The sequence below is a fragment of the Eucalyptus grandis genome, chromosome 5, assembly GCF_016545825.1.
Source record: "Eucalyptus grandis isolate ANBG69807.140 chromosome 5, ASM1654582v1, whole genome shotgun sequence".
In the NCBI taxonomy this organism is placed as follows: domain Eukaryota; kingdom Viridiplantae; phylum Streptophyta; class Magnoliopsida; order Myrtales; family Myrtaceae; genus Eucalyptus; species Eucalyptus grandis.
Window position 1 is genome coordinate 11,563,636 of NC_052616.1, and position 142,352 is coordinate 11,705,987.

At 39.5% G+C, this 142,352-nt stretch overlaps 11 protein-coding genes, 1 long non-coding RNA gene and 5 pseudogenes across 18 annotated transcripts in view; 9 read left to right on the forward strand and 8 right to left on the reverse strand.

Annotated features, from left to right (window-relative positions):
* Positions 1–2,900, reverse strand: part of LOC104444196 (pectin acetylesterase 8) — a 3,785-nt gene extending 885 nt beyond the window's left edge. The window contains exons 1-10 of one of the 2 annotated variants that reach the window (XM_039312713.1): positions 2,657–2,900; positions 1,899–2,061; positions 1,709–1,791; positions 1,304–1,433; positions 1,138–1,217; positions 945–1,031; positions 723–847; positions 555–615; positions 376–429; positions 208–285 (exon numbers count right to left, since the gene is read on the reverse strand). In XM_039312713.1, the coding sequence (XP_039168647.1) occupies positions 208–285; positions 376–429; positions 555–615; positions 723–847; positions 945–1,031; positions 1,138–1,217; positions 1,304–1,433; positions 1,709–1,791; positions 1,899–2,019 (819 nt within the window). In that variant the 5' untranslated portion in view covers positions 2,020–2,061; positions 2,657–2,900. The remainder of the gene's footprint in view (positions 1–207; positions 286–375; positions 430–554; positions 616–722; positions 848–944; positions 1,032–1,137; positions 1,218–1,303; positions 1,434–1,708; positions 1,792–1,898; positions 2,062–2,656) is intronic. The other variant, XM_010057834.3, reaches the window with a different exon arrangement.
* Positions 2,901–11,322: 8,422 nt separating this feature from the next.
* Positions 11,323–13,531, forward strand: LOC104444197 (coniferyl alcohol acyltransferase). The gene is made up of 2 exons (XM_010057836.3): positions 11,323–11,857; positions 12,433–13,531. The coding sequence occupies exons 1-2, from the start codon at positions 11,420–11,422 to the stop codon at positions 13,357–13,359; spliced, it is 1,365 nt and encodes a 454-aa protein (XP_010056138.2). The 5' UTR covers positions 11,323–11,419; the 3' UTR covers positions 13,360–13,531.
* Positions 13,532–13,597: 66 nt separating this feature from the next.
* LOC104444198 lies at positions 13,598–15,724 on the reverse strand. The gene is made up of 2 exons (XM_010057837.3): positions 14,807–15,724; positions 13,598–14,440 (listed from the first exon to the last, which is right to left on the reverse strand). The coding sequence occupies exons 1-2, from the start codon at positions 15,554–15,556 to the stop codon at positions 13,685–13,687; spliced, it is 1,506 nt and encodes a 501-aa protein (XP_010056139.3). The 5' UTR covers positions 15,557–15,724; the 3' UTR covers positions 13,598–13,684.
* A 2,130-nt stretch (positions 15,725–17,854) lies between these two features.
* LOC104444199 (probable serine/threonine-protein kinase PBL15) lies at positions 17,855–20,411 on the reverse strand. The gene is made up of 5 exons (XM_010057838.3): positions 19,785–20,411; positions 19,151–19,286; positions 18,865–19,001; positions 18,657–18,780; positions 17,855–18,550 (listed from the first exon to the last, which is right to left on the reverse strand). Exons 1-5 carry the CDS (start codon positions 20,208–20,210, stop codon positions 18,102–18,104), a joined length of 1,272 nt encoding a protein of 423 aa, XP_010056140.2. The 5' UTR covers positions 20,211–20,411; the 3' UTR covers positions 17,855–18,101.
* Positions 20,412–25,054: 4,643 nt separating this feature from the next.
* On the forward strand, positions 25,055–26,065 carry LOC104444200. Its single transcript, XM_010057839.3, has one exon. It carries the CDS (start codon positions 25,092–25,094, stop codon positions 25,854–25,856), a length of 765 nt encoding a protein of 254 aa, XP_010056141.2. The 5' UTR covers positions 25,055–25,091; the 3' UTR covers positions 25,857–26,065.
* Positions 26,066–26,397: 332 nt separating this feature from the next.
* Positions 26,398–27,746, reverse strand: LOC104444201. 4 transcript variants are annotated; one of them, XM_010057842.3, is made up of 3 exons: positions 27,572–27,746; positions 27,176–27,420; positions 26,398–26,518 (listed from the first exon to the last, which is right to left on the reverse strand). In XM_010057842.3, exons 1-3 carry the CDS (start codon positions 27,725–27,727, stop codon positions 26,449–26,451), a joined length of 471 nt encoding a protein of 156 aa, XP_010056144.2. In that variant the 5' UTR covers positions 27,728–27,746; the 3' UTR covers positions 26,398–26,448. The 4 variants fall into 4 exon arrangements, with proteins under 4 accessions (XP_010056144.2, XP_039168636.1, XP_039168637.1 ...); XM_039312702.1 differs by having other exon boundaries at positions 26,442–26,711; XM_039312703.1 differs by having other exon boundaries at positions 26,442–26,711; positions 27,516–27,700.
* A 5,313-nt stretch (positions 27,747–33,059) lies between these two features.
* Positions 33,060–36,632, forward strand: LOC108954036 (eukaryotic initiation factor 4A-3-like). Its single transcript, XM_039312701.1, has 8 exons — positions 33,060–33,377; positions 34,191–34,431; positions 34,535–34,615; positions 35,303–35,410; positions 35,502–35,621; positions 35,773–35,940; positions 36,133–36,219; positions 36,352–36,632. The coding sequence occupies exons 1-8, from the start codon at positions 33,076–33,078 to the stop codon at positions 36,463–36,465; spliced, it is 1,221 nt and encodes a 406-aa protein (XP_039168635.1). The 5' UTR covers positions 33,060–33,075; the 3' UTR covers positions 36,466–36,632.
* Positions 36,633–52,434: 15,802 nt separating this feature from the next.
* On the reverse strand, positions 52,435–52,838 carry LOC120293430 (actin-2-like). Its single transcript, XM_039312706.1, has 2 exons — positions 52,779–52,838; positions 52,435–52,701 (listed from the first exon to the last, which is right to left on the reverse strand). The coding sequence occupies exons 1-2, from the start codon at positions 52,836–52,838 to the stop codon at positions 52,435–52,437; spliced, it is 327 nt and encodes a 108-aa protein (XP_039168640.1).
* An 8,446-nt stretch (positions 52,839–61,284) lies between these two features.
* Positions 61,285–61,701, reverse strand: LOC104446202 (actin-2-like). The gene is made up of 2 exons (XM_039312705.1): positions 61,644–61,701; positions 61,285–61,553 (listed from the first exon to the last, which is right to left on the reverse strand). The coding sequence occupies exons 1-2, from the start codon at positions 61,699–61,701 to the stop codon at positions 61,285–61,287; spliced, it is 327 nt and encodes a 108-aa protein (XP_039168639.1).
* A 4,280-nt stretch (positions 61,702–65,981) lies between these two features.
* Positions 65,982–69,586, forward strand: LOC104444204 (annotated as a pseudogene).
* Positions 69,587–81,455: 11,869 nt separating this feature from the next.
* Positions 81,456–85,411, forward strand: LOC120293422 (eukaryotic initiation factor 4A-3-like). 2 transcript variants are annotated; one of them, XM_039312670.1, is made up of 8 exons: positions 81,456–81,839; positions 82,683–82,923; positions 83,027–83,107; positions 83,765–83,872; positions 83,964–84,083; positions 84,529–84,696; positions 84,889–84,975; positions 85,108–85,411. In XM_039312670.1, exons 1-8 carry the CDS (start codon positions 81,529–81,531, stop codon positions 85,219–85,221), a joined length of 1,230 nt encoding a protein of 409 aa, XP_039168604.1. In that variant the 5' UTR covers positions 81,456–81,528; the 3' UTR covers positions 85,222–85,411. The 2 variants fall into 2 exon arrangements, with proteins under 2 accessions (XP_039168604.1, XP_039168605.1); XM_039312671.1 differs by lacking the exon at positions 83,027–83,107.
* Positions 85,412–90,635: 5,224 nt separating this feature from the next.
* On the reverse strand, positions 90,636–91,148 carry LOC120293621 (annotated as a pseudogene).
* Positions 91,149–96,580: 5,432 nt separating this feature from the next.
* Positions 96,581–97,953, forward strand: LOC104446207. 2 transcript variants are annotated; one of them, XR_005551229.1, is made up of 3 exons: positions 96,581–96,975; positions 97,079–97,159; positions 97,791–97,953. It is a non-coding gene; the product is annotated as an uncharacterized LOC104446207 (long non-coding RNA). The 2 variants fall into 2 exon arrangements; XR_005551228.1 differs by having other exon boundaries at positions 97,834–97,953.
* A 106-nt stretch (positions 97,954–98,059) lies between these two features.
* On the forward strand, positions 98,060–99,213 carry LOC120286285 (annotated as a pseudogene).
* Positions 99,214–112,083: 12,870 nt separating this feature from the next.
* On the forward strand, positions 112,084–115,866 carry LOC120293423 (annotated as a pseudogene).
* Positions 115,867–135,001: 19,135 nt separating this feature from the next.
* LOC104446209 (actin-2-like) lies at positions 135,002–135,405 on the reverse strand. The gene is made up of 2 exons (XM_039312672.1): positions 135,346–135,405; positions 135,002–135,268 (listed from the first exon to the last, which is right to left on the reverse strand). The coding sequence occupies exons 1-2, from the start codon at positions 135,403–135,405 to the stop codon at positions 135,002–135,004; spliced, it is 327 nt and encodes a 108-aa protein (XP_039168606.1).
* A 2,920-nt stretch (positions 135,406–138,325) lies between these two features.
* Positions 138,326–142,023, forward strand: LOC104444205 (annotated as a pseudogene).
* Positions 142,024–142,352: the final 329 nt, after the last annotated feature.

Here is a 142,352-nt window from a genome sequence, read left to right on the forward strand (position 1 = left end):
AAGCCAAAACTGGAGAACAAAAATGGGGGCTCCAGTGGAAACAAAAAAAAACTAATTATCATCTTCTCTTCTGACTGATCTGAAGCTAAATTGCCCATCTTAAAAAAGTTTTAGGAACTATCTGGAAATTGCTTTGAAAGTGATGAACAACTCAAATTGTTTATCGGTGAGGCATTATTTTCAATCTTGAGTTTATCAAGTACTGACCTGCCACGAATCATAGGCGGCATTTATAATGAATAAAGGGGTCTGAATTTGTGGAACCACGTTTTGAGGGAAGAAGCACTGCAATAATGTTCAGCAATATCAGTTGTAATTAGGACACAATTATAAGCAAAAGATGCAGAAATTAACGACAGAATTACTGTCACCTACCAATCCTGGTTTCATTTTGGATGTGCAGGAAGTTGGTAAATTCTTGGCTGATCCCTGAACCATTCATTCGAGTTTTGAGTGCCAAAGATTAACAAAGACATGCATATTTCTGAGACTAACGTGTATACACATAAATATGTGGTGAGAGAGAGAGAGAGAGAGAGAGAGAGAGAGAGTACATGTGTTGCAACCACTTCACTGTAGAAATTTTCAATATGTGAAGCTCCAGAAACATCCTTCCTGAATTAGAACCAGAGAAGAGTGCAATGTCATCCAAAGTTCTGGTAATAATTGCAACCCACATTTTATCCGAGGCCTGAATCCAAAGGAGGAAATAACAAGCTTACGCATTGATAAAATAGCCAGCATCTGCAAGACATTTGACTTTGGTCCTTGCAGGCACGAGAGCTCGGAATCTATCACAATTCAGTATTGCAGTCAACCCACCAGCTGAGCATCCAGCAAGGATAGCCTACATGATTTTCAATTTGCTCCCGATTATTTAGGCAAAAAAGGAAAAAAAGGATAAAGATACGAAGGATTGGAGAGTTCATCAAGTCGGTTCATACATTTTGCGCGTTACTCATCCCTTTCGACATCAAGTCCTCAACAATTGCTACAAAAGCCCTCGCTCCTCTAAAGTGAAGGTTGGTGGCCTGATCCAAATATGAAATGATCAAGGAAAATAGCACAAAATGTCGCAGCAAATTCAGCTCTGCACATGAAATAAAAAACATAGGGTTCAAGGCTAAACAAACTTACGGGGTTTACTGCTTCCACGTCCCCAGTAAATGAAGCTCCATCACAATATCTGACCTTGATTTTGTTCCAGTTGTAGAAGTCTAAAACATCACAAGATAGAAGAAAGGAAGTTGAGATATGATATTCTCTAAGAAAAGACCAAATTTAAATAGCCATAGAGCCACACCTGGATTAAATTTTTGTTTATTGCTGAGTATACCGGAGAAAGAAAGTTCCTTGACCATCTGTTTCGATGAACCTAACCGTGTATCCCTTCGAGCAAGGCAAGTGGTGACGTTGTTGCACCATGCTCCTCCCTGAGAACACAAAATAGAGCTGTTCAATCCCCATGTTGGGCCAAATTATAACTCATGATGTTCTAGAGAATAAATCTGTGCTCACTGCACAAAATCAAATTAGATGGATAATATGAAAAGTTGCTAGTGTCTAAATTGTGAACATCAGAACACTTCTATTTACTCAGCAGAATTAGCTGACTGTAACTTATAACTACAGTTCCTTTCTTTAATATACAGATAATCAAATACAATCTTAAATTCCTCAATCTACGATAAACTACAGAAGTGCAAACCTCAAAGAGAATTAGCCAATTGTTAGCACCGGCGCCAACTCCCTTATCAAAGTGGTAAGCTGGAGGGCTACCATCCAAACAAACTGCAGGGCACAAAGAACTTCAACCAAATCAACACTGACAAAACTCGAATGAAAGGGGAAATTGCAGGACATTTTGCAGTAGGAAGTTAAATTCATCTTGGACTCACCAGCTCCTTTCGCAACAGCATTTTGGACATACGTAATCCCAACGTTGAAGGCTTCAGACTTGATCAAGATCTGTATGCTCAGTATGACACATAACCATGTCCTCAATCTTGCATCAGCCATTTTGCTGGCAATTGATAAATCGGTCGTATAATATTAGATTTGCTGGGAAAGCAATTTCAACCAAAATTGATGCAGGTAAGCAGAGCAACAAGGTAAGGGAAGAATCAGAATATAGAAATAGATGAGTGACACGTTAACGTTAATTAGCACCCTTTTAAAACAGAGAATAGAAAAAGCTTATAAACGAAGCAAACCCACTAGTAAAAAGTGAAAATAGCAGATGCTAAAGTGTGATAGGCTTGAAAAAGAGACTTCTTGCTAATCAAATAGAATAAGCGAGTCCATTCCACATCAGGATCGATACCTTTTCCCGTAGACAGCCTCAAACCTTTCTTACTCTACTGACTCTTAGTTGCTAAGGAAGTAAATAGTAATAGCTACAGATCAGAACCAAACGCATCTGAATCACAATAATTCCATCCTCATACAACATAAATAAAATCCAAGAACGAATATGAAAAGAAGAAGAAGAAAAAACGCAAGGAAGATCACTAAGGATTGAGCGAAAGAGATCCAAGTGAAGGAGACTCAAAACCGAACTTGCGCATTCATTTCAAGATTACATTCTAAGGATCGAATGATGGCCAGAAAAGCTAACATAGATCACCCAGAAAAGGAAAGAACATGATGGAAGTACCCGAGATGAGGAAGTTGCAGAATGTAGCTGACAACCAGATCCAGAAATGAGCTCAAGTCTTCCCACAACTTCTCTTCTCTTTCTCAAGAACCAAAGTGCCTTGTTTATCCTCGTACTGGGGCTTTACGCGTTGGCGAAACAGCTAAGGTCACTTTCCACTTCTCTCAAGTAGTAGTAGTACAGTGGGCAAAGCAAAGTCCGGACTTCAAAAACCGACACCTATTCACTTGCGAATATATTTTAAAAAGGGAAAAAAAAGAAGGAACTTTGATTCTTGAAAACTTTCCCTTTTTTCCACAACTTTTTGTGTACGGTGGCGCCATGCTGCGCAGGGTCTCGGGTAAGTATCCGACCCGAGACCCGAGACGGTAGCTGACAAGAGACAGCAGGCCGTGGATCACGTCGGTGGACGCGTTTCGACATCAATGCGTGTCTCAAAACAGTGATTGGGATGATGACTTTATTCCTTTCCTGACGACTATATATTATATGAATGGATTATTTAATTCCCCTCAAGCTAAAGTTCACAACCTGTGGATTTAAGGTCGATTGTTTTGACCCCCTTTTTTTGAAGTAGAGTAATTTTTTGTTTTTCTTTTCATGTCAAATAAGATAATTATTCTAATTTTTTAAAAATATACTTTGAGGGATGTAATATGATTTTCGATAAAATGAAATTATGCCCCCCTCCCGGCGACAAAGGCGGTGACCTAATAATTGGAGTGGACCATGTGATTGACAACGATCCACCAAGGACAGGCCCACATCAAGTGGTAGAAGGAGGACCTGTGATGATCACTTGCTGTGATTAGTCCTCATGAAATGGATTTTGAGTTCAAGTGTTTGCACAAATTTATCCTAAACTTTTTTTATAATTAGTGCATATCACAGCACTTTGTATAAGAGTTATCAGAAATGGTATGCGATTTGGATGGGGTATGATCGAAGGATCGCTGCACCGACGAGCCACAGAAGCTCCTCTTGCTTTCGAATGTATTTCATGAGTACCCCATGTTCGGTTGGTTGCCTAAATAGCGCTGCTACTCGCTTCGGTTCTGCGCTCAGGTCTTGAGTTCGAATACTCTGGCAAGCCTATTACAAGCTTACTTGAGGGTAGGGATTGGACCCTCACACATTGTCATGACGGGGCTATTACCTTGACACATCAATTTATTGTATTGTTTGCATAGATAAGAAAACGCTAATGCAAAAATCGCGTACTCCGGAGCATCACTTCAATTACTCCTGCGCCAACCCCTCTCCTTCAAGATCCTCGGCCATGAGCTCGACCAGATTTAGGACTTGACGGCTCAATTTGGGGCCTTATGTTTCCGATTAATACCCACGTCAGCGGCATGTGCCATGCATTTCGAGAGGAAAATGCTCTCGTCAATCGGGCAACCAGCGAAGGGCTGTGGTTTTGAGAGCTTATCCCTTTCTATCCTCTGGATAACTCAGTGGGTCACTGAGTCCAGCCCAAAGAAAGCGACACCTCCATGGATGGAACGAAGGTGCCAGCCCTAAAGTTCATGTCGGTATCAATCGATCAATTCAATCTTTGGATCGGCCCGGGAAATAATCAAAGTGGTAATGACGCATGGATCCAATGCATCGGGCGCTTACTCTTCTACGAGCGAGTAGGTGCGTTCTACTATCAATCATGATACTCTAGGCAAAAGGGCAATGTGATGTCAACATTAGAATCATTTCAGACACTTAATGACCAGAAAATTAGCGTCGTAGTGACCTTGTAGTCCACAAAAAATAACGACATTTAAGATCGAATTATTATTTTATGAAACCTCCTAGCAAATAATTTCTCATTACCCTAATGAAATAACGTGATCTATTATTACCGGGAGTTTACCTTTTTGTGATAACGTGAATCTGTTGATCCTTTTGCTTTATTTGGTCATCTCACATGGTTTCTTTGATCAAGTTTAGGTAAGTGGTGATGGGTACCCCAGTTCGAACCGACTAATTTCTTATGGCATTTGTTAATTTTAAGAAATTTTTATTTCTCATTAATATTCTAAAATTAGAGAAGTAGAAAATTTTTACTTCTTATTTGTGTTCTAAACCTATTTCTAAACTAAAAGTTTATTTTAGAGGTAAAAAATTGAAATTACATTACTAAACAAATTTCTATTTCAAACTGTTCTTAGGAATAGAAAAATAATTTTGGCCAAAAATAAAATAGTCAACATGCGCACCTTTAATGACCAAAAAAAATCAAAACATTGTAGTGACCCTTATAGTCCACAAAAATAACAACATATAAGGTCGAATTATTATTTCATGAAAGTTCTGGCAAATGGTCCCCATTTGCCTAATGAAATAATGTGATCTATTATTGCTGGGACTTCACCTTTTTGTCATTAACGTAAATCTGTCGATCCTTTTGTATTATTTGGTCGACTCACATAGTTTCTTTGATTGGGTTTGGGTATGTGGTGACGGATACCTTAGCTCGATTAGACTAATTTCTTGTGGCATCTATTAATTTCAAGAGAGTTTTTATTTCTCATTAATATTTTGAAAATAGAGAAGTGGAAATGTTTTTTCTCATTATTTTTCCAAATCTATTTCTTAACTAAAAATTTATTTCAGAAATAGAAAAATAAAATTATGTTATCCAAATTTGTTCCAGGAATAGAAAAATAATTTTGATAAGAAATCAAATGGTTATCATATGCACATTTAGTGAGCAGAAAATTAGAATGTCGTAGTGACCTTATAGTCCACAAAAATAACAACATATAAGGTCAAATTATTATTTCATGAAAGTCTAGCAAATGGTCCCCCACCTGCCTAACGAAATAACGTGATCTATTATTGCTTAGACTTTACCTTTTTGTCATCACGTGAATCTATTGACCCTTTCGCTTTATTTGGTCAATTCACACGGTTTCTTCAATTGGGTTTGGGTAAGTGTTGACGGATGCCTAAGTTCAAACCAACTCATTTTTGTGACATATGTTAATTTTAAGAGAGTTTTCATTTCTCATTAATATTTTAGAAATAGAGAAGTTAAAAATTTTTACTTCTTATTTATGTTCTAAACATATTTTTGAACTAAAAATTTGTTTCAAAAATAAGAAAATAAAATTACGTTATCAAATGAATTTATGTTCCAAACCTGTTTCTGGAAATAAAAAAAAAAGTTTTGGTTAGATATAGAATGATTATTATGCGCTCCTTTAATGACTAGAAAATCAAAATGTTGCAATGACCTTATAGTCCAAAAAAATAACAACATCTAAGGTGTCGAATTATTGTTTCATGAAAGTCCTGGCAAATGGTCTCCCATTTGCCTAATGAAATAATGTGATCTATTATCGTTGGGACTTTACCTTTTTGTTATCACATGATTCTGTCGACCCTTTCACTTTATTTGGTCAATCCACACAATTTCTTCAGTCGGGTTTGGGTAAGTAGCCACGGATACTGGAGCTCGAACCGACTGATTTCTAATGGTATTTGTTAATTAAAAGAGAGTTGTCTGGAAAAGTTGTTTGGGAAATTTTGGAAAACCGATAGATATAGGGCGCAATGATTGATGTCATATCGGGCAGGCTAGGTTGCCAAACTAGGGTCCTTCGTTCCTGCAACGTGACCACCTACAAGATAAACTCGGGTCATCAGCAATCCTTTAAATCTATCAAGTTATTCAAAGAAAAATAATTGCTCCTTCCTAATGGAACTTCTTTCTGGATTGACCAAAGGGGACCTTACATGGAAGTGTCATAGGCCAAAAGTTTCCTGTTTAGGCCAGTTCTCGTTTGATAGATTGTTCCTAAAATAAGTATAGTGAATCGCAATTCTCATGGTCGATTGTCCCACACTATCTAGCTTGATTGTCTAGTCTCTCGAGCAAGACATATGGTTCACTCCAAAAAAACAATTGGCTTTGACCCGACGTGATCCTTGACTATCATTAGGTTGAGTAGTCTCACTAGATATTATAAAAGTTTAAATTATTAGATAAAAACGCGGTTTAATATTTAATCACTCTAACATTCCCCCTTGCAGTGAGGCAAATAGGAACTTGAAAAAAATTTAAATTCGGGACCTCCTTCTCTGATACTACGTGGGATTTTGTAAGACTATTGTTAATTATTCTAAAAGTTTAAGTTATTAGATGAATGCGTGATTTAACATTTAATTATTCTAATTTTTAAGATAATAATCATCATATCTCTAGATTGCTAACATAAACACCTTGACACCACTCCCACAAATCAATTGTATCAATCCTTCTACATCTCTCATGCTTCACCCCGATGCTATAAAGCCTCACTTTTCAGCCCACATGGGTATGGGAGAGATCAGAACGTGACAAAAGTTTGATGCTCATCTTTAGACATGAATTTGATATATAAAGAATTTTCTATCAAGAACCTTAGATGGAGAATTATTCTGGCTCTGTCAATTGTTAACAATATATTTCTACAAATGCCATTGTTGCCGATTTTGCCAAAGGCGAAGATTCAAATTTAGGGGTTGAAAGACATTAGGTGGCGACCTTTATTAAGAGAATAAGGTCTTTTCTTCTATTTTTTTATAATCAAAGGTGTGTCTTTCAAGTGAATGGAATACCTTGCATGCTTCTTCAATAGATGAGTTGATCGAGTATTAATGCACATGATGGAGCTGCTTAAAATGGGGGTTCAACTGCTCTTTGTGGCACTGTTTTTCTTTTCAGTGAAGTGGATTTCATTGCTCATCATTAGTGGCAGATGCAAAAGTTTATTTACGCTGCTAAACTCATTCATTTTAATAACCCTTATAGCTTTCAGTTTTTCTATCAAACCATGTTTCACAGAGTTTGCTATTGGTCCTTGACTCACTTAAGCTCTCGAGCCCAATAGGTAAGTGGGTTTAGACAGATTCTTGGGCTCTCTCTCTCTTCCCACATAGCATTACCCAGAATTGTATATTGCTTTTTTTCCCAATTGGAGACTGTGGGCTACATCTGGTTTCATTATGTATATTGCCTTTTTTTCCCAATTGGAGGCTGTGGGCTACATCTGGTTTCATTATCATATAATGGATCGAATCCTGAAGTTAGAGCAAGAATATCATGATCTGTAGCATCAAGTAAATTCTCTATCTCCACACAGAGTCGCCCCTTATTCTAATATGAGCTGTGTATGAGCTTGAAGATATAACTTGATTCATTGAACCTGTCCATCGGAATAGGAGACCATGTCGAACGGGTGCGCATGATATATTCCTCGGATGAATACACTTGCTGAGATCATCTAGGGTTTCAACAATGACATTGAACAGTGACCAGGTTCCGTGATGTTACATACCATTGCAACTAGTAAACTGGACCTCCATGAGTATTGCGTACCTTCAATGTTTGGTTGGAAAGTAGAAAGACAAGAAGAAGAAAGGTGCTCGCTTTATTGTGGACCTCCATGAGTATTGCGTACCTTCAATGTTTGGTTGGAAAGTTGAAGACAAGAAGAAGAAAGGTGCTCACTTTATTGTGGACCTCCATAAAAATAACACCCTCAAAGGTTCTCGTCCGTGTGATCTTTCTTTAGATGGACCCAATGCCTCCAATTATCATCTATCAGTACTGCAGAAATTGTTGCAAGTCTATATCTTTTTAGGACAAAGAATCCGTTCTTTAGCCCAAAAAGACATATAACAAGGAAAAGAAGCTGTCCTGTGGGAACCAAAAACAAAGAAAGTAGCTATGGGTGTTGATCTAGGTTTTGTTCAAATTTAATTTGCTAGACCAAATCCAATACATAGGCCCAAGGAAAACAATCAAACTTAGCCATTGTTTTTAATTAATCTCCTTGGACCTATCAGTGATGATGGTGCTTATTAGGCCGGTGGAGTCCCAATCGAAAATCCTTAGTTCAAATTATAATGACAGTCAAACCAAATTTGATCATTCGTGCGCAGTGCGGCTCAATTTAATTTAACGGAAGCTTTCTTAAAGTACTAAAAGGAATTCGCAAATTAGAGAAATTGCGTTTCCTTCTACCTATCTAACTGCTCGAGAAATGATTCAATCTTTGCGTCATCCATATTAAAATCTTGTGTCTCTGTCATCCATCGTCGGGTTCCTGTCTCTAGTCTTTGCAGAAATCGAGATGGCTTTGGTCTTTCTTGCTTGCAAACCTAACCAAATATTCTTTTACAGTAACGCCCACCGGCATGAAGAGACAGCCAATGTGCAAACCAATGGTGCCTTCACACGGACTACCACTTTGTTTCTGACCGTCAATTCTTAGTGCGCTTTTGCAAAGGACCTTATCAAAAGGGTCATGATTATTGTCATAGAGAAGGCAGCCCAGACCTAAAGTTCAACATCCATCTTCATCATGCAATAATCACCTTTCTTACTTTTTCTTTGGAATATCTTTTTCTCAAAAAGTTTCCTCAACACATTCACCCCGGGGAGGGATGGGATCTTCACTAGGCAACGATCAATTCCTAGCGAGGCATGACATTGGATAGATAGGGAGCCAGTGTGTATTCATAGATGTAGGGAGATATGTTTGGAAAGTCAGAGCAAGGATCTAGAGTTAGCACCAATTAATAAGTTGGATGCATGAGAGTAAGATACTCCAAATTGGGAGGGAGGTCCAGGAAAAAATGAGCAAGAAACATTATCTTATCATCCATGGCAAAAAAAATCATTGACTTATCAAATTATCTATTAGACTAAGTATAAGATTTCGCCCTTGAAAATAGGATTTCCTCAAGGTCTTTGGCATCCCATCCAATCAAGAATTGGGGCTTTCATCAAAGTTTTGATTTTGATTTTGATTTTTTAAGAAAATAATTCTAATAATGTGTCAACAATGATCGTAGCATGGGCCGTATATTTTTATTTATGTTGACACGATAAAAGGAGCCCATCCTAAGTAAATAAAAATGTGGTACGATGTATGTCCTATTTCTCTTTAGGACTTATCCCGTGATCTGTGAAATGTAACATATCAAAGTAACATGTTATATGCAGATGCTGAGGCAACTCCTGACAAGCAAAAAGAAAAGAATGCCAGTTGCCCCTCCAGGGTTTCTTTATAGTCAAAAGTGGGGAAAAGAGATGGATCACTCAGCAGCCAAGATTCCCAAAAGTGCTTATTCCAATCAAGATTCCAAGATACCAGCACTTTTACCGCATGCCATCACCTTCAAACAAATGGCCCTCGCTTTCACTTCGCAATCATTATGCTTGCCAATCTTTGATTCTTGCGTGACTTCTAGAACGGTTGATCGAGTAATTAAGCATTAGACAAAAATGTAACATATTTCATTTGTTTAGAGTCCATATAGCGAAAATGTGACATTTTCTGAAAAAATATTTTTTAAAAAGTTATTTTCTGAAAAAATGATAGTACTTTTCGATATTTTAATGGAACTTGAAAATGAATTAAAAAATTTTTTTTGTCAATTGACATAGAAAATTCGATTTAATTTTCAAGAGGAAAATTACTAAAATATTTGAATATTTTTTTTTATTCTTCCTCAACTAGGTCTAGTAACCACCACAGATAAAGGACGAGCTCGCTCAAGGTTGGTGAGGCACGAGCTTCCTAGGAGAGCCGAGCTGAGCCAAGAAGAGTCGAGCCAAGCCAACTTCACGCGAGGCTCAACCTCGCCAGACCGGTGAGGTTGAGCTTGCCAAATTCCAATAGGCCGAGCCTTGCCAAATTCGACGAGCTTGAGCCTTGCCAAAGGTTGTCAAGGTCTTGGGCCTCGCTAATCTTGGGCGAGCTCGAGCCTTGCTAGCCTTGGGCGAGCTCACCCCTCGCTTATGGTGGGTCACTAGACAACCAACCAAAGAAGAAGGAAAAATAAATTGAAAGAAAAGAACATAAAAAAGAAAGATAATTAAAAAAATTGATTTAAAAAAGAAAAAGAAAATTATTAACAATAATGCAAGGAGAATATGCTTGGTCTAGGTGAAAGAAAGTTGAGGGAAAGTGATTTCCTCTTTTCAAAAAAGAAAATAATATTTCTCACTTTTGAATGCATATTTTAAAATAACTAAAACTGTTCTCTTTAACTAATTTATTTTTTGTGAATCAAATGCTGGAAATTTTGATTTTTTTTTTTTTTACCTGGAAGTTATATATATGATGGAGTCTTATACGATGTACATGGACCAACAGTTTAAGACACATATGTCCATGTAGATTAGTTAAGTGATATTCAAATGCCACATATCAATGTAAACACTAGCATTTAGTAGGTTTTACTATGTTTGACGAGGCTGTAAAGACGACGATTTTTGCTAAGTACTTAAGAATATTCGGAAGATCAAATTACAAGATTGAATCATACCAACTATATTTTTGGTAAGACCAAAACTTCGAAAGAAAGAATTTGTTCTCCCTAAACCAAAATCTAAAAGTCTCATATATATTTGTCGAATAGTAATACATGTACATAAAAGTTTCGAGTCTAATCTATATGTCTGAAATCAAACCGTCAGATCACTAGAATTACATCAAACATTTGATTTTATTATCAAATAAAAAGTTTCGAGTCTATTCTCCTTTAAGTATAAGATCATCAATCATTTGTAGATGAGTGTGATGTGGTTTAAGACTGTTCATGTAATGCTATCACGGAGGGTATTTTAAGTAAAAATGCAACTTTAGTACAAGTGAGGCCACATCAAATCAAATCAACGTCCGGCACTAAGCACATTTATGCACGTAAAAGAGAGAACCTCAATCTCTCTGATTCACCAAAATCTCTCAAACGAAGGGCTTGCCTCAATCCATGGACGTTGAAGCTTCAATCGAAGAAGGTTTCATGGTGAACGTATCCAAGAAAAGCATCGTGAAATCCATCACTCCATTAGAAGATCCTCCTCAAGTTCTCAGTCTCTCCAACCTCGACCTCCTCTCCGGGCGGTTTCCGGTGACCTACTTCTACTTTTACCGGAAACCGGCCAACGATGGCGGTAACTTCGCCTCCATCGTGGAAGCCCTCAAGAGCTCTTTAGCGGTTACTCTATCTTATTTCTACCCGTTCGCCGGTCGGATTCTCTCGAACCTGAGCACCGGCGAACCAGAAATCGTGTGCGATAATACGGGGGCATTGCTTCTCGAAGCTGATGCGATTAGTGACTTGAAGAAGTTGGATTTCCGCGATATCAACCAGTTCATGCAAGGAAAGCTCGTTCACATTCAACCCGACTTCCCGGTTCAAGTTCAGGTAGTTTCTTCGATGTGTTTAGAGCAGCCGTGGCTTTAACTTTCACTTCTCTGAAATACGAAATCTCGACTGTACTTCATAGCGGTAAATTAAGACTTCTAACGGTAAAAACAACTCTCTCTCTCTCGTGATCCATAAGTTAATTTTATGGACCACTTCTAATAATGCATCTGAATCATCGAATTTGATGAATTAAGGAATTCGACATATGTAATTAGGTGCAAACAACCACTTAGTGTCTTTCAAAATTGAGAAGGCACTAAACCAAAAGAAACACCTTAGTCATTATTAAACCTATGGAGTAAACCATGTAAGTGTCTTGTTAGAAAGTCAATTCTGCTTTTCTGATTGTCAACATTTAGCATTGAATGTCCATTGAATTTTGCTATACTATTCTATTCTAGCCTGAGTTTATAAAAATGATTATCTACATGAACCGATGCTCTATATTTTCCTCCATGCTTAATTGGAGGAAACTTTCTCCAATCGTGTCTTTGAGTTAAGAACATCATCCCCATCTACGCTCTTATTTCTTTCAATTCTTTGCGACTGATTCGGGCTTGGAAACGTGGCAGGTGACAAAGTACACTTGCGGAGGCATCTCGTTGACGTTCAGTTTCGACCACGCCCTTGGCGACGCGACCGCATTCCACAGATTCCTTCTCTCGTGGTCTGAAATTTCGAGGAACGTACCGATTTCATGTAGACCGGACCATAGTCGCAACCTTCGCGCGCGTATTCCTCCAACGTACCACCCTTCACTAGACCAAGCCTTTTTGAAGTGCACCATGGAGGACATACTAAACATTCCGACGCCCAAAACTTTGCTCAAGCGGCTCTATCACGTGGAGTATGAAAGCATTAATAAGTTGCAGAAGCTCGCTTCGTCGGACGGCCGGAGCCGGACAAAGATTGAGGCCTTCTCTGCTTATCTATGGAAGATGATGGTCCGTGCAATCGATGTCAAGTTTCATGCTACGTGTAAGATGGGATGGTTGGTCGATGGAAGGAGGAGGATGCGCAATGGAGAGTCCGACCCATCGCCGGATTACATAGGAAATGTGTTGTCTTTGGCTGTCGGAGAGGCGAGTATTGCAGAATTGAAAAACGGGACTATAGCAGACGTTTCAAGCAAGGTTCACGAGGCGATCTCTAAGGTCACAACTCGAAGTCATTTTCTGGATTTGATCGATTGGATCGAATGCCATAGGCCCGGGCTGATGCTAGCTAGGGTTGTGCTCGGTCAAGGAGGGCCGACGCTCGTGGTCTCTTCCGGCCGGCGATTCCCGGTAGCGGAATTGGATTTCGGGTTTGGGCGCCCGGTGCTGGGGACGGTTTGTTCCACCATAGAAAAGATCGGAGTCGGTTATGTGAATCAGAGGGCGAGCGCTAGAGGCGATGGCTCGTGGACCCTGTCAGCCATCCTGTGGCCGGAGCTGGCAGCGGCGTTCGACTCGGATCCCATTATTCAGCCCATGTCTACAAGATATCTTCAACTGTAGCGTTCGTATATATCATGATTTGCATTAGTTCGAGCTATTGTAACTATAATTGATTAGGAAGAGCCTCTCACGACGCAATGTATATAACTACTATCGAATCTATATTTAGATCGTATGTTGTGCCAAAGAGACATCGCATAATTGAATTGCTTGTTTTTTCTTTGTGCTAAAATGATATGAAATTGTGGAAGGATATGAAAAATGGAGAAAATTTTGAATTGTTCAAATAGTTGATCGCAATTTATTGTGTATGATCTCCCTACAGAAGGGAAAGAAATTCTGAAAATTCGAATTGGGCATTGTGTATGAAAACACGCCATGAAAGCTAAGGGTACTTACAAAACGTCTCGTTCTTTATACATAAAAACAGCCTCTCGTACGCCAAAGCCATCTTCCTCGCCGTGAACATTGAAGTCGCGTACTCTCTACAAGCCCTACCTCTCTCGGCCAACCTCTTCGGACCTTCCGCGATCGCCGTCTCCATCACCTCCACGAGCGACTCCACGTTGGGCGAGAACAAAAACCCTAACTCGTCGTCCACGACGATCGTCCCTTTGATGCTTGGAAACCTCGATGCCATCACCGGCTTCCCGCTCATCATCACCTCCATCAGCGTCAGGTCCAGCCCTTGCGGCCTTAGCGTCGGGTTCACGAACACATCGATCGAATTGTAGAAATGGCCTAATTGAGATGGGCTCATCGAGCCCAGGACCAAAACCCTAGGGCCCAATTCCTTGTAGCGGCCGGCCCATGGGCCGGAGCCCGCGATGACCAAGTACACGTTCGGGTGCTTTTCGGTGATCATGGAGAATGCTCGATGGAGGAGAGGGTGGCCTTTGTCCCTGACAAGCCTACCGGCGACGCCGAGCACGACGGTCGCGTTCTTGGGGATACCCATACGGGAGCGGAATTCACGGCCCGAGTCAAGATTCTGCTTGAAGTCGGCCTCGTCGACGCCGTTGAGGATGACATGGACTCTCTTGGTCGGGATTTGGTACACGTCGCGTAACATCTCGCCGCAGCTATCGCTGATCGCCACGTGATGGGCGTATTTGTGGAAGAACCTGATTTCATTGAGTACCTGATTGAAAAACACTTCTATGTAAGGATTACCTGCCCATGTTGAGAACAAGGATAACTTTTTCGCTAGGATATGGTTAATTAGTTAATTGATTAGTCAATTAGCAATTCCACCAGATGATCGATGGACCGTCTAAAGAAATCAGGCTTGTAATTCGGCATATCTAGCATTGGGTTTGACATTGCTGCTCTCACCATCAGAACTGATCGAATCATTCGATTGAACATTCTTTGGAAAAGAGAGAGTGAGTGAAGGGTATTGCTTAATCCAAAAGTTTTCGAATTAGATTGGATTCTTCTGGCAAATTACGGGTTCTAGATTAAAAAATGGAGAGAACAGAGAGACAAAACCACTTAAGTAACGTACCTTCGGTATCACGCCTTGCATGTTCTTGTTAACGTCCGGCGGGATGGGCTCGCCGTCCGTCCTCAGCGCCAGGTCCTGGTAAATGTCCGACTGCAGGCTCTCGAGCGCGATCCCGTGCCACGACACGGCGAGGTTTGGCACATCCCGGGCCAGCCAGTGAGGGAGCGCCACGCTCTCCGAGTGCACCACGTCGAATGCCTCCCGCCGGTTCTCCTCCACAAACATCTCCCACGCCTTGTTGTACCTCCACCTCCCCGGCTCGCCCTCGTGGAAATGCAACCGCGGCGGTGGAGTCGGCGACTCCCCCATGTTGTCCTTGACGGTGCCCTCGACGGGGGACGTGAACACATGGACTTGGTGGCCACGGGCCGCAAGGGCAGTGTGGAGGGTGTAGGCGTGCCGCTCCATACCTCCGGGGGTCGTGCCGACCGGCCACTTCCGGGAGAACACGGCGATGCGGAGCGGCGGGGGGCGGCTGGCATCCCTCGGGCCGTCGAAGGAGAGCTGGTTCCACGCGAAGCGGGCGTCCCGGAGATCGCCAGAGAAGGGCTTCGGGCCGTGGGCGGAGCTGGCAGCGGCGTTAGGGAAGAGGGCAGCACAGGCGGAGGAGGTGGTGGTGGTGCGGAGGAGGAAGAGGGCAGGGATGGTGAAGAGGACGATGAAGAAGAGGGTGGTGCATAGGCTGGATTGGGATGGGGTCACCATCTTCTTGGGCTTGCCGGTGGCGGCGGTGGCGGTGGCGAAGGGCATGTTGGGATGGATGCCAAATGACCAAAAGGAGGCGAAGGAAGAGGTGGGTGCTGTGGCTTTGGAGTGTGAATGGGAAGGATTGTCTTGGAGGGATTTGGAGGGGAGGTAGGCACGCACTTGAGCAAGCGTTCTTGGAGCAGTGCGTTTCTCACGCCTTTGGTTGAAAAAGAGGGAATGAGGAACCTTCATTTGGATGCTTGTGACTTTCCTTCATCTCTTTGAATCAAGCATCTTTTGAAAGCAAAACCGACGACTAAGACGAGCCTAATTGTACTTTGCTCCACATGAAGTTAGCTTGGGGATTAGTCTCATCTCACTCCCCGTTTCATATTAAACAGTATTTGTCATTGTCAAGTATCAAGAAATATTTCGAAAATCTTCCGCATATCCCTTTAATGTCGTTCCATATGGTAATATGATACGTGCTTTTCTCCCTTTGTTTTGTTTTGTTTTGTTTTGTTTTGTTTTGTTTTGTTTTTGTTTTTTGTTTTTTTTTTCCGGTTGGTTCCTGCTAATTACTTTAATGGTTGGTCTTCTAGCCTCGAATTTGGACTTAAAATACATAATCTTACAAACAAATGTGGAAGGTACCCATTGATTTTGAAATTTCAATAATGGGTAATATAATGAAATTGGGTGATATTTTTCAGACTCTTTGCTATTGGAAGCAATTGATTAAGGGTAGATTGATCCTAAATCTCGAACTTTAACTCCTAATCCTATGCCAGTTCCTCCTCCATGAGATCCAAGAAAGTTATGTCTTTGATTCCAATGGACCGTGACACGTCGATTCGGCCAAAGTTAGGCAAATCGAACATTGGATTTGAAACCAGACGGAGAAAAAAGTCAACGCCCGGTTGGGTGGTTTGCAGTGGAAGGCAGTTTGCACGTTAGGACTTGGCCAAATTCAAAGCCGCCTCAGCATCACGAGGCAGGTTTTCGGGTTATTTGCGATTGAAGAATTTGATTTTCATGTACAAGAACTTTGGTTGGACACCACCATAAAATCAAGGGAAAAATAAAGTCAACAAAATCGAGCTCGCCCATGCAATTTGGGAATTGGAAGGTGCACCGCTTTGCTTGTGGGGGAAGCACTTTTGCTCTCTGCTTTGATTGCTCTTGAGCATGTAAAATCCAGCTGCTAACGCTTGGTAGCTCACATGGAGGGAAGGCCTTCTTCACCAAGCAATGGAGGCTGTGAATTGACGTTGCTTTGCTTGGGTTACGATCCATCTCTTCAAAATCTCAAGCCTATAACGTGAAAAGAATTGGAATAGACTCAACTTCAGGGTGAGCTAGTTCTAGGAAAACCCTATAAATCGGTCACGAGGACAACTGAGAACTTGAGACGTGTTATGTTAGGTCCTAGATCTGAGAATTTTGAACTAGAAAACTAGGTGCCCGTGGAACTAACCTAAAACTAATCCAGTGGGTTTTCGGTTCCAGCATAAAAATATAATTATATTTTAGGATAATAAAGGCTATACATATGCCATATCTAAAATTTGAAATTCCAAAATTATTCTTCACCGGTCAGCCTACGCCTACTTTACATGCCCCTCTTAGTGGCAATTGCGCTCTTTGTGCACCAGAAATGTGCGATCTCGTTATTTGACTTATGCGCAAAAGTTTGAAAACGATGTGTGTAAATTGAGCGAGAGAAAAAGTCATCATTCTTATTATTTTTTTTTAATTTTTCTTTAGAAAACTAAAATTTAAAATTTAATTTTGGCCCTAGCTGGCTGTGCCCGTGCCCAGCACTGACCGATGGCCATTTCTATTGACGGGTTCCAATTCTATTGTTTGGAGCTCTCCATACTTGCTTTAAATATCGTATAAAACCAGTTGAACCTCAAGAATAGTTTCAAGGTCAAATCAATGGTTCATGCGTAAGAATTGGGAGCCGAATTGGCTTCCAATGTTCACAAGCTGGATTTCAAGTCAATTCCCGAGCTTTCTTATAATAGGTAAGCCTTCTGAGGTAATTAAACCCACATGGAAATTCCTTAATAATCTTAAATCACACAATGAACTAAAACCTAAGTAAATGTTTGAAATATGAGATTGTTTGCACTTGGTCATGAGAAATTGTTATCATGAATCAAGTAAAAATGAGTGAAAAGTGCACTTAGAATTGTGGGGATCAAACCGATATGGTGCACTACAAACCAATTATTTAACCATTAGGTCAAATTGATGGAACATGAAGGTTAGTCATCCACTAATCCATGCTAATTTGTCAACTTGAAATAAATGAACAAGAAATAGGGATAAACCAATAGTCGAATGTAAATGCTATATATGCCAATCATCATTCCCTAAATACACTCTTATTATTATATTATATCATATTATAATCACCATCACTAGTCATTTTTCCTCTTTTTTCCCCATAAATATTCCTTATGTATGCTACATACACATATATACACCGGCGGCTATATTTCCACACAACATTATAAGAGTTCCTTAAAGGAGAACCCTCCACACATTCTACTTTACACTTAGACAAAAGACACCTCCCTCCTTCTCATCTTCTCTTCCCTCAAGTTTTCCTATTAGGAGCTACTGGATGAGATTTCTTATGATTCCCATTTTTGGCTTCCACATTCCTTCCCCTGGCATGAACTCCATTTCTTGCATTGGCCTTGGGGGAAGGCCATTGCCCACAACTCACAGCCATGTCCGTAAAGTTCTGGAGGCCTTCAAGGGCCTCAATGATGGCAGGCATTCTGGGCCTGTCCTTGGGCTGCAAGCTGATGCATTGCAGTGCCAAGAGGGCCATCTCTTTGGCCCCTTTCACCGAGTACTGCCCCCCAAGCCTTGGGTCCATAATGCACCTCAGCTTCCTGCGGCTTGTCAAGTAGGGTTTGACCCAATCGACCAGGTTCTGCTCAGTCTTCGGCCGCAGCTTGTCGACGGCCCGCCTCCCCGTGAGCAGCTCCAGAAGGACCACTCCGAAGCTGTACACGTCGCTCTTTGTGGTCAAGTGCCCTGAAAGCAATCATTATAGTTGACAGGTTATATTTTTTGGGTCAATTATTACTCATTAGTAATTGATCAATCAAGATTATTTTCCAGTTCGAGCGTAAGGCATTACCGGTTGAGACGTACTCTGGTGCAGCGTAACCGTAAGTGCCCATCACTCGAGTCGTAACATGGGATTTCGATCCTTCCGGCCCCATTTTGGCGAGTCCGAAGTCAGATAATTTGGCCGTGAAATCCTGGAATTACTCAAAATGGAACTTAAGTTGTAATTTTCCATTAATGTTTGGTACTAAATATATTGTAGTGTCCAAGAAACTCACAGAGTCAAGCAAGATGTTGGAAGTTTTGAAGTCCCTGTAGATCACAGGCTTCTCAGCGCCATGCAAGAAGGCAAGGCCTTTGGCTGCTCCTATTGCAATTTTGAGCCTTGTGCCCCATGGCATTGATATTGATATCCCTGAAAATTGGCAAATTACTAGCAATTGATTTTTAAACATCAACGACAATTGTATTTATCAGACATCGATGGGAAATTTATCCATTTCTTAGTGAAAATGCTGATTAGACCCTGATGAAAAAATTAAACTAAACGGATAGTGAACTTACTTTTGAATAAGTGGTTCTCTAAGCTGCCTCGAGACATAAACTCGTACACGAGGAGTCGTTCTTCGTCCTCACAACAGTAGCCGATCAATCGGACCAGATTTGGGTGCCTAAGTTGCCCCAGAAATATCACTTCCGCCTGCAACATCAAGAGAGGAAAAATCATTTAAATTCAAATTCGACTAATTAATGTTACTACCATCGCTTTTTTTTTTTTTAAAATTATTTCTTTACCCATATCCTAGGCAAAGGAAATTCATACAATAAGCATGCAGATGTGACTAAGAACATGATGTTACATATAACAAAGATAATTAACTTTCTATTTTCAAAGAAATTTTAGGCACCTTGGGGTCCTAGAATAATTAATGAACTAGATGCTGACCCATCAGAATATAAGCTATTTCTCAAACTAGGTAGCCGGTCTCGGTTTTCAACCTTGAGTCCTGGCTTGTAGCAATAATTGATGGATGTCCGTTAAAGCAACAAGTCAACTGACAGCCGTGATTGGCTGTTGCTTCTGACTTTTTTTTTTACAATAAAGTTTAGTTTAATGTCGACTGAATTATGAACTGTTCTATTGAAGAGAAGTCCCTTTTCTCTTTGTATGAAGATGTGCTAAAGAACATGTACTCACCAGCCATTCACGGTGTCCTTGAAGGCCTTCAATGTCCAGGAGCTTAACAGCGACGGCTTGTGCCTTCAAGCCCTGCCTCATACTGTCATCTATGTAACCCTTGTGGACTGTCCCGAACCCGCCTTCCCCAAGCAAGAAATGGCTCGAGAAGTTCTGCGTGATCGCCTTCAGCTCGCTCAGCTGGAAGTCGTACAGGTCGGGCCCAAAGGCCATCGTGAGGTCCTCATTGATGCGCATCGAGGACGACCGGCTGAGGTCGGAGAAGGAGAGCCTCCGGAACGATGGCATCGGGGCAATGTTCTTGGAGAACTCCGACCGCGAGGGGCGGCAGCGGCTGAAGTTGCCGAAAATGGTCTGGTCCTCAGCCGAGCAGCAATTCGCCGTCAAGGGCCTCCATGGCTTTGAATTCGATTCCTTTTCCTTCATACTGTTTTTTGCTAATGCCGGATGGAAGAAGAGGAAGAAGAAGAGATTGAGAGAGAGGGTGGAAAAATTATTGGATGACTTGGGTGTTCTTGGTGCCAACAGATCATGGCTTTAATTCTTATGAGAATTAAGGGGGTATAAAGATAGGGAGAGAGACAGGAAAGAGGAAGACATTCTTTCTTCAACTGCCCTAACCACTCTACTAAATTTGGGGGGAGTGTATTTGTTTTTCCAATTGATCTAATACCTTGTCTTTTATAACATTATCTTAATATTTTTTGTTGCATGTTTTGTCATGTTCTATAGTGTCTTCATGCAGAAATCGCCTGTGTATCATTTATCGTTTTTTGGGGTACGGTTTTGGATGTGGATCGCATACTTTTACCTTTGGGGAGATTTTGGGTCGGAATTGCTAATATCAGCCAATCGCAGAGTTTCAACAACTACTATGTTCCAAGCCTATCGTGTCCATGTTTTTATCTCACCAACTCGTTTGAGTTTAGTCAGCAGGAATAATGCACAAGGCAATCTTGCTGATCTATGGTATATACTACATATGGTTCTTGGAATATATATATATATATATATATATATATATATATATATATATATCTAATAATATTTCCAAAAATCTAATAGATATAGTGTTTGTTGTTTAGACATATTTTCCAAGATTGTCATCATGCAAAAGTAATTAACACATCTTCTTCATTTCATAGGAAAAAAAACACATTCATGTTTTGGATCGAATGGTACATTTATCTAGCACTTTATCGCTTTCTTGCACATACCACTTGCCCCAACTGATGACAATGGTATCCTCTACAATGAGAAAGCAAACGATGCAATTTGACTTATGTGCAGAATTCAATTACTTGACCTAGGGTTTTAGCTATATTTTGTTCCTTTCTTAGAAAAAAATCGAAATACCTGAACGTGTAAGTAACGTGACCCATATACTCTATATATATTCAATAGAATGATGTATAACTTTGGCAAAGTTAAAGGCATGATATGGATGAGCAGAGCAGAGGAGTGATGAGAGGCATGAGAGCAGCAATTTTGGGTGGGCATTATAAAATATCGGGAGGAGTAGTTGAAAGTGATGTGATACGTATGCTTCATAATAATAATCAGTTTATTAAACAAAATCTTCTTTTTCCTGCTCCACTTAGGAATAACCAATTTAAATTTCACAGCTTTAGCCAAAGTTATCTTCTTTGAGGATGAGCTTTATCGGAATCCTAAGCTCCCAAATGCATAATAAAGAACAATGGCCTACAAAAGCATTATATTTGGAGGGTTTATTAGATACATCCGTTTCTTCTTTTTTTCTGGTATTAAATATATTATATCTATACTTTACCAAAAAAAAAAAAATTTATATCTATAAGTGAACAAGCTATTCCATGTTTATTTGAACTCTGCAAACCTATTGTTTATTATCTCTCCAGCGCCAATAAATTTGCACGAATATCTTTGGTGGAGTACGGAAATCAGTTCACTTAAAGAAACCTCTATTTGGGGGTTTCATTTGGTAATGAAAAAACAATTTGGGTGTGCTTGGTAACACATTTCCAAAGTCCTTTGGCCTCTAAAGACTCTTGAGCAAATGCAAAAATTACAAAACTATTTGGTAAACACTTTTCGTAGACCATCAGCAAAATGCATTGCATTTCTAGAGTCCTCTTAAGGCCATTAACTCAAAACCATTACTCATTAGCATTAGGCATTTGGCTTTTTTGGAACACTGGAGTCCTAAAATTCGCACCGTTTGTCTATCTCCTTTGCTTATTGTCTCTTTTTTAGCAAGGACAATATGAAGTAATAGATTGTCACCAAGATTCAACAATCTCGAGGCAGTAAGGCTAGATCATCGCATGATGTTTGTGCTCAATTTTGAGCCATAATTGATAGAGTCGAGGGTCACCTAGTCTAGCGCAATTAAGTTCGAGAATCGAGGCTCATCATCTTCTTTAGATTTGGCTTGCTTAAGATCGCGTGACCTCAGTGGCTCTCATTGTGTTCTCGTGATGCTTACAAGCGAAATCTGACCTATCTGAGGTCATGTGATCTCGGCATTGATTCACCTAGGGTTGCGTGACGTCTATGATAGATAAATGTGCATTATCCTAACGCCCTCCTCCTCCTCCCTCCACCAACTCTCCTCCCTGCCTCTCCACCATAGAAACCTGCATCTTGCCAATGAGTTCCACCGCCATGGAGAAGTTGCCATTTCCAGATCCGAAGGCCGCGGCCTCATTGGCCGATTGGAAGGTCAAAATGGCGCCAAACTCCGCCATAAACGACGAGCTCTAAATCTGCATCGAGCTCTGTGTGTGTGTTTGTGTGTGTGTGAGTGAGTGAGAGAGAGAGAGAGAGAGAGAGAGAGAGAGAGAGAGAGAGCAGGGAAGGATTTGAGTATTCTGGGTTGTTGGGTGTGAATGAGCTCCAGATAAAATTCAATGTGTCAACGTCTAGTACAAAAGACAATATATGGGACTTGCTGAGGAGATTTTCAAAGCATGACTAGACATTTCAACAAGTGTTTACTCTTTCCCAATTGTAATTTTTCTACTTTGGGTATTTAATCTACATGAAATTGCCCTTAAAGCAAGCATATAGAATTTGTCAAGAAGTACATTTCTCCTCTCATTTAAGTCCAAAAAAGTAGAAGCAATTTTCTGTTATCTTTTGATTTTCTTTTGAAGCCCTTGTCATTTTTCACATATTAGGACCACGCAAATTATTTGAGCTACCTAACCTTATATGAAACAAGAGATCATACGTCCTTCGTTGAATTTTGCCACCAATATGCACTTGATGTGACATGATTCTAGCTGACCTATCCTCACTGTCATCAACTAAAATGGTTTCATTTGGGGGAGTTTTTTTCCATAGTGAACAAATGTCAAAGCTATTACATATCTAATTAATCTCTAAAAGTTAGGACTGTTTAAGTTGATATTGAGACAAACATAAGCACAAGATTGATTATAATTGATGATTTGAAGCACCCTTGTGCACTTGAATGGCATATGTACATAATTTCAAATTAAGAGAGCTAATGATATGAGCATATGGCATATGTACATAATTTCAAATTGAGAGAGCTAATGATATGAGCATATTTTTTGTCCAGTGGAAAGTTTTTGTCACGCCGATTTTCTTGTTTTTTCTTTAATGATGGTTCAACATTCATTTGGGATTCGTAAGATATGCTGATCATATAAAGGTAATTTTGTTGCTTATGTGCTTTGTAGTGGAGTCACTAGCTCCTTGCAATGCGCCGCACATTTGTTGACGAAGTGTAGAGATTTGACATTTTCATGTTGACTTTAGGTAAGTCCACTGTAGACGAGTTTGGTTGTGTTTATTCCCGGTAAATGCCTTTCAAATATCTAACACTACATGAAAATATGTAGGGCGTTTTCGGACTTTTTGTCTCCCCATTGTGCCCCTCACAACTTGCACCCTTTGAAATTACAATGGAAACCCCCTCTTTTTCATTATTCATAATATGTAAAATCAAGACTGTCCTTTCACTATACAGTTATTGAACCACGAGCATTCTCCATTTCCCTTACCACTAGCAATCAACATTTTCTGATTTGACAATGAGAAATTGTTCAAGGCGTCATCTTCAGTTTCGTCTCTCTCGAGAGCGAAAGGCAAGTCTCCATTGGGCAACCATCACTGCTTATAAACTTGAACCTACCAAATCTGTTCATGACCGGAAGAAAACATAGATGAAGATTTGAACAAGTGCGATTAAAGAATTGATGGGCGAGTGATCTGCACCATTCGACGGAAGTCTCTTGTTACTTCCATGTTGAAGCCACCCGTGCATGCTCAACCTTGACATTATTTCAATGGCATTCTTTGGGCAGCATCAAGTAGTAGCATTGAGTTCAGGACGTGGGTGAGAGATAGATTACAAAATTAGGACCCAAGGAAGGGGTTCTTTGTTAGTAATATTAGGATATTTAGTTGATTCCACACATTTCAAAAGATTATGCATATATCTCCTTCAATAAAGCATATCATTGATTGATTATATTTAATATTATGTGTATCTTATAATTTTAGATAGCCGTCTCATATAGCCTATAAATAGGGTAAAGTAATCTTCATTATAATACAATCGAAGTATAGAGAAATTTCATATTCCTATCTCCCGTATATTATTTTTATTTATTTATTCAACTTTCTTCACAGAGTGGCCATAAAAAAAGGGCAAGAGCAGCTCCATGGGCTTTTCACTGTTCAAAGGACCAAAAAAGCACATAGGATTGAAGCCCAAGCCTCCGAGGTTTTCTTGGCTTTTGAGTCGGCAATGGGAAAAAGGAAAGGGGCATCTCCGCTTTTTGACTGCTTTTAATCATCTTGCCTTCGGCTCGCCATCGCTGTCCATGGAGCAGCCTTCAGCTTCAAGATTCGGCGGAGCTTTCTCCATGATTCGACTGGGCCCGCACCTGTTGAAAATAAATTCGCCATTGACATTTGACAAGGACTAGCCGTTGGGAAGAGGCCACCGAGGCAGAGCAATCAAGCTCCGTCTGAAACAGAGCAAGTGAGCGGAGAGTTCAGTGGTGGGTAAGAAAACGGTGGCGAGAACCCATCAAGATCCTTGCACCCTCGATCGGAAATCCGAAATCTCGACGAAACATCGCAAACTCAGAAGAACCCAGAAGAACCCAGAAGATCGCAGAGCAGAGCAAGCTCCGTCTGAAACAGAGCAAAAGCAGAGAGAGTTGGTGTAGAACTGTAGACACTGTGCAAGAACCCAACGAAATCCTCACACCCACAATCGCAAATCTGAAAATTCTTGACGAAACAGCGCAAACCCGGAAGAAGAAGACCAAGGAGGAGGAGGAATCCATGGCCGATTTCTCCCACCTTTCCGACACCGACGACTCCGCCGTCGAAGACCTCGTTTCCCAGGCCAAGGACCTCTGCGTCCTCGAGCAGGTCGCCGCCATCAACTGCTCCTCCTTCGCCGCCGACGACTCCATCTTGCCCTCCGACCTCGAGTCCCGCTTCCGCAAGCTCAAGTCCTTCCCTGTCTCCAAACCCCAGACCGCGCTCCAGAGCTCGAGCTACCGCAAGACGGAGCCGGCGCTTGACGAGGAGGCTCGGCCTAAACCGGGCGCGAAGCCGGAGGATCCGCGGGGAAATGGGCGCCGCGACTCGTCGGGTTCCGATTCGTGGAATTCGTCCGCGGAGGACGCGATTTTCTCGCCGCCGAAGGGGAACCCGGAAGAGAAATCGCCTCGGGATTCCGCCACAACGCACGATCCAGTGTATTCACCGACGTATCATTACGATTCCCGGAAGAAGTCGAAGTCGCCATCGCCATCGCCCCCGAGAAAGGGCGGCTGCTTCTGGTGCTCGCCAAAGAAGCCGACGCCGAGGAAGCGGGACGAATCTAGGGCTATCGAGAAGGCGATGAGCAGGAGCTTTAAATGGATGGAGGAGGACGAGGTATTGTCGGATTTGGGGGGCTTCTCCGTGAAAGAGCAGCAGAAGTTGCTGAAGAAGGCAATGAAGGAGGAAGAGAGGATAACCCGTGAGGCGGAGAAGATCGCGAGGATGGCGAGGCAAGCGTCAGCAAGGATGATGACCACTTCAAGCGACGATGATTGAATGAAGATCTCGTGTAGTTTTGGCCAAACTTGGGTGAATGCATAAATGCAATCTTGATGCGGTATACGTGAAGGGCCATAGGAGTAATGCAATGTTGTGCGCTGGACAGGGTTTTCCATGTTTTGCTTGAGTTCTGCTTGTGAAATTGCTAATGCAATACAAAGATAAAGTCTTTTCTTGTTAAACTTGTAAAGAAGTCTCTTTTCTTATTGATGACTCCCACAAATTTCCTAAGAACTTCTCTGTTGCTTGTTACAACTTATATGCCATCTTTAGAGAAGAGCTTAAGGGGTGGTTGAATTGGTGAAAATGTGGGCTTTCGATCATCTACAGACCAAGCTCAAAGAGATTGCTGAGTTGGATGGAATAATGAAGAGAGCCCGTCCTCATTGTGATTTTTCACTTGGCTGATGATCTTGTCTTGATTGCTTGTAGCAGATTGAATCTCTATTGGGTTTCGGGGAGATAGTGAATTCTATTATGTGCCTTGGTGCATTCTAGTGCGCTTCTGCTCTCAGGCTTGGTAAAGCATTACCAGGAAGTCTGGACAGCACTCCTTTGGTCTTTGCTCGCAATAATAGCATGGACTGAACTACAGTCGATGTAAAGACTGCTGACGATATTGTGGTATGCTGAGCAAAGTTCCCTCCTTCTGGCAGTTCCTAAGACGGAAAAAACCCAAGATCATCACACAAATAGAAATGTCGCCATGGATACAGAGAACGGCATTGATCCTTGAGGAACACATTGTTTTCTCTTGCCATGATGTTATCTTGGAACCTGAAAACAGGAATGCTATCGGGAAGATCTGGGAATTCATGGTTCACCATTCGCAGAAGCTTCCTGTAGCTGAATCTGCAATAATGCGCGTCCATTGCAGGCATGGGATTCATTGAAGGATTTCCAATGCTGAATCAGGGTAATTCTTAAGAACAAGTGGTCTTTGTTATCGAAGAATATCCACATGAAGAACAATTCAGAATCAACTTGGCTTCCCTCTATCCAAAAGACGCACTTCTCTATTAACAAAGTCTAACAAACCACCAAGCTTCTTATAGGCAGAGTAGGCATCTGAGCTGTACATGAGATTGATTAATAGTACTAGTGCCTGTGTTCTGCTTATGGCACCAAGTTCAACCTACGATTTTGCCTTCCTTTGATGATTACTGTCCTACAAGTTATAACCCATTGATTTCCTCAAATTAAGCACAACAGAATTCAAGAACCAATAGAATTGATACACAAAAATGAAACAATTTGTTGAATTTATGAACAGATTGATGTATGATTAGCTAGCTATATAACCATAAGACCGTTACTTGGCATCCTTTTCCTCTGGGATGGAAACCTTCATCCGTGCTGATTCCTGCCTCACCCACATGTCCACCTTCTCAGCCTCCCTCCTCGCTCTGTCCTCCTCTTCCCGCGCGATCTTCAACCTCCTCTCCTGTTCCTGCACTGAGAACGTGCTCACGTCCGACAGCATGTCCTCATTCTTTCCCCAGCTCTGGCTTTCCAGGTCCGATCTCGAAACCCCTTTCCCCCGTCTCTTCCTTCGTTCATCCTTTGCCGGCATGAAGGAGAAGCAGCAAATCAGCCTCGGCGGCGGTGACACCGGCTCCATCAGATGAAAGTTAAGAACAGAGGAAAGCACTAAACCAGGTTAAACGATTTACGCTCTTGCATCAAGCTCGGTTAATGGATTGCCTCCTGACCTTGTGCATATGCCTCCGGGGATGTCTGATGTGGAGAAGTTCGATTGGAGAAAGTGAAGCAGACCGTGGAATATTCGCAATCTCAAGGAGATAATCTCTTTCCTGAAGAGGACATTGCCAAATTGTGCTCCTCCCGGATTGCTTGTTGATGGCCATAATGACGAGCTTAGGGGCCCCGCTGAACGCAAAAGTCAATATCATCCATTCATCATCTTCCATATTCTCTGGTAAGGATTGGTCAATGAAATTGGCATGCTGAGTGGAAGTTGGTGACCAGTTCATATCAATCTCTAACAGTTTAATCTTGTTTATAAACAAATAGCGAATGTATAAATATTTTGGCATCTTGCGTGCAAAAATAGAATTCATTATTAGCATATACAATAAGAATTTAAAATTAGGGGTGTGCTTTAGTCTATTCTCACTTGGTTTGGTCTGATTCCTAGATTCCAACTGGACTGATGGACCGATCCGTATTACTTAATTTTTCTTTTAATTTTTTTTTAATTTAAAGTAAACTCTGAACTAGTATATTAGGTTTCAATATTCACAAAAATAGAGTAATGACGGATATATATGGGAAAGCAAACCTACGCATTCCTCCATAACTTTGTCCAGTTGGCCATCAATTAAGGCCTCGAACACATAAATATTTATTTAATAAATTAATTGAAATTAAAGCTTTTCATTTTCTTTTTTTAATGTTGTGAAACTCCCACTTGTAAAAAAAGAAAAATATAAAAATAGATCACAATTTCGAGACCGGCCTTGTAATTGGTCCAAATCAGTTGTTCAGTTCCAAGACTGGGCAACTAATTCCCAGTTCTACAAATTGAAAGTTGACCCCATCAGATCTCGTTTCAGATTCTAAGATGAGAATCAATTCACGCTAAAACTGATTGCCTATAATAAAATTTTCTTACAAATTTGACACTTCGACTCTACATAATCAGAGATACCTTCTCCTCTTCGCCAGAATTATTTTTTGGTCTGGCTCATTGCAAGAATTGTCTCTGTTGTATTCTCCGCAAAGTGGGCTGCCACATCCTATCCCTCTTACTTATTTCTCTCCATGATGATTTATAATATATAGGGAATTTGTAAATGCTATTGGATGTGTGATTGGAAAAGTAAATGCAGTCGATATGCTATGCTACTCGTACGGATTTATATTTGACTATAAAATATCACAACTCATGTTTTGCGCTTTCATTTTTTTAAAGTGTGCCTTGCACAGTATGTTCGATAATAAGCCAATCTAAAACATTCGGCTTTAGTTGATAAATTTTTAGACGACATTCTCAAATATCATTGAATTCATCTCAACTCTATAACTATCCCGTACAATGCACGAATTGTCGTCTAGTTAGCATTCATGCAGGAAATTTTCTGGCAAATTATTTCCTCAAATTTGATCATATTGTGAATTCATTTTGGATTATCTCAAATCTTCACCGTCGTACCTTTTTCCCTAACATGTGCAATTTTTCTTAACTATGAGGCAAGGAATCTTCATGTGCATTTTCAGTGGTATATACATAATTGGGTATGGACTAAGGACTTCTTAAGTAAATGTATTGCTTATTATTATGGAGATTTTCATTTTAATTATACTCTCCGGTGCTTATTAATCACTTTTAGGGAAAATCTATGATTTGATCTTGGTTTGGTTATGTGATTTAACAAATCACAAAATGAAGAAAATTGAAATTCAATTTGACTCTAGTAAATATTTTGATACCATAAATACATCAATGTCTGAAGTCCAAAGATAGTCCATCATATCAAATTATAGCAACTTTCTTTAATATCTCTTTTTGCAATCAAGTCTTTTCCGCCTATTTTTCTCGAAAGAAAAACTAAGGAAAACAATAGAAGTTGAACATGTTTCGTAATCTGTACTTGAGTCTATATGTAAATCTTTAAATTTGCAATCAATAGAAGTTGAACATGTTTGTTAAGCTATACTCAAATCTATATGCTAATCTATAAATTTGCAGCAAGGTTCATGTCCTACCACACAATGTTGGAAAGGGGTGTGATTTTTCTTTTTCTTTTAATTTTTGGTTCAGTTGATGAAATTCTACATTGACTTGCTCATATTAAATACCGAGATGGCTTGAACTCATCCTAAAATTCCCTACTAAACAATATTAATTAATAAAAGAACGCATTTGACAAAATTGAGTATTCCAAAAGTTTAGATTGCTAAGGAATAATAGCTCTTGCATGTTTTGTGTATAGCTTAAATTTCCTGTCATGTAAGGGCTGGTATATAGCTTGGAGCACGCCAATTCTGTGTGTTGGTGGTACATATGCTAGAAAAATGCAACAACCTGGTCCAATGTGGGTGCAGAGTGATCATCGGGATGAGAGAGTTTAAACAAGAAAAGGCTACCGGCAAGCTTCAGAATGGTGACGGGTAGTGATGAACTAAATAACATACTGGAACATGGAGATTGTTTCTGAACTATACATGTGAAATTGAAATTAACTCATGAGAAGCTTTTGACGTGGTAACCTTCAGTGATGAAACTCAAATGTTAATGTGCTTAGGTGAGAGCATTAAAAGAATAGGTGATCTTTTGGGAATTGCCTACTTGTATGGCAAATGACAAAACATATAATTTCCCATATTTTCATTCTACATAATTTGATTTTCAAGGTTTTGACCAAAAAAATAGAGTTATTGTCATGAAAAATCTCAAACTGGTACGCAAGTGATAAATTTACACAAAACTAATTTTTTTAACACAAAAAACCTCAAACTAATACACATATGACAAATTTACACTATGTTATTTTCTATTAAATTTTACCGTTAAATTATTGAATTGGATGACACATGAAAGTTGATGAATGTTTCGGTTTAAGATTTTAACCTTCGTTTATCACATGTATATTGGTTTGTGATATTTTACGGTATTGATCTAATTTAATGAATATTAACGGATTATAAATTTATCACAAATACATCAATTTGAGATTTTCTATGGTAAAAAAAATAGTTTGGTGGTCAAAAATTAGTTTATTATAAATTTGTCATAAATGTGGATTAATTAGTTTGAGATAAATTTATCAAAAATATATAAATTTAATATTTTTTCATGGTATTAACAAAAAAATTGATTTTTAAAGATACATTGAAGTGTTATATTGACACTAAATTTTTTCTAATTAGGTGACAAGTGTCTAGGATATTTTTTAAATAAAGTCATTTTACAAAATTTTGCAATACTCATAGTTTCATCGTTTTAAAGTGACTTGATATTTTTGAGCTTTACTCAATTGAAGATACTTTGAAAATTTAAAATATCTGAAATCAAGGCACAAAATCGTATATGATTTTTAAGTGCTGATGTTCAAGAGCAAAGTTTCTGAACCCAATAAAGCAAAGTTCATGTCAATAGCCATGCTTCCATAATGTATATATTAGGAAAATTCTAAATAAGAGCATGAATTAAACCTTATTTCAAATAAGAGCTTGAATATTCTCATTTTTAGATAAGGGTTTAAATAGATTTTATTTCGAATAAGGGATTAGAGTGACTATGGGCCCATTTGGTTTGGCTTTGGGAAAATACCTTTGAGAGAATGTAAATACCTTTGAGGTAAATGGATTTTCCGAAATGCTAGACTCATTTGGTAAACATATATTTGAAAAGCCATTTAGTGTGACCAAATTAGGTTTTTTAGTTCTAGTATTTTTAAAATTGCAAAAAAGAACCAATGACTATATAAAATTTTACATTTTCATGTTGAGAGTAATGCAAAAATATATATTAGTAAATTTATTTAAAAATTATATTATAAGAATTTGATTATAGATTAGATGCAAAGCTCAACTTTTAGCCTAAGGTTCTTTTAGGTTTGTTTTCAACTTTGAATAATTTTTTTAATTATTGTAGTATTAATCATCTCCATTAATTAATGATCATTCTAGTGTATTGATAAAAGTTGGGCTATTGATTGTCAAAAGATAAAAATGACAAAAAAAAAAAAAAAAAATGAAGGTGAACTCAATATTTGCAAAGGGTTTTTATTATTTTTTAAAAAATAAAAATAAAATCCGATGAAACTTCGTCGCCGATCAACGGTGGTTAGGGTATGGGGAAGATAATTGGTTTAAAAAAGAAAAGAAAAAGAAGTCAACGGATGAATAGTTGATGTAGATTTGCATTTCCAAAATGTTGAAAGCCCAAAGCATGTCCCTTGCTTTGGGCTTTTAGCATTTCGAAGGTCAATATTTGGCCATGACACCTTCAAATCTTGAACCAAGCATCTAATTTTTTTTTTTTTTTTTTCCAATGGGCTTTCCCAAGGGAATGCTAAACCAAACGGGGCCTATGTCAATTTCAAATAAAGGCTTGACTTTCAATTGGTCAAATGTAGTTTTGTGACTTACCTCTTTTTTTTATTTATTTATTTTTTTTTAAATTATTCTTCGTTGGTCTTAAGCAATGGCCAACAATTGGCAATGCCCAAAGAGGGATGGGTGAGCCCGATCTATTTAGGGCCACCCTTGCTGGCCACAGGTGAGGGATGGCTAGGTGAAGAGAAAATAAAGAAAATTTAAAATTTAAAAAATTAAAATTAAAATTAAAATTTCGTTTGATGAAAATGCTATTGACAAGCAAGAACATACTCTTACTCATAACTGGGGAAAATTCTAAAGGGCCCGAAGTGCCTTTAATTTTTGAAATAAAAACTTAAAATGAACCTTGTCTCAAATAAAAGTATAAAATGTTATCATTTTTTTTTTTTAATGAAGATTTGAAGGAACATTATTTTCAAATAAAATGTGAAGTAGTCATATCTATTTCAAAGAATGACCTATACTCACCAGATGGTTAAGAGCATTTTGTCCTTTACTTTTTCTTATTTTCTTCCATTTTTTTTGCTTTTTTTTTCATTTTTTTTTTCTTTAAAAAAGAAAAAGAAAGGCTAAAACTGAAAAAAACGAAAAGAAAAATACATGTAGGAGCGCAGCAGCCAACCCTCTCTATGGGTTTTTTTTTTTTTTTTTTTAGGGTCAATTATTTAAAAAAAAAATTAGTCTTTTTTTTAATTTGTTTTATTTATCGAATAAAAGAGAAAAAGGAAAAAAAGGGAAGAAAACAAGAAAATGTAAAGGACGAAAATACCCTTAAGCATACAAACACCATCATTTTAGACCCTTATTTGAAAAAATAAACGCATTTAGTCCACATTTGAGATAACATTCACTTCAAATTCTTATTTGGAAAAATAAAGGCACTTTGAGCTAGTATTTGGAATTTTGGTCTTGAGGCCCTTAGATTAAGATAGTCATCAAGGTTTTATTTGACATAAAGTCCATTCAGACCCTTATTTGAAAAATTAGGACACTCCTTGTCCTTATTTGAAATTTTTACCTGTATATATATAACGCGCGCTCGCATGGCTCTTTCTCTCGAGCTCACTATCAACTCGAGAGAGAGACGAGATTGCTCTCTTGTCCTTTCCTCATCTCTTTGGATTCGGTAATGGCGACGTCCTCGATGGCAAGGCCAGTTCCGGCGACCCGATCGCGCCCGCCGGCGGCGGCGGCATTCGAGACGGCGCCAGGCGTGGAGGCCGTGTCGAGCTTCGACAGCATGGGCCTGGGCGACGATGTCCTCCGTGGGATCTACGGCCACGGGTTCGACAAGCCCTCGGCGATTCAACAGCGAGCCGTGGTCCCCATTGTCCGAGGCCGAGACGTGATCGCTCAGGCGCAATCCGGCACGGGCAAGACCTCCACCTTTGCTCTCGCGTCTTGCCAGATCGTGGACACCTCCAGAAGAGAGTACGCGATCCTCTTCGTGAGCGGAGACCCTTCTTTTACTATCGATTTTCTTGTGGAATTAGGTTGAGGCATGTTATGCGTTTTGCTTTGGAGGGTAAGATGAGTTATTAACATTATAGAGCTCAAACTATGACACCACGGATTAATAATAAATAAGGCAAACCCTCTCTCTCCCTCTCTCTCTCGAATTTCTAGCGTAACGAAATTCGATCGCTCTGACAGGAAGAATTTTTGATTTTCGGCCTCGTTAACTAAAGAATTTGAGATGTTCTGATGTTGAGGCAGAGGGATGTTGGCTTTTAGTTTTACCATCGCCCCTCGGATGGCCCTGAAAGAAGTTCAAGCCTTAGTCTATGGAATTTGTTCATGAACTTTGTTTTGAGAAGCTTTCTTTGGAATTAAGCGTAGCCTGAGTTTATGCACTTATTCAGGTTATATATGTATATTATATCGGAATGTTTAAGTGGGTCCTCTTAACTAAATATTTTAGGCACTTGCAAGGCATGAAAGGTTTTCTTCATTATCAAGGAAAACGAATAGTTTTACTCTTACATTATTGATTCTATATAACAGGAGCATTAGTATAATTGAAACTGCAATGTGGGTTTGCTTATTTGTGTAGCAAATATCCTGGATGCACTCGTCAACAAGCTCTTATTATTAAGTATCCGTGACTCTGTTGCTTGTATTTTGTTGATTTTTCAAGCTACCCTTGTTTATTTGGCTCTCTGAAAGTTGCAATTTGAATTTGGTTGCTGCCTTGTAGCCTTCGATTTTGTCTTAGCTAATTTGCTTCCTTCATGTTCTGTTCAGTGTGCAAGTGCTGATTTTGTCACCTACGAGGGATTTGGTGAGTCAGACGGAGAGAGTTGTGCTGGCTATTGGTTATTACAGGAACGTGCTAGCCCATGCATGCGTTGGAGGCAAGAGCATGGGTGAAGATATCCGGAAATTGGAGCACGGAGTTCATGTTGTGTCCGGAACTCCGGGCAGGGTGCTTGACATGATAAAGAGGAGAACTCTTCGCACCAGAGCCATCAAACTCCTAGTCCTTGTGAGTGCACTACATCACCTCCTTTGACTTCGGATCCTGTTAAGTTTCCTTCTGCTTTCTGCAAAACAAGTTCTCTCTATTCACTTACCTATATTTTTGCCAGGATGAAGCTGATGAGTTGCTGAGCCGAGGATTTAAGGATCAAATCTACGATGTTTACAGATTCCTTCCTCCGGAGATTCAGGTTGCCTGTCCTTCATGTTGAATCAATGTAGTGGTAGTAAAGATGACTTCTTTTACGCAATAACCCCAGTAATGGTCCCTAGTATTCTCACCCCTCGGCCTAATTCCATTGCATTATCCTAATAAAAACCGAATGCCATTACTTCTTTTTAAGTCCAATCTAAGAAAGGGTGGGATCCAATTTCAGCTTTCTCTTTCATGATTGGCAATGGAATGCTCTTCACTTTTCGATCATCATCAATCTAGATAGTCATCCCTTCTCCACCTCAGCTGATTCTTAGAATTTCCAAAAGGTCTTTCTGCTTTAGTCAACATGCTGCGAGATGAAGCGTCTAAGTTTTATGGGATTCAAAATTTGACGGGAGATCTGGAATTTTCTTTCCTCCTTTCTGCTCCTTAATTTCTACATGATTTGGACATTAGAGCATGTACGAGGTGAATAAAACGGTCGTCTTTTGGCTTCACACTTCTACTATGAATAGGGACACTTGCTTTTTTCCTCGTCTTGTCTGTTGAGTAGCGGATTTTTTGCCACGACGAGACATGCTTCTCTCCCCATAAAGCGCACTTTGTAATTTTCAGCGCATTGCTATGATTTGCTTCGTCCTAAATTAAATCAGTTTTTAGGGAGTCGCTCTTACACGTTCATGTACGCAACTGGCTAATGCATGAGTGGCATTCTCTGCAGGTTGTCTTAGTTTCAGCGACCCTCCCCACTGAGATATTAGAGATGACAGGAAGATTCATGACCGATCCCATAAGGATTGTTGTGAAGCGCGATGAGTTGATGCTGGAGGTGAGCTACATTGGGTTAGTTGCATTTGATGGCGGCTAGGGATCATGAGATTCTTCTGATGCCATCCTTCCTTTACTTCGTATGGTTGCAGCGCGTCGACCAGTACATGGTGCCAGTGGAAAGAGAAGACTGGAAATTTGACACTCTGTGCGATCTATACGACAACTGCCCCATAAGCCAAGGAGTTGTATTCTGCAACACTAAGCGGAAGGTACGACCCCAACCACGTTGGGTTCCACACTTGAGGTGGAACATAAACATCTCGATGACTTAGAGATCGTGAAGACCTCTACTGCTCTATTTCTCTTTGATCTATATTTTGTGCTGTGGCTCTTCATGTCTTCCTTATATTTGTCGAGCAGGTGGAGTGGCTTGCAGAAAAGATGCGTGATTCTAACTTCACTGTGTCTTTCATGCACGGGGACATGCCTCAAAAGGAGAGAGATGCAGTAATGGCTGGATTTCGATCTGGGGCGACTCGGTTGATGATCACCACCGATGTGTGGGCTCGAGGGATTGATGTTGAGCAGGTTAGTCCTGAAAATTAACATCGCAATAATGCAGATGATGACATTCTACTGTTTTTGTCTGCTGTGTGCATCAACTCATTCGTAGGTCGGATGCTTGCTTTTTCGGAAGGCCAAATTTCTTATTTTCCTGTTGCGCCACGACCATTTAGTTGCGCGAGTGGACGACTGAATCGTTCTCAATACACTCTGTAGGTTTGTCTCGTTGTCAACTATGATCTTCCCAACAGCAGAGAGCTGTACGTCCATCGGGCCGGTCGAGTAGGCCGTTTTGGGCGGAAGGTAACCATTATGAACCTTGAACTGGAGGCAACGACAATCCTATTTTCAGTTTTTGTTCTTGCCGTTGGTATAACGACAAATCTCTCATCGACATTGCAATTTACAAATGCCAATCCGCATCTGCTTTTGCAGGGTGTTGTGGTAAATTTTGTCAAAGACAAGGAGATCCAGATTCTTAGAGACATAGAGCAGTATTATGGCACCAACATATGCGAATGTCCGGAGGACCCTGCCGATATAATATGACAAGATAACAGTGGGTACACTTAAAAAGGCCGCGTGAGGTTCGGTTATTAGTCTATAGCTTTACTGCCGACCCATATATTATCGCATTGTTTGATCTTTTCAAAACTTGGAAGCAATTGGGTTGTGTTTGGAATGTTTAATTCGAGGGTTCTATGTTAGTTTTTCGAGTTCCGATCCTTGAATATGGGCTCCTACACACATTTTGTCCACCTTCGCATTGATATTTAACTTCCCTTAAGATGAAGTGGTGATCGACATCATCAATTTCCTCACCCTTTCCCAAATAAATAAGTCCAAGGCGTTGACTTCTGGGTGTTCACTAACCTTCGATTCTCATCGAGGCGTCTAAAACTCTTTGCTAAACTCGCACCAAAAATATCACGTCTTTCACCCCTGCTTAACGTGAAAACCTTACGCTCCAAAGTTACCATCCAAAGTTGGAGTTTCTGGTTAATAAAAAGTATTCTTCCTGGTGCTTTTTGATCTCCATTTTTCACCAAGGTATCATTGGGACTTCTGCTCTTGCTAAGCCAGCGCCAACTCTTATCATCTTTAAGCTACTCAGCAGAAAACCCTTGAGATTCTAAAAGTTTTCAGCGAGGTTGGATATGAACGATTGTCTTTGACCCACTAAACACGTGAATGTAATGAGAGATTTACGTTGCCCGTTCGGGTTTAATACCCTTGCGTGGTTTGGAAATACAAACACTTGTGCACGTTGTTACTTGAGCCCATTCCCCGTAGAATTTTCTTAATTTTTAAGTTGAAATCTGAGATAGGAAAAGAGTTAACCTTGTGCTGGGGACAAGTGCAGCAGGAGCTCACTTGAGTGTCATAACTTTTTTTTGCTCACTTAAGTGCGAAAAAATTTGAAAAATCAATCAGTTAGATGCGATAAGCGATTTGTCTCATCGGAAAATTTGACGTGGACGTCGGTCGTCCTACGTGACATTACTGTCGTGTCGTTACCTCGGGTGCACCACATATGGCTCGGTTGATGGTTTATTAAGTTTAGACTTAACTCAAGCTCTCCCAAACCCTTACCAATTTGCGACTTAGAGTTCAAGTTATTAATATGCAAATGATTTTTATATAGGAGTTGCTATTAATCGATTTATGATGGGTCGATTTAATACCAAAGTGAAGTATAGTGAGAAATACCTTACCTCTACGAACTAATGATTAAATGAATTTAGGGACTTGATTACGCTAAATTAATCTAATGCTTTTTGGATACATTTTGGCATTTATTTGAAAAATATTTTGCAGGCGGTATGAATTGATTTTAGGTGGTATGAATTGATTTTAACTCTATCTCCTAACATTTAAGGTACAACTATTATTGAACACTCAATAAAGCATGGCAATCGATAAATTGCAAATATAGGGAGTAAATACTTACCTCGATGCAACGCAAACATCTGCAACAAATATTAATTAGAAACACGTGTTCAACTGAAATGTGACATCTAATTATCACTCAATCACTCAACTTTTTTTTTTTTTAGGATTTTAGCTTAGTTAAATAAAAGCTAAACTACATGATGCGCAAAAATAGTTTATATTAACATGACATGTGACTTTCAATTAACATTCAAACTATATGACACTCGGTTTTAAATTAATCACCGAACACTAATGATAGACAATGATTAATATGTAACCATTATACTTGACATGCACATGATATTCACTTATTTAAATGAAAGCTAAACTACATGCAATGCATGCAAGGACGTACACAAATAGTTTTTTTTTTGGTAAAATGTAAGATATATATTGAGGAAGAGCCAAATGTACAAAAGATCTCATCACCAGGAACTTTCACTCCAAATGTAGGAACAAAAGGAGTGGAATGGTGACGAGATGTAAAAGCCCCATAACAAGGCACAACCACTACAACACCAAGACAAAACAAAGCACGGCTAGGTCAACCGGCTACCAAACACGACAAATGCAAGGAAGAGGCCACCGTCAGATCGAACTACCTATGGGTCCCCAGTGAAAATAATCGGGTCTAGGCCCCAACTTCTCTGCAACCTTTTGTTTATGAAATTATCTTTGACGTTCCTGAAGGTGATAGTCTTGTCTCGGACCACTTTGAAGAGGTGGTTCTTCATGGTCGGAACCAAGAGTGGCTGGTCTCTAAATATGATGTTATTCTTATTTTTCCAAATGATATGACAAAGTGCGCCAAAGGAAAAACAGGCTGTGCATTTGTAGAAATCTTTACCCATCAAATAGGTAGAACTTCCGATGGGCATATTCCTACAAAACACACAGGCAGCACTTCCAATTATACTATAGGACAGAAGAAGAGCCTGGGTTGGAAGCTTGCGCTTGGCCATGAGCCAAAGATTGAGTTGATAGCGAGGCACTATGGTGTTGTCCCACACGAAAGAGTACCAATGGACCCGCATTCTCTTCTTCCTGATGAAGTTCCATGCTGTTGCCATAGTGAACTGGCCCGAAGAGCTTTCACGCTAGTAGCAACGATCCAGGACACCCGCCAGGACCGGGAGAGGATGACCCCACGATTCAAGCACCGTCATGAGAGCTTGGCCAGCATTTGAGAAGAGGTCAGCAACACAGGCTTCCTAGAGAGCCCTGAGCTGTAGATAAGAGAATATGAGAAGATCAGGTTCAAGGGCCCTCTAGGGTGCCAATTGTCAAACCAAAAAGAGGTTGTTTGGCCATTGCCAATTTTCCAGTAGAAGGCCATCCGGAAATCCCTTCTTAGGTTCAACAAGCTCTTCCAGGCTTAGGATCCAAATGTTGGCTTCCTAGGGCCTGCATGTTTTCGTTCTTTTTTATTTTTATTTTTTTATGAATAGAAATTTTGTTTTTTTTGTTCCCGGGAACAAAAATAGAACAGAAACGCGTTTGTTTGCATTTTTGTTCAAAATCAGATTTTTTGTTCCAAAAACACAGAAAGAACAGAAATGAGAAACAAAAAAAAAATTTGTTTCTTACTCCAAAACACTTTTGAAGAAACACTTCTCTCTTCTATTTTCTTCTTTTTTTTCTTTCGCCGGTCCGGCCTCGGCCATGGCCGGCGACACCGTCGAGGGTCGGCGACCTTGCTGGCGTCGCCGGCCCCGGGCCGAGGCCGAGCCTCGCCGTGGCGGGCGAGGCTGCCGGGTCGGCCGGTCGCCGAAGGCCGACGACCGGCTGAAAGAAAAAAAATAAAAAGAAAGGAAAAAGGAAAAATAAAATAGAAATATTAAAAAATTAAAAGAAACAAAAAAAGAATATAATTTACCAAACGTGTTTCTATGCATTTTTTATTCCCGGAACAAATTTACCAAATGCATCTTTTGGTCAAAAATTGTTCCCAGGAATGTAAAACATTTTTTTCTATTTCTGTTCCTGGAACAATTTTTGAACAGAAACGTTACCAAACGCACCCGCTAGCAACCCAAAAGTTCTTGTTTTTTAAGAAAGTGGAATGGACCCATCTACACCATAGCGCTTCCTTGTCAGAGAACAAGAGCCAGATATGCTTTAGCATGGCGGCTTTATTGCAATCCCGGAGCGTACTGATACCTAGTCCTCCTTCATCCTCTAGAAGGCAAACTTCATCCCAGGCTACCTTAGCACCACCCCTGCTTAGGTTCGGATCTTTCCACATGAATTATCTGAGGATTTTCTCTATCTGGTCCACCACAGCTATAGGTAAAACAAAAACACTAGCCCAATAGGTTTGTATAGCATGAAGAACTAACTTGATAAGGTGAATCCGACCAGCAAGAGAGAGGAATCGGTGGGTCCAAGACTGAACCCTTGTAGTGATACGGTTGACAAGGGCACAACAGTTTGCTTTGCTGATCCTCAAAGTGATAATGGGAACCCCCAGGTATTGAACTGGCAAGCTCCCTTCTCGAAAGCCCAACTCCAAGAGAATATTATTCCTTAAGGAGGGTGCGCCACCCGCCAAAAAAATTTCACTCTTGCACGGGTTAGGACAAAGGCCACTCCAAGAGGAAAAGATATGAAGACCTTCCTTAAGGAGAGCCATTGTAGGAAGATGAGCCTCACAAAAAAAGAAGACATCATCCGCAAAAAAGAGATGTGAAAGACCAACTGCCTTGCAGCTCCAGAAGAACTTGAAATTAGGCCTCGAAGAGTACCTAAGAATGATCCATGAAAGCACCTCCATAACCATAGTGAAAAGGTAAGGAGAGATGCGATCACCTTGGCGGAGACCTTGACCGCTCGCAAAGAACCCGTGGAGCTCTCCATTCAAAGCAATTGAAAATTTAGGTGTGCATACACAAGTCATAATAAGTCGAGTCAAAGACTGAGGGAAGCCAAAGGTTAGCAACACACTTTCGAGGAAGTCCCAATCCACAGTATTATAGGCTTTCTTGAAGTCCACATTTTTCGCACATTTATGGAGATAAGGCTCAAGGTGGAAGCTAGAGAACAGCTCCTGAGCTAGCAAGATATTGTCCCTGATCCGCCTGCCTTTTACAAAAGTAGTCTAAAAAGGGCTTATCGTGCTCTTCAAAGCTAGGGCCACCCGATTAGCTAGCACCTTTGTAATACACTTGTAAATAGTGTTGTAGCAGGCGATAGGCCTATAATCCTCCACAGAAGTGGCGTTGAACACTTTAGGAACCATCACCAAGATGGTATTGTTAATCTCCTTAAGAGTTTTCGGAGGTGAAAAAATCCATCATTGCAGCCGTTACTAAAGGACCAACCATGTCCTAGTTTTCTTTGAAGAACTCCGTTGTGAAACCATCCGGCCCAAGTGCCTTTCCCCTAGGCAAGGAGAAGATAGTGTCCTGGATCTCCAACTCTATAACCGGCCGAGCAAGGAGCGCAGCCTGATCAATTGAGAGTGGATGGTGGATAACCTCCTTCAAGTCCTCCAGCGAAGGTCTAACGAGCTCCCCTTGCGGCGCCAAGAGGTCCTCAAAGAACTCTACAAATCACCGTTGCATTAGCTGTGGCTCAGTCACCGGGTTCCCCAAAAGTCGAGGATGGAAAGGACTCTGTTTCTCAAATGTCTTTTGTTGACATATTGGTGGAAGAACTTGGTATTGCGGTCTCCCTCCCTGAGCCATCTGATCCTGGACTTCTGCCTGAAGAATGACTCCTCCAAGGAATGCAACTCTGCAAGGATACGTCTTTGGTTCTTTTCCACCTTAGCAAGGTCAATAGAAAATGGATTTAGCTGCAAGTCTGCCTGAGTGGACTCCAACGTCTTCCGTGCATCAAGAGTTCTGGCGGAGATATTAGAGAATGAATCTTTATTGAGCTGTTTGAGCTGACATTTAAGAGCCTTGAGCTTAGAAACAAGCCTATACATAGGGACTCCACCCTCGGTGCATCCCACACTTGCGAGACAATCTCGTTGAACTCCGAGTGCTTCATTTAGAAGTCGAAGAACTTGAAGGGCTTCCTCTGATGAGTCAGATTAAGCACCTTCACCACCATAGGCAAGTGATCCAAGATTCTCGGCGCTAGGAAGGAGGCTTCCGAGTAAGAGAGATCCAGACTCCACTTGGCATTCACTAGAACCCTGTCAATCTTTCTTGCTTTCCTAGAAGGCCCGAAGACGTAGTCCAAGTGTATCTAAAACCAACGAACCTCAAGTCTTCTAGCTCGGCTTGCTCCAAGCACTATCCAAACTCATCAAAACAAGGGAGCCAATCTTCAGAGCCACCGACACGGTCCGATGGATCCTTAATAGCATTGAAATCCCCAAGACAAGCCAAGGAGTGTCTAGGAGATGGATGCTTCTGAGAATGATATCCTCCCAAAGAGGTCTCTTTAGCAAAAAAGAGTGATCTCCGTAAATAAAAGATACACAGCAAGCCACCCCAAAGACGAGGCTCTCAAAGTTCCCATGAACCGCCTGCTTGGTGATTGAGAAGGCTTCAAACTTAACCCTCACGGGGTCCCAACCAACCCAAATTCTACCCCTGGGGGAGAAGTCGTAGTTTACAATCCAACACCAATCCCTTAATAGACCTTCGGAGATGGAGTTGAAGCAATCCTGTGGTACTTTAGTTTCCACCAAACCAATATAGCATAAGTGGTTTGAAATAATAAGGTTACGAACCTCCGCTTGCCTAGTCGGGTCGACTAAGGCCTCTAATATTCCAGCATCTTATATACATATGTACAAAAGAGGAAAAGAGTAAGGGTTACATCCTTTTCGGTGGCTTGCGATGACTTAGAGGGGGAGCCGCACGAGCCGATGGAGGAGGTGGGACTGGGGAGAGCGCCAAGAGCTTGTCTTGGGTAGTCTCCTTACTGCTCCTAGTTGGAGGAGCCTTCAATGATAGACAAGGCGAGAGAAGATCATCATTTGAGCTATCTAGGTGGTTAGTAGACCCATTCAACTATGCTCCACTCCCCAGGTTTGCATCCGGAGGGCTAATGGGATCTTCCTCCACTGTTGAGCCGGGAGCATCCACCTTGGTGAGGGCTCGAAGCCCACTCTAAGCCCTTTGGATAGAGGTTGATGGCAAGCTCTTAAAAGCCGCCGCTGTTTGCTTGATGGATGGCCCTTTGTCTCCGGAGTTGACCGAATGGGCCAAGCACATCTCCTTAGGAGGGGGAGATTTATTCTTTTTTCCCTTAACTTGTTTCCACTCCAATCTAGCCTCACTAAGATCTACCACCAACACCAGAGAAGTCTTGGGGGTCGGGCCTCCATTGGGGGGGAGGGGATGGCTCGAATCGTTGCTAGCCCTGCATCGCCTTTGGACCGGCTAAAGAGGCTGCACAAGTGTGTCGAAAGGAGCCACACTTCAAGCATTTCGTTGGCTTCCACTCATACAAGATGGCAATAGACCGAGCCACTCTATTAAGTCATACCTTGGCCGAGGAGACCCTCGGCTGATTAACTTGAAGCTCCATGCAAACTCTTGTGAAAGAGATTATTTGAGTTTGCTCCGTGCGTTGATCAACAAACAAAGGCTTGCCAACAGTACTCGCAATGACAATAATTGCCGGGGCTGTCCAGAGGTCTTTAGGTAGGTTCTTCAAGCGAATCCACATCGGCACCGTGGTTTGCTTCTCCCTCTTCAACTCTAGAAGAGGCTTCCATTGTTGCAAAACAAGTGGAACCCTTGCAACTGTTATAGGTCCATCTTCCAAAATCTTCCTTCGGAACACGGGGTCAGGGATGCAGAAGAAAAAGAAGCCCTGGTCATCAACGAAGACCTCAACAAGCCTCAGTCCCCAAGTAAGCTTGAGCGTGTGCCCCGTGAGCTAGAACGGTAAGCTCCTTCCTACATAGTACCCAACCAGGCACTCATGCCATTTGGGATCCACCACATCCACACTTCTTCAAGGAGATCCACCACATGGACATCATCCTCAAATGAAGGAGGAACAAAGGTAAGGTCATACCCTTTCGCTGCAAGCTTCGCAACATTTGCCCACGTTCGGGCAGCCGGGGCCTCTGGTTTCCTCACTTGCTTTTGCGAGGCGTGGGGCCATTTGGAAGCCGACCTCACTTTGCTTTGTCCTCTCGAATGCCTATCATGGACCGCATCCTTGGGACGACCACGGTCGGAGATAATTTTGTATGCAAAGTTGCATAGGCTAATTGGGCGATATTGATCCAGTCTTTCTAGGTGAGGTGTCTTGGGAATCAAAGCAATATTTGTTCGATTTAGAATACTAGGCATCACCCTTGACCTAAAGAAATTTTTGCATTGAGAGAAGAAGATCATCTTTAATGACCTTCCAGTGAGTTTGATAAAACAGTCCATTTAAACCATTAGGGCCTGGAGCCTTTGTCGTTCCCAATTGGAAGGTTGCCTTGCGAACTTCCTCAACAATGACCAAAGCTGTTAACTAGTCATTCATCTCTGTGGTAACAATTTGTGGGCATTGATCAAGTATAGGCTCATAGTCCCGATAACCCACTATTGTATATAATCTTGTAAAGAAGTCGGACATCATTTCTTGTAGAGTTTGAGGGTCACAAACCCAATTCTGGTGGTCATGTCTTGCAACATGCTAATTTTGTTCCTTTGCCTCCTTTGAAGTGTAGTTGCATGGAAAAATCTTGTATTCTTATTTCCCCATCTTAACTAGTTAATCCTTGAACGCATAGCCCATTATTGTTCTTCTTGTTGCCAAGTCCGTCTGATTTCCTCTCGCAAATTAGACGCTCCCACTCTGTCAAAGTTGCAATGATTATGGTTTATAAGATTCTGTAGTAGTTGTTGTAAGGCGGTCACCTTGAGATGTCTCTTTGAAAATTTTGATCGACTCCACCTAGCCAAAGCTTATGAGATAGCCTTTAATTTTGGTATCAAACCAGAATCTTGTCCCTGCTCTGAATTCCATGCTTTGGAAATAACATCTCGGCATTCTTCATCTTGGTTCCTAAAAGCTTCGAAAATAAAAGGCTTCCTTTTTTTACTATAAGTTGCTGAAGTGTTTAGAAGTAAGGGACTGTGATCGGATCCCACAGCAGGCAGTGCATAAACTTCAGCTTCAAGGAACAATAAACGCCAATCCAACATGCACATCACTCGATCCAATCGTTCTTTCACTAACTCATCCCCTTCGCGGTTGTTCATCCAAGTAAACGCACAGCCTTTGCTTTCTAATTCCATGAGAGAGCAATCATTTAGGACAGCTCTAAACGGAAATAGTCAATAAGGGTCTGCTTTTCGCTTTCCTACCTTTTCCCATGGATAGATTATTTCATTAAAGTCGCCGGCATAGACCCAAGGTAAAGTGTTAGAGTAGATTATCTCCTTTATCTCATCCCATAGAAGTTGGCGCTTTCGATAGATGGAAGGAGCATGAATACATGTGATGCGCATAGTTTGTCTTCCTGCACATCCCTACAGATAATATCGAAAAAGTCTTGTGTTGAGTGAACCACACTTAAGGAGAACTGATCATTCCAAAAAACTGCCAAACCTCCAGCCAGACCAACTGGGTTGTTGATATAAGAGCCGGGGTAGTGTAAATGGCGTTGAATTCTTTGAAGCATTGTCTCGTTGTTCTTCGTTTTCATTAAGAATACAATGTTGGGCTTTTCCTTGGCCATTATGGCCTTGAGAGCTTGAACTGTCAAGGGATTGCCAAAACCTTGACAGTTTCAGCTAATCAACTTCATTTGTGGATGGGTGGCTGTTGAGGGTCAACCACCATAGCCCATTGTTCAACTTCCTTTGCCGCATAGACTAGTGTTTCCATGAGGTGTGTCATCAAAGTTCTCTTGTACCAAACTCCTTGTCTCATAGGGATTATACCTTTTCAGCTTTTTGGCAACACTCACTTTTGGTGTCAATCTTGTACTTTTCAGCTTCTTTGGTTGCTGTAATTCCAAAATTTGAGTGTAAATCCCTTTCATTTTGGTTGTTGCAGGTATCAGCGTTGTGGTGAGAGAAGTCCCTTGCATTGGTTCATCTTTATGGCTTTGTTGAATTCCTTTCAACAGGTGCTCTACTTCAATAATAGTTGGTGGGGGCAGTAAAGGAACATTCGGAATTGACGAGGGAGGGGTTTCAAGTACTGTTTCTTCGGTCTGCTCTAGTTTGTCCTGCGGTTTGTAGAAGGTCTGTCAATAAGGGCTGTATTCTCTTACCTTCGCATGTAGCCATTGACCTATGGCCATCTTGTCTCTACTTTCTAATTTTGCCTCGTCAAAGGGAAAGTCCTTATAGTACATTGCGTAATGTCCCAGCTTATCACAAGAGTAGCAGAAATGAGATAGCCGTTCATAGCGAAAGTCTAGCCACATGATCTTTCTATCAAGTTTATACCCTTGATCAATTTGCCTATCTTTAATGGCTCATTGCAAGTTTATTTCTACCCTCGCTCTACCAGCTCTTAATGTTGCACCCTCCTTTGTGTCTACTTTCACAGTGAATTTCTAAAAGTGAGATATAGGGTTTCTTTTAGTAGTTTTTTTTTTTAATAAAAAGGTTTTCCGGGTCGATCATATTGTTTGTACACCATCCCCAAGTGGCGGTCCAAAGACAGGTATTTTGTCCACCCCTAGTCGTACACCATTCCCAAGGCAGAGAATGCGCAACTAGAAAAATCATAACATTGTAATGGGGTATTGGGAATCCATGGCTTAAAGAAGACTAAATGGCTTGAGAAAAGCCAAGGTCCCCCTTCTAGGATTCTCTGTTCTTCTGTAGTTGATTGGAATTTAGCAACGTACGGGCCCGCTTGTCTTTAGGAGATTTCAACTTGTTCAGTCCACCAAGCTCACTTCAACGTACTTTGGAAAGTTTGTAAATTAAATGATGGGTTCGAGAGAATTTTCCCTACTAGTGTTAATCGGCATTCTTCCAATTTTTTAGGTGGGGGCTCATCATCCCAGACTTCAATTTCTTGTTCGGTGCAAAGGCGGCCCAACCTATTACAGTGGGCAGCTAGTGAAGATTCCTCCTCGTCGTTCAATTCCATTCGACAGGCTAAAACAGGGCAACTTTGTTCACATCTATTAACCAATTATAGAAAAGGTAAGGATTTTTGGCCAAGAAGAGGTGATCCAAACTTAAATTAGGATTGGGATTTCCAAGACTTATCGTTTAGGGTGTGCTTGGTAACCATTATGTTTCCGGAAACAATTTCTGCTTAGAAATGATTCTTTTTACTCTATTCTTTGGATGAAATTCTAAACAATTAAAAGCATTTGGTAATTATCCAAAAATTTTATTCCTGGAATAGAAATGTGTTTTTTACGACTCTTATATTTTTTTTGTTTCTTTTAATTTTTAATACTTTTATTATATTTTTCCTTTTCTCTTCTCCTTCCTCCTTCCTAGCCAAGCCGGTCTTCTGCTTCCTCATGCATTTGGTATCCCTGTGGTCGGCGACCAACTAGGCAAAGTCCAACGAACTCATCCGAGACTTGCCTAGCCACCGTGAGGCTTGGCCTCGCCAAATCGCCGGTGGCTAGGCGAGGAGCCTTGCCCAGCCGGTAAGCCTCACTTGGCCATCGACAAAGTTCGACCTCGCCCAGTCAGCATGAGGTGAACTCACCCTAGCTTGGCGAGGCCAGGCCTCACATTGCTTGGCAAGCCACTAAGTGGCCACGCGACCTCCGGCGAGCTCGTTGGACCTCACCCAGGTCACTGATTGCCGATGGTGGCGGTCGCCGGCCGGTTGGGAAGAAGAAGAAGAAAAGAGAATGAAAAAGGGAAAAGAGAAAAGAAGAAAAGAAATGAGAAGAAAGAAAAATGGGTTGGATTGATTCTGGAATTGTTCTTGAGAATAAATAAACAACTTTTTTTTCTACTCCTTGATTTTTTTTCAAATCTATTTTTGGGAACAATTGTTTCTAAAAACAAAAAATTTACCAAATGGATTTTTTTTTTTTTTTTTTATTCTGGGAAACAAAAGAATAGAGTCGGGTATTGTTTGCCAATTGCCAAATAGACTCTCAAAGATTTCTTAAAAGGCCAAGCAAGGTCGAGCGAAGGTGAAAGTAAAGGTGTGCTAAGGAGTCGAGAACCGCTCGGAATTAGACCGTAATGGATCAAAACCGGCGGTTCCCGGGGAACAAGTTCAGTTGCTAATTCCAATTTATTAAAACCGGCAAGTACCAGTCCGGTTCTCAATTCTAGGTGTGGAATCGCTCACCCAGACTGGACTTTTAAGAAAATTTTTGACCAAAAGAAATTTTAAGAAAGATGGAAACTCTAAAATTACTAATTTGAATCTCACCTTGTAGAGTCGTCTTTCTATCTCTCACTCACAACATTGACTTTTAAAATCAACGCTCATCAACTCATAACCTCGACTCTCAACATTAAATATGAGCCGGATCTTTGTACTAATCTTCCAATTAAAAATTGGGAAATTCTTTCTTTTTTTGCTTTACTTTGGCTTGTTGGGAAACGTTGTATTGAGTAGATAAAGCTTGGTGGGACCGGTTCCATAGACGCACTTGGGGACCGGACCCCACCAGGTGGATCCATGGAAATAATAGGCGGTTCCCGGTTCCAATTTTTCGGAACTGGTGTTTAGTGGGTGGTTCTCGGTTCTAGGATGGGAACCGCCCACCCAAACCATGCTCACCATTAGTAGAAGTACTGCTCAGCCATGAGATAACACGCTCAATCATGCAAGGACATCCAGCAGAAGGAAGAGCAATAGGCCATGAGCAAATTCGGATCCAAACTCGGCCGCATACTGTTGGATTCCGTCGAAACCCAGTCACTCGCGGCTGAACTCGGCCCCTCACGGTCACGAACTCAGACACTCACAGCAACACGCCCGGCTGCTCCTGAGGCTGAAGGTGAGGACTTTGAAGAATCAACTTGAGAGTTCGGTGTCCGCGAGGCAATGAATCCTTGCATCAAGACCGGTCCTTGCCTTTGGTTCTTTGAAGGTAAACATATGAACTTTTGCTTCCAATCCTTTTGATTAATTCAAGTGCATAAGCCTACTAACCACTTATTGATTTGATCGAAATGGTCATTCGCTAAACGTGTTTTCAACCCAAATCGTAAACGCGGAGGGGTTCATCGTCAAATGTGATTCGTTGTCAGAGCATATTAAAGTTCAAGTTAGAATTCTTGGCGTTTCATTTTCATTCATCTTTTTCTTGTGAGTATACTTTGAATCGTTGTTATAGCTCCATTGTATTACTCTTGATTGCCTTAATCATAAGTCGTTTCAATGTGAACTTTGATAAGTGTAACTAGTTTATGACTTTTATTTCAATTCAAGTTACGGTCATTAGGATTTGAGAAGCTAAGCACCACTTCGCCATAGGGACATTCGTGGCCGCTTAGCAATCCGTGAGCCATGTCGAGGTATGGAAGTGGAATACGAGTCGTCAAATGCGTACCTGAATATGCTGACTTGCCCTTCGAACTCGCGACGTACCACAGGCGGGCAAGCAAAATTTTGTCGACGCTAGAAAAGGAATACGGAGGCATGCATTGATGATATATTAGTCAAGAGTAAAATCGCGGGGGAACATTTCTAGTAGTTAGGAAGTACCGCATGAGGTTGAATCGGGGAAAAATGAATTTTAGGAGTCACACTTAGCACTGCGAGCTACTTGGATACGATCAAATCTTTAAGTCCTCAGGAAGTGTGGCTAGGTGTTGCTAATTATTTTGCTCTTAAGATACTTTGTTGCCCTGTTATATTTGAGTGAGTGATAGCAGTTGCAGTACGTAGAATTAAATTCATAAGTTGTCAGTAGAAAAATTACATTGACGAGTCTCTAGTACTTCTGGGTATGACCTGAAGGAGTCTTGCAAAGGCGAAGGACATCGGTTCTTGGCCATAGAAAATAAAATGAGTGGGATCAGGAAGTGATTAGAAAAATGAAAAATCAAATCAAATAAAAAAAAAAGCTCTCTTGAAGAACCCATCCCTATTTATACATCTTGCATTTATTAAATCAACTCTCTTACCAAGTTTCCAAGCGTTAACTTTCACAATAAGTGCTTTTAATCCATGGCATTCTCGTTCAATGCGGACATATGTGGGCTTTTGACCTTTCCGTGCGCAATAGAAGAACTCGTCCTTATTTATGCATCTTGAATTTATTGCCTTTGTTGATAAAAGAGGGGGATCTTCACGTCTATGGGCACGTGCATGTGCATGTTATCTACTTTTATATGCCTACTCACCGGCTGACGAGAGAAACAGAGGTTATCTTAATTGAATATTCATGCAGAAACCAAATTCTTTCCATCGGGAGCTAGTAGCTGAAATCGAGGCAGAATTCGACTAACTTATCAGAGCTACTGAAATGAATACCCTGCTCGGCTTGTAAATATTTAGCCAGCGAAAAAAAGAATGACCAATGTTAAGAGTGTTTTATTAACTTTAGAGACTTAAACAATGCCAGTCCAAGGGATACATTCCTTTTGCCTATCACTGAGCTACTGATAGAATGGATATTCCGGCAGCAATCAACACAAGAATGGATCCAAATGGTGGAGAGGAACCGACGACCTTTATAATACTCAGAGGAATATTCCGATACGAAGTTATACATTTTAGGTTCGAAGAAAGCGGGGGCAACGTTCATGACTTTCCTCCCTGGGGACTTTGCCCCACTGTATCGTCGAATGTTACGTGGACGATCTGGCGGTCAAGACCAAAGATGGGGGCGATCACCTAAATGATCTCTAGCAAAAGATTTCGGAGCTTGTGGACCAATGCTGTCTCGATAATTAATTATGTGAGTTCCATATTCGATGAACTAATTATTAGGTCATACAACATTTTTTTTCCCACCGCACCAGCAATGACAATTTTTCACGCGGAAACTGTATTTGGACTTTCGAGATAATAGAGAATACCTAATTATATCATTTCATATACTTGAAATTTGTCTCTATACATTTCTTTTCTATCACATACTCAGGTATTATCGTGCTTTTCTTTGGGGGATGATTGAAGGATACGTAATCTCCGGTAGGTGGGTATCATCGAAGATCTCAAGTGCACACGTTTATAAAAGCAGATGTTGGATGAACATAAGAATTAAAGGGACTTCTTCACGAATTTTATTTTCCTAGCTTTTCTATTCAGTATTATTATTTTTTCGCTTGTGCATGCCTATTTCTCTTCCTCATTTACTGCCACCCATTCTCCAGCACCATACTCATTGCAACTCAATGACCGGCAAACATGAAAATGATATGAGACATAGTAATTATACATAATCATATATAAAAAGAAATGGATGAAAGATATTTCCAATCGTATGAAAGCCCCATACACTTTAAACCTATGAGTTTAAAAGCTATGAGCATTGTAAACAAAACAAATCCAAACATATTCAATATCTTTATTTCTTATTCCGTGGACGACCAGAAAACGATAAGAAAATGCTATTATCAATCCCGAAGTTCAAGAACCATATCCAAGAAACAATTATTCTCCCAACTATATAAGTATATCATCCTTAAAACCGCATCCCACGGGTAAGATCGTTACACTATTAGGCCAATGAATTCGACGATGAGCGCATTCTGCTCCTCTCTAGCCCGGGCGATCTCCACTCGAATTTCCCGCGCTCTCGCTTGCGTCGCTGCCATGCGGGCTTCCGGGCGATTGATATTCCCAGCCTGCCTACGGCGCAAAAAGGAATTCACAAACAGAATGATTTCGTCGAGGTCCCAGTTGAGACGCCTTATCCTCCTTTCGACTGCCTCAAGCTCCTAAAAAATTTGCTCAATCCCTGACATTTTCTCTCCCTCTCTCGGTCTCTCTCAGTGTTTCCTAGTTCAAGATAAGAAAGGCAGAATCAAGAATCAGTTTGACATGGTCACTTAAATGAACAGGAACTTTAAAACTTGCCCCAGAATATTCGAGAATGGACCGTATTTAGCCAACTTTATACGAAATTTTGAAGGGACCTTATTTAGAGAGAGCTGTGGTCACAATTAGATGGACATAAATGATTACGGGAAACTTTAAAACCGGAGTAGATGTTGAAAATAATCAGAAAAAAATAAAACATTATTCCACATGTGATTTAGAAATATTAGCTTGAGAAAACAAGTTATATTTGTTGCATAGTTGACCGACTACGTATTTAGCCAACTGATGCAACCTTCTTGTTTGATTTTTGTCGACTATGGTTCATGTCATGTTTGCGTTGGACCTTCAAAAGGATAAATCTTTAGGTTACACGTCAAGTATGCTATTAAGGTCGGGATGTGGTTAGAAAAGGGAAAAATCAAATCAAATCAAAAACCCGCGTTGAAGAACCCATCCCTACCTATATATACATTTTGCATTTATTAAATCAACGCTCTTGATAAGTTTGTGCATGAAAGTTCATCCCCATTTATACACCTTGCATTTATTAAATAAACTCTCTTAGTAAGTTTCCATGTGAAAGTTCATCCCCATTTATACACCTTGCATTTATTAAATCAACTCTCTGACTATGTCTTCACGTTAACCTTGACAACACCATTAGGGGCAAACGTTTCAAATATAATCAGCGGCATCTTCTCCCCGTTTGCGTTTTGGGTTGAGGGTTGCTTAAATAAGGAGCATCGGATGTTCTTCGGGAGCCCCGCGTAGCTCAATGTAGAACGTGCGATGCCATATCGTTTCCATATCATCCCAATTGCTGTCAATTCCACTCTCTATAGGGTACTTCAAAGTAAGTCTGCCCCTTTTAGATTGGGCCTCAACTCCAACATAAGCAACCCTGTGGCCCATACTAACCATGTGAGCGGGGTGCCTCGATCGACCAACCTTACCGGGGAAGACAACCCTTGGAGCATCATCTCCAGCAAAACCAACCTGTCAAATTCAGCACATATACCACCATGCACTCGAGGAAAGCCCATAGCAATGGACTGGTGCATCGATATTCTCACCTTGACCATGCCAAATCGATTATCAACAACGAGAGGCCGAACGTCTTCGGCGTCTGCCATCTCCTTATGCTAATCAAAGGAAAAACTCTACATGATTAATACAGGTAAATATCAATGTCCAAGTAAGATCCACGTAGGTAAGTTCTAATGGATCCACGGTTACGTTTTATCATAGAAATACCTGGGGGATAATACATAGCTGTATAATGAACTGCACTGAACGATCCAACAAAGCTAATTGAATAGAGATTTTGTGGAGATACCAAGATAAATCAAGAGATCTAAGCCCAAAACCAAGAACAAAGATACCTTCAGTAGCTTTTTAATTTCAGAAAAATTAAAGCCTTAAAAGGATATATTTTCAATTACTCAGGCTCCATCCCTCACTATCCAACAGCAAAACAATGAAATGCTAATTCCAGATAATACACTGGCCAGGAAAAAGAAAACCAAGAATTTTTGAAGAAATCCTTTAACTACCATAACAATACGGGAAAAAGGATAACAGAGAGTGACGAGAATCTTAAAGATATTTACGGACTTTTCAACCCATTACGGTCGTCGAGTTCAACAATCATGCTTTAATTGTTGATCACGCTTTAACTCGAAACACCCAGCAGTCAACGATGCATCTATTCATGAAAGGAATCTTCTCTCGATGCTTTGAAACAGATTAAGCTAAATCATCCCAATTTCCTCTCTTGATCCGTTGATTCTGGGAAAGCTCCACATGCGTTCAACAATCGGCAAGCCATCACCCAGTCAGTTCTCAAAGCCCCTAAAAATTCCTTCTAAAATTCGACGGTTAACATGGCCGTGCATCGGTCAATACAGACGAGAGAACGAAACCCAACTTCGAATTACATATAAAAGGGTCAAATTCCATTTGATTCACCGTTTCTTTCTCCGATTCAGAACCGAATGACAAAATCCAAAACAGAAGCAGGAGACAAGCTTTGGTTGAGAGTTCAGACACGCCCAACGACATAATCGTTTGAGTGTCATCCACGGTAAGAAAGGTTCTAGAGTCTTACGTGTTGTATTATTAAAGATTCGTGATGGTATACCATTTATTTGCGTGTTATCTTAGGTTTTAAATTTATTACAAAGCAAAAGTTAATGGAAAACAACATAATATATATCTCATAGGCGACCTTCTTAGAAAAGTGTACATGACAAGTGACCAATTTCTAGAGCAGCAAAAATAAATAAACACCCCAATAGAGGAAACATAAGATTGATATTCAAACAAAAATGTGAAGCTGAATAAAATGAAAATACTCGGACAAAACTTTCAATTGAGAATAGGAAGAATTAAATAAGTCCTGCCAGAATTATATATAAAAAATCAAATAACCACAGTCCCATCAAATACATCTCTTAAACTATGATGAATCTATCCTTGATACAGTAAAAACAAGTCTTTGCAAAGGATCAATACATTTTGACTATTACCCCAATTTCTCAGTTTCTCTTAAGGATAAAAATATTCTTAAAGCCCTCACACTCTAAATCAAAACCCATAATTACAAAGTAGCAAATGGATCCATTCCTCTAACTCTTGTCTATAGAATCCATTACAAAGTTATGGCCTCTGCCTTCGGATACTTGGCTAGTATTCTTCAAAGACAACTTCTCAAGACAAAGCCTATCAAACTAGTTTAACTCCTGGTGAGATTTCTTTGGTCCTTTGGACATTATACTACATCCCACAATTAGTCAAGGATACAAAATATTTTGGAAACACTTTGTACCAACCCAACATGATTTAAGGTTCCTATGCCTTATGCATTTTTTCATAATATTCAAAATCTCATGGGTAATAGCCTGGGAGTTCGAACACAATACATCCTCCAACTTAGTACCTGTACTTGTCCGAAAATACAAGACAAAATGGTGGGACGGATTCAAACGCCTTGAACAAGGATCTAAGAGTGCGGTTTAAGACATGGTTAAATAACCAGAAAAATCAAATAACCACAGTCCCATCAAATACATCTTTTCTACAAGAAAAATCCATTGCAAGTGCAGCACTGGCTGCAATCTAGAGCAAGGAGGAAAAGGCCCAGCGTTGAGATCCCCAAAGGTTAAATTGACTTAAGAAAATGCCTGTTTTTCGTACAACCATTCCAACTTATGCTTAGATAATTGTAGTAAAATCACCAAAACATATCAATCTAATTAGCTAGATCATCAACACACATTTAGAATCCAAGGGAAACATTTAAAGTACAAGATCAATAGGGAAATTCGCATTAGCAGTTCATACATGGGGCATGACAGTTGTTAATGCTAACTCAATAATTTTGGGCATATTTTGAATTGAAATCCGATGGAATTATCATAAATTTTCGTCGGAAATCAGGATTAAAAGCGAAAGGACTAGCGTTGAGATCCCCAAGGGTCAAAACATGTAATTTCCCATGCTGTCATTCTGGGTAATTTGATTTTCTAGGTTTTGACGGAAGAAAATAGGATTGATGTCACCAAAAATCTCAACACTTATGACAAATTTAAGCTAAACTAACTCTTTGTTTGTTTTTTTTTTTTTTTTATCATAGAAAACTCCAAAATTAATACAAAATCAAGGTGCAAAATCGTATGTGATTTTTAATTGCTAGTGTCTTGGATCGAAGTAATTTCTCTTACCCAAGGTCATATCGTCGCTTCAGATTTTATTTGAGACGGTATTCATTTCATGATCTTATTTAATAAAATCAGGACACTTTAGACAGATCTTGATATGAGATTGACATTTTTCTATCAATTCTCTTCTAATTTAATAATTAAAATCCACAAAATTATCCCATGATCCTAATAAGATGTGTGACATGACCGAGCTTCCAACTTCTAAATTCAATCTCAATTTTACGGTTGAATTCAATCTGGTGCGATTTCAGTGCGCCTAATCCACTGAGTAACTTTTAGGGAAATTTTCTTACATCCGACCCGAGGGTGATCGGTCCCCAAGTCTGACGCGGTAAAATTCCTTAATTACTTCACTCAATAGACTAGTTCCCTCGTGAGTAGCCAACTCTGAGAGACGAACTACGTGCACAGATGAATTGCCCGACTCAATTGACTAAAAATAAAATTGAGAAAAATCGGGATGTCACATTTTTAGTTTCTAGAGTGTCACTGCAACTTTGTGATGATAACTAAAAATAGCAAATGAGCTTTTTACTTCCTAAAATTTTTTGTCAATCTAGATTAAAGTGCAATGAACGCTTTTCATAAAGAGACCGATTCTAGATTTTCAAAGTCGAAGAACAAGTAAAGGTCAAGCTGGAAGTACAAAATCTAAAGACAAAAACGGAAGATTGAAGGAGGATTGTGCCAGCCAAACAACATTCAGTTTTTTATGAAAATTTTATGTGATCTACATCTGGATGTGATGAACAAATTTCATGAAACATCGACTCCAAAATCGCATCACAAAAATTACAAAAATTCGACAAACTGCCGATGTACATAAAAAATAAAGCAATAAGGAGAGCTTATCAGTTTTCTAGATTCTTATCTATATTTCGAAGCAAATTCCATCTAGTAAATGATGTTCGATTGAAGCTCATAATATATCAAATCAAGGCTTAAAACATGCTTTACAAATGTCAGGGACACACTTTCATTAGATATGGTCATATAATAGCTCATATCCTCGATCAAAGCTTTCTGGTCTAGAACGCATACGAACTTTTCAGAACAATGAATAGTCAACACTCAAACGATCAAACATCAAATAATCGATTCGGGCCATTCTATCATCATCCCTAGCCATTTCTAACGGAAGTCCTAGTCCCAAAGCCTCATAAATGATCCTTGAATCGTTATGGACGGATCTTGCTCCATCGGACATATTTTAAGAGTTCTAAGGAACACCTACCTTTAGCATGATCAATCTCAAGCTCAATAGTGCTACTTCGCCACCAATGATCCACATGATGGGATCGAGAAAAGATCCTAAAATTTAAATAAATCGCACAAAAACAAGATGTGAAAACAAGTTTGATTGAGCTTAAAATGAACAATAAAAAAAGATTAAGGAAATGGGATCCCTAATTACGGCTAAAAATTGGGGTTGCCATGGACCGGGCGGATCCATGGAAATAATGGGCAGTTCAAGATTCCAATTTTTCGGAATCGGTATTTAGTGGGTGATTCTCGATTATAGGGTGGGAACCACCCATCTGAACCATGCTCACTCCTCGACAAAGGTACTACTCAGCCACGAGAGAACACACTTAATCACACAAGGACATCCAGCAGAAGAAAGAGCAATAGGCCATGAGCAAATTCAGATCCAAACTCGGCTGCATACTGTTGGATTCCGTCGAAACTTAGTCACTCGCGGCTGAACTCGGCCCCTCACGGTCACGAAGTCAGATACTCACGCTAACATGCCCAGCTGCTCCTAGGGCTGAAGGTGAGAACTTTGAAGAATCAACATGTGAGTTCGGTATCCGCAAGGCAATGAATCCATGCATCAAGACCGGTCCTTGCCTTTGGTTTTTTGAAGGTAAATATATGAACTTTTGCTTCCAATCTTTTTGATTAATTTAAGTGCATAAGCCTACTAACCACTTATTGATTTGATCAGAATGTTCATTCGCTAAACACGTTTGCAACCCAAATCGTAAACTCGGAAGGGTTCATTGTTAAACGCGATTCATTTTTTTTTTTTTTTTTTTAGCATATTCAAGTTAGAATTCTTGGTGTTTCATTTTCATTCATCTTTTTCTTGTGAGTATACTTTGAATAGTTGTTATAGCTCCATTGTATTACTCTTGATTGGCTTAATCATAAGTTTTCAATTTAAGTTACGGTCATTAGGGTTTGAGAAGCTAAGTACCACTTCCCCTTAGGGACATTTCTTAAAATGAGCATAACAAAATTTCTGGAATAGAAATCAATTTCGAGCCAAAATCGATTTCTCAATTTCTATTCCACGGACGAGTTTCTAAGAAAAACGCGTTTGATGACAATTCATAATTTCTAATTCTAGAGTAAAAGGCGGGCAAGCAAAGTTTTCGACACTAGAAAAGGAATACAGAGGCATGCATTGATATGTTAGGGAAGAGTAAAATCACGAATGGGAAACATTTCTATTAGTTAGGAAGTACACATGAGATTGAATCAGGGAAAAATGAATTTTAGAGTCACACTTGCACACGAGCTACTTGGATATGATCAAATCTTTAACTTCTCAGGAAGTGTGGCTAGAGTGTTTCCAAACATTTGCTCTTAAGATATTTTGTTGCCACGTTATATTTGAGTTAGTGATGGCTAGCTCAATGGAAATGTAAAAAAAAGTCCACATTTAAGCTATTCACATTGTGGACAGGGATAGCAGTTGCCGTGTATATAGAATTGAATTCACAAGTTGTCAGCAAAAAAATTAAATCAACAAGTCTCTAGTGCTTGTGGGTATGACTTGAAGGAGTCTTGCAAAGGCAAAGGACTTCTGTTCTTGCCATACATAAGAAAGAAAACGAGTGGGATCAAGAAGTGGTTAGAAAAATGGAAAAATCAAATCAAATAGAAAAACCTCTGTTGAAGGACCCATCCTTATTTATAAATCTCGCACATATTAAATCAACGTTCTTATCAAGTTTCACGTTAATTTTCACAAAACTACGTACTTCTAATCCAACGCATTCTTGTTCAATGCGGATATATATGGGCTTTGACCTTTTCGTGAGCACTAGAATAACTCATTCTTTTACATCTTGGATTTATTACCTGTAAGATAAAAAGGGAATCTGCACGTCTATGCGGGCATGTGCATGTGCTTGTTATCTACTTTTATATGCCTAGTCACCGGCTGACGAGAGAAACAGATGTTATCTTAGTTGAATATTCGTGCAGAAACCAAATTCTTTCATCCGGACCTAACCCTTCTCGGCTTTGGAAATATTTTGCCAGCGAAAAAGAAGAATGACTAATGTTAGAGTGTTTTGTTAACTTTATAGACTTAAACAATGCCAGTTCAAAGGACACATTCCTTTTGCCTATCGCCGAGCTACAGATAGAATGGATATTCCAGCAGCAATCAATACAAGAATGGATCAAATGGTGGCGAGGAACGATGGCCTTTATAATTCAGGGAATATTCCGATACAAAGTTATACATTTTAGGTTCAAAGAAAGGGCGCAACGTTCATGACTTTCCTTCCTAGGGACTTTGCTCCACTATATCATCCAATGTTATGTGGACGATTTGGCGGTCAAGACTAAAGACGGCGATCACCTAAATGATCTCTAGCAAAAGATTTCGAAACTTGTGGACCAATGCCGTCTCGACAATTAATTATGTGAGTTCCATGTTGGATGAATTAATTATTAGATCATACAACATTTTTTTCACCGCACCAGCAAAGACAATTTTTGCGGAAACTGTATTTTTGACTTTTGAGGCAATAGAGAATACGTAATTATATAATTGCATACTTGAAGTTCGTCTATACATTTCTTTTATGACATACTCAGGTATTATTATGCTTTTCTTTGGGGAAGATTGAAGGATATGTAATCTCCAGTAGGTGTGTATCATCAAAGATCTCAAGTGCACAAATTTATAAAAGCAGATGTGGGATGAATCAATCTACGAATTAAGGGACTTCTTCACGAATTTTACTCTCCTAGCTTTTCTCTTCAGTATTTTTTTTTTCTCGCTTGTGCATGCCCATTCTCTTCCTCATCTTTACCTGACCTATTCACCAGCATCATACTCATTGCAACCTAAATGACTGGCAAATATGAAAATGATCTGACACATAAGAATTATATAGAATCATATATATAAAAAGAAATGGATGAAAGATATTTCCAATCGTATGACAGCCCCATATACTTTAAACCTACGAGTTTAAAAGCTGTGAGCATTGTAAAAGAAACTCCAAACATATTCAATGCTGATCCAAGACACTTCTATATATCTTTATTTCTTATTCTCTGACGACCAGGAAACAAGAAAACACTATTATCAATCTTGAAGTTCAAGAACCATATCCAGAAACAATTATTCTCCCAACTACATAAGTATACCATTCTTACCCCACTATGCTTCTCTTAACCTTCGGATGCCCATAAAAGCAAACGTATACTCTGATTTTAGAGGAGAAGATCGTTACGCCATTAAATAATGAATTCTATGAAGAGCGCAGCATGCTCCTCTTCAGCCCGGGTGATCTCTTCGAATTTGCTGCACTCTGGCTCGCGTCGCTGCAATGCGGGCTTCCGCGCGATTGATATTCACGGCCCGCCTAACACGCATTAACAAGGCATTCACTGTAAGGTCGAGCTCCCATCTGAGACGCCTTAACCTCCTCTCCACTTCATCAGCTCGTCTAAAACAACTTGGTCAGTCCTTGGCATTTTCTCTCCCCTCTCAGTCTCTCTAGTTCTTTGTTTTCCTGATTCAAGATAAGAAGGCAGAAGCAAGAATCAGTTTGAGATGGTTAACAGGAACTTTCCCCTCAGACTTCAAGAATGGACCTTATTTATACTCGCGGTCACTTGAATGATTACGCGAAACTTCAAAACCAATAAAAGAAGAAAACATTATTCCGCTAGAAATATTACGTAATATTTGTTGCATAGTTGACCGACTACATATGATAGCCAACTAGAAAAAGAAAACATTATTCCACTCGACGTGAATGGACCTTCGCTGTGATGAGCACTACAATTAGATGGACATAAGTCCTGTAGGAGACGCTTAATGGGGAAGAAGCGCGTCCCATGTTCGAAGAATGTCTCCACTTACCATTTTCAGACTGCTGTAATTTTGGCGGGCCTTCTTATTCCGGAGTAGATGTTGAAAATTAAGAGAGAAACCGACCAACAAGTCCCATCTTTTATGCTGGATTGGGGTTTCTGAAATTCATGTGATTGAGGAGCAATGTTCTGGGAAGTTGATAAAACCCTCAGAAATTATATTCATTTGTCTTTTTTCTAGAGATTTTCTCGACTACCTTCTTGTTCACTTTGGACCTTGATGTCCCAATTTTAAAGCTGAAATTTGGTCAACTGGAAGTTGAAAGTTATATCCATTTGCTTTTCTGAGATCTTGTTTGATTTTTGCCGACTATGGTTCATGTCGTCATGTTCGCTTTGGACCTTCAAAAGGATAAATCTTTAGGTTACACGTCAAGTATGCTATTAAGGTCAGGATGTGGTTAGAAAAAATCAAATCAAATCAAATCAAATCAAAAAAATCCACGTTGAAGAACCCATCCCTATATATATATCTTGCATTTATTAAATCAACTCTCTTAATAAGTTTCCGCGTGAAAGTTCATCCCCATCTATACACCTTGCATTTATCAAATCAACTCTCTTACTAAGTTTCCATGTGAAAGTTCATCCCCATTTATACACCTTGCATTTATTAATTCAACTCTCTCACTATGTCCTCATGTTAACTTTGACAACACTATCAGGGACAAACGTTTCAAATATGATCAGGGGCATCTTCTCCCCGGTTGCTTTTCGGGTTGAGGGTTGCTTAAATAAGGAGCATCGAACGTTCATCGAGAGCCCCGCGTAGCTCAATGTAGAAAGTGTGATGCCAGATCTTTTCCATATCATCCCAATTGCTGGCAATTCCACTCTCCATAGGGTACTTCAAAGTAAGCATGCCCCTTTTCGATTGGGCCTCATCTCCAACATAAGCAACCCTGTGGCCCATACTAACCATGTCAACGGGGTGCCTCGATCGACAAACCATATTGGGGAAGACAACCCTTGGAGCATCATCTCCAGCAAAACCACCTTGTCAAATTCAGGTTTTTATGTCAGCACAAATACCACCATGCACTCCAGGAAAGCCCATAGCAATGGACCGGTGCATCAATATTCTCACCTTAATCATGCCAAATCCATTATCAACACCAAGAGGCTGAATGTCTTCGGCATCTGCCATCTCCTTATGCTAATCAAAGGAAAAACTCTACATGATTAATACAGGTAAATATCAATGTCCAAGTAAGATCACGTAGGTAAGTTCTAATGGATCCACGATTAAGTTTTATCATAGAAATATCTTGGGATAATACATAGCTGTATAATGAATTGCACTGAATGATCCAACAAAGCTAATTGAATAGAGGTTTTGTGGAGATACCAAGATAAATCAAGAGATCTAAGCCCAAAACCAAGAACAAAGATACCTTTAGTAGCTTTTTAATTTCAGAAAAATTAAAGCCTTAAGGATATATTTACGCAAGCTCTATCCCTCACTGTCCAATAGAAAAACAATGAAATGCTAAATCCAAATAACACACTGGCAGGAAAAAAATCAAGAATTTTGAAGAAATCCTTTAACTACCATAATAGTACAGGAAAAAGGATAATAGAGTGACAGGAATCTTAAAGATATTCTTGAATTATGGTTGTCGAGTTCAACAATCATGCTTTAATTGTTGATCACGCCTTAATTCGAAACACCACAGCAGCTCGCACACCAACTATGCATCTGTTCATGAAAGGAATCTCCTCTCAATGCCTTGAAACAAATTAAGCTAAATCATCCCAATTTCCACTCTTGGTCACGCACAATCCGTTGATTCTGGGAAAGCTCCACGTGCGTTCAACAATCGGCAAGCCTTCACCCAGTTCGATTAGGTAAAATTCAATGGCGAACTGCCTAAATCAGCTCCCTAAGCCTCCAAAATTCGACTGTTAACATGGGCGCATTGGTCAAAACAGACGAAAGGAACGGAATCAACTTCAAATTACATAATAAAAAAAATGGTCTTTGATCCGTTCAATTTTACCATTTCATTCTCCGATTCAGAATTGAGTGACAAAATCCAAAACGAAGCAGAGAGACAAGCTTTAGTTCAGAGTTCAGACCACGCCCAGCTGACATAATCATTTTAGTGTCATCCACGGTAAGAAAGGTTCTAGAGTCTTACGTGTTATATTATTTAAGATTTGTGACAATATACTATTTATTCGTGTGTTATCTTAGGTTTTCAATTTATTGCAAAGCGAAAGTTAATGGAAAAATATATAGTATATATTTTATAGGCGGCCTTCTTAGAAAAGTGTACATGTCCAATGACCAATTTCTAGAGCAGCAAAAATAAAGACTCAACCCAATAGAGGAAACCCAACATTGATATTCAAACAAAAATGTGAAGCTGAATAAAAGGAAAATAGTCAAAACGAAACTTTCACTGAGAATAGGAAGAATTAAATAAGTCCGCTAGAATTGTATTAATATATATTTGGGATAAGTACATTGAAAATTTTAAACTTGTCAAGAAAGTACAATTACATTTAAAACTTTTAAAAAGTGTAATTAAGTCTTAACACTTATCAAGAATGTACAATCAAGTTGTAAAACTTTCCAAAAGTGTAATCAAGTTCTAAAATCATTCACAAAAATGCAACTTGAGTCATAAAATTTTCAAAAAGTGTAGTTAACGAAAGGATTCGATTCAACTAATTTGACAGGTTTTATAAGTCGATTGTATTTTTGAAAGTTTTATTCTTGATTGCACTTTCGCATTAAGTTTTACGATTTTTTGCACTTTTTGAAAATTTTATGACTTGATTATACTTTCACGATAAGTTTTAGGAGCCCCAATATCTTTATTTCTACATATTTTTATATTCATTTCATATTGTGAGACAAAATTAACAATATTTAAATAATAAAGGAAATAACTTTGGAGTTTTTATAGTACATTTTCAAGTGGTTAAAGACTTAAGAAAAGGTTTTATTTTTCGTACAACCATCCCAAGCGATGATTAGATAATTGTAATAAAATCACCAAACATATCAATCAACTCAGACTATAGAAAACATAAGATTGATATTCAAACAAAAATATGAAGCTGCATAAAAGGCAAATACTCAGACAAAACTTTCAAGAGAATAGTAAGAATTAAATAATTCTCACGGGGATTGTATTAAAACATATTTGGGATAAGTATGTTGAAAATTTTTAAACTTGTCCAAAAGTGCAATTACATTTTAAAATTTTCAAAAAGTGCAATCAAGTCTTAAAATTTATCATTAATGTATACTCAAGTTGTAAAATTTTTCAAAAAGTGTAATCAAGTTTTAAAATTTGTCACAAAAATACAATATAGTCATAAAATTTTCAAAAAGTACATCAAACGAAAGAATTCGATTTGACCAATTTGACAAGCTTCATAATTTGATTGCACTTTTCAAAAATTTTAGGCTTCGATTGCATTTTCACGGTAAGTTTTAAGACTTAATTGCATTTCTTGTTATGACTCAATTGTATTTTCACGATGAGTTTTAGGACCCCAATACACTTATTTCTACATATTTTCATAATCATTTCATATTGCGAGACAAAATTAACGATATTTAAATAATGAAAGAAATAACTTTGGAGTTTTTTTAGTACATTTTCAAGTGGTTAAATTGACTTAAGAAAAGGTTTTTTTTCATACAACCATTTCGAATGATGCTTAGATAACTGTAATAAAATGATAAAAGCATATCAATAAACTGAGAATATAGGAAACAAAAGATTGACATTCAAACAAAAATGTGAAGCTGAATAGAAGGAAAATACTCAAACAAAACTTTCGATAGAGAATAGTAAGAATTAAATAATTCCTGTTGTGATTATATTAATACATATTTGTGATAAGTATATTGAAAATTTTTAAACTTATCAAGAAAGTGCAATTATATTTTAAAATTTTCAAAAAATGCAATCAAGTTTTAAAACTTGTCACGAATGTATAATCAAATCATAAAACTTTAAAAAAAGTATAATCAAATTCTAAAATTGGTCATGAAAATGCAATTGAGTCATAAAATTTTCAAAAGTACAGTTAACGAAAGGACTCGATTCGATCAATTTGACAAGCTTATAACTCGATTGCACTTTTTGAAAATTTTATGTTTTGACCGCACTTTGCGATAAGTCTTACGACTTAATTGCACTTCTTGAAAGTTTTATGACTCGATTGCACTTTCGGAATAAGTTTTAAGACCCCCATTACACTTATTTCGTCATATTTTCATACTTATTTCATTTAGTGAGACAATATTAATGAAATTTAAATAATGAAAGAAATAACTTTTGATTTTTTTATAGTACATTTTCAAGTGGTTAAATTGACCTAAGAAAATGTTTTTTTTTTGTACAACCATTCCAACTGATGCTTAAGTAATTGTAATAAAATCACCAAAACATATCGATCTAATTAGCTAAATCATTAACACGCATTTAGAATCCAAGGAAACATTTAAAGTACAAGATCAATAGTGAAATTCACTTTAGCAATTCATACATGGGGCACGCCTATTATTAATGCTAACTCAACAAATTTTGGGCATATTTTGCATTGAAATTTGATGAAATTATCATAATTTTGGTTGGAAATTAGGATTATAAGTGAAAGGCCCAGCGATGAGATCTCGAAGGTCAAAAACATGTAATTTCCCATGCTGTCATTTTGCATAATTTGATTTTCAAGATCTTGACCGAAAAAAATAGGATTAATATCATGAAAAATCTTAAAATCATACGTATGTGACAAATTTAAACTATTTTTTTTTTTTACTATAGAAAACCTCACAATTAATACACATGTGACAATTTTACACTATACTAATTTCTTTTAAATTCTATAGTCAAATTACCAAATTAGACAAGACATGGCAGTTAACGAGTTAGCGATTTAGGGTTTTACCCTATGTTTGTCATATATACAATATTTTGTACTTTTTACAGTATTGATACAATTTAGTAAATATTAACGGATGGTAAATTTGTCATAGATGCATTGAATAAGAGTTTTTTATGCTAAAAATTAGTTTAATAGTCAAAAATTATATTGGGGCTTTTTATGGTATTAATAAAGAAAAAAATTAATTTTTAGAGATTCCAATCACACATAACACGATGGAATGAAATTACAAATTTTCTAATATGGTAACAAGTGTCTAGTTTATTTTTTGAATAAAGTCATTCTGGAAAAAAATTGCAATACCCATAGTTTAACTGTTTTGGAGTGACTTGATTTTTTTTATTCTAGCTTTTCTCGGTCAAAGATATTTTCAAAATTTAGAAAATCCAAAATCAAGGTGCAAAATCGTATGCGATTTTTAAATGCAAATGTTATTTGAGACAATGTTCATTTCATGATCTTATTTGTTAAAATCAAGGATACTTTAGACTGATCGTGTCCTAATTTGACAGAAAGTCCATTTGGCCCTGTTTGAGACGAGCGCTTCCACACTCCCGCTCACTCATCAATTCCAGAGAGAGACGAGACTGCTCTCTTGCCCTTTCCTCATCTCTTTGGATTCGGTAATGGCGACGTCCTTGATGGCAAGGCCAGTTCCGGCTACCCGATCGCGCCCGCCGGCGGCGGCATTCGAGACGGCGACAGGCGTGGAGGCTGTGTCGAGCTTCGACCGCATGGGCCTGAGCGACGATGTTCTCCGTGGATCTACGGCCACGGGTTCGACAAGCCCTCGGCGATTCAACAGCGAGCGGTGGTTCCGATTGTCTGAGGCCGAGACATGATCGCTCAGGCGCAGTCCGGCACGGGCAAGACCTCCACGTTTGCCCTCGCGTCTTGCCAAATCGTGGACACCTCCAGAAGAGAGTACGCGATCCTCTTCTTGAGCGAAGACCCTTCTGTAACTATCGGTTTTCTACTGGAATTTGATTGAGGCATGTTATGCGTTTGCTTTGGAGGGTCAGATGAGTCATTAACATTATAGAGCTCAAACTATGACACCACAGATTAATAATAATACAAAAAAAAAAAAAAATGGCAAACCTTCTCTCTCTCTCTCTCTCTCTCTCTCTCTCTCTCTCTCTCTCTCTCTCTCTCTCTCGAGAATTTCTAGCGTAACGAAATTCAATCGCTCTGACAGGAAGAATTTTTGTTTTCGACCTCGTCAACTAAAGAATTTGAGATGTTCTGATGTTGAGGCAGAGGGATGCTGGCTTTTAGTTTTACCATCACCGCTCGAATGGCCCTGAAAGAATTCAAGCCTTAGTCTAAGGAATTTGTTCTTGAACTTTGTTTTGAGAAGCTTTCTATGGAATTAAGCATAGCCTGAGTTTATGCACTTCTTCAGGTGACATTATATATATCTTCAATTTGTTTATGAACTCAGGAATGCTTAAGTGAGTCCTCGTAACTGAGTATTTTAGGCACTTGCAAGGCATGAAAGGTTTTCTTCATTATCAAGGAAAACGAGTAGTTTTATTCTTACATTTTTTTTTATCTATATAACAGGAGCATTAGTATAATTGAAACCGCAATGTGGGTTTGCTTATTTTTATTGCAAATATCCTGGATGCACTCGTCAACAAGCTCCTATTATTAAGTATCCGTGACTTTGTTGCTTGTATTTTGTTGATTTTTCAAGCTACCCTCGTTTATTTGGCTCTCTGAAAGTTGCAATTTGAATTTGGTTGCTGCCTTGTGGCCATCGATTTTATCTTAGCTAATTTGCTTCCTTCACGTTCTGTTCAGAGTGCAAGGGCTGATTTTGTCACCTACGAGGGATTTGGCAAGTCGGATGGAGAGAGTTGTGCTGGCTATTGGTTATTACAGGAACGTGCTAGCCCACGCATGCGTTGGAGGCAAGAGCACGGAGATTGGAGCACGGAGTTCATGTTGTGTCTGGAAATCCGGGCAGGGTGCTTGACATGATAAAGAGGAGAACTCTTCGTACCAAAGCCATCAAACTCCTAGTCCTTGTGAGTGCACTGCATCACCTCCTTCGACTCCGGATCCTGTTAGGTTTCCTTCTGCTTTCTGCAAAACGAGTTCTCTCTATTTACTTACCTATATTTTTGCCAGGACGAAGCTGATGAGTTGCTGAGCTGAGGATTTAAGGGTCAAATCTACGATGTTTACAGATTCCTTCCTCCGGAGATTCAGGTTGCCTGTCCTTCATGTTGAATCAATGTTGAATCAATGTAGTGGTAGTAAAGATGACTTCTTTTACGCAATAACCCCAGTAATGGTCCCTAGTATTCTCACCCCTTGGCCTAATTCCATTGCGTTATCCTAATAAAAACCGAATGCCACTACTTCTTTTTAAGTCCAATCTAAGAAAGGGTGGGATCCAATTTCAGCTTTCTCTTTCATGATTGGCCATGGAATCCTCCACTTTTCGATCATCATCAATCTAGATAGTCATCCCTTCTCCACCTCAGCTGATTCATAGAATTTCCAAAAAGTCTTTCTGCTTTAGTCAACATGCTGCGAGATGAAGCGTCTTAAGTTTTATGGGATTCAAAATTTGACAGGAGATCTGGAATTTTCTTTCCTCCTTTCTGCTCCTTAATTTCTACATGATTTGGACATTAGAGCATGTGCGAGGTGAATAAAACGGTCGTCTTTTGGCTTCACACTTCTACTATGAATAGGACACTTGCTTTTTTCCTCGTCTTGTCTGATGAGTAGCGGATTTTTTGCCACGACGAGACATGCTTCTCTCCACATAAAGCGCACTTTGTAATTTTCAGCACATTGCTATGATTTGCTTCGTTCTAAATTAAATCAGTTTTAGGGAGTCGCTCTTACACGTTCATGTACGCAACTGGCTAAGGCAGGAGTGGCATTCTCTGCTGGTTGTCTTAGTTTCAGCGACCCTCCCCACTGAGATATTAGAGATGACAGGAAGATTCATGACTGATCCCGTAAGGATTGTTGTGAAGCGCGATGAGTTGATGCTGGAGGTGAGCTACATTGGGTTAGTTGCATTTGATAGTTGTTAGGGATCATGAGATTCTTCTGACGCCATCCTTCCTTTTCTTGGTATGGTTGCAGCGGGTCGACCAGTACATGGTGCCAGTAAAAAGAGAAGACTGGAAATTTGACACTCTGCGATCTATACGACAACTGCCCCATAAGCCAAGGAGTTGTATTCTGCAACACTAAGCGGAAGGTACGACCCCAACTACGTTGGGTTCCACACTTGAGGTGGAACATAAACATCTCGATGACTTAGAGATTGTGAAGACCTCTACTGCTCTATTTCTCTTTGATCTATATTTTGTGCTGTGGCTCTTCATGTCTTCCTTATATTTGTCAAGCAGGTGGAGTGGCTTGCTGAAAAGATGCGTGATTCTAACTTCACTGTGTCTTTCATGCACGGGGAAATGCCTCAAAAGGAGAGAGATGCAGTAATGGCTGGATTTCGATCTGGGGCGACTCGGTTGATGATCACCACCGATGTGTGGGCTCGAGGATTGATGTTGAGCAGGTTAGTCCTGAAAATTAACATCGCAATAATGCAGATGATGACATTCTACCGTTTTTGTCTGCCGTGTGCATCAACTCATTCGTAGGTCGGATGCTTGCTTTTACGGAAGGCCAGATTTCTTATTTCCCTGTTACACCACGACCATTTAGTTGTGCAAGTGGACAACTGAATCGTTCTCAATACACTCTGTAGGTTTGTCTCGTTGTCAACTATGATCTTCCTAACAGCAGAGAGCTGTACGTCCATCGGGCCGGTCGAGGAGGCCATTTTGGGCGGAAGGTAACTATTATGAACCTTGAAGTGGAGGCAACGGCAATCCTATTTTCAGTTTTTTGTTCTTGCCGTGGGTATAACGACAAATCTCATCGACTTTGCAATTTACGAATGCCAATCCGTGTCTGCTTTTGCAGGGTGTTGTGGTTAATTTTGTCAAAGACAAAGAGATCCAGATTCTTAGAGACAGAGCAGTATTGTGGCACCAACATATGCGAATGTCCGGAGGACCCTGCCGATATAATATGACAAGATAACAGTGGGTACACTTAGAAAGGCCGCGAGAGGTCCGGTTATTAGTCTATAGCTTTTACTCCCGACCCATATATTATCGCATTGTTTGATCTTTTCAAAACTTGGAAGCAATTGGGTTGTGATTGGAATGTTTAAATCGAGGGTTTTATGTTAGTCTTTCGAGTTCCGATCCTTGAACACGGGCTCCTACACACATTTTGTCCACCTTCGCATTGATATTTAAGTTCCCTTAAGATGAAGTGGTGCTCGACGATCTCCCAAAAAACTAGATATCATCATTTTCCTCACCCTTTCCCAAATAAATAAGTCCAAGGCGTTGACTTCTGGGTGTTCACTAACCTTCAATTTTCACCGAGGCGTCTAAAACTCTTTGCTGAACTCGCACAAAAAATATCATGTCTTTCACGCCTACATAACATGAAGACCTTACGCTCCAAAGTTCCATCCAAAGTTGGAGTTTCTGGTTAATAAAAAGTATTCTTCTTGGTGCTTTTTGATCTCCGTTTTCCCCAAGGTATCATCAGGACTTCTGCTCTTGCTAAGCCGGCGCCAAGTCTATCATCTTTAAGCTACTCAGCAGAAAACCCTTGAGATTCTAAAAGTTTTTAGCGAAAGTTGGATATGAACAAATGTCTTTGACCCACTCAACACCGTGAATGTCACGAGAGATTTGCGTTGCCCAGTCAAACCGTGACGAGCTTTCTCACTTTATGCCCTTGTCTAAGCCCATATGTTGGGCCCCTAATTGGGTTTAATACCCTTACGTGATTTGGAGATACAAACACTTGTGCGCTTTCTTACTTAAGCCCATCACCGTAGAATTTTCTTAATTTTTAAGTTGAAATCTGAGATAGGAAAAGAGTTAACCTTGTGTTGGGGGATAAGTACAACAAGAGCTCACTGGAGTGTTACTAGTTTCTTCTTGCTCACTTTAAGTGCAACAATTTTGAAAAATCGATTACTTAAGTGCCATCAGCGATTTGTTTCGTTGGAAAATTCAGCATGGACGCCGGTCGTCATATGTGACATTACTGTCATGACGTTACCTCGAGTGCACCAACTATGGTTCGACTAATGATTTATTGAATCTAGACTTAACTCAAGCTCTCTCAAACCTTTATCAATTTGCGACTTAGAGTTTAAGTTATTAACATGCAAATGATTTTTTTATATAGAAGTCGCCACTAATCAATTTATGATTAGTTGATTTGATACTGAAGTAAAGTATTGTGAGAAATACCTTACTACTACAAACTAAAGTATATTTAGGAATTTGATTACACTTGATTACTCTAATGCTCTTTCGATACGTTTTATCATATATTTTTAAAAATGTTTTATAGCAGTCTGAGTTGATTTTAACTCTATCATTTAACATGTAAGGTAATCATGTGGGTGCGCAACTATTATCAAACACTAAAAAAAACATGGCAACCGATAAATTGCAAATGTAGGGAGTAAATACTTACCTTGATGTAACGCAAGCATTTGCAACAAATATTAATTAGAAACACATGTTCAACTTAAATATGACTTCTACTTATCTTCCACTTCAGTCTTAAGTCACTAATTACTTGTAACTTGTAGACATCAAAGTATTTATAGGTTTAAAGTCAGCCATGTTGAACTTTTTCAACGCTTTCAACATAATTTTTCTGATTTGGTCACAACTTCCCATTCTCACGCTCCCATTTTATCTCCATACCCAAGATGAAGTTTGTTGGACCTAAATCTTTTCTCTCAAATTGTTTTGTCAACAATCTTTTCACATTGGTAATCTTTCTTGAACTATTTCCAACTAATAGCACATCATCAACATATAAGGTTAAAATAACAAAATCATTCTCTAACTTGCTCACATGGACACAATAGTCAACATCACAATGAACAAAGCCAGCTTTGAGACATATGACTTGATCTTCTGGTACAATATTCTTGGAGATTGTTTTAGGCCATATAAAGAATTATCCAGTTCACAAACAAAATATTCTTTTCTTTAGACCACAAACCCTTCATGTAACTTCAGGTAAATATCCTTCTCAAAGTCACCATGGAGAAATCTTGTCTTCACATCGAATTGGTCTACCTTTAAATTGTATGCAACCGCTGCAGATAAGAGATAAGACAAGTCTTATGGAATTCAATTTAGTAATAGGAGAAATGATTTTCCAAAACCCGTACCATTCTACGGTCACTTAAACTGAGGTTGTCTAGGACCCATACCATTCTATGATTGCCTAAACGGGGATATGTTTTCTAGGACCCGTACCATTCTACGATCGCCCGAACTGAGGTTGTCTAGGACCCGTACTATTTTATGGTCGCCTAAATGAGGATTTATTTTTCAGGACCCGTACCATTCTACGGTCGCCTAAACTGAGGTTGTCTAGGACCCGTACCATTTTACGGTCGCCTGAACTAAGGTTGTCGAAGACCCATATCATTCTACGGTTGCATAAACGGAGATTTATTTTCTAGAACCCGTATCATTCTACAGTCGCCTGAATGCTGTTTAGGATCCATACCATTCTATGGTCGCCTTGACGAAAAAAATGATTTTCCAGTATCCGTACCATTTTACGGTCGCTTGAACTGAGGTTGTCCAGGACTCGTACCATTCTACAGTTGCCAAAACTGAGATTCATTTTTCAGGACCCGTACCATTCTATGGTCACCTGAATAGGTGTTGTCTAGGACCCGTACCACTTTACGATTGCCTAAACTGGGATTCATTTTTAGGACCCGTATCATTCTACAGTCGCCTAAATAGGTGTCGTCTAGGACCCATACCATTCTACGGTCGCCTAAACTGGGATTTATTTCAAGGACCCGTACCATTCTACGATCGCCTGAATAAGTGTTGTTTAGGACCTGTACCATTTTACGGTTGCTTGAACAGGTGTCGTCTAGGACCCGTACCATTCTCGGTCACCTAAAACTGGGATTCATTTCAAGGACCCGTACCATTCTATGGTCGCCTGATCAATCTGGGAAAATTCTTTGGGGGGAAACTCCATTGAGTGCCGGTGCTTGAAAATGAATACCTATACAATGACAAGTATTTAATATATAGATAGAGATATACTTACCTGGTAACATCTCTATTTCTTGGGGATGAGTTTCCTGCAAAACACAGTTGTAGGAAAAGCAATATGCATTCACAGACATGCATTAATTCAAATGAGGTTCATGTATAATAATTTCTATCAATCTTGCATCACTTAATTTCCATTGTGAGATATCTCAAAAGAATATTTCAATCTGAATACATGAGTGTCATGGATGTGTCAAATGAAGGATCTTTCGATCTAAAAGGACTTTGCACTCATCCTCATTAAAAAGGGTCGTTTCATCCTGACCTTTGATGCAGTATTTTGACAATCACAAGGTTTTGTGCAATCTCGCAAGCGGTACGGCCTTACCAATCTAAGAGGTCTTTAACAGGGACCGTAATGTGGGCCTGGTCAACGGCTTAACAAAATGGACTCTTTGAGTCGAGGCTTTTGAAAGAATGAGTGATATTATGTAATCATCTCTAGGTTTACAAGTCAAGAACCCTACAAAATGAGAAATGAATAATCTTGCTCGCACTTCTTCGAGCGATGCTTAAAACATCTGAACTCCTAGGTTAATTCAAGTGTAATAATCAGAAGAGACTTTACAAGGGACGTAACATAGGCTTGGTTCACAGGTTGAGAAATAAAAGGATCATTAGGCTCAAAAAGTGTTTAAGGGAGGGTCAAAGTTGGTGATCATCTTGACATTTCCACCACTTTCCTTCTTCACAGTCGAAGATTTTTTTATCACAACTCCAGTGATTGCAACAGCATTTGAGTTTTTTTTTTTTTTTTGGTACCACATTGTTGGAGATATGGCTCAAGTGTTTGATTTTTCTTTTTGGGCATTGACCTTGCTTTTACCAGGCACACTGCTTTTTCATGCCCTTATTTTGCACTTCTTCTCTTTGGACTTACACAGTCTTCTTTTATGAGCATTTTAGACCATGCTACTTGAATGATTATCTTTCATCTTGTCCCAGTGTGGGGGATGATCACCAACTAAGTTTGATATGAAATGAATTTATAGGCTCAAGTGGGCTATGCAATAGTCAAAAGTGTGTAGGATAAAGAAAAAACTGCTCTTTATCATTCTAAGACACTTGAATTACCGCGTAAGTTGCACTACAAAAGCGATGCTCCAAGATTGATGCAAGTGTGAGCAAAAAGACTCCTACCATTCATCTTAAATTTGCCCTAGTATGGGATGATCCTTGACAAGGGTAATTTTAAAAGAATCTCCATAAGTGTATAGGGCTCAAAGGGGTTGAGCAATGGATCACCTATAATGTTTGGGATAGAGAAAATAATGCCTCTCATCACCTTGGTTGACATACCCTTTGCGAGATAGCCCTCTTCTTTGCGGGCATGGAATTTTTCACATAACTCACTGGGGGTTAGTGTATGAAACACTGTATGGAACAAGGCTTGCCTTTCGTTATTCTAAAGTACCTCATTTGACACATTCAATTCATCTCACATAATTCATCAGGCAAAATATGCAAAATTTGCAACAAATTTGAACAATTCAATTTATTGAAGCAATTTACTCATCATAGAAATGCTTGCAGTTCAAAACATGACATGGCAAATTCTATCACAAATAATACTTATTGACAACATCAGAATTAACTAGAGTGGAAAACTCATGATCATGCATTTCGCAAGATCAAGGCACCTTCAGGAAGTATCTTCTTTACCACATACGGGCCACTGTAATTCGGAGTGAACTTGGCCATAGGATCAAATTGGACCATTTCCATACCTTTACCTGTTATAAGACTGTCTTTGAAACAAAGAGTAAATGGGTTAAAAAGGCAAATAGAGTAAATTAATTTTTATTTTTTGAAAATTTTTGAATTTTTTTAAAGCATTTGGAAAAGCATTTTTTTGAAACATTTTGACACGAGAAAGCATGATGAAGCCCGGGCCTCGAATTCTCCATGGATTTTTCCTTTCTTTTATCGGTTGGATATCATCACCGAGCTAGTTTGATGTACCTCATCATACCCTCAAAATAAAACTTGTAATTTCATTGAAATTCATCAATCAATTACATTTATTAGATGGAAAAAAATGCAACACTTAATCACTGAAAACATCTCTAAGAAAATAATAGAAATTCCCACATGGGGGAATATGCAAAAGCAGTAAGAAAGTTATTCTTGTGGGCCAAGGCCCATCTCTTCAGGGGATCCTTCATCAACAGCTCCTATGATGAGGTCATTAAACAAGTTTGTAACCCCTTCCAGCACATCATCAGGGTTCTCCATCTCCGAGGGTGTCGGCCTGTCCATGCCACCCCATCCATCATTCAGCTGCCCCAAGGTGTCCATCACATGCACCTTCAAGCTCTTGATTCGACCGGCATCATGTTCCAAGATAGCATTCATCGTACCCTCATGCTCTAGTAGCGGATATTTCTGGACGTTCGGTCGAGCAGTTTGAAACGAAAAGGCCTTCGTGTCCAAGAGGTTTTGGATCTTGTGCTTGAGGGTGAAACATTCATCAAGTGAATGTCCCAGTTCACCGCTATGGTAGTCACACTTCTTCATCGGGTCGTAACCTCGATTGCTTTCATGGTTAGGACGCTTCGGTTCACTAGAAAGCAAACCTTTCTTTCGAAGAATCGCCAACACCTTAGATGGAGATCTAGGGAGATGAGAGAACCGCCTTCTATTATTTGCTTGGGCAAATGATTGACAACCAGCAGTTTGTTGTTGCCTTTGATTCATTTGGATATCCGGGGTGCGATTAGTACCTTCTGGGCTATAGGTCACATTCACATCCTCAACAACTTCCTTCTCTTTCTTGGCAGAGAATCTTTTAGTAGATGGTTCAGAAAATCATCATTCCCTTATCCCCATCTCAATATGTTCTCCTACAGGAATAAGCTGATTGAAGCTCTCGACATACGTATTGGCCATTTAGTTACGGAACTCGAATGGAAGGGTCTTCACAAACAATTTCATCAATTCCTTGTTGGTAGGCTCAGGATTAATTTGAGTCGTCAGGTTTCTCCATCTCACAGCATACTCTTTAAATAACTCACTCCTTTTCTTTTCCATCCGCTCTAGGTCTTCTTGGGAAGGCACGATGTCCATGTTGAACTTGTATTGTTTGAGAAATGCATCTGCCACTTCATTCCAAGTTTGGAGGAGGTTTACATTTTTCATAACATACCAGTTTAGTGCGGGCCCAGTTAAACTCGGATGAAACAATTGGATCATGAGTGGCTCATTTTTGACGTGTTAGGCCATGCGCACGTGGTACATTTGCAAATGAGATTTCGGACAAGATGTCCCGTCATACTTCTCGAATTCGGGTATTTTGAACTTGCTCGGCATTTTGAACTTCTCATAGACCGAGAGGTCGAACAAAAGTGAGCTTTGAGACTCCTGCAGTTGTCTTACTTTCTCTTCTAGCTTTGCAACGCGCTCATCCTGATCTATCTTGGGAATACTGTCAAGCTTGGCCTTTCCAACAAGGACCATGTCATCTTCCAACTCAGGCATTTCGTCATCACTCATTTGGGCCCTCTTTGCCGGCCTTGGGGCTACCATTTCAGGGAGAGCATGTGCAGGATTCGGATTCACCTAAAGGGATTGAAGTTGAGCTGTTATAAGCTGCATAGAGACAGCTAGCTGTTGGAGTTGATTTTCCATGGAGGACATGCGATCGCGCATCTCGCTTTGGTCGGCCATTTTAGCCCTTGATCGCATAATAATGGGAGAGCGTGGCAGATCCGTTGTCACCTAATGAAAAAAAATGTAATGTAAGAACCAATGACAAGATAGAAAATGGCCCATGACAATGGTCTAATCGCCTGATTTTATTCAAAATTCACTACAAACATTAGACCAAACAATGAACTAAGAATTGAAATTCAAGTCCCTAAACATTGAACTAAAAATTAAAAAAATTGAAAACATCTCATTTTATATGTTTTCGGGATTCCAACGCTTTACGAAGCTTCTTATTTTCAACTTCAATGATTTCCACTTTCCGTTTAAGATGCTCAGTTTGTGCTCTTTGAGTTGGCTTTTAGTCACATTAGGGACCATTAGGTGTAAAGCCGCAGGAATCCGGTGTTGTTGAATGTAGAATGCCGACGCATGGTGGACTCCTTCTTCGCCTTTCAGTCTCTTGGGCACCAAAATCTTCTCTGGGTGGCATTCATTCCATGCGGCAATGATCATCGGATCTCGTTGAAGTAGTTATAGTTTGTTCGAATAAAACGAACTTGGAACAACTCTGTCTTGAGTGGTGGAGGAACTTCTGAAGAGTTTTTACCGACGGGCCACCCTATATGAGTAATAAGAAGTCACGCGTAAAGGCCCAGCAATGAGATTGGCTCATCATGCTTGTGTGAGAAACGAGCCTCCTCAACTTGGAACCACTTAGTATGCCATAGGAATGCCTTAGGATTAGGATCTTTCAAAAAATTAATCCAACGGGCATACTGTTTATTCGGAGAAAAACGTTTTAAGACCGCAAATTTTTGTATGGGGTGCCTAAAATCGTCAATCTTAAATTGTTTCATGAGGTGCCCAAAACCCCTTATGTGTGAGAAAAATCATATTTGTAAAAGTTCAGGGAGGGCACGCATGATCTTTTTTTCATTTTGTTTGAAACGGTTTAATGACAAAAATGTTTCAGCTAAAACCATATTAACATAATTTAAGCCATCACAAACGCGATTGACCACCCATGAAAGTGAAGGATTAATGGCATTTCTCCAATAAGGAAAAACACTTAGCTCGAAAAATGCTAACATGAAGATCCTAGCTTTTGAAATCATTGATTGATTTGCAAAACAGTCTTTCCAAAAACGAAAATGGGCATGCAAAACAATTAGCTTTGACAACTTTTCTTACTCTTTTGGCTTCGATTTCTAAAAACTGTGATAATTCAGAAATAGAATCTATACTGATAGGTGGTCTAACAAGTTCATTTTCCAGGGGCATTCCAATGGCAACATTATATTCTTCAAGTGTTGGAGTCAATTCGTACTCACCAAATATGAAGGTGAAAGTTTATGGACACCAGAAGTGAGGGAATGCCTGTATCACACCAGAGTGAATGTTGATCTCTAATAGAGGGAGAAGTTGGGCGATCCTGGCTTTCACATATCTCTGGCCATCTTGATCTAACTGGTCTAACCACCTCTTGAGCTCCTTTTTGGGAGTGGAAATGAATTGTATGTTGGTTTTCCCCATAACATATAAAACAAGATTGACGACGAAACTTATTGTCATGAATCGACAAAATTGCAAGAAAATAAATAAATTGTGAAGAATTTAGTCAATTTACTTTCACCGAAAATTGATGACAATCACATAGACACACGTATAAAATGTAAGGCTCGATTTCTATCTAGATGGCTTAACAAAGTGGAGTTAAGAGGATAATCTGACCGTTGCAGTTTCGCATTAATGTGTCAAGTCCTTCTAACCCCGGCTCAGTCGAATGGAATACCCAATAATCACGTAGTCTCGCGGATATGGACAAACACATTTGACACCATGAAAAGACTTTCGGGGAAGAGAAGGTCAACTTTACATAACAGTCTCGCTTTGGAGGAAGTATCATTCTCAACACCATTCTAGAAATCCTATCGCAGCCCAGGTTCGGCCACAGGTTGTGTGTGAAATAGTGTAATGCTAAAAACAATAAAACATGCACAACGGTTTAAATGCAAACAACACTTCTATCATGGAAGCAAGACAAATGTTAGCATAGACTACTCCCCTTATACCTCCCATCTGCAAAAACATTTAACACATTAGAAATGTTAGGTAGGGACGTATTTGGAATCATCGCTGCCAAACAAAAACATTTTAAAAGAAAAAGAAAAATTGGCCTAAGTCCACTAAGTGTTTTAACACAAGTTCCCAGTGGAGTTGCCAAACTGTTGCGATCTAATTTTCAGGTGCACCACCTAAAACTAGGTTAATGGACTACTAAGTTTTTTAAATTTAGCTTAGGCTCTCTTAAGCCCATACCAAATCGCGACTTAAGGTTCAATTATCTAACATGCAAATGATTAATAACTAGGAGTCACCACTAATTGGTTTATAGTAGGTTGATTAAACACCTAAGTAAAATAATGAGAGAATTATTTTACTCCTACGAACCAGAGATTAAGGGTACATGGACTTGGTTACACTATATATCTCTAATGTCCTTTCGATACTATTTCTTTTTAATTTTCAAAAATGTTTTTTGCAGGCAGCTAATTTATTTTAACCTAAATTACTATCATGCAAAAAGTGACCACATGGATGCTCAAACATTCAATAAATAAATTGCATCACACAAAGCAAATATTTGGTTTTTTTTTTAAAAAAATCAGAATTCTTTTATGAAAATGCATTTTTTAACATAATGACTTAATCTTATTAATATGCAAAGTCTAATTAAATGGGTCTATTATGCAAACTAATTAACATGCACCTTATAACCTAATTTCACTAATGAACAAATTCTGATTAAATGATTCTATTATGCAAACTAGTTAACATGCACCTAGTATGTTTGCATTTTTTTTTATTGAAATTCAGAATTTATGAAAACCCTAATTAATCTATCTAAAAAGGGATAATTTTCTAATTTATTCTGAGGATTAATTTGACTTAAATCCTATCCTTTCTCATAAAACTATTTTTTGGAAAAATGAGATAATTAAAATGCGCGAACACTATCTAAAACCCTAAAGAATTTATTTAGGTTCGACTCTAACTTATTTCTAAAAATGCAATCCTAAAAATGTAATCCTAAAAAAAAATTCTAATTTACTAAACCTACATGTCTGATTTACTAAATCTATATGCTCATGTAGAATTTTGATTTTTTTTTTTTTGATTTTTGATTTTTTAGTTCTTTTTTTTTTTTTTTTTCTTAACCAAAAAAAAATTATCAATTATCCTAACCCTAATTATCATGACAAAGAGATCAAAATAATTAAAAATCGGATCCGAAGTCTTACGGATCAAATTAATAATTATAATAATTTAACAATTAAAATTCTACCAAAAAGCCCAAAAATTAATATAATTAAAAAATAATAATCCGATGTCTCGGATTAAATTAATAATTATATTAATTCCGGACAAAATCCTAATGGATAATGCCTACAAAATGCACAAATATTAACATTGACAAACCATATTCTAACTTAAACAATAATAACAAAATTTAAAATGAATAAATAAATGACAATGCGTGGGACAACCAACAGAGCTGGGTGTGGGATTCGGGCAGCAGGCTGGTCGGCGCCGGGCGGAGGGTGGCGCGGGGGTTGATCGGCAGTAGCGCCAGAGCGGCGGTGGCGCGGCAAGCAGATGTCGCGGGTGTCGCTTGTGGCCTCGATTTGCAGGACGGTGGGCTGCTGTGGGTGTCGGGCGCTGGTTGTCAAAGGGCAGCGGCGTTCGAACGGAGCGGAGGTAACAGCTGTGGGTTCACCGAAAGGAAGTGAGGCAGACACAGCGACAATCGAAGCAAGGAGAGCAGCAGAGGTGGCGCGGGTTGAGGCGCGAGTTGCCGCAGACGTTGCCTGGGCGGCACTCAGGCGGAGGGCAGCGCAACCGGAGGGTTGTTAGGCATCAGAGGGCAGCACAGCGACCTGCAAAGGGAACAGAGGACAGAAACAGCGGCGGAGGAGTCGGGCGTCTGGTGGTGTTGTAGGGCGTCGTGCACTAGGTCGCTGGAAGGAGGACGGTGCCAAATGGGCTGACGGAACGGCGGTGCTACTCGGAGACCGGCGGTATAGGCTCGCAGAGGTGATGACCGGCGCGGGCTCGAGTGCTGCAGGGGCGTCGTGGAGGACTCGGGCGCGGCTGCTGGCGTCGCGGGGCGCGACTGTGGCTGGCGGAGCGAAGAGTGGCGGTGCTGCACAGCAGCCGGCGGGTTCTTCTTTTCTCTTTTTGTACTTTTTTTTTCTCTCTCCTATATTTACTCTCACGTCCCCTCGCAGGTCTTCTCTTCCTGCTCCCTCTCTGCAAACTTTTGGCTGACTTTTCTTTTTTGTCAGAGAGGGAAAAGAGGAAATGCTTTTCTCTTTGCCCAAGATGAACGAAGACCTTTTTTCACACGTATTTTCTCTCGAATTTTTTTGCTTTCGGATCCGCCCCCGTTTCACACGAACTGTAGCCCTTTGATAGTGAAAACCTCTATTGATCTTTAGAAAGTTATGCTTCATTGATTGCGAGAATTACAGAATTTCAACCTTGATTTGTCATCGCAAATTCACATTTCGGCTTTTCACTCACGTTACTGTAAAAACACATCCAAGTTTATTTTGATTTTTTGCGAACAGCTCACTTGATGAGTATAATTTTTATACTTTCCCTTTGATTTATCAATCTGATCATTATCCTCACCGATTTTGAGTTTGGATTTCATTTTCTTTCATTTTTTCCTTTTATTTGTTCAAAATGCAATTTTTATTTTACATTTCAACATCCAACCCTCTCTATGTGTTTTTCTTTTAGGGTCAATTATTACTTTTTTTTAAAATTATTATTCTTTTTTTAATTTGTTTTCTTTATCGAATAAAAGAGAAAAATGAAAAAAAAGGAAAGAAAACAAGAAAATATAAAGGACGAAAATGCCCTTGAGCATACCAACATTATCACTTTAAACCCTTATTTGAGAAAATGAACACACTTAATCCACATTTGAGATAACATTCACTTCAAATTCTTATTTGGAAAAATAAAAACACTTTAAGATAGTCATCAAGGTTTTATTTGACATAAAGTCCATTCAGACCCTTATTTGAAAAATTAGGGCACTCCTTGTCCTTATTTGAAAATTTTCCCCGTATATATATAACGCGCGTTCGCATGGCTCCTTCTCTCGAGCTCACTATCAACTCGGCAGAGAGACGAGATTGCTCTCTTGCGCTTTCCTCATCTCTTCGGATTCGGTAATGGCGACATCCTTGATGGCAAGGCCAGTTCTGGCGACCCTATCGCGCCCGCCGGCGGCGGCGGCGGCGGCAGCATTCGAGACGGCGCCAGGCGTGGAGGCCGTGTCGAGCTTCGACAGCATGGGCCTGAGCGACGATGTCCTCCGTGGGATCTACGGCCACGGGTTCGACAAGCCCTCGGCGATTCAACAGCGAGCCGTGGTCCCCATTGTCCGAGGCCGAGACGTGATCGCTCAGGCGCAATCCGGCACGGGCAAGACCTCCACCTTTGCCCTCGCGTCTTGCCAGATCGTGGACACCTCCAGAAGAGAGTACGCGATCCTCTTCGTGAGCGGAGACCCTTCTTTTACTATCGATTTTCTTGTGGAATTAGGTTGAGGCATGTTATGCGTTTTGCTTCGGAGGGGGAGATGAGTTATTAACATTATAGAGCTCAAACTATGACACCGCGGATTAATAATAAATAAATAAATAATCGGCGAACCCTCTCTCTCTCTCTCTCTCTCTCTCTCTCTTTCTCTCTCTCTCGAATTTCTAGCATAACGAAATTCGATCGCTCTGACAGGAAGAATTTTTTATTTTCGGCCTCGTTAACTAAAGAATTTGAGATGTTCTGATGTTGAGGCAGAGGGATGTTGGCTTTTAGTTTTACCATCGCCCCACGGATGGCCCTGAAAGAAGTTCAAGCCTTAGTCTATGGAATTTGTTCATGAACTTTGTTTTGAGAAGCTTTCTTGGAATTAAGCGTAGCCTGAGTTTATGCACTTATTCAGGTTATATATGTATATTATATCAGAATGTTTAAGTGGGTCCTCTTAACTGAGTATTTTAGGCACTTGCAAGGCATGAAAGGTTTTCTTCATTATCAAGGAAAACGAATAGTTTTATTCTTACATTATTGATTCTATATAACAGGAGCATTAGTATAATTGAAACTGCAATCTGGGTTTGCTTATTTGTGTAGCAAATATCCTGGATGCACTCATCAACAAGCTCCTATTATTAAGTATCCGCGACTCTGTTGCTTTTATTTTGTTGATTTTCAAGCTACCCTTGTTTATTTTGCTCTCTGAAAGTTGCTATTTGAATTTGGTTGCTGCCTTGTGGCCATCGATTTTGTCTTAGCTAATTTGCTTCCTTCATGTTCTGTTCAGCGTGCAAGTGCTGATTTTGTCACCTACGAGGGATTTGGCGAGTCAGACGGAGAGAGTTGTGCTGGCTATTGGTTATTACAGGAACGTGCTAGCCCATGCATGCGTTGGAGGCAAGAGCATGGGTGAAGATATCCGGAAATTGGAGCACGGAGTTCATGTTGTGTCCGGAACTCCGGGCAGGGTGCTCGACATGATAAAGAGGAGAACTCTTCGCACCAGAGCCATCAAACTCCTAGTCCTTGTGAGTGCACTGCATCACCTCCTTCGACTTCAGATCCTGTTAAGTTTCCTTCTGCTTTCTGCAAAACAAGTTCTCTCTATTCACTTACCTATATTTTTGCCAGGATGAAGCTGATGAGATGCTGAGCAGAGGATTCAAGGATCAAATCTATGATCTTTACAGATTCCTTCCTCCAGAGCTTCAGGTTGCCTATCCTTCATGTTGAATCAATGTAGTAGTAGTAGTAGTAGTAGTAAAGATGACTTCTTTTACGCAATAACCCCAGTAATAGTCCCTAGTATTCCCAGCCCTTGGCTTAATTCCATTGCATTATCCTAATAAAACCGAATGCCATTACTTCTTTTAAGTCCAATCTAAGAAATGCTCTTCACTTTTCGATCATTATCAATCTAGATAGTCATCCCTTCTTCTCCTCAGCTGATTCCTAGAATTTCCAAAAGGTCTTTCTGCATTAGTCAACATGCTGCAAGATGGAGCATTTGATTTTTATAAAATTCAAAATTTGATGAGAGATCTGGAATTTTCTTTCCTCCTTCATCCTCCTTAATATCTACATGATTCGGACATTAGAGCATGTACAAGGTGGATAAAACGGTTTTCTTTGGCTTCATAGTTCTACTATGAATAGGGCACTTGTTCTTTTCTTTTTCTCCTTGTCTTGTCTGATGAGTATTAGATTCTTTACTACGACGAGACATGCTTCTCTCCCCATGATGTGCGCTTCGTAATTTTTCAGCACATTGCTATGATTTGCTTCGTTCTAAATAAAATCAGTTCTTAGGGAATCGCTCATACACGTTCATGTTCACAACTGGCTAATCCATGAGTGCATTCTCTGCAGGTTGTCTTAGTTTCAGCAACCTTCCCCACTGAGATATTAGAGATGACAGGAAGATTCATGACCGATCCCATAAGGATTGTTGTGAAGCGTGATGAGTTGATGCTGGAGGTGAGCTACATTGGGTTAGTTGCATTTGATGGTGGCTAGGGATCTTGAGATTCTTCTGACACAATCCTTCCTTTACTTCGTATGGTTGCAGCGCGTCGACCAGTACATTGTGCCAGTGGAAAGAGAAGACTGGAAATTTGACACTCTGTGCGATCTATACGACAACTGCCCCATAAGCCAAGGAGTTGTATTCTGCAACACTAAGCGGAAGGTACGACCCCAACCACGTTGGGTTCCACACTTGAGGTGGAACATAAACATTTCGATGACTTAGAGATCATGAAGACCTCTACTGCTCTATTTCTCTTTGATCTATATTTTGTGCTGTGGAGTTGTATTCTGCAACACTAAGCAGAAGGTACGACCCCAACCACGTTGGGTTCCACACTTGAGGTGGAACATAAACATCTCGATGACTTAGAGATCATGAAGACCTCTACTGCTCTATTTCTCTTTGATCTATATTTTGTGCTGTGGAGTTGTATTCTGCAACACTAAGCAGAAGGTACGACCCCAACCACGTTGGGTTCCACACTTGAGGTGGAACATAAACATCTCGATGACTTAGAGATCATGAAGACCTCTACTGCTCTATTTCTCTTTGATCTATATTTTGTGCTGTGGCTCTTCATGTCTTCCTTATATTTGTCGAGCAGGTGGAGTGGCTTGCAGAAAAGATGCGTGATTCTAACTTCACTGTGTCTTTCATGCACGGGGACATGCCTCAAAAGGAGAGAGATGCAGTAATGGCTGGATTTAGATCTGGGACGACTCGGTTGATGATCACCACCGATGTGTGGGCTCGAGGGATTGATGTTGAGCAGGTTAGTCCTGAAAACTAACATCGCAATAATGCAGATGATGACATTCTACTGTTTTTGTCTGCTGTGTGCATCAACTCATTCGTAGGTCGGATGCTTGCTTTTTCGGAAGGCCAAATTTCTTACTTTCCTGTTGCGCCACGACCATTTAGTTGCGCGGGTGGACGACTGAATCGTTCTCAATACTCTCTGTAGGTTTGTCTTGTTGTCAACTATGATCTTCCCAACAGCAGAGAGCTGTACGTCCATCGGGCCGGTCGAGTAGGCCGTTTTGGGCGGAAGGTAACTATTATGAACCTTGAACTGGAGGCAACGACAATCCTATTTTCAGTTTTTGTTCTTGCCGTGGGTATAACGACAAATCTCTCATCGACATTGCAATTTACAAATGCCAATCCGCATGTGCTTTTGCAGGGTGTTGTGGTAAATTTTGTCAAAGACAAGGAGATCCAGATTCTTAGAGACATAGAGCAGTATTATGGCACCAACATAAGCGAATGTCCGGAGGACCCTGCCGATATAATATGACAAGATAACAGTGGGTACACTTAAAAAGGCCGCGTGAGGTTCGGTTATTAGTCTATAGCTTTATCGCATTGTTTGATCTTTTTTAAAACTTGGAAGCAATTGGGTTGTGTTTGGAATGTTTAATTCGAGGGTTCTATGTTAGTTTTTCGAGTTCCGATCCTTGAATACGGGCTCCTACACACATTTTGTCCACCTTCGCATTGATATTTAACTTCCCTTAAGATGAAGTGGTGATCGACATTCTCCAAAAAACCAGACATCATCAATTTCCTCACCCTTTCCCAAATAAATAAGTCCAAGGCGTTGACTTCTGGGTGTTCACTAACCTTTAATTCTCACCGAGGCGTCTAAAACTCTTTGCTAAACTCGCACCCCAAATATCACGTCTTTCACCCCTGCTTAGCGTGAAAACCTTCCGCTCCAAAGTTTCCATCTGAAGTTAGAGTTTCTGGTTAATAAAAAGTATTCTTCCTGGTGCTTTTTGATCTCCATTTTTCACGAAGGTATCATTGGGACTTTTGCTCTTGCTAAGCTAGCGCCAACTCTTATCATCTTTAAGCTACTCAGCAGAAAACCCTTGAGATTCTAAAAGTTTTCAGTCAGGTTGGATATGAACGATTGTCTTTGACCCACTAAACACGTGAATGTAATGAGAGATTTATGTTGCCCGTTCGGGTTTAATACCCTTGCGTGGTTTGGAAATACAATCACTTGTGCACGTTGTTACTTGAGCCCATTCCCCGTAGAATTTTCTTAATTTTTAAGTTGAAATCTGAGATAGGAAAAGAGTTAACCTTGTGCTGGGGACAAGTGCAGCAGAAGCTCACTTGAGTGTCATAACTTTCTTTTTGCTCACTTAAGTGCGAAAAATTTGAAAAATCGATCAGTTAGATGCGATAAGCGATTTGTCTCATCGGAAAATTCGACGTGGACGTCGGTCGTCCTACGTGACATTACTGTCGTGTCGTTACCTTGGGTGCACATGGCTCGGTTGATGGTTTATTAAGTTTAGACTTAACTCAAGCTCTTCCAAACCCTTACCAATTTGCGATTTAGAGTTCAAGTTATTAATATGTAAATGATTTTTATATAGGAGTCGCTATTAATCGATTTATGATGGGTCGATTTAATACCAAAGTTAAGTATAGTGAGAAATACCTTACCTCTACGAACTAATGATTAAATGAATTTAGCTTGATTACGCTAAATTAATCTAACGCTTTTTGGATACATTTTGGCATTTGTTCGAAAAATATTTTGCAGGCGGTATGAATTGATTTTAACTCTATCTCCTAACATTTAAGGTACAACTATTATTGAACACTCAATAAAGCATGGCAATCGATAAATTGCAAATATAGGGAGTAAATACTTACCTCGATGCAACGCAAGCATCCGCAACAAATATTAATTAGAAACACGTGTTCAACTGAAATGTGACATCTAATTATCACTCAATCACTCAACTTTTTTTTTTCTTTTTAGGATTTTAGCTTAGTTAAATAAAAGCTAAACTACATGATGCACAAAAATAGTTTATATTAACATGACATGTGACTTTCAATTAACATGCAAACTATATGACACTCGATTTTAAATTAATCACCGAACACTAATGATAGACAATGATTAATATGTGACCATTATACTTGACATGCACATGATATTCACTTATTTAAATGAAAGCTAAACTACGTGCATAACAAAATTTATGGAATAGAAATCAATTTCGAGCCAAAAATCGATTTCTCAATTTTTATTCCACGGATGAATTTTTAAGAAAAAAACGCGTTTGATGACAATTCATAATTTCTAATTCTAGAGTAAAAAGGCGGGCAAGCAAAGTTTTGTCGACACTAGAAAAGGAATACAGAGGCATGCATTGATGATATGTTAGGGAAGAGTAAAATCACGGGGAAACATTTCTATTAGTTAGGAAGTACCACATGAGATTGAATCAGGGAAAAATGAATTTTAGGAGTCACACTTTGTACCACGAGCTACTTGGATATGATCAAATCTTTAACTTCTCAGGAAGTGTGGCTAGGTGTTTCCAAACATTTTGCTCTTAAGATATTTTGTTGCCACGTTATATGTGAGTTAGTGATGGCTAGCTCAATGGAAATGTAAAAAAAAAAGTCCACATTTAAGCTATTCACATTGTGGACAGGGATAGCAGTTGCGGTATATAGAATTGAATTCACAAGTTGTCAGCAAAAAAAATTAAATCAACAAGTCTCTAGTGCTTGTGGGTATGACTTGAAGGAGTCTTGCAAAGGCAAAGGACTTCTGTTCTTGGCCATACATAAGAAAACGAGTGGGATCAAGAAGTGGTTAGAAAAATGGAAAAATCAAATCAAATAGAAAAACCTCTGTTGAAGGACCCATCCTTATTTATAAATCTCGCACATATTAAATCAACGTTCTTATCAAGTTTCCACGTTAATTTTCACAAAACTACGTACTTCTAATCCAACGCATTCTTGTTCAATGCGGATATATATGGGCTTTTGACCTTTTCGTGAGCACTAGAATAACTCATTCTTATTTATACATCTTGGATTTATTACCTGTGTTGATAAAAGGGGAATCTGCACGTCTATGGGCATGTGCATGTGCTTGTTATCTACTTTTATATGCCTAGTCACCGGCTGACGAGAGAAACAGATGTTATCTTAGTTGAATATTCGTGCAGAAACCAAATTCTTTTCATCCGGACCTAACCCTTCTCGGCTTGGAAATATTTTGCCAGCGAAAAAGAAGAATGACTAATGTTAGAGTGTTTTGTTAACTTTATAGACTTAAACAATGCCAGTTCAAAGGACACATTCCTTTTGCCTATCGCCGAGCTACAGATAGAATGGATATTCCAGCAGCAATCAATACAAGAATGGATCCAAATGGTGGCGAGGAAACGATGGCCTTTATAATTCCAGGGGAATATTCCGATACAAAGTTATACATTTTAGGTTCAAAGAAAGCGGGCGCAACGTTCATGACTTTCCTTCCTAGGGACTTTGCTCCACTATATCATCCAATGTTATGTGGACGATTTGGCGATCAAGACTAAAGACGGCGATCACCTAAATGATCTCTAGCAAAAGATTTCGAAGCTTGTGGACCAATGCCGTCTCGACAATTAATTATGTGAGTTCCATGTTGGATGAATTAATTATTAGATCATACAACATTTTTTCTCACCGCACCAGCAAAGACAATTTTTCATGCGGAAACTGTATTTTGACTTTTGAGGCAATAGAGAATACGTAATTATATAATTGCATATACTTGAAGTTCGTCTATATACATTTCTTTTCTATGACATACTCAGGTATTATTATGCTTTTCTTTGGGGAAGATTGAAGGATATGTAATCTCCAGTAGGTGTGTATCATCAAAGATCTCAAGTGCACAAATTTATAAAAGCAGATGTGGGATGAATCTACGAATTAAGGGACTTCTTCACGAATTTTACTCTCCTAGCTTTTCTCTTCAGTATTTTTTTTTCTTGCTTGTGCATGCCCATTTCTCTCCCTCATCTACTCCGACCTATTCACCAGCATCATACTCATTGCAACTAAATGACTGGCAAATATGAAAATGATCTGACACAAAAGAATTATATAGAATCATATATATAAAAAGAAATGGATGAAAGATATTTCCAATCGTATGACAGCCCCATATACTTTAAATCTACGAGTTTAAAAGTGAGCATTGTAAAAAAAGAAACTCCAAACGTATTCAATGCTGGATCCAAGAAACACTTCTATATATCTTTATTTCTTATTCTCCGGACGACCAGGAAACAAGAAAACACTATTATCAATCTTGAAGTTCAAGAACCATATCCAAGAAACAATTATTCTCCCAACTACATAAGTATACCATTCTTATTTTCCAGCTACATAAGTATACCATTCTTACCCCCACTATGCTTCTATTAACCTTCGGATGCCCATAAAAGCAAACGTATACTCGATTTTAGAGGAGAAGATCGTTACGCCATTAGGCTTCAATGAATTCTACTAAGAGCGCAAGATGCTCCTCTTCAGCCCGGGTGATCTCTTCTCGAATTTCCTGCACTCTGGCTCGCGTCGCTGCAATGCGGGCTTCCGGGTGATTGATATTCACGGCCCGCCTAGCACGCAACAACAAGGCCCTCTCTTTAAGGTCGAGCTCCCATCTGAGACGCCTTAACCTCCTCTCCACTTCCCTAAGCTCCTCTAAAACAACTTGCTCAGTCCTTGGCATTTTCTCTCCCTCTCTCAGTCTCTCTTAGTGTTTTCCTGGTTCAAGATAAGAAGGAAGAAGCAAGAATCAGTTTGAGATGGTTAACAGGAACTTTCTCCTCAGACTTCAAGAATGGACCTTATTTATACTCACGGTCACTTAAATGATTACGGGAAACTTCAAAACCAATAAAAGAAGAAAACATTATTCTGCTAGAAATATTACGTAATATTTGTTGCATAGTTGACCGACTACATATTATAGCCAACTAGAAAAAGAAAACATTATTCCACTCGAAATTTCGTGAATGGACCTTATTTAGAGAGAGCTGTGATGAGCACCACAATTAGATGGACATAAGTCGTGTGGGAGACGTTTAATGGGAAGAAGCGCGTCCCATGTTCGAAGAATGTCTCCACTTACCATTTTCAAACTGCTGTAATTTTAGAGCGGGCCTTCTTATTCCGGAGTAGATGTTGAAAATTAAGAGAGAAACCGACCAACTTCAGAAGTCGCATTTTTTTGGTCTTTTGTATGCTGGATTGGGGTTTCTGAGAGTGGATTCATGTGATTTTCTTTTTTCTCTGGTGGAATGGATTCATGTGTGATTGAGGAGCAATGTTCTGGAGAGAGGAACAGAGAATTAGCTGAGAAAACCCTCAAGAAATTATATTCATTTGTCTTTTTCGAGCTGCAACCCTCATGTATAATTTTTCTCGACTATGGTTCATGTCATGTTCGCTTTGGACCTTCCGAATTTCCCAATCCCATGTTAAAGCTGAAATTTGGTCAACGTGGGAAGTTGAGAGGTTATATTCATTTGCCTTTTTCTGAGATGCAACCTTATTGTTTATTTTTGCCGACTATGGTTCATATCATGCTCGCTTTGGACCTTCAAAAGGATAAATCTTTAGGTTACATGTCAAGTATGCTATTAAGGTCGGGATGTGGTTAGAAAAAAGAAAAATCAAATCAAATCAAATCAAAAAAATCCGCGTTGAAGAACCCATCCCGATATATACATCTTGCATTTATTAAATCAACTCTCTTAATAAGTTTCCGCGTGAAAGTTCATCCCCATCTATACACCTTGCATTTATCAAATCAACTCTCTTACTAAGTTTCCATGTGAAAGTTCATCCCCATTTATACACCTTGCATTTATTAAATCAACTCTCTCACTATGTCTTCGTGTTAACTTTGACAACACTATCAGGGACAAATGTTTCAAATATGATCAGTGGCATCTTCTCCCGATTGCTTTTTGGGTTGAGGGTTGCTTAAATAAGGAGCATCGGACGTTCTTCGAGAGCCCGCGTAGATCAATGTAGAAAGTGTGATGCGAGATCTTTTCCATATTGTCCCAATTGCTGGCAATTCTACTCTCCATAGGGCACTTCAAAGTAAGAATGCCCCTTTAGATTGGGCCTCATCTCCAACATAAGCAACCCGTGGCCCATACTAACCATGTCAACGGGGTGCCTCGATCGACAAACCATACTAGGGAAGACGACCCTTGGAGCATCATCTCCAACAAAACCAGCCTGTCAAATTCAGGTTATTACGTGAGCACAAATACCACCATGCACTCCAGGAAAGCCCATAGCAATGGACCGGTGCATCAGTATTCTCACCTTAACCATGCCAAATCCATTATCAACACCAAGAGGCTGAATGTCTTCGGCATCTGCCATCTCCTTACGCTAATCAAAGGAAAAACTCTACATGATTAATACAGGTAAATATCAATGTCCAAGTAAGATCCACGTAGGTAAGTTCTAATGGAACCACGATTAAGTTTTATCATAGAAATATCTTGGGGATAATACATAGCTGTATAATGAATTGCACTGAACGATCCAACAAAGCTAATTGAATAGAGGTTTTGTGGAGATACCAAGATAAATCAAGAGATCTAAGCCCAAAACCAAGAACAAAGATACATTTAGTAGCTTTTTAATTTCAGAAAAATTAAAGCCTTAAGGATATATTTTCAATTACGCAGGCTCTATCCCTCACTGTCCAATAGAAAAACAATGAAATGCTAAATCCAAATAACACACTGGCCAGGAAAAAAAAAATCTAGAATTTTTGAAGAAATCCTTTAACTACCATAATAGTACAGGAAAAAGGATAATAGAGTGACAGGAATCTTAAAGATATTCTTGAATTACGGTCGTCGAGTTCAACAATCATGCTTTCATTGTTGATCACGCCTTAACTCGAAACACCACAGCAGCTCGCACACCAACTATGCATCTGTTCATGAAAGGAATCTCCTCTCGATGCCTTGAAACAAATTAAGCTAAATCATCCCAATTTCCACTCTTGGTCACGCACAATCCGTTGATTCTGGGAAAGCTCCACGTGCGTTCAACAATCGGCAAACCTTCACCCAGTTCGATTAGGTAAAATTCAATGGCGAACTGCCTAAATCAGCTCCTAAGCCTCCAAAATTCGACTGTTAACATGGCCGCGCATTGGTCAAAACAGACGAAGGAACGAAATCAACTTCAAATTACATAATAAAAAAAATGGTCGCAGTCCGTTCAATTTACCATTTCATTCTCCAATTCAGAATTGAGTGACAAAATCCAAAACAGAAGCAGAGAGACAAGCTTTAGTTCGAGTTCGAGACACGCCCAACGACATAATCATTTTAGTGTCATCCACGGTAAGAAGAGTTCTAGAGTCTTACGTGTTATATTATTTAAGATATGTGACAGTATACTATTTATTCGTGTGTTATCTTAGGTTTTCAATTTATTGCAAAGCGAAAGTTAATGGAAAAAATTTTCACAAAAAAAAAAAGTTAATGGAAAAATATATAGTATATATTTTATAGGCAGCCTTCTTAGAAAAGTGTACATGTCCAACGACCAATTTCTAGAGCAGCAAAAATAAAGACTCAACCCAATAGAGCAAACCCAACATTGATATTCAAACAAAAATGTGAAGCTGAATAAAAGGAAAATAGTCAAACGAAACTTTCACTGAGAATAGGAAGAATTAAATAAGTCCGCTAGAATTGTATTAATATATATTTGGGATAACTACATTGAAAATTTTTGAACTTGTCAAGAAAGTACAATTACATTTTAAAACTTTTAAAAAGTGCAATTAAGTCTTAACACTTATCAAGAATGTACAATCAAGTTGTAAAACTTTCCAAAAGTGTAATCAAGTTCTAAAATCATTCACAAAAATGCAACCGAGTCATAAAATTTTCAAAAGTGTAGTTAACGAAAGGATTCGATTCAACTAATTTGACAGGTTTTATAAGTCGATTGTATTTTTGAAAGTTTTATACTTCGATTGCACTTTCGCATTAAGTTTTACGATTTTATTGCACTTTTGAAAATTTTATGACTTGATTATACTTTCACGATAAGTTTTAGGAGCCCCAATATCTTTATTTCTACATATTTCCATATTCATTTCATATTGTGAGACAAAATTAACGATATTTAAATAATAAAGGAAATAACTTTGGAGTTTTTATAGTACATTTTCAAGTGGTTAAAGACTTAAGAAAAGGTTTATTTTTTCGTACAACCATCCCAACTGATGATTAGATAATTGTAATAAAATCACCAAACATATCAATCAACTCAAACTATAGAAAACATAAGATTGATATTCAAACAAAAATATGAAGCTGCATAAAAGGAAAATACTCGAGACAAAACTTTCAACGAGAGAATAGTAAGAATTAAATAATTCTCACCAGGATTGTATTAAAACATATTTGGGATAAGTATGTTGAAAATTTTTAAACTTGTCCAAAAAGTGCAATTACATTTTAAAATTTTCAAAAAGTGCAATCAAGTCTTAAAATTTATCATTAATGTATACTCAAGTTGTAAAATTTTTCAAAAAGTGTAATCAAGTTTTAAAATTTGTCACAAAAATACAATATAGTCATAAAATTTTCAAAAAGTACAGCAAACGAAAGAATTCGATTTGACCAATTTGACAAGCTTCATAATTTGATTGCACTTTTCAAAAATTTTAGGCTTCGATTGCATTTTCACGGTAAGTTTTAAGACTTAATTGCATTTCTTGTTATGACTCAATTGTATTTTCGCGATGAGTTTTAGGACCCCAATACACTTATTTCTACATATTTTCATAATCATTTCATATTGCGAGACAAAATTAACGATATTTAAATAATGAAAGAAATAACTTTGGAGTTTTTTTAGTACATTTTCAAGTGGTTAAATTGACTTAAGAAAAGGTTTGTTTTTCATACAACCATTTCGAATGATGCTTAGATAATTGTAATAAAATGATAAAAGCATATCAATAAACTGAGAATATAGGAAACAAAAGATTGACATTCAAACAAAAATGTGAAGCTGAATAGAAGGAAAATACTCAAACAAAACTTTCGATAGAGAATAGTAAGAATTAAATAATTCCTGTTGTGATTATATTAATACATATTTGTGATAAGTATATTGAAAATTTTTAAACTTATCAAGAAAGTGCAATTATATTTTAAAATTTTCAACAAAATGCAATCAAGTTTTAAAACTTGTCACGAATGTATAATCAAATCATAAAACTTTTAAAAAGTATAATCAAATTCTAAAATTGGTCATGAAAATGCAATTGAGTCATAAAATTTTCAAAAAGTACAATTAACGAAAGGACTCGATTCGATCAATTTGACAAGCTTATAACTCGATTGCACTTTTTGAAAATTTTATGTTTCGACCGCACTTTTGCGATAAGTCTTACGACTTAACTGCACTTCTTGAAAGTTTTATGACTCGATTGCACTTTCGCAATAAGTTTTAAGACCCCCATTACGCTTATTTCTACATATTTTCATACTTATTTCATTTAGTGAGACAATATTAATGAAATTTAAATAATGAAAGAAATAACTTTTGATTTTTTTATAGTACATTTTCAAGTGGTTAAATTGACCTAAGAAAATGTTTTTTTTTTTTTTGTACAACCATTCCAACTGATGCTTAAGTAATTGTAATAAAATCACCAAAACATATCGATCTAATTAGCTAGATCATTAACACGCATTTAGAATCCAAGGGAAACATTTAAAGTACAAGATCAGTAGTGAAATTCACTTTAGCCGTTCATACATGGGGCACGTCTATTATTAATGCTAACTCAACAAATTTTGGGCATATTTTGCATTGAAATTTGATGAAATTATCATAATTTTCGTTGGAAATTAGGATTATAAGTGAAAGGCCCAGCGATGAGATCTCCAAGGTCAATAACATGTAATTTCCCATGCTGTCATTTTGCATAATTTGAATTTCAAGATCTTGACCGAAAAAAATAGGATTAATATCATGATAAATCTTAAAACCATACGTATGTGACAAATTTAAACTAAATTTTTTTTTTTTACTATAGAAAACCTCACAATTAATACACATGTGACAATTTTACACTATACTAATTTCTTTTAAATTCTATAGTCAAATTACCAAATTAGACAAGACATGGCAGTTAACGAGTTAGCGATTTAGGGTTTTACCCTATGTTTGTCATATATACAATATTTTGTACTTTTACAGTATTGATACAATTTAGTAAATATTAACGGATGGTAAATTTGTCATAGATGCATTGAATAAGAGTTTTTTATGCTAAAAAAATTAGTTTAATAGTCAAAAATTATATTGGGGCTTTTTATGGTATTAATAAAGAAAAAATTTAATTTTTAGAGATACCAATCACACATAACACGATGGAATGAAATTACAAATTTTCTAATATGGTAACAAGTGTCTAGTTTATTTTTTGAATAAAGTCATTCTGGAAAAAAATTGCAATACCCATAGTTTAACTGTTTTGGAGTGACTTGATTTTTTTTATTCTAGCTTTTCTCGGTCAAAGATATTTTCAAAATTTAGAAAATCCAAAATCAAGGTGCAAAATCGTATGCGATTTTTAAATGCAAATGTTATTTGAGACAATGTTCATTTCATGATCTTATTTGTTAAAATCAAGGATACTTTAGACTGATCGTGTCCTAATTTGACAGAAAGTCCATTTGGCCCTGTTTGAGACGAGCGCTTCCACACTCCCGCTCACTCATCAATTCCAGAGAGAGACGAGACTGCTCTCTTGCCCTTTCCTCATCTCTTTGGATTCGGTAATGGCGACGTCCTTGATGGCAAGGCCAGTTCCGGCTACCCGATCGCGCCCGCCGGCGGCGGCATTCGAGACGGCGACAGGCGTGGAGGCTGTGTCGAGCTTCGACCGCATGGGCCTGAGCGACGATGTTCTCCGTGGATCTACGGCCACGGGTTCGACAAGCCCTCGGCGATTCAACAGCGAGCGGTGGTTCCGATTGTCTGAGGCCGAGACATGATCGCTCAGGCGCAGTCCGGCACGGGCAAGACCTCCACGTTTGCCCTCGCGTCTTGCCAAATCGTGGACACCTCCAGAAGAGAGTACGCGATCCTCTTCTTGAGCGAAGACCCTTCTGTAACTATCGGTTTTCTACTGGAATTTGATTGAGGCATGTTATGCGTTTGCTTTGGAGGGTCAGATGAGTCATTAACATTATAGAGCTCAAACTATGACACCACAGATTAATAATAATACAAAAAAAAAAAAAAAAAAAATGGCAAACCTTCTCTCTCTCTCTCTCTCTCTCTCTCTCTCTCTCTCTCTCTCTCTCTCTCGAGAATTTCTAGCGTAACGAAATTCAATCGCTCTGACAGGAAGAATTTTTGGTTTTCGACCTCGTCAACTAAAGAATTTGAGATGTTCTGATGTTGAGGCAGAGGGATGCTGGCTTTTAGTTTTACCATCACCGCTCGAATGGCCCTGAAAGAATTCAAGCCTTAGTCTAAGGAATTTGTTCTTGAACTTTGTTTTGAGAAGCTTTCTATGGAATTAAGCATAGCCTGAGTTTATGCACTTCTTCAGGTGACATTATATATATCTTCAATTTGTTTATGAACTCAGGAATGCTTAAGTGAGTCCTCGTAACTGAGTATTTTAGGCACTTGCAAGGCATGAAAGGTTTTCTTCATTATCAAGGAAAACGAGTAGTTTTATTCTTACATTTTTTTATCTATATAACAGGAGCATTAGTATAATTGAAACCGCAATGTGGGTTTGCTTATTTTATTGCAAATATCCTGGATGCACTCGTCAACAAGCTCCTATTATTAAGTATCCGTGACTTTGTTGCTTGTATTTTGTTGATTTTTCAAGCTACCCTCGTTTATTTGGCTCTCTGAAAGTTGCAATTTGAATTTGGTTGCTGCCTTGTGGCCATCGATTTTATCTTAGCTAATTTGCTTCCTTCACGTTCTGTCCGAGAGTGCAAGGGCTGATTTTGTCACCTACGAGGGATTTGGCAAGTCCGTTATCACAGGAACGTGCTAGCCCACGCATGCGTTGGAGGCAAGAACACGGAGATTGGAGCACGGAGTTCATGTTGTGTCTGGAAATCCGGGCAGGGTGCTTGACATGATAAAGAGGAGAACTCTTCGCACCAAAGCCATCAAACTCCTAGTCCTTGTGAGTGCACTGCATCACCTCCTTCGACTCCGGATCCTGCTAGGTTTCCTTCTGCTTTCTGCAAAACGAGTTCTCTCTATTTACTTACCTATATTTTTGCCAGGACGAAGCTGATGAGTTGCTGAGCTGAGGATTTAAGGATCAAATCTACGATGTTTACAGATTCCTTCCTCCGGAGATTCAGGTTGCCTGTCCTTCATGTTGAATCAATGTTGAATCAATGTAGTGGCAGTAAAGATGACTTCTTTTACGCAATAACCCCAGTAATGGTCCCTAGTATTCTCACCCCTTGGCCTAATTCCATTGCGTTATCCTAATAAAAACCGAATGCCACTACTTCTTTTTAAGTCCAATCTAAGAAAGGGTGGGATCCAATTTCAGCTTTCTCTTTCATGATTGGCCATGGAATGCTCCACTTTTCGATCATCATCAATCTAGATAGTCATCCCTTCTCCACCTCAGCTGATTCATAGAATTTCCAAAAGGTCTTTCTGCTTTAGTCAACATGCTGCGAGATGGAGCGTCTTAAGTTTTATGGGATTCAAAATTTGACAGGAGATCTGGAATTTTCTTTCCTCCTTTCTGCTCCTTAATTTCTACATGATTTGGACATTAGAGCATGTACGAGGTGAATAAAACGGTCGTCTTTTGGCTTCACACTTCTACTATGAATAGGACGCTTTTTTCGTCGTCTTGTCTGATGAGTAGCGGATTTTTTGCCACGACGAGACATGCTTCTCTCCACATAAAGCGCACTTTGTAATTTTCAGCACATTGCTATGATTTGCTTCGTTCTAAATTAAATCAGTTTTTAGGGAGTTGCTCTTACACGTTCATGTACGCAACTGGCTAAGGCAGGAGTGGCATTCTCTGCTGGTTGTCTTAGTTTCAGCGACCCTCCCCACTGAGATATTAGAGATGACAGGAAGATTCATCACTGATCCCGTAAGGATTGTTGTGAAGCGCGATGAGTTGATGCTGGAGGTGAGCTACATTGGGTTAGTTGCATTTGATGGTGGCTAGGGATCATGAGATTCTTCTGACACCATCCTTCCTTTTCTTGGTATGGTTGCGGCGGGTCGACCAGTAGATGGTGCCAGTAAAAAGAGAAGACTGGAAATTTGACACTCTGTGCGATCTATACGACAACTGCCCCATAAGCCAAGGAGTTGTATTCTGCAACACTAAGCGGAAGGTACGACCCCAACTACGTTGGCTTCCACACTTTGAGGTGGAACATAAACATCTCGATGACTTAGAGATTGTGAAGACCTCTACTGCTCTATTTCTCTTTGATCTATATTTTCTGCTGTGGCTCTTCATGTCTTCCTTATATTTGTCAAGCAGGTGGAGTGGCTTGCTGAAAAGATGCGTGATTCTAACTTCACTGTGTCTTTCATGCACGGGGAAATGCCTCAAAAGGAGAGAGATGCTGTAATGGCTGGATTTCGATCTGGGGCGACTCGGTTGATGATCACCACCGATGTGTGGGATCGAGGGATTGATGTTGAGTAGGTTAGTCCTGAAAATTAACATCGCAATAATGCAGATGATGACATTCTACCGTTTTTGTCTGCCGTGTGCATCGACTCATTCGTAGGTCGGATGCTTGCTTTTACGGAAGGCCAGATTTCTTATTTCCCTGTTACACCACGACCATTAAGTTGTGCAAGTGGACAACTGAATCATTCTCAATACACTCTGTAGGTTTGTCTCGTTGTCAACTATGATCTTCCTAACAGCAGAGAGCTGTACGTCCATCGGGCCGGTCGAGGAGGCCATTTTGGGTGGAAGGTAACTATTATGAACCTTGAAGTGGAGGCAACGGCAATCCTATTTTCAGTTTTTTGTTCTTGCCGTGGGTATAACGACAGATCTCATCGACTTTGCAATTTACGAATGCCAATCCGTGTCTCCTTTTGCAGGGTGTTGTGGTTAATTTTGTCAAAGACAAGGAGATCCAGATTCTTAGAGACATAGAGCAGTATTGTGGCACCAACATATGCGAATGTCCGGAGGACCCTGCCGATATAATATGACCAGATAACAGTGGGTACACTTAGAAAGGCCGCGAGATGTCCGGTTATTAGTCTATAGCTTTTACTCCAGACCCATATATTATCGCATTGTTTGATCTTTTCAAAACTTGGAAGCAATTGGGTTGTGATTGGAATGTTTAAATCGAGGGTTTTATGTTAGTCTTTCGAGTTCCGATCCTTGAACACGGGCTCCTACACACATTTTGTCCACCTTCGCATTGATATTTTAGTTCCCTTAAGATGAAGTGGTGCTCGACGATCTCCCAAAAAACCAGATATCATCAATTTCCTCACCCTTTCCCAAATAAATAAGTCCAAGGCGTTGACTTCTGGGTGTTCACTAATCTTCAATTTTCACCGAGGCGTCTAAAATTCTTTGCTGAACTCGCACAAAAAGTATCACATCTTTCACGCCTACTTAACATGAAGACCTTACGCTCCAAAGTTCCATCCAAAGTTGGAGTTTCTGGTTAATAAAAGTATTCTTCTTGGTGCTTTTTGATCTCCGTTTTCCCCAAGGTATCATCAGGACTTCTGCTCTTGCTAAGCCTACACCAAGTCTATCATCTTTAAGCTACTCAGCAGAAAACCCTTGAGTTCTAAAAGTTTTTAGCGAAAGTTGGATATGAACAAATGTCTTTGACCCACTCAACACCGTGAATGTCACGAGAGATTTGCGTTGCCCAGTCAAACCGTGACGAGCTTTCTCACTTTATGCCCTTGTCTAAGCCCATATGTTGGGCCCCTAATTGGGTTTAATACCCTTACGTGATTTGGAGATACAAACACTTGTGCGCTTTCTTTACTTAAGCCCATCACCGTAGAATTTTCTTAATTTTTAAGTTGAAATCTGAGATAGGAAAAGAGTTAACCTTGTGTTGGGGGATAAGTACAACAAGAGCTCACTGGAGTGTTACTAGTTTCTTCTTGCTCACTTTAAGTGCAACAATTTTGAAAAATCGATTACTTAAGTGCCATCAGCAATTTGTTTTGTTGGAAAATTCAGCATGGACGCCGGTCGTCATATGTGACATTACTGTCATGACATTACCTCGAGTGCACCACCTATGGTTAAACTAATGATTTATTGAATCTAGACTTAACTCAAGCTCTCTCAAACCTTTATCAATTTGCGACTTAGAGTTCAAGTTATTAACATGCAAATGATTTTTTTTAATATAGAAGTTGCCACTAATCAATTTATGATTGGTTAATTTGATACTGAAGTAAAGTATAGTGAGAAATACCTTACTACTACAAACTAAAGTATATTTAGGAATTTGATTACACTTGATTACTCTAATGCTCTTTCGATACGTTTTCTCATATATTTTTAAAAATATTTTATAGCAGTCTGAGTTGATTTTAACTCTATCATTTAACATGTAAGGTAATCATGTGGGTGCACAACTATTATTAAACACTAAAAAAAACATGGCAACCAATAAATTACAAATGTAGGGAGTAAATACTTACCTTGATGTAACGCAAGCATTTGCAACAAATACTAATTAGAAACACATGTTCAACTTAAATATGACTTCTACTTATCTTCCACTTCAGTCTTAAGTCACTAATTACTTGTAACTTGTAGACATCAAAGTATTTATAGGTTTAAAGTCAGCCATGTTGAACTTTTTCAATGCTTTCAACATAATTTTTCTGATTTGGTCACAACTTCCCATTCTCACGCTCCCATTTTATCTCCATACCCAAGATGAAGTTTGTTGGACCTAAATCTTTTCTCTCAAATTGTTTTGTCAACAATCTTTTCACATTGGTAATCTTTCTTGAACTATTTCCAACTAACAGCACATCATCAACATATAAGGTTAAAATAACAAAATCATTCTCTAACTTGCTCACATGGACACAATAGTCAACATCACAATGAACAAAGCCAGCTTTGAGACATATGACTTGATCTTCTGGTACAATATTCTTGGAGATTGTTTTAGGCCATATAAAGAATTATCCAGTTCACAAACAAAATCTTCTTTTCTTTAGACCACAAACCCTTCATGTTGCTTCAGGTAAATATCCTTCTCAAAGTCACCATGGAGAAATCTTGTCTTCACATCGAATTGGTCTACCTTTAAATTGTATGCAACCGCTGCAGATAAGAGATAAGACAAGTCTTATGGAATTCAATTTAGTAATAGGAGAAATGATTTTCCAAAACCCATACCATTCTACGGTCACCTGAACTGAGGTTGTCTAGGACCCATACCATTCTACGATCGCCTAAACGGGGATCTGTTTTCTAGGACCCGTACCATTCTACGATCGCCCGAACTGAGGTTGTCTAGGACCCGTACCATTTTATGGTCGCCTAAACGGGGATTTATTTTCCAGGACCCGTACCATTCTACGGTCACCTAAACTGAGGTTTTCTAGGACCCGTACCATTCTACGGTCACCTAAACTGAGGTTTTCTAGGACCCGTACCATTCTATGGTGGCCTGAACTAAGGTTGTCTAAGACCCATACCATTCTACGGTCGTATAAACGGAGATTTATTTTCTAGAACCCGTATCATTCTACGGTCGCTTGAATGCTGTCTAGGATCCATACCATTCTATGGTCACCTTGACGAAAAAAATGATTTTCCAGTATCCGTACCATTCTATGGTCGCCTGAATTGAGGTTGTCCAGGACTCGTACCATTCTACAGTTGTCAAAACTAAGATTCATTTTTCAGGACCTGTACTATTCTACGGTCGCCTGAATAGGTGTCGTTTAGGATCCGTACCACTTTACGATCGCCTAAACTGGAATTCTTTTTTAGGACCCGTACCATTCTACAGTCGCCTAAATAGGTGTCGTCTAAGACCCGTACCATTCTACGGTCGCCTAAATTGGGATTCATTTCCAGGACCCGTACCATTCTACGATCGCCTGAATAAGTGTTGTTTAGGACCCGTACCATTCTACGGTCGCCTGAACAGGTGTCGTCTAGGACCCGTACCATTCTCGGTCACCTAAACTGGGATTCATTTCAAGGACCTGTACCATTCTACGGTCGCCTGATGAATCTGGGAAAATTCTTTGGGGGGAAACTCCATCGAGTGCCGGTGCTTGAAAATGAATACCTATACAATGACAAGTATTTAATATATAGATAGAGATATACTTACCTAGTGACATCTCTGTTTCTTGTGGATGAGTTTCCTGCAAAACACAGTTGTAGGAAAAGCAATATGCATTCACAGACATGCATTAATTCAAATGAGGTTCATGTATGATAATTTCTATCAATCTTGCATCACTTAATTTCCATTGTGAGATATCTCAAAAGAATATTTCAATCTAAACACACGAGTGTCATGGATGTGTTAAATGAAGGATCTTTTGATCTAAAAGGACTTTGCACTCATCCTCATTAAAAAGGGTCGTTTCATCCCGACCTTTGATGCAGTATTTTGACAACCACAAGGTTTTGTGCAATCTCGCAAGTGGTACGACCTTACCAATCTGAGAGGTCTTTAACAGGGACCGTAATGTGGGCCTAGTCAACGGCTTAACAAAAGGGACTCTTTGAGTCGAGGCTTTTGAAGAATGAGCGATATTCTGTAATCATCTCTAAGTTTACAAGTCAAGAACCTTACAAAATGAGAAAGGAATAATTTTGCTCGCACTTCTTCGAGCGATGCTTAAAACATCTGAACTCTTAGGTTAATTCAAGTGCCATAATCATAAGATACTTTACAAGGGACGTAACATAGGCTTGGTTCACAGGTTGAGAAATGAAAGGATCATTAGGCTCAAAAAGTGTTTAAGGGAGAGTCAAAGTTGGTGATCATCTTGACATTTCTACCACATTCCTTCTTCACTGTCGAAGATTTTTTTATCACAACTCCAGTGATTGCAACAACATTTGAGAGTTTTTTTTTTTTTTTTTGGTACCACCTTGTTGGGGATACGACTCAAGTGTTTGATTTTTCTTTTTGGGCATTGACCTTACTTTTACCAGGCACACTGCTTTTTCATGCCCCTATTTTGCACTTCTTCTCTTTGGACTTACACAGTCTTCTTTTATGAGTATTTTAGACCATGCTACTTGAATGATTGTCTTTCATCTTGTCCCAGTGTGGGGGATGATCACCAACTAAGTTTGATATGAAATGAATTTATAGGCTCAAGTGGGCTATGCAATAGTCAAAAGTGTGTAGGATAAAGAAAAAACTGCTCTTTATCATCCTAAGACACTTGAATTACTGTGTAAGTTGCACTACAAAAGCGATGCTCGAAGATTGATGCAAGTGTGAGCAAAAAAACTCCTACTATTCATCTTAAATTTGCCCCAGTATGGGATGATCCTTGACAAGGGTAATTTTAAAAGAATCTCCATAAATGTATAGGGCTCAAAGGGGTTGAGCAATTGATCACCTATAATGTTTGGGATAGAGAAAAGAATGCCTCTCATCACCTTGGTTGACGTACCCTTTGCGAGATAGCCCTCTTCTTTGCGGGCATGGAATTTTTCACACAACTCACTGGGGGTTAGTGTATGAAACACTGTATGGAATAAGGCTTGCCTTTCGTTATTCTAAAGTACCTCATTTGACACATTCAATTCATCTCACATAATTCATCAGGCAAAATATGCAAAATTTGCAACAAATTTGAACAATTTAATTTATTGAAGCAATTTACTCATCATAGAAATGCTTGCAGTTCAAAACATGACATGGCAAATTCTATCACAAATAATACTTCTTGACAACATCAGAATTAACTAGAGTGGAAAACTCATGATCATGCATTTCTGCCAAGATCAAGGCACCTTCAAGAAGTATCTTCTTTACCACATACGGGCCACTGTAATTCGGAGTGAACTCGGCCCCAGGATCAAATTGGACCATTTCCATACCTTTACCTGTTATAAGACTGTCTTTGAAACAAAGAGTAAATGGGTTAAAAAGACAAATAGAGTAAATTAATTTTCATTTTTTTGAAATTTTTTTGAAATTTTTTTAAAGCATTTGAAAAAGCATTTTTTTGAAACATTTTGACACGAGAAAGCATGATGAAGCCCAGGCCTCAGAATTCTCCATGGATTTTTCCTTTCTTTTATCGGTTGGATATCATCACCGGGCTAGTTTGATGTACCTCATCATACCCTCAAAATAAAACTTGTAATTTCATTGAAATTCATCAATCAATTACATTTATTGGATGGAAAAAATGCAACACTTAATCACTGAAAACATCTCTCAGAAAATAATAAAAATTCCCACACAGGGGAATATGCAAAAGCAGTAAAAAAGTTATTCTTGTGGGCCAAGGCCCATCTCTTCAGGGGATCCTTCATCAACAGCTCCTATGATGAGGTCGTTAAACAAGTTTGTAACCCCTTCCAGCACATCATCAGGGTTCTCCATCTCCGGGGGTGTCGGCCCGTCCATGCCACCCCATCCATCATTCAACTGCCCCAAGGTGTCCATCACATGCACCTTCAAGCTCTTGATTTGACCGGCATCATGTTCCAAGATAGCATTCATCGTACCCTCATGCTCTGGTAGCGGATTTTTTTGGACATTCGGTCGAGCAGTTTGAAACGAAAAGGCCTTCGTGTCCAAGAGGTTTTGGATCTTATGCTTGAGGGTGAAACATTCATCAAGTGAATGCCCCAGTTCACCGCTATGGTAGTCACACTTCTTCATCGGGTCGTAACCTCGATTGCTTTCACGGTTAGGACGCTTCAGTTCACTAGAAAGCAAACATTTCTTTTGAAGAATCGCCAACACCTTAGATGGAGATCTAGGGAGAGGAGAGAACTGTCTTCTATTATTTGCTTGGGCAAATGATTGACAACCAGCAGTTTGTTGTTGCCTTTGATTCATTTGGATAGCCGGGGTGCGATTAGTACCTTCTTGGGCTATAGGTCACATTCACATCCTCAACAACTTCCTTCTCTTTCTTGGTAGAGAATCTTTTAGTAGATGGTTCAGAAAATCATCATTCCCTTATCCCCATCTCAATCTGTTCTCCTACAGGAATAAGCTTATTGAAGCTCTCGACATACATATTGGCCATTTAGTTACGGAACTCAAATGGAAGGGTCTTCACAAACAATTTCATCAATTCCTTGTTGGTAGGCTCATGATTAATTTGAGCCGTCAGGTTTCTCCATTTCACAGCATACATTTTAAATGACTCACTCCTTTTCTTTTCCATCCGCTCTAGGTCTTCTTGGGAAGGCGCGATGTCCATGTTGAACTTGTATTGTTTGAGAAATGCATCTGCCACTTCATTCCAGGTTTGGAGGAGGTTTGCATTTTTCATAACATACCAGTTTAGTGCGGGCCCGGTTAAACTCGCATGAAACGATTGGATCATGAGGGGCTCATTTTTTACGATTGGGCCATGCACATGTGGTACATTTGCAAATGAGATTCCAGACAAGATGTCCCGTCATACTTCTCGAATTCGGGCATTTTGAACTTGCTCAGCATTTTGACCTTCTCATAGACCGAGAGGTCGAACAGAAGTGAGCTTTGAGACTCTTGCAGCTGTCTTACTTTCTCTTCTAGCTTTGCAACGCGCTCATCCTGATCTGTCTTGGGAACAGTGTCAAGCTTGGCCTTTCCAACAAGGACCATGTCATCTTCCAACTCAGGCATTTCGTCATCACTCATTTGGGCCCTCTTTGCCGACCTTGGGGCTACCATTTCGAGGAGAGCATGTGCAGGATTCGGATTCACCTAAAGGGATTGAAGTTGAGTTGTTATAAGCTGCATAGAGACAGCTAGCTGTTGGAGTTGATTTTCCTTGGAGGACATGCGATCACGCATCTCGCTTTGGTCGGCCATTTTAGCCCTTGATCGCGTAATAATGGGAGTGTGGCGGATCCGTTGTCACCTAATGAAAAAAAAAAGGTAATATAAGAACCAATGACAAGATAGAAAATGGCCCATGACAATGGTCTAATCGCCTAATTTTATTCAAAATTCACTACAAACATTAGAGCAAACAATGAACTAAGAATTGAAATTCAAGTCCCTAAACATTGAACTAAAAATTAAAAACATTGAAAACATCTCATTTTATATGTTTTCGGGATTCCAACGCTTTACAAAGCTTCTTATTTTCAGCTTCAATCATTTCCACTTTCCGTTTAAGATGCTCAATTTGTGCTCTTTGAGTTGGCTTTTTAGTCACATCAGGGACCATTAGGTGTAAGGCCGCAGGAATCCGGTGTTGTGGAATGTAGAATGCCGACGCATGGTGGACTCCTTCTTCGCCTTTCAGTCTCTTGGGCACCAAAATTTTCTATGGGTGGCATTCATTCCATGAGACAATGATCATCTGGATCTCGTTGAAGTAGTTATAGTTTGTTCGAATAAAACGAACTTGGAACAACTCTGTCTTGAGTGGTGGAGGAACTTCCTGAAGAGTTTTGTGCGACGGGCCACCCTATATGAGTAATAAGAAGTCACGCCGAGAAAGGCCCAGCAATGAGATTGGCTCATCATGCTTGTGTGAGAAACGAGCCTCCTCAACTTGGAACCATTTAGTATACCATAGGAATGCCTTAGGATTAGGATCTTTCAAAAAATTAATCCAACGGACGTACTGTTTATTCAGAGAAAAACGTTTTAAGACCGCAAATTTTTGTATGGGGTGCCTAAAATCGTCAATCTTAAATTGTTTCATGAGGTGCCCAAAATCCCTTATGTGTGAGAAAAATCATATTTGTAAAAGTTCAGGGAGGGCACGCATGATCTTTTTTTCATTTTGTTTGAAACGGTTTAATGACAAAAATGTTTCAGCTAAAACCATATTAACATAATTTAAGCCGTCACAAACACGATTGACCACCCATGAAAGTGAAGGATTAATGGCATTTCTCCGATAAGGAAAAACACTTAGCCCGAAAAATGCTAACATGAAAATCCTAGCTTTTGAAATCATTAATTTGCAAAACAGTCTTTCCAAAAACAAAAATGGGCATGCAAAACAATTAGCTTTGACAATTTTTCTTACTCTTTCGGCTTCGATTTCTAAAAATTGTGATAATTCAGAAATAGAATCTATACCGATAGGCGGTCTAACAAGTTCATTTTCCAGGGGCATTCCAATTGCAACACTATATTCTTCAAGTGTTGGAGTCAATTTGTACTCACCAAATATGAAGGTGAAAGTTTATGGACACCAAAAGTGAGGGAATGCCTGTATCACACTAGAGTGAATGTTGATCTCTAATAGAGGGAGAAGTTGGGCGATCCTGGCTTTCACATATCTCTAGCCATCTTGATCTAACTGGTCTAACCACCTTTTGAGCTACTTTTTGGGAGTGGAAATGAATTGTATGTTGGTTTTCCCCATAACATATAAAACAAGACTGATGACGAAACCTATTGTCATGGACCGACAAAATTGCAAGAAAATAAATAAATTGTGAAGAATTTATTCAATTTACTTTCACCGAAAAGGGATGACAATCACATAGACACACGTATAAAATGTGAGGCTTGATTTCTATCTTGATGGCTTAATAAAGTGGAGTTAAGAGGATGATCCGACCGTTGCAGTTTCGCATTAATGTGTCAGGTCCTTCTAGCCCCGGCTCAGTCGAATGGAATACCCAATAATCACGCAGTCTCGCAGATATGGACAAACACATTTGACACCATGAAAAGACTTTCGGGGAAAAGAAGGTCAATCTCTACATATCGAGTCTCGCTTTGGAGGAAGTATCCTTCTCAACACCATCCTAGAAATCCTATCGCAGCCCAGGTTCGGCCACAAGTTGTGTATGAAATAGTGTAATGCTAAAAACAATAAAACATGCACAACGGTTTAAATGCAAACAACACTTCTAATCATGGAAAAATAAATCATTAACCCCACACTCCAACCTGCAAGACAAATGTTAGCATAGACTTCTCCCCTTATACCTCCCATCTGCAAAAACATTTAACACCTTAGAAATGTTAGGTAGGGACGTATTTGGAATCCTAGCTGCCAAACAAAAACATTTTAAAAGAAAAAGAAAAATTGGCCTAAGTCCACTAAGTGTTTTAACACAAGTTCCCAGTGGAGTTGCCAAACTGTTACGACCTAATTTTCGGGTGAACCACCTAAAACTAGATTAATGGACTACTAACTTTTTTAAATTTAGCTCAGACTCTCCCAAGCCCATACCAAATCGCAACTTAAGGTTCAATTATCTAACATGCAAATGATTAATAACTAGAAGTTACCACTAATCGGTTTATAGTAGGTCGATTAGACACCTAAGTAAAATAATGTGAGATTTACTCTTACGAACCAGAGACTAAGGGTATGGGGACTTGGTTACACTAGATCTCTCTAATGCCCTTTCGGTACTATTTCTTTTTAATTTTCAAAAATGTTTATTGCGGGCGGTTGATTTATTTTAACCTAAATTACTATCATGCAAAAAGTGACCACATGGATCCTCAAACATTCAATAAATAAATTGCATCACACAAAGCAAATTTTTGGGTTTTTTTTTTTAAATCAGAATTCTTTTATGAAAATGCATTTTTTAACATAATGACTTAATCTTATTAATATGCAAAGTCTAATTAAATGGGCCTATTATGCAAACTAATTAACATGCACCTCATGACCTAATTTCACTAATGAACAAATTCTAATTAAATGATTCTATTATGCAAACTAGTTAACATGCACCTAGTATTTTTGCATTTTTTATTATTGAAATTCAGAATTTATGAAAACCCTAATTAATCTATCTAAAAAGGGATAATTTTCTAATTTATTCTAGGGATTGATTTGACTTAAACCATATCCTTTCTTAGAAAACTATTTTTTGGAAAAATGAGATAATTAAAATGTGCGGACACTATCTAAAACCCTAAAAAATTTATTTAGGTTCGACTCTAACTTATTTCTAAAAATGCAATCCTAAAAATGTAATCCTAGAAAAAGAATTCTAATTTACTAAACCTACTTGTCTGATTTACTAAATCTATATGCTTATGTAGAATTTTGATTTTGATTTTGATTTTATGATTTTTTTAGTTTTTTTTTTAAAAGATAAGTAATTATTGAATAAATATTAAATCTAAGCTATCAACAAAAAAAAAGGATTAAAATAATTGAAAAATAACTTGTTGTCTCACAGGTCAAATTAACGATTATCCTAACTCTAATTATCACGACAAAGAGATCAAAATAATTAAAAATTTGATCCGTAGTCTTACAGATCAAATTAATAATTATAATGATTTAACAATTAAAATTCTACCAAAAAGCCCAAAAATTAATATAATTAAAAAAATAATCCAATGTCTCTCGGATTAAATTAATAATTATATTAATTCCAAGCAAAATTCTAGCGGATAATGCCTACAATATGCACGAATATTAACATTGACAAACCATATTCTAACTTAAACAATAATAAAAAAATTTAAAATGAATAAATAAATGACAATGCGCAGGACAACCAACAGAGCTGGGCGTAGGATTCAGGCAGTAGGTTGGTCGGCGCCGGGCGGAGGGTGGCGCGGGGGTTGATCGACAGCAACGGCAGAGTGGGGGTGGCGCCGCAAGCAGATGTCGCGGGTGTCGCTTGTGGCCTCGATTTGCAGGACGGTGGGCTGCTGTGGGTGTCGGGCGCTGGTTGTCGCAGGGCAGTGGCGTTCGAACGGAGCGGAGGTGACTGCTGTGGGTTCACCGAAAGGAAGTGAGGCAGACACAGCGACAATCGAAGCAAGGAGAGCAGCAGAGGTGGCGCAGGCTGAGGCGCGGGTTGCTGCAGACGTTGGCTAGGCGGCACTCAGGCGGAGAGCAGCGCAACCGGAGGGTTGTTAGGCGTCGGAGGGCAGCACAGCAACCTGCAAAGGGAACAGAGGACAGAAACAGCGGCGGAGGAGTCGGGCGTCTGGTGGTGTTGTAGGGCGTCGTGCACTGGGTCGCTGGAAGGAGGACGGTGCAAAATGGGCTGACGGAACGGCGGTGCTACTCGGAGACCGGCGGTACAGGCTCGCGGAGGTGATGACCGGCGCGGGCTCGAGTGCTGCGGGGGCATTGTGGAGGACTCGGGCCCCGCTGCTGGCGTCGCGGGGCGCGACGGTGGCTGGCGGAGCAAAGAGTGGCAGTGCTGCACAGCAGCCAGCGGGTTCGGCGGCAGAAGCCTTGCGAGGAAGAAGAACTTTCTTCTTTACTCTTTTTATACTTTTTTTTTTCTCTCTCCTCTATTTACTCTCACGTCCACTCGCAGGTCATCTCTTCCTGTTCCCTCTCTGCAAACTTTTGGCTGACTTTTCTTTTTTGTCAGAGAGGGAAAAGAGGAAATGCTTTTCTCTTTGCCCAAGATGAACGAAGACCTTTTTTCACACGTATTTTCTCTCGAATTTTTTTTTGCTTTCGGATCCGCCCCATTTCTCACGAAGTGTAGCCCTTTTATAGTGAAAACCTCTATTGATCTTTAGAAAGTTATGCTTCCTTGATTGCGGGAATTACAGAATTTCAGCCTTGATTTATCATCGCAAATTGACATTTTGATTTTTGACTCACGTTACTAGAAACACATCCAAGTTTATTTTGATTTTTGCGAACAGCTCACTTGATGAGTATAATTTTTTATACTTTCCTTTTGATTTATCAATCTCCTCACCGATTTTGGGTTTGGCTTTCATTATCTTTCATTATTTTCCTTTTATTTGTTCAAAATGCAATTTATATTTTCCTTATTTCCTTAGGTTTACTAAAAATTAGGTGTCAACAATTTAAAATATCCGAAATCAAGGCACAAAATGTATATGATTTTTAAGTGCTGATGTTCAAGAGCAAAGTTTCCGAATCCCAATAAAGCAAAGTTCATGTCAATAGCCATGCTTCCACAATGTATATATAAGAAAAATTCTAAATAAGAGCATGAATTGATCCTTATTTCAAATAAGAACTTGAATATCCTCATTTTCTTAAATAAGAGTTAAAATAGATTTTATTTCAAATAAGGGATTGGAGTGACTATTTCAATTTCAAATAAAGGCTTGACTTTCCAATTGGTCAAATGCAGTTTTGTGACTTACCTCTTTTTATTTTTTTATTTTTTTTGGTTTTTTTTTTTTAATTCTTCTTCATTGGTCTTAAGCAATGGCCAACTATTGGCAATGCCCAAAGAGGGATGGGCGAGCCAATCTAGTTAGGGTCACCCTTGTTGGCCACAAGTGAGGGATGGCTAGGTGAAGAGAAAATAAAGAAAATTAAAAATTAAAAATTAAAATTAAAATTTTCATTTGATGAAAATGCTATTGACCGGCAAGAATAGACTCTTACTCATAACTTGAAAATTCTAAAGGGCCGAAGTGCCTTTAATTTTTTAAATAAGAACTTAAGAAAAATGAACCTTGCTTGGATAAAAGTATAAGGTGTCATTATTTTTTTGAATGAACATTTGAAGTGAACATTATTTTCAAATAAAATGTGAAGTAGCCGTATCGGTTTCAAAGAATGACCTATCCTCACTAGTTGGTTAAGAGCATTTTCGTCCTTTTTACTTTTTCTTATTTTCTTCCATTTTTTCGTTCTTTTTTCCTCTTTTATTTTTTCTTTAAAAAAGAAAGGCTAAAACTGAAAAAAAAAAAAAAACGAAAAGAAAAATACATGCACGAGTGTAGCAGCTAACCCTCTCTATGGGTTTTTTTAGGGTCAATTATTATTTTTTTAAAAATTAGTCTTTTTTTAAATTTGTTTTCTTTATTGAATAAAAGAGAAAAATGAAAAAAAAGGGAGGAAAACAAGAAAATATAAAGGATGAAAATGCCCTTAAGCATACCGACATCATCACTTTAGACCCTTATTTGAGAAAATGGACGCACTTAGTCCACATTTGAGATAACATTCACTTCAAATTCTTATTTGGAAAAATAAAGGCACTTTGAGCTAGTATTTGAAATTTTGGTCTTGAGGCCCTTATATTAAGATAGTCAATAAGGTTTTATTTGATATAAAGTCCATTCAGACCCTTATTTGAAAAATTAGGGCACTCCTTGTCCTTATTTGAAAATTTTCCCCGTATATATATATAACGCGCGTTCGCATGGCTCCTTCTCTCGAGCTCACTATCAACTCGGCAGATAGACGAGATTGCTCTGTTGCGCTTTCCTCATCTCTTTGGATTCGGTAATGGCGACGTCCTTGATGGCAAGGCCAGTTCTGGCGACCCGATCGCGCCCGCCGGCGGCGGCGGCGGCGGCGGCGGCGGCGGCATTCGAGACGGCGCCAGGCGTGGAGGCCGTGTCGAGCTTCGACAGCATGGGCCTGAGCGACGATGTCCTCCGTGGGATCTACGGCCACGGGTTCGACAAGCCCTCGGCGATTCAACAGCGAGCCGTGGTCCCCATTGTCCGAGGCCGAGACGTGATCGCTCAGGCGCAATCCGGCACGGGCAAGACCTCCACCTTTGCCCTCGCGTCTTGCCAGATCGTGGACACCTCCAGAAGAGAGTACGCGATCCTCTTCGTGAGCGGAGACCCTTCTTTTACTATCGATTTTCTTGTGGAATTAGGTTGAGGCATGTTATGCGTTTTGCTTTGGAGGGTGAGATGAGTTATTAACATTATAGAGCTCAAACTATGACACCGCGGATTAACAATAAATAAATAATCGGCGAACCTTCTCTCTCTCTCTCTCTCTCTCTCTCTCTCTCTCGAATTTCTAGCGTAACGAAATTCGATCGCTCTGACAGGAAGAATTTTTGATTTTCGGACTCGTTAACTAAAGAATTTGAGATGTTCTGATGTTGAGGCAGAGGGATGTTGGCTTTTAGTTTTACCATCGCCCCACGGATGGCCCTGAAAGAAGTTCAAGCCTTAGTCTATGGAATTTGTTCATGAACTTTGTTTTGAGAAGCTTTCTTGGAATTAAGCGTAGCCTGAGTTTATGCACTTATTCAGGTTGTATATGTATATTATATCAGAATGTTTAAGTGGGTCCTCTTAACTGAGTATTTTAGGCACTTGCAAGGCGTGAAAGGTTTTCTTCATTATCAAGGACAACGAATAGTTTTATTCTTACATTATTGATTCTATATAACAGGAGCATTAGTATAATTGAAACTGCAATCTGGGTTTGCTTATTTGTGTAGCAAATATCCTGGATGCACTTGTCAACAAGCTCCTATTATTAAGTATCCGCGACTCTGTTGCTTTTATTTTGTTGATTTTTCAAGCTACCCTTGTTTATTTTGCTCTCTGAAAGTTGCAATTTGAATTTGGTTGCTGCCTTGTGGCCATCGATTTTGTCTTAGCTAATTTGCTTCCTTCATGTTCTGTTCAGCGTGCAAGTACTGATTTTGTCACCTACGAGGGATTTGGCGAGTCAGACGGAGAGAGTTGTGCTGGCTATTGGTTATTACAGGAACGTGCTAGCCCATGCATGCGTTGGAGGCAAGAGCATGGGTGAAGATATCCGGAAATTGGAGCACGGAGTTCATGTTGTGTCCGGAACTCCGGGCAGGGTGCTCGACATGATAAAGAGGAGAACTCTTCGCACCAGAGCCATCAAACTCCTAGTCCTTGTGAGTGCACTGCATCACCTCCTTCGACTTCAGATCCTGTTAAGTTTCCTTCTGCTTTCTGCAAAACAAGTTCTCTCTATTCACTTGCCTATATTTTTGCCAGGACGAAGCTGATGAGATGCTGAGCAGAGGATTTAAAGATCAAATCTACGATGTTTACAGATTCCTTCCTCCAGAGCTTCAGGTTGCCTGTCCTTCATGTTGAATCAATGTAGTAGTAGTAGTAGTAGTAGTAGTAGTAGTAGTAGTAAAGATGACTTCTTTTACGCAATAACCCCAGTAATAGTCCCTAGTATTCCCAGCCCTTGGCTTAATTCCATTGCATTATCCTAATAAAACCGAATGCCATTACTTCTTTTTAAGTCCAATCTAAGAAATGCTCTTCACTTTTCGATCATTATCAATCTAGATAGTCATCCCTTCTCCTCCTCAGCTGATTCCTAGAATTTCCAAAAGGTCTTTCTGCATTAGTCAACATGCTGCAAGATGGAGCATTTAATTTTTATAAAATTCAAAATTTGATGAGAGATCTGGAATTTTCTTTCCTCCTTCATCCTCCTTAATATCTACATGATTCGGACATTAGAGCATGTACAAGGTGGATAAAACGGTTGTCTTTTGGCTTCATAGTTCTACCATGAATAGGGCACTTGTTCTTTTCTTTTTCTCCTTGTCTTGTCTGATAAGTATTAGATTCTTTACTACGACGAGACATGCTTCTCTCCCCATGATGTGCGCTTCGTAATTTTTCAGCACATTGCTATGATTTGCTTCGTTCTAAATAAAATCGGTTGTTAGGGAGTCGCTCATACACGTTCATGTTCACAACTGGCTAATGCATGAGTGGCATTCTCTGCAGGTTGTCTTAGTTTCAGCAACCTTCCCCACTGAGATATTAGAGATGACAGGAAGATTCATGACCGATCCCATAAGGATTGTTGTGAAGCGTGATGAGTTGATGCTGGAGGTGAGCTACATTGGGTTAGTTGCATTTGATGGCGGCTAGGGATCTTGAGATTCTTCTGACACAATCCTTCCTTTACTTCGTATGGTTGCAGCGCGTCGACCAGTACATGGTGCCAGTGGAAAGAAGACTGGAAATTTGACACTCTGTGCGATCTATACGACAACTGTCCCATAAGCCAAGGAGTTGTATTCTGCAACACTAAGCGGAAGGTACGACCCCAACCACGTTGGGTTCCACACTTGAGGTGGAACATAAACATCTCGATGACTTAGAGATCATGAAGACCTCTACTGCTCTATTTCTCTTTGATCTATATTTTGTGCTGTGGAGTTGTATTCTGCAACACTAAGCAGAAGGTACGACCCCAACCACGTTGGGTTCCACACTTGAGGTGGAACATAAACATCTCGATGACTTAGAGATCATGAAGACCTCTACTGCTCTATTTCTCTTTGATCTATATTTTGTGCTGTGGCTCTTCATGTCTTCCTTATATTTGTCGAGCAGGTGGAGTGGCTTGCAGAAAAGATGCGTGATTCTAACTTCACTGTGTCTTTCATGCACGGGGACATGCCTCAAAAGGAGAGAGATGCAGTAATGGCTGGATTTCGATCTGGGACGACTCGGTTGATGATCACCACCGATGTGTGGGCTCGAGGATTGATGTTGAGCAGGTTAGTCCTGAAAATTAACATCGCAATAATGCAGATGATGACATTCTACTGTTTTTGTCTGCTGTGTGCATCAACTCATTCGTAGGTTGGATGCTTGCTTTTTCGGAAGGCCAAATTTCTTACTTTCCTGTTGCGCCACGACCATTTAGTTGCGCGAGTGGACGACTGAATCGTTCTCAATACACTCTGTAGGTTTGTCTTGTTGTCAACTATGATCTTCCCAACAGCAGAGAGCTGTACGTCCATCGGGCCGGTCGAGTAGGCCGTTTTGGGCGGAAGGTAACTATTATGAACCTTGAACTTGAGGCAACGACAATCCTATTTTCAGTTTTTGTTCTTGCCGTGGGTATAACGACAAATCTCTCATCGACATTGCAATTTACAAATGCCAATCCGCATGTGCTTTTGCAGGGTGTTGTGGTAAATTTTGTCAAAGACAAGGAGATCCAGATTCTTAGAGACATAGAGCAGTATTATGGCACCAACATAAGCGAATGTCCGGAGGACCTGCCGATATAATATGACAATATAACAGTGGGTACACTTAAAAGGCCGCGTGAGGTTCGGTTATTATTCTATAGCTTTACTGCCGACCCATATATTATCGCATTGTTTGATCTTGTCAAAACTTGGAAGCAATTGGGTTGTGTTTGGAATGTTTAATTCGAGGGTTCTATGTTAGTTTTTGAGTTCCGATCCTTGAATACAGGCTCCTACACACATTTTGTCCACCTTTGCATTGATATTTAACTTCCCTTAAGATGAAGTGGTGATCGACATCATCAATTTCCTCACCCTTTGCCAAATAAATAAGTCCAAGGCGTTGACTTCTCGGTGTTCACTAACCTTCAATTCTCACCGAGGCGTCTAAAACTCTTTGCTAAACTCGCACCACAAATATCACGTCTTTCACCCCTGCTTAACATGAAAACCTTTCGCTCCAAAGTTTCCATCCAAAGTTGGATTTACTGGTTAATAAAAAGTATTCTTCCTGGTGCTTTTTGATCTCCATTTTTCACCAAGGTATCATTGGGACTTCTGCTCTTGCTAAGCCAGCGCCAACTCTTATCATCTTTAAGCTACTCAGCAGAAAACCCCTGAGATTCTAAAAGTTTTCAGCGAGGTTGGATATGAACGTTTGTCTTTGACCCACTAAACACGTGAATGTGATGAGAGATTTACGTTGCCCGTTCGAATTTAATACCCTTGCGTGGGTTGGAAATACAAACACTTGTGCACGTTGTTACTTGAGCCCATTCCCCGTAGAATTTTCTGAAATTTTAAGTTGAAATCTGAGATAGGAAAAGAGTTAACCTTGTGCTGGGGACAAGTACAGCAGGAGCTCACTTGAGTGTCATTACTTTCTTTTTGCTCACTTAAGTGCGTAAAATTTGAAAAATCGATCACTTAGATGCGATAAGCGATTTGTCTCATCGGAAAATTCGACGTGGATGTCGGTCGTCCTACGTGGCATTACTGTTGTGTCGTTACCTCGGGTGCACCACATATGGCTCGGTTGATGGTTTATTAAGTTTAGACTTAACTCAAGCTTTCCCAAACCCTTACCAATTTGCGACTTAGAGTTCAAGTTATTAATATGCAAATGATTTTTATATAGGAGACGCTATTAATCGATTTATGATGGGTTGATTTAATACCAAAGTGAAGTATCGTGAGAAATACCTTACTTCTACGAGCTAATGATTAAATGAATTTAGGGACTTGATTACGCTAAATCACTCTAACGCTTTTTGGATACATTTTGTCATTTATTCGAAAAATATTTTGCAGGCGATAAGAATTGATTTTAACTCTATCTCCTAACATGTAAGGTACAACTATTATTGAACACTCAATAAAGCATGGCAACCGATAAATTGCAAATATGGGGAGTAAATACTTACCTCGATGCAACGCAGGCATCCACAACAAATATTAATTAGAAACATGTGTTCAACTGAAATGTGACATCTAATTATCACTCAATCACTCAACTTTTTTTTTCTTTTCAGGATTTTCGCTTATTTAAATAAAATCTAAACTACATGATGCACAAAAATAGTTTATATTAACATGACATGTGACTTTCAATTAACAGGCAAAGTATATGACACTTGATTTTAATTTAATCACCGAACACTAATAACAGACAATGATTAATACGTAACCATTATACTTGACATGCACATGATATTCACTTATTTAAATGAAAGCTAAACTATGTGCAATGCATGCAAGGACGTACACAAATAGTTTATATTAACATAACACGTGAATTTTAAATAAATAATCCGACACGCAAACTATATGCTCGATTTAAATTTAATGACCTAACTCTATTGACAGGTAATGATTTATATGTAACTACTTTACATGACATGCAAGTGATTTATTATTATTATTATTATTATTATTATTTATTATTATTATTATTATTATTATTATTAAAATCCATAACTAAAAATGAGGAAATTAACTATTTGGAATAAAGATAATATCTAATTCAATTCAGGTATTAAATTGTGTCAATTCCTAATTTCAGTTAGAATCTTATCTTGAATATTATAGAATCTACTTAGACATGCAATTTTACCGAATAGAGCTAATTAATCTACAAGCAATCTTTTTTTCTTTTTAAATTTTCAAATAAGGACAACCAAGACAATCACCCAAATTACAAAATATCAACGAATTGCCAAAGATATCATCCATAATTCAAATTAGAGAATAATATCTAATTAACTTGATTATTCCGTTGATAAAATCGATAAATTGATGTTAAATCTTAAAGATCAAAATTTCAATTCTAAAGATTACTGCGGAATTAATTATTCCATCTAAAGCCTTGTATAGGGCATTGCTTTTTGGCTTATAGTGCAATTCATTCCATAGAATTGGTCAAATTTCTCTAAATGGAATTCTCTTCTGTTGTTAATCCGCAACATTTTGATTTTCTTATCAAACTGATTTTCGACCGTAGCTTTGAATTTGAAACACATCATCTTTCTTCTACAAGAAATATATCCACACATATACGGAACAATCTTGAGTAAAAGAAACATAGTGCCTTGATTTTTCACACGATGCTAGAAGTGTAGGACCAAACACGTCATTGTAGATCAAATCCAAAATTCCTTTAACTATCCTTCTTATGGATTCAAAAGATACCTGATTCTATTTCTCATGTTGACGATGTTCACAAAATCCAAAGCCCGTAAAACAACTTGGGTTTCCATCCACCATCTTCTTTTAAGGTAAGGTTCATTAGCCATTTCTCACCGATATGACCCAATCTTCGATGTTATAGCATCGAAACATCTTCTCCCACCTGCTCCATGATATAAGTCTCCCCACTGATAATTGTACTTCCCAACAATTTCCGCATATGTTTTTGTAAAAGTCAAAGAGTGCAAGAAGTCGGACAGAAAATTTCAGTTTCTAGAATGTCACTGCAACTTTGTGATGATAAGTAGAAATAGCAAATGAGCTTTTTATTTTCGGAAAATTTTTGTCAATCTAGATTGAAGCGTGATGAACGCTTTTCATAATGACACCGACTCCAGGTTTACAAAAGTCGAAGAACAAGTAAAGGTCAAGCTGGAAGTCCAAAATCTAAGGACAAAAACGGAAGATTGAAGGAGGATTGTAAGGACCAAACAAACATTCGTATTTTATGAAAATTTTATGTGGTCTAGATCTGGATGTGATGAACAAATTTCATGAGCCATCGACTCCAAGACCGCATCACAAAAAATTACAAAAAATTGACAAACTACCAATGTATATCAGAAACAGAGCAACAAGGAGAGCTTATCAGTTTTCCAGATTCTCATCATATATTTCGAAGCAAGTTTCATCTAATAAATGATGTTGAATTGAAGCTCGTAATATATCAAATCGAAGATTAAAACATGCTTTACAAATGTCGACAACACATTTTCATGAGATATGGTCATATAATAGCTCATATCCTCGATCAAAGCTTTCTGGTCTAGAAAGCATACAAACTTCTCTGAACAATGAATCATCAACAATCAAACAATCAAACAACAAGTAATCAATTCAGGCCATTCTTTCATCATTCCTAGCCATTTCTAGCAAGTCCTAGCCCCAAATCCTCATAAACGATCCTTGAATCGTTATGGACGGATCTTGCTTCATCAGGCATATTTTAAGAGTTCTAGGGAACACTTACCTTTAGCATGATCAATCTCGAGCTCAATAGAGCTATTCCGCCACCAATGATCTTCATAATGGGACCGAGAATGGCTCCTTAAATTTGAATCAATCGCACAAAAAGAGATGTGAGAACAAGTTCGATTGGGCTTAAAATGAACAATCGAAGAAGATTAAGGAATTGGAGTAGGTCCTATGAAGATCCGAGCTAGGTTCGACCACCAAAACTTCAGCGACTCGTCGAGGATTGGTGTCACAAGGATCGGAATGCTAGTGGACCATCATCGACTGTCGGAGGAAGATCTAGAACCACCCGATGGACTCACTGGCATGAAGCACGGGCGTGGGGCCAAGAGAGAAAGGGCGTTGGATCGGTGGTCTTTGAGAAGGGACGTTGGTGTCGAGTGTTGCGACTGACGAGGGAGTGGGCCGGAGATTGTCGATGATGTGGTGGATTGCCGGTACAAGGCGGTGCTGCTGGACAGAAAGTAAGGCTTTGGCCACTTGCTTAGTCCAGAGAGAGAGAGAGAGAGTGCGTGCGTGCGTGTGTTTGAGAATGAACCCCTCAATTCAAGTTTTAGAGGGAAAATGTTTATATACTCCCCTTAAGACGCAACCCTAGCCTTTTGTTTGATCTAAAGACTCTAAATGAGCCTTCCTAACTGAGCAATCTTCTCATTGGCTTAGTTGTGATTACTTGGATAGATGACATAGATGACTTGTCATTTTTATAGCCAAGTTAAAGTAATAAATGAATGGTCAAGATTGCTTCCTCATTGGATGACTAACCAAGGCTTTTTAGAAATTTCATTCTTCAAGGGCAATTTTTATTTTTTATTTTTTGTCGAAAAGAATGGTGGTAATCATATAATAGGAACCTTACAACCTGAGGCTAAAGTGTCCGCATAAACAAGGTCTAACAGAATAAAAGGTGGGAAAATGGACCAGTTGTGGGCTGAGGTACCGTTGTCTTGGACTTTTGTAGCCCAGTCCGCAATAGCATTCGCCTCACACCTGCAGTGTCGCAGACTGAGGTTAGGGAAAAGGGAAAGCAAAGTGGTGGCCTCTGCAAATAGGGGTCGAGTTTCCCATGGCAGCGATCTCCCATCTCTCACGGTGTTGATGAGGGTGATGCAGTCTGATTCGATCAAGAGATGTTCGCGATTGAAGCCTTGCTGCAGTAGTTGGTGAAGAGTGAAGGTGGGCGCCTGGATGTCCGCCTATAGAGCCGAAGCAGCTAGAAATCTTATGGAGAAAATATTTATAAGTCAACCATGATGATCTCTACAAACACAGGCCATAGAGCCTTCTATGCTTCTAGGCTGATAAACTCCGTCAATATTGCATTTTAGGGTTCTCGAATCCGGTGGCCTCCATAGTTGTGCAGGATTCAAATTAGATTGCCTTGTTCGTGAATGGTTTGGAGCAGAGATCTGAGATATTTTGGTTTCTGCGATAGCAGCCTCCACTGCTAGGGTTGGATCTGGTCGTTAACAGCAGAAGATGAAGGTATTCCGCATTCTCCAGATCTGCCATAAGACATTGCTATGGTTTCCAATCCAGGTAAGATTTTAGGTGTTGTAACCCTCTCTGTTAGCCATGCATTTAATCGTTGAACTGTATGGGGCGATGGTTTGATGTTGATTTGTGGGCGAGCCCAGATAGCCCCAGTCCATGAACATAATAGGAATAGATGCTCTAGGGTTTGTGGAGCGTGTTGATGATAGAGTTTACATAAGGGATTTGTGATAATGTGTCGTTGAAATAAATTTGCTCGGTTGCGAGTGCGTTTTGGCAAATCGACCTTAGGAAGGTTCGAATTTTGAGTGCTATTTTCATTGTCCATATTCTTTGCCATTATATCCTAGGGTTCTAGTAAGAAGTTGGTGCGATGTTACTGCTGTGGTTGCTTGTAGTCTTGGTGAGAGCATGGTAGTTGCTTTTCACAATGTACCTGCCATGTTTCGTGGCCGTCCAAACTAATTGATCTTTGGCATAGAGAGGTCTTACTGGGATGGTAAGAATGGCCTAATCATCTAAAAACCGGTAGAGTAGATGGATGTTCCAAGTGTGCTGGATATGATCAATGAGATTAGCCACCATCACCGGGTTCTCGCTCTTGTCGTAGGTCCACCAAGAATCCCTATAGGTAACCACCTATCTTCACAGATTCTAATCATTTTCCCATCACCAACTGACCATCTCATGTGTGGTATAATTGCATCTCTGCTGATCAGAATGCTTTGCCAGCCCCAGGATGGCTGAGTTCCTCTATCCATTGACCGAAAGTCCTTTGCATGATAATATAGTCCTTTGAAGATTTGACTCCATAAAGATTGAGGCTACTATAGTAATTGTGACATCCCAAATTTCATCGACCTTCATTAGTGTAATTAGATCATTAGGAACTTAGATTAATTAGATTGGGCTAGAAATTGAACCCGATGGATCATGAGAAACATGTGGGCTTGAGAAGTAAGTGGGCCACACGAATTGGACTTGAGAAACCTAATGAGTGATTATGGGCTTGGACTTGGCTTGAAGCGGGCCAAGGTTCGGAATTATTAGATTTATAAGTTTAGTGGACCGGATCGTTGTAAATTGAGCCTGTTGGGCCAGGAATGAATATTTAGGCCCGAATGATTTTATTTTATTTTATAGATTATAGTTAAGGTGATTTGATTAGTGAATTACTTATAACTTTAGCATTCTTTTTGTGATGAATTCTTTATAGACCAACATTGACTAGTGGATACATTATGTCATTCGATATGTTATATATATGTTGTGACTTTGTATAATTGGGATTAAGTAGAAACAAAAGGCAATTAGATGAAAATATTAGAAGCTAATGAACTAACGAATGATATCGATTAACTGTTAATTAGCGACGATCGACAGATGGCAAAAATCTTCATGCATGAAAGCCACGACACCAAAATCTCTCTCGTTTTCCATGCATGCGACACCCACGGTTTTCTCTTCTCTAGAAACCGAAACCATAAACTCCAAGGAAGCATAATCATTAGAAGATCTCATCATTACACTAGCCTAGGGATTAGTTTGTAGACCTATTTTCCCTTAAGCTTCGTACACTCTCTCTCTCTCCATATAAAACCGAACAACCCATCTTCTTCTTCATCTTTTCTCTCGGCTGAGCAGCGAAAAACCAGAAGCAAACCAGCAACCTTCTTCTTCTTGCATGCTGATTTTGAGTGTTGATCTTGAAGCATCTCTGTGTTGTTTAGTAGCTGAAGCAAGGTAAGGAAAGATCTAACTCTAAATTGAAAGTTATCCATTGTTTCATCAAGGGAGCTTGAGAATCTAACCAAACAGTGATGGATATAGTTTGTAGTTGCTGTTTTGTGATTGATCTAAGCTTAGTGAGTGTTAGATTGAAGGTAGGAGCTATTGCATGTCACTTTTGAGTCTTGCATGTCTGAAATCCTTGTGTGACTATGCTGTTTTGTTGAGCGAAGTGATGAAATGGATGCCGAGTGTGTTGTTTTGGTAGAAATCGTGATAAGTGGCTTACGGATGCAACGACACTTCGAGCCGAGCTGTGGAATTGATCATTTGTTAGAGAAAGATATGCTGAAGTTGCTTTGAGTTGCTGTGAGTAAGCATTGGAGTATTGTAGAAGAGATTTGTGGATAGATAAGTTGTTTCATTGAGTTAGAAGTGAGAAAATCTGTGTATCTATTCTGTTCTAAGTGAAAACAGTTATGAAGTCTTCTGTTTGTGTTTAGTTTTCATTTATGTATGTTAATAGAAATAAGAAAGAAACTATTCTACATGATAGAACATCTATAAGATCAAGTTATACACGTAGCTATAACCATATGACTATAAAAACATAGAGACAGAAGTGAACTTAGTAAAACCAGTAAACTGTTCTTGTGATAAACGGTTTGACCTTTACTGATTATACGAATTTTCTGTAATTACCTAGTTATATTTGGACTTTGAATCCTGAATGAAAATGTATAAAACATCTTAAGGAATTACGTGTCAAAATTTGATATTAAATCAACAATATTTGGTTAGCGAAACAATTTTCTTTGTAAATACGAAATCTGGACGTCGATACAGGGTACTAGTAAAGATTATGGAGACTGTTACTCTTAATACAGTGAGAATCAGACTTAAGTTTCTTCACGGGAATTGTTAGTCTATGTCTTAAATATGACATACTAAAATTTGGTAATATTTCAACAAGAATTAATATACCTTCTGTGTCCGAAACCGAAACTGTACATTTAGTTAGTAAACTGTCTAGACCCAAGAACATATATTAGATGAAGTGTCTTTTATATTAGGTCTTCGTGATGTACGTAGAGCCTAATGAACCTCGTAATAGATGTTAGTCATATAAGAGTAAGTCTCATATATCATTTGAGATATAAGTGCATATAGAATCATGTGTGTGCAATGAGTGCGGTGCATAGTGCTTGATTATGGGATAAGTATCTATTCGCCATGGAATGGGACATGACGTAATGGGTTTCATCTTATAATCCAGACACGCACATGTGCTAGGTTCATGAGAGTTAGATAGATACTTTAGAGTCTTTTCCTTTGCATACGATAAATGCATTAATCAAAGGTGTGGTGGTGTGAACGTGTGCTTAAGATGAATGAACCCATCGGTACTGAGATACCGGTGATGCCCCCGGAAGTTTGGGATGCCCTTGCTGCGTGGCCTTGGATGCCTCAGTAGAGAGATACTGAGATGCCTCGGAGTGAGATGCCCCTTGCTGTGTGGTCTTGGGAGGACCTCGGTTGTGTGATGCCGGGATGCCTCGGAGTGAGATGCCCACAATTAGAGGTATTGTGGAAGTCCGGATAACGTACTTTCTGGAAGTGACTCAATCAGGCCGGTAGAGTCCCGGTTGTGACTGATTTGAGGGTGCATTTTATGCACACTAAATAAATATTTAAGTTTCTATTATTGTTGCATTATATTTTGATATGAGATTGAGTTTGTGAAGGGTAAGTATAGAAATGGATGCATATAAGGTGATTTCTTACATGAAGTAATAGTATTGTTTATGCTTGTGATATATTCTTTTAGCATCCTAAATTGTTTGATGATTCACTTGTAACTTTGATGGCTATGGATTGTTTAGGTTAGAGTTTTATCATTCTTTATTGGGCAAGGTTGTTTGCTCATACCTTACATTTTCAGATTGATAGCATGGATGTACCGCCAGTAGCTCGATACGGGGCGGTAGTGCGTCTTGATGTTTCTTTTCTTGACGTGTATGATCCCGACATTGACATGGTTTTCTCCAAGTATGAGGCGACTTTATGGATGCATGACGGTAGGGCTGAGTTGATACTGATGATGTTCGTTGCATGGTTTCTCAACCATGAAGGGAATATGTTCGGACCTTTACCCTTTGGAGCAGGAGGACCTGGAGCGGGGATGGACGGCGCCTAGACGCCTTTGATCTTGTTGTAGCTTACTAACTTTTGTGTTTTGATAGATGCGGGCCAGTATGGGAACTCGTGGAGTAGATACCCTCACCCATATCCCTGGCTTTTGTTGCGCCTTACTTTTGTTTTGTATATGATGTAAATATATAGGCGAAGAACATGGAACGAGTCCAGGTTGATAATTTTGCATGCCCCGATGATGATAAAATGAAAGGAAGCCTTTTATGATCTTGTCTATGTGCATTGCAAGATAACCTTATAATATAAATTTAGGAATTTAAATAATCCATGTTATACATGCTAACCTTCAATGGTAAATACTATATGTTATTTAAAGGAGATTACTAGTTAGGAAGGTAATGATAATAATAATAATAACTATAATTTCACTTGCGCTTAGTACGTGACACCCTGGGACGTCACAGCTGCTCGTTACAGTAATCGCTAGGCTTGCTTCCCAAGCATGGCCCTGTTAAATTCTATTATATCACGGAATCCTAGGCCTGCATTGTCCTTGCTATTCTTTAGAACTTCCCATTTCTGCCAATGAATTCCTATTTTTTTTTTATGATCATTCCACCATCAAAATCTAGCCATTCTCTCTTCAATTGATTTGCAAAGAGACGGAGGAAGTTTAAAGATTGACATGGCATAATGTGGAAGTGCCTGTACAATAGATTTGATAAGAATTTCCTTACCACCTTTGGAGATTAATTTTTCTTTCTAGCCCTCCAATTTTGCATTTACTCTCCCTAAAATCCAAGAAAACATCTCTCTTTTTGAGCGGTCCCAATGAGATGGCATGCCCAAATATTTTCCATACCGTTGCAGTACAGGCGCTCTAAACTCACGCACCAAATTTTCCTATAGACTCAAAGGGCAGTGCTTGCTGAAAAGCATTCTAGATTTGTTGCGGTTCACGACCTTTCCCGTGGCCACAATACCGATTCAATATGTTAGCAAGGTTCTAGCATTCCTGAATGTTGCCATCTATGAAGAAAATTACATCATCAATGAAAAATAGGTGGGACAGGGTAGGACACCACCTATTTAACTTAACACCCTTGATGCGGCCCATGTTGACAGCTTGGTTAATAAGACTTGATAAAACATTCGCCGATAGAATAAATATATATGGAGAGAGAGGATCACCCTGTTGGAGTCCCCCAGTCAGATGGAAATAATGTAGATGCTCACCATTAAATCTTACACTAAAGGATGTTGTTGTGATGCATTGCATTACCCACTGAACCCATCTCGGATGGAATCCCAATTTGAGTAGATAGTCGTGAAGGAAATCCCATTCAACTCTGTCATATGCCCTTTGCATATTCGTCTTGAGGATTGCATTGAATTTTCGTGTTTGCTTCCGGGTCTTAAATTGATGAAGAACTTCTTGAAAGATTAAAATATTATCTTGAACCTGACGTCTACTCACAAAGGCCAATTGTCCATAGAAATCAAATTAGGTAACCAAGGTTTCAGGCAATTTGCAATTACCTTTGAGATAATTTTGTATGCAAAGTTGCATAGGCTGATTGGGCGATATTGATCCAGTCTTTCTAGGTGAGGTGTCTTGGGAATCAAAGCAATATTTGTCCGATTTAGAATACTAGGCATCACCCTTGACCTAAAGAAATTTTGCACTGAGAGAAGAAGATCATCTTTAATGACCTCCCAGTGAGTTTGATAAAACAGTCCATTTAAGTCATTAGGGCCTGGAGCCTTTGTCGTTCCCAACTGGAATGTTGCCTTGCGAACTTCCTCAACCATGACCAAAGTTGTTAACTAGTCATTCATCTCTGTGGTAACAACTTGTGGGCATTGATAAAGTATAGGCCCGTAGTCTCGATAACCCACTGTTGGATATAATCTTGCAAAGAAGTCGGACATCATTTCTTGTAGAGTCTAAGGGTCACGCACCCAGTTCTGGTGGTCGTCCTGCAACATGCTAATTATGTTCCTTTGCATGCTTTAAAGTGTAGTTGCATGGACAAATCTTGTATTCTTATCTCCCCATCTCAACTAGTTAATCCTGGAACCCATAGCCCAATATTGTTCTTCCTATTGCCAAGTTCGTCTGATTTCCCCTCGCAAATTAGACGCTTCCACTCTGTCAAAGTTGCAATGCTGATGGTTTCTAAGATTTTGTAGTTTTTGTTGAAAGGCGGTCACCTTAAGATGTCCCTTTGAAAATTTTGATCGACTCCACCTAGCCAAAGCTTCTGAGATAGCCTTTAATTTTGGTATCAAACCAGAATCTTGTCCCTGCTTTGAATTCCATGCTGTGGAAATAACCTTTTGGCATTCTTCATCTCGTTTACTGTAAAAGGCTTCCTTCGTTTATTGTAAATTGCTGAAGTGTTAGAAGTAAGGGACCATGATCAGATCCCACAACAGGCAGTGCATAAACTTCACCTTCAGGGAACAATAAACGCCAATCCAACGTGCACATCACCCGATCCAATCGTTCTTTCACTAACTCATCCCCTTCGCGGTTGTTCATCCAAGTAAACTCGCAGTCTTTGCTTTCTAATTCCATGAGAGAGCAATCATTTAGGACAGCTCTAAACGAAAATAGTCGATAAGGGTCTGCTTTTCGCTTTCCTACCTTTTCCAATGGATAGATTATTTCATTAAATTCGTCGGCACAGACCCAAGGTAAAGTATTAGAGTAGCTTATCTCCCTTATCTCATCCCATAGAAGTTCGCGATTTCGATAGATGGAAGGAGCATGGATACATGTGATGCGCATAGTTTTGTCTTCTTGCACATCCCTACAGATAATATCAAAAAAGTCTTGTGTTGAGTGAACCACACTTAAGGAGACCCGATCATTCCAAAAAGCTGCCAAACCTCCAGCCAAACCAATTGGGTTGCTAATAGAAGAGTCGGGGTAGTGTAAACGGCGTTGAATTCTTTGAAGCATTATCTCATTGTTCTTCATTTCCATTAAGAATACAATGCCGGGCTTTTCCTTGGCCGTTATGGCCTTGAGAGCTTGAACTGTGAGGGGATTGCCCAAACCCTGATAGTTCCAACTAATCAACTTCATTTGTGGATGGGTGGTTGTTGAGGGTCAACCACCATAGCCCATTGTTCAGCTTCCTCTGCTGCAAAAACTGGTGTTTCCATGAGGTGTGTCATCAAAATTCTCTTGTACCAAACTCCTTGTCTCATAGGGATTATACCTTTTCAGCTTGTTGGCAGCACTCACTTTTAGTGTCAATCTCATACTTTTCAGCTTCTTTGATTGCTGTAATTCCAAAATTTGAGTCGAAATCCCTTTCATTTTGGCTGTTGCAGGTATTAGCGCTGTGGTGAGAGAAGTCCCTTGCATTGGTTCATCCTGGTGGCTTCGTTGAATCCCTTTCAACAGGTGCTCTGCTTGAATAATAGTTGGTGGGGGTAGTAAAGGAACATTCAGAAGTCACGAGGGAGGGGTTTCAAGTACTGTTTCTTTGGTTCGCTCTGGTGTGTCCTGCGGTTTGTAGAATGTCTGTCAATAAGGGTTGTATTCTCTTACCTCCGCACATAGCCATTGGCCATAAGCCATCGTGTCTCTACCCTCTAATTTTGCCTCACCAAAGGGAAAGTCCTTATAGTACATTGCGTAATGTCCTAGCTTACCACAAGAGTAGCAGAAATGAGATAGCCGTTCATAGCGAAAGTCTAGCCACAGGGTCTTTCTATCAATACAGATCATTTTGCCCGTCTTTCGCTTGAGAGATGGGTTCCATTGCAATTGGAAACCCTAATCTCAAGATTTCACCTTGGATGCATAGGCTAAAGATCAAGTATCAACAATGAGGGCATGGACCCATTCTACTTTCGATGAGGAACGATGCGTCGGATGCAATTTTTGGTTGCATTCTTCGGTATTTAAAAATTATGGATATTTTTGTTTAGGAATTGCGTGTCTGCATTACATTTAGACTCATGTGATATAGTAAATTTCGTTCAAATTGGGTTCTAAGCTCATTCGATCGTCAAAACTAAGATTTTTTTAACCTAGGCTCTCTAAGGAATCAGGCCACACTCCCTTTTCCTTAGCCTAGCCAAAATTTGCATGTGCCTTTCTAAATTGGCAAAGAAACAATCAAGATGAAGAAAATTTCAAGAGAAATTTTGTCGTAGAAAGATTCAATAAAAAATTCATCCCCCGCGATCAAGGCTTAAGTAATTTTCAGCCAAGAGGGAATTAAGAGAAGTAATAGCATTTTCCCCCCTTCTCCAAGTACCAAGTAGAGCTGCATAAGTTTTCTTTTCACTATTAACAACTTTGTTCACATCTATTAACCAATTATGGAAAAGGTGAGGATTTTTGGTCAAGAAGAGGTGATCCAAACTTAAATTAGGATTGGGATTACCAAGATATATCATTTAGGGTGTGCTTGGTAACCATTATGTTTCCGGAAACAATTTCTGCTTAGAAATGATTCTTTCTTTGGATGAAATTCTAAACAATTAAAAGCATTTGGTAATTATCCAAAAATTTATTCTTGGAATAGAAATGAGTTTTTTACGACTCTTATATTTTTTTTGTTTCTTTTAATTTTTAATAATTTTATTATATTTTTCCTTTTCTCTTCTCATTCCTCCTTCCTTGCCAAGCCGGTCTTCTCCTTCCTCGTGCGTTTGGTATCCCCGTGGTCGGCGACCGGCTAGGCAAAGTCCGACGAACTCATCGGAGACTTGCCTAGCCACCATGAGGCTTGGCCTGGCCAAATTGCCGGTGGACAGGCGAGGAGCCTCGCCCAGCTGGCAAGCCTCACTTGGCCACCAACAAAGTTCGACCTCGCCCAGTCAGCATGAGGTGAACTCACCCTAGCTTGGCGAGGCCAGGCCTCACACTGCTTGGCAAGGTCAATCCACTAAGTGGCCACGCGACCTCCGGCGAACTTGTTGGACCTCACCCAGGTCACTAATTGCCGGTGGTGGCAGTCGGCAACTGGTTGGGAAGAAGAAGAAGAAAAGAGAATGAAAAAGGGAAAAGAGAAAAGAAGAAAAGAAATGAGAAGAAAGAAAAATGGGTTGGATTGATTCTGGAATTGTTCTCGAGAATAAAGAAACAAATTTTTTTCTACTCCTTGATTTTTTTTCAAATCTATTTTCGGGAACAATTGTTTCTAAAAACAAAAAAATTACCAAATGGATTTTTATTCTTTTTTTATTCTCGGGAACAAAAGAATAGAGTCGGGTACTGTTTGGCCAATTGCCAAACAGACTCTCAAAGATTTCTTAAAAGGCCAAGCAAGGTTGAGCGAAGGTGAAAGTAAAGATGTGCTAAGGAATTGAGAACCGCTCGGAATTAGACCGTAATGGATCAAAACCGGCGGTTCCCGAGGGAACAAGTTCAGTTGCTAATTCCAATTTATTAAAACCAGCAAGTACCAGTCCGGTTCTCGATTCTAGGTGTAGAATCGCCCACTGGACTGGACTTTTAAGAAAATTTTCAACCAAAAGAAATTTTAAGAAAAATGGAAACTCTAAAATTACTAATTTGAATCTCACCTTGTCAGAGTCGTCTTTCTATCTCTCACTCAGAACATTGACTTTTAAAATCAACGCCCATCAACTCATAATCTCGACTCTCAACATTAAATATGAGCCAGATCTTTGAACTAATCTTCCAATTAAAAATTGGGAAATTCTTTCTTTTTTTTGCTTTACTTTGGCTTGTTTGAAAACGTTGTATTGAGTAGATAAAGCTTGGTGAGACCGGTTCCATAGACGCACTTGGGGACCGGACCGAACCGGGTGGATCCATGGAAATAATAAGCGGTTCCCGGTTCTAATTTTTCAGAACCGGTGTTTAGTGGGTGGTTCTCGGTTCTAGGATGGGAACCGCTCACCCGAACCATGCTCACCATTAGTAGAAGTACTGCTCAGCCACGAGAGAACACGCTCAATCATGCAAGGACATCCAGCAGAAGGAAGAGCAATAGGCCATGAGCAAATTCGGATCGAAACTCGGCCGCATACTGTTGGGTTCCGTCGAAACCCAGTCACTCGCGGCTGAACTCGGCCCCTCACGGTCACGAACTCAGACACTCACAGCAACACGCCCGGCTGCTCCTGAGGCTGAAGGTGAGGACTTTGAAGAATCAACTTGAGAGTTCGGTGTCCGCGAGGCAATGAATCCTTGCATCAAGACCGGTCCTTGCCTTTGGTTCTTTGAAGGTAAACATATGAACTTTTGCTTCCAATCCTTTTGATTAATTCAAGTGCATAAGCCTACTAACCACTTATTAATTTGATCGAAATGTTCATTCGCTAAACGTGTTTTCAACCCAAATCGTAAACGCGGAGGGGTTCATCGTCAAACGTGATTCGTTATCTGAGCATATTAAAGTTCAAGTTAGAATTCTTAGCGTTTCATTTTCATTCATCTTTTTCTTGTGAGTATACTTTGAATCGTTGTTATAGCTCCATTGTATTACTCTTGCTTGCGTTAATCATAAGTCGTTTTAATGTGAACTTTGATAAGTGTAACTAGTTTATGACTTTTATTTCAATTCAAGTTACGGTCATTAGGATTTGAGAAGCTAAGCACCACTTCGCCATAGGGACATTCGTGGCCGCTTAGCAATCCCTGAGCCATGTCGAGGTATGGAAGTGGAATACGAGTTGTCAAATGCGTACCTGAATATGCTGACTTGCCCTTCGAACTCGCGACGTACCACAGGCGGGCAAGAAATATTTTGTCGACGCTAGAAAAGGAATATGGAGGCATGCATTGATGATATATTAGTCAAGAGTAAAATCGCGGGGGAACATTTCTAGTAGTTAGGAAGTACCGCATGAGGTTGAATCGGGGAAAAATGAATTTTAGGAGGCACACTTAGCACCGCGAGCTACTTGGATACGATCAAATCTTTAAGTCCTCAGGAAGTGTGGCTAGGTGTTGCTAATTATTTTGCTCTTAAGATACTTTGTTGCCCTGTTATATTTGAGTGAGTGATAGCAGTTGCGATACGTAGAATTAAATTCATAAGTTGTCAGTAGAAAAATTACATTGACGAGTCTCTAGTACTTCTGGGTATGACCTGAAGGAGTCTTGCAAAGGCGAAGGACATCGGTTCTTGGCCATAGAAAAGAAAATGAGTGGGATCAGGAAGTGATTAGAAAAATGGAAAATCAAATCAAACAAAAAAAGCTCTCTTGAAGAACCCATCCCTATTTATACATCTTGCATTTATTAAATCGACTCTCTTACCAAGTTTCCGCGTTAACTTTCACAATACGTGCTTTTAATCCATGGCATTCTCGTTCAATGCGCACATATGTGGGCTTTTGACCTTTCCGTGCGCAATAGAAGAACTCATCCTTATTTATGCATCTTGGATTTATTGCCTTTGTTGATAAAAGAGGGGAATCTTCACGTCTATGGGCACGTGCATGTGCATGTTATCTACTTTTATATGCCTACTCACCGGCTGACGAGAGAAACAGAGGTTATCTTAATTGAATATTCATGCAGAAACCAAATTCTTTCCATCGGGAGCTAGTAGCTGAAATCGAGGCAGAATTCGACTAACCTATCAGAGCTACTGAAATGTATACCCTGCTCGGCTTGTAAATAATTTAGCCAGCGAAAAAGAAGAATGACCAATGTTAAGAGTGTTTTATTAACTTTAGAGACTTAAACAATGCCAGTCCAAGGGATACATTACTTTTGCCTATCACTGAGCTACTGATAGAATGGATATTCCGGCAGCAATCAACACAAGAATGGATCCAAATGGTGGAGAGGAACCGACGACCTTTATAATACTCAGAGGAATATTCCGATACAAAGTTATACATTTTAGGTTCGAAGAAAGCGGGGGCAACGCTCATGATTTTCCTCCCTGGGGACTTTGCCCCACTGTATCGTCGAATGTTACGTGGACAATTTGGCGGTCAAGACCAAAGATGGGGGCGATCACCTAAATGATCTCTAGCAAAAGATTTCGGAGCTTGTGGACTAATGCTGTCTCGATAATTAATTATGTGAGTTCCATATTCGATGAACTAATTATTAGGTCATACAACATTTTTTTTCCCACGCACCAGCAATGACAATTTTTCACGCGGAAAAAGTATTTGGACTTTCAAAATAATAGAGAATACCTAATTATATCATTTCTTTTCTATCACATACTCAGGTATTATCATGCTTTTCTTTGGGGGATGATTGAAGGATACATAATCTCCGGTAGGTGGGTATCATCGAAGATCTCAAGTGCACACGTTTATAAAAGCAGATGTTGGATGAACATAAGAATTAAGGGACTTCTTCATGAATTTTATTTTCCTAGCTTTTCTATTCAGTATTATTATTTTTTCGCTTGTGCATGCCTATTTCTCTTCCTCATTTACTGCCACCCAGTCTCCAGCACCATACTCATTGCAACTCAATGACCGGCAAACATGAAAATGATATGAGACATAGTAATTATACATAATCATATATAAAAAGAAATGGATGAAAGATATTTCCAATCGTATGAAAGCCCCATACACTTTAAAACTATGAGTTTAAAAGCTATGAGCATTGTAAACAAAAAAAAAAAAAAAAATCCAAACATATTCAATGCGACCTCCACAGAATATTTCTATATATCTTTATTTCTTATTCCGTGGACCACCAGAAAACGATAAGAAAACGCTATTATCAATCCCGAAGTTCAAGAACCATATCCAAGAAACGATTATTCTCCCAACTATATAAGTATATCATCCTTAAAACTGCATCCCACGGGTAAGGTCGTTACACTATTAGGCCAATGAATTCGACGATGAGCGCATTCTGCTCCTCTCTAGCCCGGGCGATCTCCACTCGAATTTCCCGCGCTCTCGCTTGCGTCGCTGCCATGCGGGCTTCCGGGCGATTGATATTCCCAGCCTGCCTACGGCGCAAAAAGGAATTCACAAACAGAATGATTTCATCGAGGTCCCAGTTGAGACGCCTTATCCTCCTTTGGACTGCCTCAAGCTCCTCAAAAATTTGCTCAATCCTTGACATTTTCTCTCCCTCTCTCGGTCTCTCTTAGTGTTTTCCTAGTTCAAGATAAGAAGGCAGAAGCAAGAATCAGTTTGAGATGGTTAACAGGAACTTGCCCCAGAACTTCGAGAATGGACCTTATTTATACTTGCGGTCACTTAAATGATTACGGGAAACTTTAAAACCAATAAAAAAAATAAAACATTATTCCACTAGAAATATTACGTTATATTTGTTGCATAGTTTACCGACTACGTATTTAGCCAACTAGAAAAGGAAAACATTATTCTACTCGAAATTTCGTGAAGGGACCTTATTTAGAGAGAGCTGTGATGAGCACTACAATTAGATGGACATAAATCCTGTGGGAGACGTTTAATGGGGAAGATGCGCGTCCCCTGTTCGAAGAATGCTCCACTCACCATTTTCAGACTGCTGTAATTTTAGAGCGGGCCTTCTTATTCCGGAGTAGATGTTGAAAATTAAGAGAGAAACCGACCAACTCAGAAGTCGCATTTTTTGGGTCTTTTGTATGCTGGATTGGGGTTTCTGAGAGTGTATTTATGTGATTTTCTTTTTTCTTTGGTGGAATGGATTCATGTGATTGAGGAGCAAAGTTCTGGAGAGAAGAACAGAGAATTAGCTGAGAAAACCCTCAAGAAATTATATTCTTTTTTCTTTTTCGAGCTGCAACCCTCGTGTAGAATTTTTCTCGACGATGGTTCATGTCAGGTTCGCTTTGGACCTTCTGAACGCCCCAATCCCATGTTAAAGCTGAAATTTGGTCGACGTGGGAAGTCGAGAGGTTATATTCATTTGCCTTTTTTTCTGAGATGCAACCTTCTTGTTTGATTTTTATCGACTATGGTTCATGTCATATTCGCTTTGGACCTTCAAAAGGATAAATCTTTAGGTTACACGTCAAGTATGCTATTAAGGTCGGGACATGGTTAGAAAAGGGAAAAATCAAATCAAATCAAATCAAAAACCCGCATTGAAGAACCCATCCCCACCTATATATACATCTCGCATTTATTAAATCAACGCTCTTGATAAGTTTGCGTGTGAAAGTTCATCCCCATTTATACACCTTGCATTTATTAAATCAACTCTTTGATTATGTCTTCACGTTAACTTTGACAGCACTATCAAGGGGCAAACGTTTCAAATATAATCAGTGGCATCTTCTCCCCGTTTGCTTTTTGGGTTGAGGGTTGCTTAAATAAGGAGCATCGGATGTTCTTTGGGAGCCCCGCGTAGCTCAATGTAGAAAGTGTGATGCCAGATCTTTTCCATATTGTCCCAATTGCTGTCAATTCCACTCTCTATAGGGTACTTCAAAGTAAGTCTGCCCCTTTTAGATTGGGCCTTAGCTCCAACATAAGCAACCCTGTGGCCCATACTAACCATGTCAGCGGGGTGCCTCGATCGACCAACCATACTGGGGAAGACAACCCTTGGAACATCATCTCTAGCAAAACCAACCTGTCAAATTCAGCACAGATACCACCATGCACTTGAGGAAAGCCCATAGCAATGGACTGGTGCACCGATATTCTCACCTTGACCATGCCAAATCCATTATCAACAATGAGAGGCCGAACGTCTTCAGCGTCTGCCATCTCCTTATGCTAATCAAAGGAAAAACTCTACATGATTAATACAGGTAAATATCAATGTCCAAGTAAGATCCACGTTGGTAAGTTCTAATGGATCCATGGTTACGTTTTATCATAGAAATACTTGGGGGATAATATTTAGCTGTATAATGAACTACACTGAACGATCCAACAAAGCTAATTGAATAGAGCTTTTGTGGAGATATCAAGATAAATCAAGAGATCTAAGCCCAAAACCAAGGACAAAGATACATTCAGTAGCTTTTTAATTTCAGAAAAATTAAAGCCCTAAGGATATATTTTCAATTATGCAGGCTCCATCCCTCACTATCCAACAACAAAACAATGAAATGCTAATTCCAAATAATACATTGGCCAGGAAAAAGAAAATCAATAATTTTTGAAGAAATCCTTTAACTACCATAACAATACGGGAAAAAGGATATCAGAGAGTGACGAGAATCTTAAAGATATTTACAGACTTTTCAACCCATTACGGTCGTCGAGTTCAACAATCATGCTTAATTGTTGATCTCGCTTTAACTCAAAACACCAGAGCAGCTCGCACACCAACTATGCATCTATTCATGAAAGGAATCTCCTCTCGATGCCTTGAAACAGATTAAGCTAAATCATCCCAATTTCCTCTCTTGGTCTCGCACAATCCGTTGATTCTGGGAAACCTCCACACGCGTTCAACAATCGGCAAGCCATCACCCAGTCAGATTCGGTAAAATTCAATGGCGAACCACCTAAATCAGTTCCTAAGCCTCTAAAATTCGACGGTTAACATGGCCATGCATCGGTCAATACAGACGAGAGAACGAAACCCAACTTCGAATTACATATAAAAGGGTCAAATTCCATTCGATTCACCGTTTCATTCTCCGATTCAGAATCGAACGACAAAATCCAAAACAGAAGCAGGAGACAAGCTTTGGTTGAGAGTTCAGACACGCCCAACGACATAATCGTTTGAGTGTCATCCACGGTAAGAAAGGTTCTAGAGTCTTACGTGTTGTATTATTAAAGATTCGTGACAGTATACCATTTATTTGCGTGTTATCTTAGGTTTTAAATTTAATACAAAGTGAAAGTTAATGGAAAACAATATAATATATATCTCATAGGCGGCCTTCTTAGAAAAGTGTACATGTCCAGTGACCAATTTCTAGAGCAGCAAAAATAAATAAACACCCCAATAGAGGAAACATAAGATTGATATTCAAACAAAAATGTGAAGCTGAATAAAATGAAAATACACGGACAAAACTTTCAATTGAGAATAGGAAGAATTAAATAAGTCCCGCCGGAATTATATATAGAAAAATCAAATAACCACAGTCCTATCAAATACATTTCTTAAACTATGATGAATCCATCCTTGATACAGTAAAAACAAGTCTTTGCAAATGACCAATACATTTTGATTGTTACCCCAATTTCTCAGTTTCTCTTAAGGATAAAAATATTCTTAAAGCCCTCACACTCTAAATCAAAACCCATAATTACAAAGTAGCAGATGGATCCATTCCTCTAACTCTTGTCTATAGAATCCATTACAAAGCTATGGCCTCTGCCTTCGGATACTTGGCTAGTATTCTTCAAAGGCAACTTCCAAAGCCTATCAAACTGGTTTAACTCCAACCACTGGGGTTCGTCCAAGTGGCCACCCTTTCAACTTGGAAGGGGGAGGTGAGGGGTTCAAATCCCCACATTCTCAGGGGGGATTGGGGTGGGAACAATTTCATTTCAGGAATGGGTTTCGACTCCCACACCCTGCAAGGAGGTAGGACAAAAGTCTAAGAGTGAGTGTTAGAATGGGTTTAACTCCTGGTGAGATTTCTTTGGTCCTTTGGGCATTATACTACATCCCACAATTAGTCAAGGATACAAAATATTTTGGAAACACTTTGTACCAACCCAACATGATTTAAGGTTCCCATTATGCATTTTTTCATAATATTCAAAATCTCATAGGTAATAGCCTGGGAGTTCGAATACAATACATCCTCCAACTTAGTACTTGTACTTGTCCGAAAATACAAGACAAAATGGTGGGACAGATTCAGACGCCTTGAACAAGGATCCGAGAGTGCGGTTAAGACATGGTTAAATAGCCAGAAAAATCAAATAACGACAGTCCCATCAAATACATCTTTTCTACAAGAAAAATCCATTGCAAGTGCAGCACTGGCTGTAATCTAGAGCAAGGAGGAAAAGGCCCAGCGTTGAGATCCCCAAGGGTTAAATTGACTTAAGAAAAGGCTTGTTTTTCGTACAACCATTCCAACTGATGCTTAGATAATCGTAGTAAAATCACCAAAACATATCAATCTAATTAGCTAGATCATCAACACACACTTAGAATTCAAGGGAAACATTTAAAGTACAAGATCAATAGGGAAATTCGCATTAGCAGTTCATACATGGGGCACGGCAGTTGTTAATGCTAACTCAATAATTTTGGGCATATTTTAAATTGAAATCCGATGGAATTACCATAAATTTTCGTCGGAAATCAGGATTAAAAGCGAAAGGACTAGCGTTGAGATCCCCAAGGGTCAAAACATGTAATTTCCCGTGCTGTCATTCTGGGTAATTTGATTTTCTAGGTTTTGACGGAAGAAAATAGGATTGATGTCACTAAAAATCTCAACACATATGACAAATTTAAGCTAAACTAACTCTTTGTTTTTTTTTTTTTTATCATAGAAAACTCCAAAATTAATACAAAATCAAGGTGCAAAATCGTATGTGATTTTTAAATGCTAATGTCTTGGATCGAAGTAATTTCTCTTGCCCAAGGTCATATCGTCGCTTCAGATTTTATTTGAGACGGTATTCATTTCATGATCTTATTTAATAAAATCAGGACACTTTAGACAGATCTTGATATGAGATTCACATAATCCTCCTTGATGTCCTAATATGACACGAAGTCCATTTGGCCCTGTTTGAGACAAGCGCTTCCTCCCTCCCGCTCACTCATCAATTCCAGAGAGAGACGAGACTGCTCTCTTGCCCTTTCCTCATCTCTTTGGATTCGGTAATGGCGACGTCCTTGATGGCAAGACCAGTTCCGGCGACCCGATCGCGGCCGGCGGTGGCGGCATTCGAGACGGCGACAGGCGTGGAGGCCTTGTCGAGCTTCGACCGCATGGGCCTGAGCGACGATGTTCTCCGTGGGATCTACGGCCACGGGTTCGACAAGCCCTCGGCGATTCAACAGCGAGCCGTGGTGCCGATTGTCCAAGGCCGAGACGTGATCGCTCAGGCGCAATCCGGCACGGGCAAGACCTCCACGTTTGCCCTCGCGTCTTGCCAAATCGTGGACACCTCCACAAGAGAGTACGCAATCCTCTTCTTGAGCGAAGACCCTTCTGTCACTGTCGGTTTTCTAGTGGAATTAGGTTGAGGCATGTTATGCGTTTTGCTTTGGAGGGTAAGATGAGTCATTAACATTATAGAGCTCAAACTATGACACCAAAGATTATTTTAAAAAGATAAAAATAAAAATTGGCGAACCCTCTCTCTCTCGAATTTCTGGCGTAACAAAATTCAATCGCTCTGAGAGGAAGAATTTTTGGTTTTCGACCTCGTTAACTCAACAATTTGAGATGTTCTGATGTTGAGGCAGAGGGATGCTGGCTTTTAGTTTTACCTTCACCCCTCGGATGGCCCTGAAAGAAGTTCAAGCCTTAGTCTAAGGAATTTGTTCGTGAACTTTGTTTTGAGAAGCTTTCTTTGGAATTAAGCGTAGCCTGAGTTTATGCGCTTATTCGGGTTATATATGTATATTATATCGGAATGTTTAAGTGGGTCCTCTTAACTAAATATTTTAGGCACTTGCAAGGCACGAAAGGTTTTCTTCATTATCAAGGAAAACGAATAGTTTTGTTCTTACATTGTTGATTCTATGTAACACGAGCATTAGTATAATTGAAACTGCAATGTGGGTGTGCTTACTTGTGCAGCAAATATCCTGGATGCCCTTGTCAACAAGCTCCTACTATTAAGTATCCGTGACTCTGTTGCTTGTATTTTGTTGATTTTTCAAGCTACTCTTGTTTATTTGGCTCTCTGAAAGTTTTCAATTTGAATTTGGTTGCTGCCTTGTGGCCATCGATTTTGTCTTAGCTAATTTGCTTCCTTCATGTTCTGTTCAGTGTGCAAGTGCTGATTTTGTCACCTACGAGCGATTTGGCGAGTCAGACGGAGAGAGTTGTGCTGGCTATTGGTTATTACAGGAACGTGCTAGCCCATGCATGCGTTGGAGGCAAGAGCATGGGTGAAGATATCCGGAAATTGGAGCATGGAGTTCATGTTGTGTCCGGAACTCCGGGCAGGGTGCTTGACATGATAAAGAGGAGAACTCTTCGCACCAGGGCCATCAAACTCCTAGTCCTTGTGAGTGCACTGCATCACCTCCTTCGACTTCGGATCCTGTTAAGTTTCCTTCTGCTTTCTGCAAAACAAGTTCTCTCTATTCACTTACGTATATTTTTGCCAGGACGAAGCTGATGAGATGCTGAGCAGAGGATTTAAGGATCAAATCTATGATGTTTACAGATTCCTTCCTCCAGAGCTTCAGGTTGCCTGTCCTTCATGTTGAATCAATGTAGTAGTAGTAGTAATAGCAGTAGTAGTAAAGATGACTTCTTTTACGCAATAACCCCAGTAATAGTCCCAAGTATTCCCAGCCCTTGGCTTAATTCCATTGCATTATCCTAATAAAACTGAATGCCATTACTTCTTTTTAAGTCCAATCTAAGAAATGCTCTGCACTTTTCGATCATTATCAATCTAGATAGTCATCCCTTCTCCTCCTCAGCTGATTCCTAGAATTTCCAAAAGGTCTTTCTGCATTAGTCAACATGCTGCAAGATGGAGCATTTAATTTTTATAAACTTCAAAATTTGATGAGAGATCTGGAATTTTCTTTCCTCCTTCATCCTCCTTAATATCTACATGATTTGGACATTAGAGCATGTACAAGGTGGATAAAACGGTTGTCTTTTGGCTTCATAGTTCTACTATGAATAGGGCACTTGTTCTTTTCTTTTTCTCCTTGTCTTGTCTGATGAGTATTAGATTTTTTACTACGACGAGACATGCTTCTCTCCCCATGATGTGCGCTTCGTAATTTTTCAGCACATTGCTATGATTTGCTTCGTTCTAAATTAAATCAGTTGTTAGGGAGTCGCTCATACACGTTCATGTTCACAACTGGCTAATGCATGAGTGGCATTCTCTGCAGGTTGTCTTAGTTTCAGCAACCTTCCCCACTGAGATGTTAGAGATGACAGGAAGATTCATGACCGATCCCATAGGGATTGTTGTGAAGCGTGATGAGTTGATGCTGGAGGTGAGCTACATTGGGTTAGTTGCATTTGATGGCGACTAGGGATCATGAGATTCTTCTGACACAATCCTTCCTTTACTTTGTATGGTTGCAGCGCGTCGACCAGTACATGGTGCCAGTGGAAAGAGAAGACTGGAAATTTTACACTCTGTGCGATCTATACGACAACTGCCCCATAAGCCAAGGAGTTGTATTCTGCAACACTAAGCGGAAGGTACGACCCCAACCACGTTGGGTTCCACACTTGAGGTGGAACATAAACATCTCGATGACTTAGAGATCGTGAAGACCTCTACTGCTCTATTTCTCTTTGATCTATATTTTGTGCTGTAACTCTTCATGTCTTCCTTATATTTGTCGAGCAGGTGGAGTGGCTTGCAGAAAAAGATGCGTGATTCTAACTTCACTGTGTCCTTCATGCACGGGGACATTCCTCAAAAGGAGAGAGATGCAGTAATGGCTGGATTTCGATCTGGGGCGACTCGGTTGATGATCACCACCGATGTGTGGGCTCGAGGGATTGATGTTGAGCAGGTTAGTCCTGAAAATTAACATCGCAATAATGCAGATGATGACATTCTACCGTTTTTGGCTGCTGTGTGCATCAACTCATTCGTAGGTCGGATGCTTGCTTTTTCGGAAGGCCAAATTTCTTATTTTCCTGTTGCGCCACGGTCATTTAGTTGCGTGAGTGGACGACCGAATCGTTCTCAATACACTTTGTAGGTTTGTCTCGTTGTCAACTATGATCTTCCCAACAGCAGAGAGCTGTACGTCCATCGGGCCGGTCGAGTAGGCCGTTTTGGGCGGAAGGTAACCATTATGAACCTTGAACTGGAGGCAACGACAATCCTATTTTCAGTTTTTTGTTCTTGCCGTGGGTATAACGACAAATCTCTCATTGACATTGCAATTTACAAATGCCAATCCGCATATGCTTTTGCAGGGTATTGTGGTAAATTTTGTCAAAGACAAGGAGATCCAGATTCTTAGAGACATCGAGCAGTATTATGGCACCAACATATGCGAATGTCCGGAGGACCCTGCCGATATAATATGACAAGATAACAGTGGGTACACTTAAAAAGGCCGCGTGAGGTTCGGTTATTAGTCTATAGCTTTACTGCCGACCCATATATTATCGCATTGTTTGATCTTTTCAAAACTTGGAAGCAATTGGGTTGTGTTTGGAATGTTTAATTCGAGGGTTCTATGCTAGTTTTTTGAGTTCCGATTCTTGAATACGGGCTCCTACACACATTTTGTCCACCTTCGTATGAAGTGGTGATCGACATTCTCCTAAAAAACCAGACATCATCAATTTCCTCACCCTTTCCCAAATAAATAAGTCCAAGGCGTTGACTTCTCGGTGTTCACTAACCTTCAATTCTCACCGAGGCGTCTAAAACTCTTTGCTAAACTCGCACCACAAATATCACGTCTTTCACCCCTGCTTAACATGAAAACCTTTCGCTCCAAAGTTTCCATCCAAAGTTCGAGTTTCTGGTTAATAAAAAGTATTCTTCTTGGTGCTTTTCGATCTCCATTTTTCACCAAGGTATCATCGGGACTTCTGCTCTTGCTA

What these genes read in the sequence shown, in the direction of transcription:
- LOC104444198 (XM_010057837.3), bottom strand. Translation starts at nt 15,556, where the DNA reads ATGCCCTTCGCCACCGCCACCGCCGCCACCGGCAAGCCCAAGAAGATG. An exon ending in TGCAAGGCGTGATACCGAAG is followed by an intron (nt 14,441 to 14,806) that starts GTACGTTACTTA and finishes TTTTTCAATCAG; the next exon opens with GTACTCAATGAAATCAGGTT.
- LOC120293422 (XM_039312670.1), top strand. Translation starts at nt 81,529, where the DNA reads ATGGCGACATCCTTGATGGCAAGGCCAGTTCTGGCGACCCTATCGCGC. An exon ending in CCATCAAACTCCTAGTCCTT is followed by an intron (nt 82,924 to 83,026) that starts GTGAGTGCACTG and finishes TATTTTTGCCAG; the next exon opens with GATGAAGCTGATGAGATGCT. An exon ending in TAGGCCGTTTTGGGCGGAAG is followed by an intron (nt 84,976 to 85,107) that starts GTAACTATTATG and finishes GTGCTTTTGCAG; the next exon opens with GGTGTTGTGGTAAATTTTGT.
- LOC104444200 (XM_010057839.3), top strand. Translation starts at nt 25,092, where the DNA reads ATGGCCGATTTCTCCCACCTTTCCGACACCGACGACTCCGCCGTCGAA.
- LOC104446209 (XM_039312672.1), bottom strand. Translation starts at nt 135,405, where the DNA reads ATGGCAGACGCTGAAGACGTTCGGCCTCTCATTGTTGATAATGGATTT. An exon ending in ATGGATTTGGCATGGTCAAG is followed by an intron (nt 135,269 to 135,345) that starts GTGAGAATATCG and finishes TGAATTTGACAG; the next exon opens with GTTGGTTTTGCTAGAGATGA.
- LOC120293430 (XM_039312706.1), bottom strand. Translation starts at nt 52,838, where the DNA reads ATGGCAGACGCCGAAGACGTTCGGCCTCTCGTTGTTGATAATCGATTT. An exon ending in ATCGATTTGGCATGGTCAAG is followed by an intron (nt 52,702 to 52,778) that starts GTGAGAATATCG and finishes TGAATTTGACAG; the next exon opens with GTTGGTTTTGCTGGAGATGA.
- LOC104444197 (XM_010057836.3), top strand. Translation starts at nt 11,420, where the DNA reads ATGGACGTTGAAGCTTCAATCGAAGAAGGTTTCATGGTGAACGTATCC. An exon ending in ACTTCCCGGTTCAAGTTCAG is followed by an intron (nt 11,858 to 12,432) that starts GTAGTTTCTTCG and finishes GAAACGTGGCAG; the next exon opens with GTGACAAAGTACACTTGCGG.
- LOC104446202 (XM_039312705.1), bottom strand. Translation starts at nt 61,701, where the DNA reads ATGGCAGATGCCGAAGACATTCAGCCTCTTGGTGTTGATAATGGATTT. An exon ending in TAATGGATTTGGCATGATTA is followed by an intron (nt 61,554 to 61,643) that starts AGGTGAGAATAT and finishes CCTGAATTTGAC; the next exon opens with AAGGTGGTTTTGCTGGAGAT.
- LOC108954036 (XM_039312701.1), top strand. Translation starts at nt 33,076, where the DNA reads ATGGCGACGTCCTCGATGGCAAGGCCAGTTCCGGCGACCCGATCGCGC. An exon ending in CCATCAAACTCCTAGTCCTT is followed by an intron (nt 34,432 to 34,534) that starts GTGAGTGCACTA and finishes TATTTTTGCCAG; the next exon opens with GATGAAGCTGATGAGTTGCT. An exon ending in GCGATGAGTTGATGCTGGAG is followed by an intron (nt 35,411 to 35,501) that starts GTGAGCTACATT and finishes GTATGGTTGCAG; the next exon opens with CGCGTCGACCAGTACATGGT.
- LOC104444199 (XM_010057838.3), bottom strand. Translation starts at nt 20,210, where the DNA reads ATGAAGGAAAAGGAATCGAATTCAAAGCCATGGAGGCCCTTGACGGCG. An exon ending in AAGGACACCGTGAATGGCTG is followed by an intron (nt 19,287 to 19,784) that starts GTGAGTACATGT and finishes TTGATGTTGCAG; the next exon opens with GCGGAAGTGATATTTCTGGG. An exon ending in ACCAGAGTACGTCTCAACCG is followed by an intron (nt 18,551 to 18,656) that starts GTAATGCCTTAC and finishes GATTGCTTTCAG; the next exon opens with GGCACTTGACCACAAAGAGC.
- LOC104444201 (XM_039312702.1), bottom strand. Translation starts at nt 27,727, where the DNA reads ATGGCCATCAACAAGCAATCCGGGAGGAGCACAATTTGGCAATGTCCT. An exon ending in CCCGGAGGCATATGCACAAG is followed by an intron (nt 27,421 to 27,571) that starts GTCAGGAGGCAA and finishes ATGCCGGCAAAG; the next exon opens with GATGAACGAAGGAAGAGACG. An exon ending in CCAGAGGAAAAGGATGCCAA is followed by an intron (nt 26,712 to 27,175) that starts GTAACGGTCTTA and finishes GCATTATTGCAG; the next exon opens with ATTCAGCTACAGGAAGCTTC.